We start from the raw sequence: 144,179 nt of genomic DNA, 5'->3' as shown, positions 1-144,179 counted from the left end.
CTGTCGGACAGGTATTTTGGGGGGGGGGGGTTCTTTATTATAGAGATAATTCTTCTGTCATCAGCTATGGAGGTCTTCCTTGGCCTGCCTGTCCCTTTGCGATTAGTAAGCTCACCAGTGCTCTCTTTCTTCTTAATGATGTTCCAAACAGTTGATTTTGGTCCTCATGTTGATAAATAGCAATAAAAGTTTCCAAAGGTGATGGAAAGACTGGAGGAAAGACTGGGTGCTGAGAGTTCTCTTATACCTGCATTAAGGCAATTAAACACAACTGAGCAATTACATACGCCTGTGAAGCCATGTGTCCCAAACATTATGCTGCCCTGAAATGGGGGGATTATGTATAAACACAGCTGTAATTTCTACATGGTGGAACCAAAATATATAAAAATACCCTTTAACCACATGTGATTTTTTTCTATTACAAATCTCAAATTGTGGAGTACAGAGGCAAATAAATAAATGATGGGTCTTTGTCCCAAACATTATGGAGGGCACTGTATATGCACTTATATATATACACGCACGCACCCACACACACCAGACTGAGTGGTGTGTGCACCTTTTTGGCTATAGACTTAACATTAATGCTACTGAGGCTATAACGTACTGATTCATCCACGCTCTTGTCAGCCACTTCCCTTTTCCAGACATCAATTTTCCGGCACGGTGGCGCAGCGGGTAGTGCTGTTGCCTCACAGCGCCGGAGACCGGGGATCGATCCTGACCTCACGTACTGTCTGTGCGGAGTTTGCACGTTCTCCCTGTGACTGCATGGGTTTCCTCTGAGTGCTCCCGTTTCAATAGACAATAGACAATAGGTGCAGGAGTAGGCCATTCGGCCCTTCGAGCCAGCAACGCCATTCAATGTGATCATGGCTGATCATCCCCAATCAGTACCCCGCTCCTGCCTTCTCCCCATATCCCCTGACTCCGCTGTTTTTAAGAGGCCTATCTAGCTCTCTCTTGAAAGCATCCAGAGAACCTGCCTCCACCGCCCTCTGAGGCAGAGAATTCCACAGACATTTCCATTCCTTGAAGTCCTGAATGAATAGATCAATAGCAAAAACACTTTGAAATTCAGTTCAGATGGTTTTCACGGCATCTGCAATAGTTTGCTTTTCAATTAATACAAGAAGTACTTTGCGCAGTTTTGTTCACGAAAACTAAATTGACTGCTTCTTCTTCATGCTTTGTGTACCAGATGAAATCAATCCTCTGGAAAAACATGCATACTGTTTAGTCTCATTAATTAGTCTTTAGGTATCCTAACATTATATGTACCGCATGTCCTTAGAAAGTGAAAGCTTTTGTCTAAAGTGTTTACAAAATACTACCCTAAATCAGTCCAGTTCCTGCTGATTTCCTGGCTCCGGACCTTTGACCAGGCCAAGCGTAGAGTGTATTCTTCCTGTTTATACTGAACTCAGTGGTGATGAAGGCATTTCCTTTCCCTTCCACCTGAGCTTATTTGTGTTCTTAAATATTTATTCTCCCTGGACTTGCATCAATGATTTCGGAGACACATAATTGGATTTTCTGAGGATATAAGCTCCCTCCAGTAAATAGCTCCTGAATAAATCACAATTTTCTTCTACATATAGACCAGGCTTGTGGTTTAGTTTTTCAGTGCGGGTGAGTGGGCTGTGGGCTCGCCTCTTGCACCCTAGGGGGATCTGAGGTCGACTATAGGTACTGCTCTGGTGCATGGAGGTGGAGTGGTGTCTGGTGGAGGCGCGTCATCGAGTTAGTGTGCCCGCGTAGTGGGCCGCTAGAGGCCCTGCGGCAGCCAGGGATTTGCATGGATCAGGCACCGTGGGAATCCCCACAGAGCTCAGACGAGCCTGCAGCAGTACCGACACACCAAGCCAACATCTTTCCTATAACATGGTGCCCAGAATTAAACATTATATTCTAAATGCGGCCTCGCCAACATCTTATATAGCTGCAACTTGACCTCTCAACTTCTATACTCTGTACGCTAACTGGTGAAGACCAATGAGCCAAAAGCCCCTTTGACCACCCCATCTACCTGTGACGCCACCTTCAAGGAACCATGTACTCACAGCTCTATTCCCTCTGCTCTACACTACTCCCCGGAGCCCTAGCACTCTAATGGTAGAGGTCATCGACAGCATGACCTGGCCAGGCCAACCCCTGCATCACCGGCCCAGTGGTGTTGCCAGGACAACGGGCCTTTAAGGCCACGATAAGGCTCTACATTTTTAAGAACTTTGAAGCTTAAATGATATAAGTTGGCGCCAGGAACGTGGCAACACTTGCCTTTGTACTGCCTTTGTGTGTTCTATAATTCTTGTGACTGACGAAGAATCTCACCCAGAAACGTCACCCATTCCTTCTCTCCAGAGATGCTGCCTGCCCCGCTGAGTAACTCCAGCATTTTGTGTCTACCTTCTACACGATCTATTCCTCTCATGATTTTATACATCTCTATAAGATCATCCCTCATTCTCCTATGCTCCAAGGAATAGAGTCCCAGCCTACTCAACCTCTCCCTATAGCTCAGGCCCTCTAATCCTGCAAACATATTTGTAAATCTTCTCTATACCCTTTCCAGCTTAACACCATCTTTCCTATAACATGGTGCCCAGAACTGAACACAATACTCTAAATCCGGCCTCACTAATGTCTTATACAACTGCAACATGACCACCCAACTTATACCCTCAATACCATGACCGATGAAGGCCTGCATTCCTAGATCCCTTGGTCTCCAACCCTCCCCAGAGGCCGACCATTCATTGTGTAGGCCCTGCCAATGTTAGACTCCCAAAATGCAACACCTCACATTATTAGATTTTATATTAAATTCCATCAACCTGGCCAATCAATCAAGATCCTGCTGCAATCTTTCACAACCCTCTTCACTATCCGCCACACTACTCAGCTGCAATCATCTGCAAACTTGCTAATCTGGCCATGTAAGTCTTCATCTAAATCATTGATACAGATGGCAAATGGTAATGGGCCCAGCACCGAACCCTGAGGCACACCACTAGTTACAGGCCTCCAGTCCAAGAAGCCACCTTCCACCTTCACCCTCTGCTTCCTTCCATGAAGCCAATGTTTTTATCTATTCAGCTATCTCTTCCTGGATCCATCTTCCAGAACAGCCTACCGTGTGGAACCTTGGTGAATGCTTTGCTGAATTCCACGTACACAACATCTACAGCTCTGTCCTCATCAACCTTTTTGGTTACATCTTAAAAAACTCAATCAGACCTGTGAGTCACAACCTCCCATGTACAAAACCATGCTGACTCTACCTAATTAGCCCATGTCCATCTAAATGCACATAGATCCTATCCCTCAGAACACTCTCTAGTAACTTTCCAACCACAGATGTTAAGCTCACTGGCCTATAGTAGACAGCCTGTTTCTAGCAGCCCTTCTTGAATAGAGGCACAACAGAATAGAGTATAGAAGTTGGGATGTAATGTTAAAATTGTACAAGGCATTGGTGAAACCAATTCTGGAGTATGGTGTACAATTTTGGTCGCCCAATTATAGGAAGGATGTCAACAAAATAGAGAGAGTACAGAGGAGATTTACTAGAATGTTGCCTGGGTTTCAGCAACTAAGTTACAGAAAAAGGTTGAACAAGTTAGGTCTTTATTCTTTGGAGCGCAGAAGATTAAGGGGGGACTTGATAGAGGTCTTTATAATGATGAGAGGGATAGACAGAGTTGATGTGGATAAGCTTTTCCCAATGAGAGTAATGAAGATTCAAACAAGAGGACATGACTTCAAAATTAAGGGACAGAAGTTTAGGGGTAACATGAGGGGGAACTTCTTTACTCAGAGAGTGGTGGCTGTGTGGAATGAGCTTCCAGTGGAGGTGGTGGAGGCAGGTTCGATTTTATCATTTAAAAATAAATTGGATAGGTATATGGATGGGAAGGGAATGGAGGGTTATGGTCTGAGTGCAGGTAGATGGGACTAGGGGAGAATAAGTGTTCGGCACGGACCTGTAGGGCCGAGATGGCCTAATTCTGTGTTGTAATTGTTATATGGTTATATTTGCCACCCTCCTGTCTTCCGGCACCTCTCTTGTATTTTAAAGACAACTCATATATTTCAACCAGAGCACCCACAATTTCCTCTCTAGTTTACCACAGTGCCCTTGAATATATCCTATCCAGCCCGGGAGATTTGTCTGTCTTCATACAAGTCATGACCTTCAGCACCTCTCCGGCCGTAAAACTTCCTCTGTCCTCCTGTCTTCCTCCTCGGTAAGAACAGAGGAGAAATACTCATTGAGGACCTTGCCCATCTCATGTGGTTCCACACTGAGTTGAGCACTGTGATTCATGAGGGGTCCTATTCTCTCTCTAGTAATCTATGTTCCCTTTATGTACTTATAAAATCTCTTGGGATTATCCTTAATATTCTGCCAGAGCTATCTCCTGTCTACTTTTGGCCCTTCTGATTTCCTATTTTAGCTTGCCCCTTAGTTCCTGAAACACATCCAGGGGTACACTTGATCCCAGCTGCCTATACCTGACCCATGCCAATTTCTTACTCTTAACAAAAGCCTCCATTTCCCATTCATTTTCTGTTCAGTCCCGCACCTCCTCTGTCATTCAATGAGATCAAGGCTGATATTTTGGCTCAGAGCCAAATTACTGCTCCATTTCAAAAGATCATATCCTACGTGGTAGTAGTAGATGTAGGCCATTCGGCCCATCAAGTCTACGCTGCCATTCAATCATGGCTGATCTAGCTCTCCCTCCAAACCCCATTCTCCTGCTAATCCCCATAACCTCTGACACCCGCACTAATCTAGAATCTATCTCTCTCTGCCTTCAATATAAGCACTTACTTTGCCTCCACAGCCTTCTGTGACAAAGAATTCCACAGATTCACCACCCTCTTGTTTCCCAAACCCTTGCTTTCCCCCAATATGCCCAATCTTGACCATACTTTGTGACTAAATCTCACAACCTTCTTGGGTAGAGGATTCCGAAGGCTCCAAGCACAAACATATTTTGTACAATCCCCATTCTCTTCTGAAGGACCAATATATATCAAATTGTACCAGCATTGCACAAGCCATCTAATCAACAGGATAGGGTGATAAGTGGCTAGGATGATGATTGTGAACGCTGATCTGCAGAGGCAAATTCATTATCACCAAATGAACATAGCAACATCACTTAAACATGAAATGTTAGGAGGATTATCAGAATATTGGATCACTGCTCAGAATGTTAATTTGTTATTCATACAAGACCATTGTGCAATCCATTGGAAAGATGCAAGTTACCATTCTGTTAATAACCGTCTAGCAAATGAGGTGCAGTTCCTGTCTTTCCACTCAGTGAATGAATTGTCCTGAAGGAACGCTTCTTCGAAATGTTGCTCATGTCCTGAATAACAGGGTTGACTCACACATTACTCATAGATTTAGCAATCCTTTCTTTGCTTCCAGAAGCATTGAAAACCCTTAACAAATAGCACACTATTTATAGCGTATAAGGGCCGCTGCAGCTTTGTGTTTTTATATTTATTTAACTGGAGACCAATAAAATAAAATGAAAATTAAATTAAAAATCCTTGACATTGTACTTCAGGGCAGGGAGCACCTAGAAGATAGACACATGGATTCACACAGTACGGAAACAGGCCCTTTGGCCTAACTACATTGTGTCAATCTGTACTAATTCCAATTTTTGGTATCTGTTCCCTGTTTGAGTGTCCTTCCAAACCATGCTGTAAGCTGTTTTTACCTTTCACATAGGATACGATACGAGACGATGACACTTTATCGTCAGACCGAGGTCTGAATTTGTTTTTGCATATAGCCTTACAATAAAATAAAGAAACACAACACACAATAGAGTCCAACATAAAACACCCCCACACAGCAGAATCAAAAAGTTTCCCACCGTGAGGGATGGACTCAAAGACCGAAGAAGGGTCTCGACCTGAAACGTCACCTATCCCTTCTCTCCAGAGATGCTGCCTGTCCACTCCAGCGTTTTGTGTCTACCTTCGATTTAAACCAGCACCTACAGCTCCTTCCCACACATTTCGTCTTTACCTTTCACATATTGGTGTAATTCCAACATTTTCTGTTTTCCTCCCCACCTATCAATTATTTGAATGTAATTAGGAAAGAAATGCATTTTAAAAGTAGCAACAAGAAGGAAAAATAACGGTGATTTTTGAGAAGAAATTTAAATGGGGAGTTTAATCCGAGGAAAATGAAAGTATGTTGGGGAGCCTGGTTCCAATCCAGTGCCTTCAAAATGCCCAGGAATCAATGTGGCATTTTCCAGGCATCAGTGAGACTGGAGGCACTGATTTCAGTCAAAAAAGTCATGTGTTTTATTGTCATATGTCCCAAAACAGAACAATGAGATTCTAACTTACAGCAGCATAATAAATATGTAAAGTTTGTTCTTTGTAAACACCATGATAAACAATAAAAAAGAAATTCAACCAATACTCGTGCAAAGACAAAAGCAATGGCAACAAGTGCATATAGTTCACTATTCCTCTGATAGGAATCCCTCTCCCTTCTCCCATCACACCAAGACCAGTGATCAGATAGATCTCTTGGTCCTTTTGGTCCTGAGCATTCCCATCAACTGGCAGCCAAGCAGATCGACCAGTCCAGGATATGAAAAAGTCAGAGCCTTTTAGTCTCAGCTCTGGAGCTAAATATCCACCACATGTGGGAAAACCCAGATCCATGTGTCCAGTTTCCAACATGTCTCCAACATGTCTTTACACCATTGAGATGCCAATTAAATAGCGAAGGATTCCAGCAACACTTGATATTTGGGCTGTTGGCTGGAATTTACATTTGGCTTTGACCATTGCTCAGAAAATGTCAATTTCCAGCTATTTTTTCGTAACTGTAACAGCGCTTCCATGAATTTACAGACTATGATTGGAAAAATTTGCAGAAAGGTTGTCCCCATTAATACTCTTACCTGAAGATAGATGGTTTAAACACTCTGGCTCAGACTAAAATGAGGAAAGGATCTTGCAGACGCAATGGACTGCGGATACAAGTTTACAAAGAAAGATACAAAGTGTTTGAGCACCTCAACGGGTCAGGCAGTATCTCTGGAGAACATGGATAGGTGATTTTTCAGATCGGGACCTTTCTACAGACTAATTGTGACATAGGAGTGGGAAAAAGCTGGATGTGAAGTGGGGCAACACAAAGACTGGCAAGTGATAGGATAATGCAGATATAGGGGGAGGGGGTTATTTTGGCTGCATTAATGGGGATCTTCCCTATGCTCCACCTACATTCCCACCCATTTTGTCCCCCCCCCCCCCCCCCCCCCCCCGCCCCATCCCCTTACATCTATATTCCTTCCTCTGGCTTAACAATTCCTATCCTTTTCTCACACTCTTTGTATTTTCACCTCTATCCTTTATCCAACCATCTACCAAATTAAAAAATAAACCTTGCTTGTATCCACCTTTCACTTGCCAAGCTTTGACCTGCCCACTTCTCTTTCCAGCTTTAGAGTTGCTGCCTTACAATGCTGGAGACCCAGATTTGATCCCAACTACGGGTGCTGTCTGTACAGTGTTTGTACGTTCTCCCCGTGACCGCGTGGGTTTTGTCCGAGATTTTCGGTTTCCTCCCACACTCCAAAGATGTACAGGTTTGTAAGCTAATTAGCTTGTTATAAATGTAAATTGTCCCTAGTGTGTGTCGGACAGTGTTAATATGCGGGGATCGCTGCTCAGTGGGCCGAAGGGCTTCTTTCCGCACTGTATCTCTAAACTAAACCAAACTAAAGAGGGATCCCAATATGAAACGTCACCTGTTCATGTTCTCCAGAGATGCTGCCTGATCTGCTGAGTTACTCCAGCACTTTTTAAGGAGAGGACATTCTTTGCCTTCTGGTTGCAGGTGAAATCATTTTGGAGCCTCTCTGCCGAATTCATAGTTGACACGAGTTCATATTAGAAAACTGTCAGTAATTTTGCATCAATTCATACTCTCAATCAAGGTAGCGTGAAAAATATTCCGTATTCTTTGATGATACTATGTTGCACCGAGCATCAAAGAATACAGAATATTTTTGAAAAATAATTGCTGAGTCACTTTGCAAGGACAGGAGGGAAAGAATTTATGGGGTGGGAGATTGCAACCTACACGTGGTCCGCCCTGTTTCGACGAATGCAATCAACCTGGCATTTAGAATCTAAATAAGTTAAAATGGATCATTTCAGCGTTTATCAAGGAAAACCTTTGCCAAGCAATGAGCTGAATAATTGCATTGACTCTCTCTTCATGGCAGAAGCATTCAAGACTACAGCGCAGGGGTTTAAGGTGAGGAGTAGGAGGTTTAAGGAGGATCCATGGAAGATTTTTCCTCAGAAGATAGAGACAAATTGATGGAGTAACTCAGCGGGACAGGCCGCATATCTGGAGAGAAGGAATGGGTGACGTTTCGGGTCGAGACCTGGCAGAGGGTGATTGCAATCTGGAACACACTGCCTGAGAAGATGCTCTTTCACAACATGTAAGAAATATCTGGAGGAGCTCTTAAATCGCCTGAGTGAGGGTATAAGTGTGGGCAAATGTAATTCCAAACTGTTCTCTGGAAGGGAATCCTGCCATTAGCTGGGAAGAATAATACCTGCATGATGATCAGCATGGACAAGGTGGGCTGAAGGGCCTGTTTCCGTGCTCTGTGGCTCAATGACTCTATATTTATAAACAGGTTCTTTGCGAAATGAACCAGAAGCAATGGTCTGTTCATTACTTTATTTACTGCATTTAGATCACAGTTGGGTGCCTAATTTCAGCAGAACTCCACATGGCTTTGTACATGATAATGCATGCATCAAATGTCCTCACGTTATGAAAGATAGCAACAATTTTGTAACTAGTACATGGATTTCCGTTAATTTCACTGCTTTACCATCCAATTAACAAATAGCCACGCTGTTCCAGGGATTATTCCTGCAAGCCGATACCTATGATAGTTAACTCTCAACTTCCTAACCAGTAGTTGGTAGATGTCGTTTTGAACTGTAGATATAAAAAATAATTTTAGCACGACAAATTGGACATTTGAGGAATTCATTCTCTTTATAGATGGGAGAGGCCGTTAGAAAGATTGCAAGAATTGGAATCAAGTCAAATCTAGACCAGTCTCAAGAGTGTTTGTTAGTCGAATGCACTGGAGCAATAACATTCTTATATGCTGCAGCTTTGTGGGCACTTTAGATGCAACAACACTAATAAATATGCAATGAATGTTCAGTTATTCTATGTAAACTAGACCATGATAATGCAAAAGCCATAGTATGTTGAACAACTATAGTAGTGCAAGTATAGTGGAGAAACTATAGCCGTCAGGGGCAGCACGGTGGCACAGGGGGAGCACAGTTGCATAGCAGTAGAGTTGCTGCTTTACAGCTCCAGAGACCCGGCTTCGATCCTGATAACGGGTGCTCTCTGTACGGAGTTTGTACGTTCTCGCCGTGACCTGAATGTAGGAATCTGGTTCCCTCCCACACTCCAATGACGTACAGATTTGTAGGTTAATTGGCTTTGGTAAAATAGTAAATTGTCCCTAGTGTGTAGGATAGTGCTAGTATATGGGGTGATGGCTGGTTGGCACAGACTCAGTGGGCCGATGGGCCTATTTCCACGCTGTATCTCTTGAGCCTGAAGTCCAAAGTCATAGTCTGTTGTGGTTTGGTAGTGTTGATGTAGGGCAGTGGTTCAGGTTGTGCCGGGTGCTTCAAGGACTTGATGGTTAAGGGGAAGAAGATGTTCTTGAATCTGGTGGCTCTTGTACCTTATCTCCAAGGATAGCAGTGAGAAGAGAGAGTGTCCAGGATGGTGTGGGTCTTTGATGGTGTTAACTTCCTTCTTGAGGCAGTGCTTCCTGTACATCCCTTCGATGGTGGGGTGGTCAGTACCGTTATGGAATGAACAATGTCCACCACTTCCTGCATGATCCTCTGTTCTTGAACATTTGACTCAGAACCAGCCATGATGCAACCATTAAGTGTCTCTCCATCATAAACTTGTAGAAGTTCGATAAAGTATTATTTCTTGCAACTAGTTGGATACCCGCAAAGAGGAGGAAAGTACAACTGAAATGTAGATAATTGTGTTCTATTTATGTCACTTATAAGAGAAGCCATGTATTGACTCTACAGCTGAGCTTTTGTAACCAGATTTCACTTTAAAAAATCAATTGGACTTTATTATTATTTAATGCTGGAAGTCTGAGAATCTCAGACATGACCTCAGATAATTTCGTCTAGTTTAGGAAAGAACTGCAGATGCTGGTTTGAATCGAAGGTGGACACAAAGCGCTGGAGTAATTCAGCGGGTCAGGCAGCATCACTGGAGAGAAGGAATGGATGACGTTTCGGGTCGAGACCCTTCATTAGACCCTTCGTCAGGGGAGGGGGTGGGACAAAGATAGAATGTGGTCGGAGACTGTAAGACTGGTGGGAGAACTGGGAAGGTGGAGGGAAAGGAGAGAGAGAGTAAGGGCTACCTGAAGTTAGAGAAGTCAATAGACAATAGACAATAGACAATAGGTGCAGGAGTAGGCCATTCAGCCCTTCGAGCCAGCACCGCCATTCAACGTGATCATGGCTGATCATCCCCAATCAGTAACCCGTTCCTGCCATCTCCCCTGACTCCGCTATTTCTAAGAGCCCTATCTAGTTCTCTCTTGAAAGCATCCAGAGAACCTGCCTCCAACTCCCTCTGAGGTAGTGAATTCCACAGACTCACCACTCTCTGTGAGAAAAAGTGTTTCCTCATCTCCATTCTAAATGGCTTACTCCTTATTCTTAAACTGTGGCTCCTGGTTCTGGACTCCCCCAACATCGGGAACATGTTTCCTGCCTCTAGCGTGCCCAAACTCTTAATAATCTTATATGTTTCAATGAAATCCCCTCTCATCTTTCTAAACTCCAGAGTGTACAAGCTCAGCTGCTCCATTCTCTCAGCATATGACAGTCCCGCCATCCCGAGAATTAACCTTGTAAACCTATGCTGCACTCCCTCAAAAGCAAGAATGTCGTTCCTCAAATTAGGGGGTCAAAACTGCACACAATAGTCCAGGTGTGATCTCACTAGGGCTCTGTACCACTGCAGAAGGACCTCTTTGCTCCTATATTCAATTCCTCTTGTTATAAAGACCAACATTCCATTCGCTTTCTTCACTGCCTGCTGTACCTGCATGCTTACTTTTATAGACTGATGTACAAGGACCCCCAGATCCCGTTGTACTTTCCCTTTTCTCAACTTGACGCCATTTAGATAGTAATCTGCCTTCCTGTTTTTGCTACCAAAGTGGATTCCCACAAACTAGCACATTAGCACTATCCACGTTTTACAGTAGACCACAGGGCAAATGCCTTGTAGAATGCTGGAGAAATATTGGGGGAGATAAGGGGTGAGTTGCTTACCACAGAATATCCAGCCTCTTACCTTTGCAGTATTTATGTGATCAGTCAATAGGCATCACCCTTGTTGAACGGTCTCGACCTGAAACGTCACTCCATCCTTCTCTCCAGAGATGCTGCCTGTCCCGCTGAGTTACTCCAGCATTTTGTCTCTATCTTCGGTGTAAACCGGCACCTGCAGTTCCTTCCTAACCTTGTTGGATATGGTCGTCATTTAATATCTGTTACTTGCCGCATGTCAGTCTAAGCTTGAATGTGCCCAGGTCTCGCAGGATGTGGACATGGACTCCTTCACTGTGTCAGGAGATGCAAATAAAATGAAACTATGCAGTCCTCTGCCTGGTCTAGTTACTGTGACTTTAAAGCTGCAAGATCTCCTTTACTCTTACATTTCAAAATAACCAGCTACTAAATATAAAATGAAATTACAAAACACCCTCAAATGATTTTCATCAACTTTTAAAAGAATACTAGATAGACACAAAATGCTGGAGTAAACCAGCAGGACAGGTAGCATCTTTGGATAAACGGAATGGGTGATATTTTGGGTCGAGACCGTTCTTCAGACTCTGAACAGAACAAACGGGTGATGTTTCGGGTCGAGACCTTCAGTCTCTCAATAGAAGGAATGGGTGATGTTTCGGGTCGAGACCCTTCTTCAGACTGTCTGGTTGAACTCATCGTGACAAACAGTTGACATTTCCATGAATGTTCATCTCTCGTTCTTGTCCTGCCTTAACCAGGAAACTATCAGGTTAGTTAAAGACCTTCCTCCCATCACAAATTATCTAGTCAATTGCATGCAAGTTTGTCTGCCCTGTAATTTGCAGTTGAGTCACATCCTGAATGTCTTCGATCACAGTGAAGTTTTCTATGTGCCCCAGTTACAAGATTAACTGCAGGATATAGTTCTCAGTATTGCACTCAGGATAGACAACAGTATCTTCCCAGTTGCTCTACCTATTGTAATTCAGCTTGGCTTGATTGAATTTATGTATAGAAATATCTAATCAGATTGGATAGCATGCAAAAAAACTCCTCCACTTGAAACCAAAGGTGAAGGACAAAAGATTTGAGGCGATGGGCAAAAGGATTAACAGGAACCTGAGGGGCAAATGTTTTACACAAAGGGTGGTGGGTGTATGGAACGAGCTGCCGGAGGAGGTAGTTAGGGCAGGTACTATGACAACCTTCAAGAAACATTGAGACAGGTTCATGGATAGGCGAGGTTTAGAGGGATATGGGCCAAATGTAGGCAGGTGGGACCAGTGTAGATGGGGCATGTTGGTAGGCGTGGGAAAGTTGGGTTGAAGTGTCTGTTTCCACACTGTATGACTTTATGACTATGACTCTTCACTGTACATCAGTACAGGTTACAATAATGAACATAAGCCTACCAACCATTCCCACAGTCATCGTTAAAACCATCAACCATACACACATGCATAAAACACGGCCATATTACATGTCCTGCACCATTCGATGTCCCCAGTGTTAGTAACATCCCACTGTTCATCTTAAAACAGTTGAACGGCTGAAGGATCGTCGTGGTATTGGGCTTGTTATGGAAACCATCACCTAGACTAGCTTTGCCCTGCCAAGTAGGAAGGAACAGCAGGTGCTGGTTGAAACCGGCAAAAAGCTGGAGTAACTCAGCGGGACAGGCAGCATCTCCGGAGAAAAGGAATGGGTGACATTTTGGGCCGATTCCCTTCTTCACGCTGCAGGCAGGCATGGAGCAGCCTGGTGTCGGAGCCAGATATCTGGTACAAACGACACATCCCTTGTGCTACTTTAACAACCAACACCTCTGTCGGCCCAGAACCCTGATAGTTGCAAGGAAGGAATCAGAACCAGCCCTGAGATCATCTGCTTGCATTAAACCACCGCTGCCGCTTTGCAATGAGGTGCTTCAGAATTCCCATGCTCCCACGAGCTTTAGACTTTCCCAGGGAGATAAGCAGGATTTGCTAATTCATCGCAGCTTGCAAGAAGCGGAAATCCACATTAATGTTTTAACAGTCATTAGCAAATGCAGAAATTAAGTCTAGACAGCTTTGTGGCATTATTTCTAATGAAAGGTCTCAAAGGCTTTGTAGCTGGAGATTTAGTAGCTCACTAATAGCATGAAATACCTTCCCCAGGTCACGGCATTCATTGCCTTATTCCTTTCTCACACTTCTTTGTATCCAGAATCCAAGGAGAGATCTACATTGTACTATTTCCTTGATCGCATCCCCAGCATCTACTCCACCACCTACCAAGGCCCCTCCTTTCAACATCTCCACTGACCTCCTTACCCCTCCTCCACACTGCTTCCTCTCTCAGTTTGACCTGGTCACCCCTACTGAAATCTCCAAACTCATCAGCTCTTCCAAACCCACTACCTGCTCCCTCGACCCTCTCCGCACTCCCCTGTTGAAGTCCTGCCTCCCCGTTCTCTGCCCCTACCTCACTAATCTTCAACTCCTCATTGTCCAAAGGAATTGTCCCCTCCGCTTTCAAAACTGCTGCTGTTACACCAATCTTAAAGAAACCTGGTCTTGATCCCTCCTCTCTCATTAACTACCGCCCAATCTCAAACCTCCCCTTTCTTTCAAAAACCCTGGAGCGTATCGTTGCGTCACAACTTCATTCCCACCTCCTTGCGTATAACCTACTTGAACCCCTCCAATCTAGCTTTCACCCCCTCCATAGCACAGAAACTGCTCTCCTCAAAGTCCTCAATGACCTCCTCACCTCTGCTGACACTGGTTCCCTCAACATCCTCATCCTCCTCGACCTGAGCGCAGCCTTTGATACAGTGAACCATAACATCCTGCTCACCAGACTCAAAGACCTCGGCATTGAAGGTTCTGCACTCAGCTGGCTCCGTTCCTACCTTTCCAACAGATCCCACTTCATCTCTCTCCATAACCACACCTCTGCTACAGCCGCAGTCACTCAAGGCGTTCCCCAAGGCTCTGTACTCGGCCCCCTCCTCTTCATCATCTACATCCTCCCCCTTGGTCAGATACTCCGCCACTTCAACCTGGACTTCCACTGTTACGCCGATGACACCCAGATCTACCTCGGCACCAAATCCCCCCATAACCCCCCCTCTCCCCTATCAACTCCTGTTTGTCAGCTATAAAAACCTGGATGCAACATAACTTCCTCAAACTCAACAGCGATAAAACAGAATTCCTCCTCATAGGCTCCAAATCCACACTCAGCAAAATCAATAACCCCACTCTCACCATCGACGGCACCACTGTCTCCCCATCTCCCCAGGCCCGCAACCTTGGTGTGATCTTTGATTCCACCCTCTCCCTTGAGCCTCACATCCGCCATGTCATTAAAACCTCCTTCTTTCACCTCCGCAACATCGCCAAACTCAGACCCTCTCTCACACCTCCCGCTGCTGAAAGACTCATCCATGCCTTCATCTCCTCCCGACTGGACTGCTGCAACTCACTTCTCCTTGGCATCAGCTCCACCTACATCAACCGACTCCAACTGGTCTAGAACGCAGCCGCCCGACTCATCACCCACACCAAATCCTGGCATCACATCACTCCAGTCCTCAAACAACTTCACTGGCTTCCCATCTCCCACCGGATCACCTACAAAATCCTGGTCCTCACCTACAAAGCCCTCCACCATCTGCCCCCCCCCCCCCCCCATATCTCACTGACCTCCTCTCCCCCTACCAACCCTCACGATCCCTCAGATCTACATCAGCCGGTCTCCTCTCCATCCACAAGTCCAACCTCCGCAGTTTTGGGGACAGAGCCTTCTCCAGGGCAGCTCCCAGGCTCTGGAACTCCCTCCCCCAACTGATCCGCAATTCCGTGTCCCTCACCATCTTCCAGTCCCGCCTCAAGACCCATCTCTTCACCTCTGCCTATCCTTAGCCCCACGTCCCCGTCCCTTTTCATCTGCTTGAATTGCCTCATATTGTGTTTTGAATTGAATTCTGTCTTTACTTTGTGTACTAGTCATGTCTCTACTATTTATTTCATTCCCCTTACATGTTTTTCCTCTACTTGCTAAATTTTTGTAAGGTGTCCTTGAGACTCTTGAAAGGCGCTCATAAATAAAATTTATTATTATTATTATTATTTGATGTCTCGTTTTCACACCTCACCCTCCCATTTCTCGTCTCCCTCTCCCCTGACTCTCAGTCTGAAGAAGTGGCTCAACCCGAGACGTCATCCATTTCTTCCCTTCAGAGATGCTGCCTGCACCGCTGAGTTACTCCAGCATTTTGTATCTATCCCAAGAGAGACTAGACGGCCTTGTTTTAACCTTAATGACAGACGCAATTCTGTACCTGAAAAACGTCTCCTTTATTCAATTGGCGATTCTGGGTCAATTACATAGATGCGCACGAGTTTCCTTATGAATTTCACATTCCTTTTACTGTGTAACATACAGTATTAATTGGCCTTTGGCTGCCCTGGATAATATAAATAGTGAATTCTGCACTAAAAACTCGGTAGTGAAGATCTGTCCACAAATAGTACAGATGAGTTAGTGTTGTGGAGGCGGATACGTCATCTCAACCTTCATCCATCACTTGCTATATCAGACGTTACTGAATAAAATAGGAATGAAACCTACTTTAGTCATTCATTAAACTTTAACCTGAGCTAATGCAGTGATATCACTGACTCCGGCTATCGTCAGTCTGCCGCTTCTATCTACGGCAGGTCTCTGCAATCACTATTTTGGCACTATTGGATGTTAATGTGGTTAAAAAGTCCTGGCCTCAGCTGATTACTGATGCTGATCAAACATGGCACCTTCTCAGTGTGAAGCCCTCTGATAAGCTAAAGACCATGCAGGCAATGTATGCAGGAATGTGGCCCATGAAACCGAAATAGTTTTTGCAACTCTTTGCAACCACAGGTTGAATCTGGGAGATACCTGATTTCCCTTCATCCATATGACAATTATGTGTAGTTTAATTTAGAGATACAGCACGGAGACAGGCTCTTCGGTCCACCGAGTCCACACTGACCATTCATCAGCCGTTCACATGAGCTCTATGTTGTTCCATTCCCGACAATCTAGGGGGCAATTTACAGAGGCCGATTAATCTACAAACCCACACGTCTTTTGGATGTGGGAGGAAACCGGACAACTTGGAAGAAACCCATGTAGTCACACAGGAAGAACATGCAAACTCCACACAGACAGCAGTCAAGGTCAGGAGTGAATCCAGGTCCCTGGCAGTGTGAGGCAGTTGCTTCACCTGATGTACGACTGTGCCTCCCATTATAACTTAATTACTCTTCCATTGTCATCTTCCCAAGAACAACTAGGAATGATCAATAAATGCTGGCAGTACCAGTAGTACCCATATCCCAAGAGGGAAATATTATCCTGCAGTTAATTCCAATGAATTGTATTCACTAGGTAATAATTTGTACAAGAGCATGGTGTACAATATTGGTTCAGCAATTTACAGTCTAGTTCAGTTTAGTTTAGAGATACAGCACGGAAACAGACCCTTCGGCCCACCGAGTCCGCACCGACCAGCAATCCCCGCACATTGCCACTATCCTACACACACTGGGGACAATTTACATTTATACCAAGCTAATTAACCTACAAACCTGTACGTCTTTGGGGTGTGTGAGGAAACCGAAGATCTCGGAGAAAACCCACGCGGTTAAGGGGGAAAACGTACAAACTCCGTACCGATGGCACCGGTAGTCAGGATCGAACCCGGGTCTCTGGCAATGCAAGCGCTGTAAGGCAGCAACTCTACCACTGCACCAACATGGCCGCCCACAGTCAGAGTTACACAGCATGGAAACAGTCCATGTCTAACCAGTAAGTACACATCTATACTAATCCAATGGACCAACACTTAGTCGGTTCCATTCCAAGCCATGGTGATTCCAGTGCTTGTCTATTTTGATGGGTTGAAAGATACAGCATGGAAACGGGCCTTTCAGCCCATCAAGTCTACGCAAGCCATGGACCACCCATTCACACTAGTTCTATGTTCTTATGCCCCAGCTAATAAAGACAAGCATCCTATGTGTTTCTTCTTCACCTTGCTTTATCTTTCAGACATATTGACTTTTGTTCCTCAATACTACCAAGAGCCCAACCATTCATGATGTATTTCTGACCTTTATTAGAACTCCCAAAATACATTCCTTTGCATTTGTCGGGATCAATTTACATCAAGCATTTCTCCTCCAATTTGCCAGCTGATTAGTATCTGTTTAGGTTTATTATTATCGCTCGTACTGAGGTACAGCGAATAGCTTTGCTTTGAACGCTATCATTTCTATGGCCTGAAGCTTCCACCTGTATTAACAGAAACACCATCAATTTTAATGCCATCTGCACCCTCACCAATCATGTCTTCTATGCCCAATGTTAGTATCGCAACGATTAAGGAACATTGGGACAGGTACATGGGTAGGACAGGTTTAGAGGGATATGGGCCAAACGCAGGCTGGTGGTACTAGTGTAGATGGGACATGTTGGCCGTTGTGGGCGAGTTGGGCCGAAGACCCTGTTTCCACATGGTATCACTCTGTGACTCGAAGTCCAAGTTCATTAAGCATGTAAGAAACAATATGGATGCCAGCACCAATCCTGTTGGTACACGACCGTTGAGGAGTAGCTTGAACGTGGTTTCTTAACCTACCAAAATTAATATATTTTGTTGAATGTTAAAATAAAATGAGAAATACATCTCCAATTTGAACCACAAATAAACACTACAAACCCTTAATTCCTTTGATGGATTTTTTTCCTGAAAATCTTGACTACTGAGAAATCAGTTCCTAATCTAAGGTACATTCAAAAGAACAAAAAGGGATTGAAACTAGGCGAATCACCATGCCAACCCAGTTACTGGGCACTAAACAGTGTGTTACCACCCTAGCCGTGGTGCCATCTTTAGTTTTAGAGATACAGCATGGGAACAGGCCCTTCAGCCCAGCGAGTCCACTCTGACCAGTGATCACACATACGCTAGTTCTATCCGTCACACTAGGGACAATTTACAGAAGCCAATTAACCTACAAACCTGCAGGTTTTTGGAATGTAGTAGGAAACCTGAGTACCCGGAGAAAACCCACGCAGTCACAGGGAGAACGCACAAACTCCGTACAGACAGTCCCCGTAGTGAAGATTGAACCTGGGCCTCTGGCACTGTAAGGCAGCAACTCTACCGCTGTGCCACCGTGCCGCCCAGCTGACCGCCTATTTGTACACTCTTATTGCTCTCACAAAGAATTCACCTGTATTATTTGCTACTGGTACGAAAATCAAAATGCCATCAATTTGTAATAATTTCTCCACTTTTTCCATTGATGAACTTAAATGAAAGACAGGTGGGAGAGCTGCTGCCTCATTGTGCTGGAGACCCAGGTTCAATCCTGACCTCAGGTAGAATAGAATAGAATAGAAATAATTTTATTGCCACTCAACCAAGGTCGGTGGTATTTGGGTTGCCAGCAGCGGTACAATAATAAAGAACATTGTGTTTTTGATTTTTTGTTTTTTGGACTGAATTCTGTTTTTAGTTTGTGTCTCTGTGATGTCTTTATTATTTATTTTACTCTGATTATGTTTATATTCCTGTTAATCTATGTAAGGTGTCCTTGAGATGTCTGAAAGGCGCCCAACAAATAAAATTAATTATTATTATTATTATATATATCAATGTTTCAAGATCAAATATGGTCTTCCGTGAGCTTTCAAGATGATCATAATCATAATCATACTGTATTAGACAAGTATGTTTTGCAACATACGAGGAATTTGATTTGCCATACAGCCATACCAATAAAAAGCAACAGAACACTAAAAATACATTACAGGTGCTGTCTGTGTGGAGTTTGCACATCTCCCCGTAGGTTTCTTCTGGGTGTTCCAGTTTCTAACTATCAGGTGGCCATCTTTGACTAGACATTAGAGACTTACCACGTGAACTAGCAGAGAACTGTGAGGTATGTGCTCTATCGGATCTATTCTCTTTCGTGCTTTGTTCTCTGGTCTCTGAATGATTTCACTCTCCTTCCATCAGGGGAATACTTCTCACATAAAGGATGGTGGGTGTATGGAACGAGCTGCCAGAGGAGGTAGTTGAGGCTGGGATTATCCCAACGTTTAAGAAACAGTTAAGACAGGTACACGGATAGGACAAGTTTGGAGGGATATGGACCAGGCAGGTGGGACTATTGTAGTTGGGTCATGTTGGCCAGTGTGGGCAAGTTGGGCCGAAGGGCCTGTGTCCTCACTGTATCACTCGATGAGCCTATGACTATGATCTATTCACTCTGACATTTTAGCCATTTTAGCCAGAATTGTGAGGAGGTGGAAGGTGTGTGGGAAAGTGGGAAAATTGGATCAGCCCAAAACCTTGAGGTGTTTTACGTGGTGAAAGGTGAGAAAAAAAGAACCAGTACTCCCCTCACTGTACGAAGATCATTGGAGATCTGAAACAATAGGAATGGTGGTGTTTGTTATTACTGGGCAGATATTAAACAGTTGGACAACAGAAGCCACAGTGACAATGTATATCCAACTCCCTGAACACCAGCCAGGAATCAGTGAGCTGCTGTTCTTCATGACTTGGATCAGTTTGCAGTTTACGGAGCTTGCAGTCTCGGGTAGAGACCGATGTCGGGAGCTCCAAACGATGCAGATGGGGCTGACCTGGGGTCAGATTTCCCGGCACGGGGGAGCTGAGATTCACCCATAATGCAGGAGCTTGATCGCCCCGACATGAGGGCCCAAACGCCGTCGGCTACTGGAGCCAAGATTGGCAGCCTCGCCAAAACTGTCTGTTTTTTCGTCTTTTTAAAAAAATATTTGTGTGTTTTAAAAGTAGGTGTTAATGTTCTGTGGTTTGTTTTATGTGGAGGAGTGGGAGGGAGTCAGGGGAAACTTTTTTTTCAATCTCTTACCCTGCCGGAGATGCGATTGTTTTCCGGATCGTATCTCCGGTCGCTCTGCGACCTAACATCATGGATCTGGAGGCCTCGCTCATGACTGACATTCAGCCCCACCGCGGGACGTGGACTTACCATTGGAGTCGATCCCTTGCCCCAACCATGGCCTGCGGATTTATCATCGAGAGCTCGCAGTCTCGGGTAGAGACCGTAGATGTCGGGAGCTCCAACGATGCAGAAGGTTCGACCAGCTCCGACCCGGGGTCCGATCGCTCGGGAGCTGAGATTCCCCCCGATGCAGGAGCTTAATCGCCCCGACACGGAGGGCCCAATCACCAGCTACGAAGTAAGATCATCCCGTCAACAGAAGACTCGAGGCCCCCGACCATGGGAGAACAAAGAAGGGAAGAGATTAAACTTTTTTTCGCCTTCCATCACATTGAGGAATGTGGAGGAGTCACTGTGGTGGATGTTTATGTTAAAATGTATTTTTTGTGTTCTGTTGCTTTTTATTGGTATGACTGTATGGCAAATCAAATTCCTCGTATGTTGCAAAACATACTTGGCTAATACAGTATGATCATGATTATGATAATCTTGAAAGCTCACGGAAGACCATATTTGATCTTGAAACGCTGATATATATAATAATATTAATAATAATAAATTTTATTTGTTGGGCGCCTTTCAGACATCTCAAGGACACCTTACATAGATTAACAGGAATATAAACATAATCAGAGTAAAATAAATAATAAAGACATCACAGAGACACAAACTAAAAACAGAATTCAGTCCAAAAAACAAAAAATCAAAAACACAATGTGAAGAGAGAGCAGCGGCAGCTAAAGCGCGCCAGCGTCCACTCTCCCTTCACGGCAGCCATCTTGGACAAAGACTAACAGGATTACGTAGAGACAGAAAATCATCCCCCCACAATGGTTACCACTGTGGGGGAAGGCACAATGACCAGTCCCCAACCCGAAGTTCACCCAAAGTCAGGCCTGCCACCGCAGTTGCCTCTACGGAGGCCCGATGTTCCTGGCCGTTCTCACCGGGTGGTGTTGCCCCGGCGTCGGGAGAGTCCTCTCAGCGGCTGGGCCACCTGGAACGGCTGCTTCCAAGCTGTAGACCGCGGCTACCGAAGCCGACAAGGCCGCGCCGGTTTGGAGCTCCCAGGCTCCCGATGTTGAAATCGGCGCTGCCCGCTCCGCTCCGCAGACCCACAGCCCGGAGGTGTTGCTCTCGGCGGTCCAGCTCATCGGAGCTCCAGCGCGTCGCTCCAGCGCGGCGACCCAGGCAAGGCATCGCCCGCTCCGCTCCACGATAGCGCTCCAGCGCTGTGCCGCCACCGAGGCCGAGGTGCTGGGCGGTCCCCGTCAGGAAACGGCGCTCCAAGCACGCTGGTAGGCCACGAGGATGGGTCGACGGGCAGCCCGGAGCAAAAGCTGCCTCACCGACCAGGTAGGGTCCTAGAAATAAAATTGCCCCCTACCTCCCACATTAAAAAGTCAATTTCTCCAAACGGACGAGACAGGACTAACTAAAAAACTTTTTTAAAAGGGAGTTTAACGGACGGCTGCTGGTTAGCAGCCGTTCCTCCAAGATGGAATGCCAGGGAAGATTTTCAAGACCATGTACAATTTGGGAATTAGTAAGGACTGTTGATAGATGTGGCAAAGATTGGTGAAATAAAATACAGTCTGGTTGTGTGGTAATTACTGATCGGTGTCGCAAGTTCAGCAAATATCCAGGATTTGCAAATATCCTATCGTGTTGATCCTGCTACCAGAAACAGCCCGTAGATCTTAACTGCAGAAGGGAATTTGAACTGGACACTTCTGTACACTTGCAAGGAAAAAAAAATCTCATTTAGTTATCCAGAATATATAAGAATAATCAAAACATTTTCAAAGAAGAAAGGGATGTTTTAATGGCTAGCAGCTTACAAATGTTCTAGTGATTTAACAAAATGTATTTTAAGCTTCCAAATCTGAGAGCAGCATCTGGCAAACTATCTCACACTTTGAAGAGTTTAATTTAGCACATGAACTAGATTCACGCAATTCAAATAATGTATTTTTATTCTCATTTTAAAATCAATCATGATAATAACAAACTAATGTTTACTTTAGTTTAGTTTGGTTTAGAGATACAGCATGGATGCAGGCCCTTCAGCCCACCGAGTCCACACGGACCAGCAATCCCCGCACATTAACACTACCCTACACATACTAGGGACAATTTCCATTTATACCAAGCCAATTAACTTGCAAAGTTGTACGTCTTTGGAGTGTGAGAGGGAACTGAAGATCTCAGAGAAAACCCACGCAGAAGAACGTACAAACTCGGTAGAGACAGCACCTGTAGTCAGGATGGAACCCAGGTCTCCGGCGTTGTAAGGGTGCTACTCTTCTGTTGCACCATTGTGTTGCCCATTGTCAGTCTCTTAGAGTCACAGAGTTATGCAGCATGGACACAGACTCTTGGGCCAAATTGTCCATGCCAACCTAACTGAGTTAGTCCCACCTGCTTGCTTCTGGACCCAAATTCTTCCAAACCATTCCTACCTACATACTCGTCCAAGTGCCTTTTAAATGTTGTAATTGTACCCTCCTCTAGAACTTTCTCCATCAGCTCGCTGCTCGAGCTGAAGCAATGGAGATCAAGGCCATAGCAAGAGAAGTAGCCATAGTGGAAGAGGGGACAGACATGAGAAGCAAACAATTGTTTGAGCCGATCAGCGATTGAGGAAATGTTGTGGTGAATGGTGGAGCAAAGAATAAAGAACTAATTTTAAGGTGGGGGGATATAAGTGAAATTGGGAACATTCTTTTTAGTTTAGTTTAGTTTAGTTTAGTTTAGTTTAGTTTAGTTTAGTTTAGTTTAGTTTAGTTTAGTTTAGTTTAGTTTAGTTTAGTTTAGTTTAGTTTAGTTATCTGATCACGGAGTGGACAGATGATGAGACGACACATCTGGAGTTGCTGCTTAAAAGACTTCAAGTAACCCCTGCAATCCCTCTCTCTCCACCCCTCTCCCACCCAAGTCGTTCCAGCTTCAAAGTTGTCTTGTGGAGTCTCATTGTCTGTACTCATTCTCACCTAGCGAACAACTAGGCACAATGGCCTGCTTCCTTTATCTTCGTTACTTTATGGCATATATTTTATTAATTTGTTCTATATCTCACTTCATCATCGTCTCTGTCTCGTTTCCCTTTCCCATAACTCTCAGTCTGAAGAAGGGTCTCGACCCAAAATGTCTCCTATTCCTTTTCTCAAGAGATGCTGTCTGAACCGCTGAGTTACTCCAGCTTTTTGTGTCTATCTTCGGTTTAGACCAAGAGTCAAGAAGGTTTAATTGTCATATTTCCCAGATAGGACAATTAAATTCTTACTTGCTGCAGCACAACAGAATATGTAAACATAGTACATAACGGGAGAAGAAAAATAGTTCAGTGTGTGTATATACACAGGCACATACTCAATCTCAATAAATAACAAAATATAGTCCAATAATAATAATAGTCTGTTGTAGTTCAGAGTTTATTTGTTGTCGTGTTTAATAGACTAACCTGGACGTTACAGTTTTCAGGCTCCTGTACCTTCTTCCCGATGGCAATGGTGAAATGAGTGTGTGGCCAGGATGGTGTGGGTCTTTGATGATGGCTGCCTTTTTGAGGCAGCGACTTCGATAGATCCCTTCGATGGTGGGGAGGTCAAAGCCGGTGATGGGGTGGGCAGTTCCTCCTGACACAGGAGCATTAAGTGCCTTGACAGGCCTTTCAGATGACGTGGACATGCTTAAGGGGACAAACCTAGGATGATAGCAGGAGAGACCAAGAGGTTAGGAGAGCTGAAGGGATTTCAAAGGAGAGATTAGCAAATAGGGGAAAGTTGAGAGGCACCATGAAGTCAGGAGAAACAGGGGAGAGGAAATGAGAAATAAGAAATTGTTAGAAATAGTAGCAATAGTCTCAGATCCAGAGACTATTTCCGCTCACATTACCCAGTGCCAATGATACTGAATTCACATAATCATGTGGCCTTCTCAAAAATGAACTATGCAAATCTTTATCACAGTTTTCTCATTATGCTTCAGCTTTCTCTCAAATGAATAACTATTATGAGAAATCATCCATCATCAATTAATTTTCTACTGACCTATTCAATAGGTATATTTAGGGTTTGAATCTTAATTTAGGTTGTGTCATTGTTACCGAGGGTGTGAAGTTAAAAATCTGTTTTTACTGCCTACCAGCAATCTCTAGTGAAGAAAGGCAACATTTGTGTGTGTCATCGAGCTATTAATGGAAAATGCATCAGTTTGTTTACAGAACACTATTCACTTTTACAAGCAGGATTCCTAGTGTATTTGACAGGATGTATAAGAGGCAACAAAAAGTGTAGGATTCGGCTTGTATCTACAGCTGTGTGTGTATGCTTGTGGGAGGGGAGGAAGGATGACAGTATTGTTAGTCAAAATCTTTTTTAGCTTACATTCAATGACTATGTTGAACATCTCTCTGAATCACTTGACAGGTCTGGTAGCAACTTTAAGTTCCTCAAAGTTATCTCAATACAGCAGCATCAGTACCGGTTTGAAAACTTTCTCTGAAACAAAGCTCTGGGCAGCACAGTGGCACAGCAATAGAGCTGCTGCCTTACAGCACTTGCAGCACCGGAGACTCGGGTCCAATCCCTGACTGCGGGCGCTGTCTGTACGGAGTTTGCACGTTCTCCCCGTGACCTGCATGGGTTTTCTCCGAGATCTTCGGTTTCCTTCCACACTCCCCAGAAGTACAGGTATTTAATGTAGGTAAATTGGTTTGGTAAATGTAAAAATTGTCCCTAGTGTGCGTAGGATAGTGTTAATGTGCGGGATCTCTGGTTGGCTCGGATTCGGTGGGTCGAAGGGCCTGTTGCCACACTGTATCACTAAAACTAAAACTAAAACAAATCTTCCATGATGTGCTTCTTAAATGTTGGACGAGGGGATATGTTTTATATCAACTTTGTCTGGGCAATGTCATCACCAACTGGGATGTGTTCTCAGGAAAAGGTGTTGGCCATTCTTCAATGTGAAGATCTCTTTATATAAAACATGTACATTTTTGAAATGTTCTACTCTGCAACTTATTGAATACATTCAAAGTCAACGTAAAATCAATATAACCATATAACCATATAACAATTACAGCACGGAAACAGGCCATCTCGGCCCTTCTAGTCCGTGCCGAACACGTATTCTCCCCTAGTCCCATCTACCTGCACTCAGACCATAACCCTCCATTCCTTTCCCATCCATATAACTATCCAATTTATTTTTAAATGATAAAATCGAACCTGCCTCCACCACTTCCACTGGAAGCTCATTCCACACCGCTACCACTCTCTGAGTAAAGAAGTTCCCCCTCATGTTACCCCTAAACTTCTGTCCCTTAATTCTCAAATCGTATTCTCAAATCTCAAATATATTATTGGAGACTAGGAAAGGGGATGAGGGACAAGATTGGCCATACATGGCAGAGCAGGCTTGAGGGGTTGGGGCTTATCCTGTTTCTTTTTTCTATCTTCCAATGACCTCAATATCATCAGCCCAAAGTCTCCTCCAACTCACACACAATCTTGATTGAAACACATAACATTATTTATTCATTGTTAATATGTGAACATCGTGGCATTTCCTATAAAACTCCATTAGGCCAGCATCATTTCCCCTTCTTAACACCACAAGAGAAAACATAACCAAACTAAATCACCTACAACTTGAAAATTCAAAAACAATGTGTTTAAGATTCAGTAACATCATTGTGTGTACATGATAAAACTTGCAGTGTAAAATATAGAAACATAGAAAATAGGTGCAGGAGGAGGCCATTCGGCCCTTCGAGCCAGCACCGCCATTCATTGTGATCATAGCTGATCGTCCCCTACCAATAACCCGTGCCTGCCTTCTCCCCATATCCCTTAACTCCACTAGCCCCTGGAGCTCTGTCTAACTCTCTCTTAAATCCATCCAGTGACTTGGCCTCCACTGCCCTCTGTGGCAGGGAATTCCATAAATTCACAACTCTCTGCGTGAAAAAAATTTTTCTCACCTCAGTCTTAAATGACCTCCCCTTTATTCTAAGACTGTGGCCCCTGGTTCTGGACTCGCCCAACATTGGGAACATTTTTCCTGCATCTAGCTTGTCCAGTCCTTTTATAATTGTATATGTCTCTATAACATCCCCTCTCATCCTTCTAAACTCCAGTGAATACAAGACTAGTCTTTTCAATCTTTCCCCATGTGACAGTCCCGCCATCCCAGGGATCAATCTAGTGAGCCTGCGCTGCACTGCCTCAATCACAAGGATGTCCTTCCTCAAATTAGGAGACAAAAACTGTACACAATACTCTAGTTGTGGTCACACCAGAGTCCTATACAACTGCAGAATAAAATTCTCAGCAGCTTCCAGTCCTCAGTCCACATGTATTTTCTTGTGTTTCCGTCGAGCATAGAATGAGGCAGTCAGCCCCTCAAGCGTAACATTAAGGTGAGTGAGGCAACGTTTAAAGGAGATGTGCAGGGCACCTTTTCACGCAGAGGGGAAGGGGAGTTGAGTTGGGGGGAGTACTTGGAATACACTGCCAGGATTGATGGTTGAGGCAGATACGATAGTGACATTTGAGAGCTTTTTGGATAGGCATGTGGGCATGCAAGGAATGGAGGCATATGGATCATGTGCAGGTAGATAAGAGAGGGTCAAGGCATATTCAGCACAGACGTTGTAGGCCAAAGAGCCTGTTCTTGTGTTGTACTGTTTTATGTTCTATGTTCTACGGACCCGGGTCCGATCCCGACTACGGGGACTGTCTGTATGGAGTTTGTACGCTCTCCCCGTGACCGACTGGGTTTTCCCCGAGATCTTCGGTTTCGTCCCACACTCCAAAGACGTACAGGTTTGTAGGTTAGTTGGCTTAGTATAAATGCAAATTGTCCCTAGTGCGAGTAGGATCGTGTTCATGTGCGGGGATCGCTGGTCGGTGCGGACTCGGTGGGCCGAGGGGCCTGTTTCTGTGCTGTATCTCTAAACTAAACTAAACTAAATCTGAATCTATATCTAAATCTAATCTAAACTAACTCCATACCAGCTTGAGGAGCAATCCCGTTTCCCATTCACCGTTTCCCATTCTCTCTCCCATTGAACATCCTTTCTGGAGGCACATTATAACAGGAAGGCAGCACTTGAGAGATACAGGTGACCCTGATCAAGTCAACCTTTATTACCTATCCCTAATGTCCTTGAACTCAATAACAAGAGGCCATTTCAGAGGAACAGTGTCCAGTACATTGCTGTGGTCTGGGTGAATGACTGAATGGCTGAATTTTCATCTCACTATAACTGGTGACCAGAGGAATCTCTTTGCAGAAAGTATTTTTCTTCTCTCTTTCACTTTTTTCATCAAGGCCTTCAAAATTCTTTAATCAAACCAGGGTGCCTAGTCTTACCATGCGGCAAGCTGCCAAGACCTTTGGATCAACTTGCACCACTGTAAGCTGCTATAATATACCTTCCTTTCGAGAGCTACAGGTATGGCTTTAATGTGGGATAGCTAACATGAGCTAGTAAAAGCCACTATAAACATTGTGCCAATGTGCCCCAGTATTATGTTGTGAGGCACAGAAGAGTGTTTGGCACTGGCTGACTGTGTGCATGTGTGCGCGCGTGTGTGTGTGTGTGCCTGTGTGTGTGCATGCACGTGTGTGTGTGGGTGTATGTGTGTGTGTGAGTGTGTGTATGTGCATGCGTGTATGTGTGTGCGTGCGGGCGTACATGTGTGCGTGCCTGTGTGTGTGCATGCACGTGTGTATGTGTGCATGCGTGTGTGTGTGTGTGTGCATGCATGTGTGTGTGTGTGTGTGTGTGTGTATGTGTGTGCATGTGTGTGTGCGCGCGTGTTTGCCTGTGTGTGTGCATGCACGTGTGTGTGTATGTGTGTGCATGTGTGTGTGTATGTGTGTGCATGCGCGTGTGTGTGTGTGTATGTGTGTGCGTGCGTGTATATGTGTGCGTGCGGGCGTACGTGTGTGCATCAGAGACTACGTGAATATTGTCTCAACTAAGCAGGGGGTTTAGTCCGCATCAGTGCCCTTGTTTTGCCTTGCAGCCATCTACTGACATGCATGGATGAAGGGATGCAGCGGATTGAAGCATGGATGGGAGGTGTGTACTGGTGTAGGATGAATGCATTGTAGTGACAGCCAGCAATACAGTGGGAGCCTCACCTCTCCTGAATCCTAGTGTAAAGGTGCCTTCATATTTTACATGCGTTCAGTCAATGGCAAACTGCCTACAATATAATAAAGCTTACCGCCTGATGCTACTGTCCATCGGTATCCATGCACTGTCGTTGTGACTTCTGGCATTAAGTGGCAAGAGTGATCTGCTTTCTGCAAGCATGCACAGGTGACATCCACTGACGTATGATGCAAGCTGGATGGAGTTCAACGCAAAATCAAATTGCGATTCAAATACCTTGGTTGGCCCAGTTAATGCAGATCAACTGGGAGAGTGGTTCTGTATTGGTGAAATAGATTGCACAGACTGGAAGCATCTTGTCCAACGAAGGGGGAAGTACAGATTCACTCTGCACTGCCCCCCTAACCAGTGATAGTAAAACACACCGAAGGATGGCTGAAGGCTCAATGAGTTCCAGATCCCTCCCATTTTCAGGGTGAAACACAAATCATCCATCATCCATCTATCAATTAACTTAAATTTATGTTTACTAGATTGAAACCTCATTGAAACGTACCGAATAGTGAAAGGCTTGGGTAGAGTGGATGTGGAGAGGATGTTTCCACTAGTGGAAGAGTCTAGGACTAGAAGTCACAGCCTCAGAATAAAAGGACATTCCATTCGGAAGGAGATGAGGAGGAATTTATTTAGTCAGAGGGTGGTGAATCTGTGGAATTATTTGTCACAGAAGGCTGTGGAGGCCTAGTCAATGGATGTTTTTAAGGCAGAAATAGATAGTTTATGGGTGTCAGGGGTTATGGGGAGAAGGCAGAAGAATGAAGTTAAGAGGGAAGAGATAGATCAGCCATGATTGAATGGCGGAGTAGACATGATGGGCTGAATGACCTAAATCTGCTCCAATCTCTTATGACCTTATGAATTTATGATATTCACCTTTGTCAGGGGAAATAAGACCGCCCTGTTCATCCTGTCTACGCCTCTCATAATATTATTCACCTCAGTTCACTATCTCCATTTTTGCAATGAAATTAACCTCAGCCTGGACAACCTTTCCTAACAGTCCCTAACTATTGTTTGAAATCTTCTTGTTTCCTCTCTCATGGTATCATATCCTTCCCGTGGTGCAGTGACTAGAATTATGTCTCCCAGCTTTTTACTATTGTTTTATGTCCCTGTTATTCTATGTGAGGGGAAGCAGCCCTTCTATCCACGTTATCCACCTCTCCTCCGAGATTCCCCCGTACCTTTACACTTCCCGGGTATCCTATAACCTTATTATCATCTCCCCTCCTCAAGACGACGACCTCACACATTTCGGAACAGTAATCCCATTTGTCACATTATTGATATCTTCCTGCAGCCTGCAACTATTTTCTAGTGCTGTTTACCCCATCATATAAGATCAGTTTGCATATCAGAATCAGAATCAGAATCAGATTTTATTCGCCAAGTATGTTTTGCAACACACGAGGAAATTCACTGGCCAGGTCAGTCATACAATTAAAAAGCAACAGACTCAAAAACACATTTTAACATGAACATCCACCACAGTGACTCCTACACATTCCTCACTGTGATGGAAGGCGAAATAAAGTTCAAGGCCTTCCTTGTGTTCTTCCTCGGTCGTGGGCCTCGAGCCCTCCGTTGACGGGATGATCTTGACTCAATAGCCGTTGGCGTTCGGGCCCTCCGCGTCGAGGCGATCAGATCCCGCATCGGGGGGTTGCCAGCTCCCCCACCCCGGGCGATCAAACCTCGCGTTGGGGCTGGACGTACCTTCTGCGGCGTTGGAGCTCCCGACTAACCTCTCCCGAGACTGCGAGCCCTTGATGGTAAGTCCCCCCCCCCCCCCACATAAAACAAAGTGAAGTACATTAAATCAAACTTTTAACAAACACTAAAATAACAAAAAGATGAAAAAACGAACAGACTGCCAGCTGGGCTGGCCATCGCCCCGGCGCCCCTGGTGGTCGTATATAGAATTGAATCTCCCACCATGGTTGTCCAAACGCAAAATAACAATGAGTTCTGACAGGAAACTGGGCAGCACGGTGACACAGTGGTAGAGCTGCTGCCTCACAGCGCCAGGGACCCTTGTTCAATGTTCAATGGTATTTTACTGTCACATGTACCGAGGTACAGTGAACTTCATTTTTACATACAGTTCAGTATAGATATAACTATACATAAGCACACCTTAGATACAATACAAATGTATAGAATTAGTACACTGAGGCAGTATGCAAGAGTCGCCAGATTTGGCGCCGATACCAACATCGGGTGCTGCCTGTGTGGAGTTTGCACGTTCTCCCTGTGACTGCGTGGGTTTCCTTCTGGTTTGTCAAATGGCCATTGTAAATTGCCTCTAAAGGGTAATGAATGGAATAATATAGAACTATTGTGCATGGGCGATTGATGGTCAACATGAACTCAGTGGGCCAAAGGGCCTGTATCTATGCTGCATCTTTCAAACAATCAAAAACTGGGTGAGCAAATCCAGTATTCCAAACATAGAAGCTAGACACAAAGTACCTGAATAACTTAGTGGGTCAGGCAGCATCTCTGGAGAAAAAGGGTGGTCGACGTTTCTGGATGGTCTGAAGAAGGGTCCAGTCTGGACAATAGACAATAGGTGCAGGAGTAGGCCATTCGGCCCTTCGAGCCAGCACCGCCACTCAATGTGATCATGGCTGATCATCCCCAATCAGTACCCCATTCCTGCCTTCTCCCCATATCCCCTGACTCCGCTCTCTCTTGAAAGTACCCAGAGAACTGGCCTCCACCGCCCTCTGAGGCAGAGAATTCCATAGACTCACAACTCTCTGTGAGAAAAAGTGTTTCCTCGTCTCCGTTCTAAATGGCTTACCCCTTATTCTTAAACGTCATCTATTCCTTTTCTCCAGAGATGCTGTCTGAACCGCTGAGTTACTCCAGCACTTTGTGTCTATCTGCAGTTCCTTTCTACACACTCCAACTATAGAGGTTGCTATCACTCTTTTCCCTCCATAAACTAAAGCAAGTCCTTTTAGATGCTCGTAGAGTTTGAATCAATGCTGACTCGACATGTCTCAGCGTTTAACTGGCTGTAGCAAACCTCGTTGTTACCTCAGTTTGTGATGCTCTCTGATCCATTTGCAGCAACGCATGGCCCAGCTGTGGGAAGTAGCTGGAGGATGTGAATAATTATACAACTGACTGAGGACCTTGTTTCTTCCTCAAAAAAAAAATCAATCTCTTTCATAATTCTATTTGTATTCATTTTGGAGCAAAACGATTCAAATTAGTTTCATTGATGCTCCTTTATTGAAATAAATGTCTTTAGTTGGTGATAAATTGACAATAGAACATGAATCTAAGATACTTTATGCATAGATATCCAAGTATAAGTTTAAGACAAAACGGTATGGGACACTCATACAGGATCTTTTTTTCCCCTGTCATGGCCAAGAAGGAAAATAACCTTCATAATGAATAAGTTTAAGAAGGAACTGCAGATGCTGGAAAATCGAAGGTAGACAAAAATGCTGGAGAAACTCAGCGGGTGAGGCAACATCTATGGAGCGAAGGAAATAGGCGACGTTTCGGGTCGAGGCCCTACTTCAGACTGATGCGAGGGTGGGGGGGGGGGGGGGGAAGAAGAAAGCAAGAAGCGGAAACAGTGGGTTGAGGGAGAGCTGGGATGGGAAGGAGAAAGCAGGGACTACCTGAAATTGGAGAAGTCAATGTTCATACTGGGGTGTAAACTGCCCAAGTGAAATATGAGGTGCTGCTCCTCCAATTTACGGTGGGCCTCACTCTGGCCATGGAGGAGGCCCAGGACAGAAAGGTCGGATTCGGAATGCTATAATTACTAATGCTATAATTACAGTCACAGTTGACACCAGTGCAGATTATGTGAGTGCAATCTGGCCTCGCTTTGCAAGTGTAAATACATTTTAGGAATCACTTTTTTTAAATTGTAATACGGATAATTTAAATACATCTTTTCAGTCAGTCAACATTGTGGAAGTCACCTCAGGTATTGGTCTCAGTTGAAGAGGGGGAGTTGAAGTGCTGAGCCACCGGGAGATCAGGTTGGTTATTGCAAACCGAGCGGAGGTGTTGGGCGAGCCTACGCTTGGTCTCACCCATGTAGAGCAGCTGATACCTAGAGCAGTGGATGCAACAGATGAGGTTGGAGGAGGTGCAGGTGAACCTCTGCCGCACCTGGAAAGACTGCTTGGGTCCTTGAATGCAGTCAAGGGGGGAGGTAAAGCGACAAGTGTAGCATTTCCTGTGGTTTGCAAGGGAAAGTGCCCGGGGAGGGAGTGGTTTGGGTGGGAAGGGTCGAATTGACCAGGGAGTTACGGAGGGAGCGGTCTCTGCGGAAAGCAGACAGGGGAGGAGATGGGAAGATGTGGCCAGTGGTGGGATCCCGTTAGATCGCGTTGGATGCTGCCACACCCGCTGAGTTTCTCCAGCTTTTTTGTCTACCTTCAAAATGAATAATGTTCCTTTCTTTTTTAGACATAGCAGATGAATTTAATTTTGACAGGCATCCCCTGGTAACAAATAACTCTAGCCATAATCTGTCCTTACTTTCTCTGCCATTCTCACAAACCTTACCATTGCTTACTTATCGTGTACCAAATCTGGGGTTAAATCTCATTTTTCAATTTCTGCAAAGTGACCATTATGGATAGAAATGTCCATTTCAACTTTTAGCTTGCTATTTTTAAAAGTACATTCAAAGCCACAGTAACAGCTGACAGCAAGCTGGAATATTACAATCAGACTAAAATTTAATTTTGTTTAGTTTAGTTTAGAGATAACTAAACGTGCAGAACCAGGCCCTTCGGCCCACCAAATCTGCACTAGGGACAATACACACTTATACCAACTATACAAACCCAAGCTAATTAACCTACAAACCTGTACGTCTTTGGAGTGTGGGAGAAAACCGATCTCGGAGAAAACCCACGTGGTCACGGGGCGAAAGTACAAACTGCGTACAGTCAACACCCATAGTCGGGATCGAACCCTCGTCTCTGGCGCTGCAAGCGCTGTAAGGCAGCAACTCTACTGCGCCACCGTGCCACCCACAATGCAAAATGTGATAGTGTGCAGTGGGAACTGAATGAGACCAATACCTGAGGTGACTTCCGCAATATTGACTGACTGAAAAGATGTCTTTAAATTATCCGACTTACAATAAAAAAGTGATTCCTAAAATGTATTTACACTTGCAAAGCGAGGCCAGATTGCACTCACATAATTTGCACTGATGTCAACTCTGGCTCTAATTATAGCATTAATAATACAGATATTTTCAGAAGCACGATACGTAATTTCTTCAATTTACACCCATTTTCAGCGTGTTGATATACATAGCCAACTTGTTCAGTGTGAATCATTGGGACAAACATCTTATCAGAGTGCTGAGAACCCTCCCTGAGCTCTCATTATTTGAACTCAATTTTGATCCATCAAGTGCTGACATCCCATCACAGTCTTTTTGGTTGGATCTTGTTCCACCTTGAGATTTGGCAACATAACCCTGGATGCAATCAGGGCTAACAGTTCAATGGCGTGCTACAAATTTGTAAATAACAACTAAGTCTCCAAAGAACTAGACCAAAGGATAAAGCTTACTCAGATCATTTTGAGTCTTAAATCTTGCCATGATCCATGAATTTGTTTTCATTGGTGAGATGGTAGTAGAGAGATTCAACAGCTGCAAGTACAGGAAGGAACTGCAGATGCTGGTTTATACCGGAGATAGACACAAAATGCTGGAGTAACTCAGTGGGTCAGGCAGCATCTCTGGAGAAAAGGAATGTGTGTTTTAGGTTGAGTCTGAAGATAATTTCATTTGTCCAGAGATGCTGCCTGAGTTACTCCAGCATTTTGTGTCCATCTTCAGCTACAAATACACATCTCTGATGATCTGCCCTGCACCCAGTACATTGATACAACCGCAAAGAAAGTTTGTCAATGCCGCTACTTCCCCAGAGATTTGAGGAGCTTCACCAAATACTCTTTCAAACTTCGACAGGCGTTCGGTGGAGAGCCTACTGATTGATTGCATCACGGCCTGGTTTGGCAACTCGAACACACAAGAACGAAGGAGGCTGCAGAAATGGGTGGGCAATGCCCAGTCCATCATCAGTATTGGTCAAAGGGATCTAAAGAAATCACTGCCTCGAGAAGGCACCGAATAGCATCAAAGACCCACACCACCCACTCTCTCATCTTGCTGCTACCAGCGAATGGCACAGTGGCACAACTGGTAGAGCTACTGTCTCACAGCATCAGAGACTCGGGTTCGATTCTGACCTCGAATGCTGTCTTTGTGGAGTTTGCACATTCTCCCTGTGTTTCCGCCTTCCTCATGGGATTCCTCCGTGTAATCCGGTTTCCACTCATGCCCCAAAGACTTGCGAGTTTGTAGATAAATTGGCCTCTGTCAATTGCCCATAGTGTGTAGGGAGTGAATGGGGAAGTGGGATAACGTAGAATTAGTGTGAATGCGTGATCGATGGTCAGCGTGGACTTGTTGAGCCAAGAGCCTGTTTCTAAACTGCATTTCTAAATCAATTCAATTCAATTCAATACAAAACTACCATCCAGAAGAATGTGCAGGAGCCTGCGTACCATTACCTCAAAGTTCAGGAATAGCTACTTCCCAACTACCATCAGACTCTTCAACCACCCTGCACACCCTGCACCCTGCACTCAATACTTTGGCTTGCATTATTATTGTCTAGGTACACAGTGAAATTGATCATTTATTGTGCTATTGTTTATTGTATTCTTATTTTTTTGATGATGTGCCAATTATTTCCCATCCCAACAATTAAACAAATCTTGACATTTGACTAACATTCATACATAATTGTGAACCATTACTTGAGGAGTAAATCTAATCATTGCTCTTTCATCTGTGATTTTGTATGAAAATTCATTGACATGGCACAAGATCACCAGGACAAAGTAATACCCTTAGATACTGAAGCACGTAACTGAACCAAGATAAAACTGCAAGCGTTAGAAATCTGAGATAACAAGCAAGGCATCGCAGAACTACAAAGCTAAAATTACATGGTACATAATTGTTAAGATGTTAACTTTTGAGCCTCGTTTGTGTAAACGGTGGAAAAACATTACTCAATGCTTGCTCAGCTTGTATAATTGCTCCCAACAATCCATTGCCATGCTATAATTGTGCATTTATTTGCTTCCTGCTGGAATGTTGTATGCATGCATTCAACAACCTCAATCTCTGCTTGTTAGGACCTGACTGGAATAATGTGCTGAGTTCTGCCTTTCCACCATTTTCCTGCAACACAGATGCTAGAGTGTGGAACTCACCACTGAGCTACAGGGAGAGGTTGAGTAGCCTGGGACTCCATTCCCTGGAGTGTAGGATGATGGGGGTGGGGCGGGGTGGTCTTATAGAGGTGTACAGATTGGGTAGATGCACAGGGTCCCTTGCCTCTGTGAAGGTGAATCCGGAACCAGACGACATAGGTTTATCGTTTAAGGGGGAAAGATTTAATTGGATTCTGAGGGGTAGCTTTTTCACACAAAAGGGTGGCGGGAGTATGGAACGCACTGCCAGAGGAGGTGGTTGAGGCAGGGACTATTGCAATGTTTAAGAAACAATTAGACAGGTACATGGATTGGACAGGTTTAGAGGAATATGGGTCAAACGCAGGTAAGTGGAACTTGTGTAGATGGGACATATTGGTCGGTGTGGGCAAGTAGATCCGAAGGGCCTGTTTCCATGCTGTATGACATTATGGACTCTGACTTCATCCCTGCTGTCTGGAATAAGTGCTGCTAAGCATAGGCTATAGGGTTCAGCAGTTTCATCTTAGTATTTGCCAAGTCCATAATGATGGACCTTATGCTTGGAATAAATCTTAAATCATAATATTAATGTTTGACAAACAACACCATCCAATCCTTCTTCAGAAAGTCAACTGAATTTCTACTGATTCATTTTATTTATTATTTTTTATGGATCATAAGTACATCATTTACTGCCCTTGAAGAAGATTGTAAGCTATTTTTATAAACTGCTGGGTCCTTTACAAAGCATGGCGGTAGGTCCCATGGAGATGTTTCCATGTACCTATAGCTGCCATCAGGCTTGGTGGTGGAGGCTCCAGCCTTGGAAGACACACTGAATGTGGTTTAGCAAATAATTGCAGTGCATTGCAGTCTGTGGAATTCTCTGCCTCAGAGGGCGGTGGAGGCAGGTTCTCTGGATGCTTTCAACAGAGAGCTAGATAGGGCTCTTGAAGATAGCAGAGTCGGGAGATATGGAGAGAAGGCAGGAACGGGGTACTGATTGGGGATGATCAGCAATGATCACATTGAATGGCAGTGCTGGCTCGAAGGGCCAAATGGCCTACTCCTGCACCTATTGTCTATTGTCTATTATCTATTGTCATTCTGTAGTCAGTGCAGACTGCAGCCACACTGCAACTGTGGTGGTGGGAATGAATGTTTAGGGTGTTGTATGGTATTGAGTGTTGCTGAAATTATAAACATTCGGGAAAGCAGAGAGTATTTTTGACCTCTGCTTCGACAAGGTAGAAAGGCTTTGGTGTGTCAGATGTGCCAGGACCCAAGTTACCAGCTTCAGACCAAATGATAAACCATGGTATTTACATGGTTGGTCCAGTTGAGTTTCTGACCAATGGTGGTCTCCAGGAGGTTGACAATGAGGGCTAAGCAATGGTAATGGAGGTAAATCTCTCGAGATAATTATGCCTAGTAATTGTGGCATCCATGTTGACCATCAAATCACCTTCAATTTTCTGGGGGCACACACTGATCTCCCTGAAGAAGGGTCTTGATCCGAAGTCTGATGAAGTCTGAAGAAGGGTTTCGACCCGTAACATCACCCATTCCTTCTCTCCAGAGATGCTGCCTATCCCGCTGAGTTACTCCAACATTTTGTGTCTATCTTCGGTGTAAACCAGCATCTGCAGTTCCTCCCTACACACTGGTCTCCCTTAAGCCTACCAGAAAGTTGAGATATCTTGATGCATCAGCTATTCTGGGCTACTGACCTACTGTTCAAGTCTGAAAAAACAAGGAACTGCAGATGCTGGCTTACAACAAAAAATAGGCACAAAGCGCTGAAGTAACTCAGTAGGTCAGGCAGCATGGAGAACATGAATCCTTCTTCAGATTGATCGTGGAGGATGGGGGGGAGGGGGGAGGGGGGAGGGGGGGGGGGAGGGGGAGATGGGAGAGAAGAGGGGCAGGACAAAGCCTGGTGGGTGATAGGTAGATACTGGTGAGGGGGAGGATGGCAAGACAAAGTCCAAAGACCACCCTACAGCGTGGAAACAGGCCCTTCAGCCCATCTTGCCCACAACGGCCAACGTCCCATCTGTACTGTTCCCACCTGCCTGCGTTCGGCCTACATCTCTCTAAACGTGTCTTATCCACGAACCTGTCTAAATGTTGCGATAGTCCCATCTTCAACAACCCCATCTGGCAGCAGGTTCAATATACCAACTACCCTTCACGTGAAAAAAAGATGCTGCCTGACATAGTGAGTTCCTCCAGCGCTTTGTTTTTCTGCGTATGGTTCCTGCATCTCTTGTGCCTCCATCAGCTTGGATCTTGTTTTGTTTCCCAACATTACAAATGGCTACTGCCTTTCCTTGTTTATGTCAAGCACCTCCCAACGTCTATCCCAGCCATCCTCACCTCTGGCCGGGGCTTTCTTTCTTTCTTTCTTTCTTGCCAAGGGTCTCAAGGGCTGTAAATAGGCCGGGTCGGTTTCTGAAGACCACCAGCTGCCAGTGAATGTGTTTGCTGATCTTCAAGGTCAAACAAAGCAGGAGGAAGTGCCTGGCTTTGTCTTCCTGTGTTGATGCAGTTACACAAATATCGCTTTGCATTCGCTATGTGTCATCCATAAGTGTGGCGCCTAAAGAGCAACAAACGTGAAACTTTTCTGCAGAGATAACACATGGAGCCGGCTAGGAAACCACAACATGCGGAGTTTGGGTGACTATGGTGTTAGTTGATCAGGCCACTACATTTGCTTACACTGTTCAAGCATTAAACATGCGTCAACAGGATGTTTGCGAGGAGACTGAGGGGATGTGGGACAGGATGTTGAACAAAACAGATTTTTACAGCTATTGAATAGTTTCGTACGGAAGGATTGTTCACGAAACCAGTTAAAATAACTCAGTAAGATCGGCTTGTGTCCGCACAATCGAATACTTGCTCTACTGATCATTCAGTAAGTGTCCAAGTCAGGGAAATCGAATGGTGCCTAAAAAACAAACCAAGAAATGCATAATGTTAACAGGATCTCCAAAATTCCTCCTCCAACTTCATCTACTGTATCCACTGTTCCAGGTGTGGACTCCTATACATCGGCGAGACCAAGTGCAGGCTCGGTGATCATTTTGCTGAACACCTTTGCTCTGTCCGCCGAGGCCTACTTGATCACCTGGTTGCTAAACATTTTAACTCCCCCTCCCATAATTCCCCCTCCCATTCCCCCACTAACCTTCCTGTCCTGGGCCTCCTCCACTCTCAATGTCAAGTAACCCTTGATTTCCTTCTCTCTCCATCCCTCTCCCACCCTAGTTCTTCGACTAGTTTCACTGTTTTTTAATTTTGCCCTGTTGTCACAGCTAACAATTAATCATTCATAATACATTTTCCTTGATCATTATCCCTTTGAGTTGTGTTTTCACACCTTAAAGCCCTGTCCCACGGTACGAGTTCATTCCAAGAGCTCTCCCGAGTTTAAAAAAAAATCAAACTCGTGGTAAGCATGGAGAATGAACGTAGCGGGTACGTCGGAGCTCGGGGACGTCTCTTAGCGGCTCGTAACGCTAACGGCAGGTATTCGGGAAGACTCGCTAATGGCAGGTAAGCACGGGAAGACTCGTGAAGATTTTTCAACATGTTGAAAAATGTCCACGAGAGCCCCGAGTACCGACGAGTGGCCATTACCGTAAATCTCAGAGTTCGAATCAGGGCAAACTCGGGAGAGCTCTTGGAATTAACTCATACCGTGGGACAGGGCTTTTACCCTTCCACATGTCTATGCCTCCCTCTCCCTGACTCTCAGTCTGAAGAAAGGTCTAGACCTGAAACGTTTCCCATTCCTTCTCTCCAGAGATGCTGCCTTTTCTCCAGCATTTTGTGTCTACCTTTTTTGGATAACCAGATCGCACATGTAAAATGTAAAAGTTACTTGTAGTTGGTAAATATGAGGCAGGTATGTCTTGATTAGTTTAGTTTCAAGAACGTTTCAGGCCAACACCCTTCTTCAGACTGAGAGTCAGGGGAGAGCTAGACACAGAGATAAGGAAGTGTAAGGTGTGAGAACGAAACATCAAAGGGGATGAGGTCCATGGAAAATGTAAAATAGATCATTGTTAACTGGGAGAAGGTGACAACGAAGCATACAGAAATAAAATTACTACCTGTTACTACCAGGCTTGGGCAACCAGGCTTTATAGGCAAGGCAAGGTGGACACAGTCTATGGCACGCAGCACCCTAGCAAATCCATGGGGAAGTGCTCATGGGCTATGCTTCCCACTGTCCATGGGGGAAGAGATGCTGCTCTTTCTCTTGAATCAGATCGGTGAGCTCCCTGATACCGGAACGGGGGTACTGATTGTGGATGATCAGCCATGAGCACATTGAATGGCAGTGCTGGCTTGAAGGGACGAATGGCCTACTCCAGCACCTATTGTCCATTGTCTATTGATGCAATAAAATGGCACAGTCACCTGATGCAACATTGATGAGTCCACTACATTCACATTACAGATCACAGTAATCTTAACAACCAGAGAGAATGCTCAGCTTGGCTGCAGCATGTGGAGGGGCACTATGACAATGTCCTTGGTAAAGTGTGACTTGTCAAAACTTCTTTGTGAAGCTGAGCTGTGAGAGGTTCTTCCTGTGATTCCATTCCAGGTGTGACTTCCTGCGTAATGCCTATTTCCCTGGCTCCAGCTTCTCATGTTCTCACCAGCCTTTTTCTCCGATCCTTACTGTCCCAGCAAGTACATCTATCCCATTAGACTCATAGCATGGAAACAGTCCCTTCAGCCCAACTTGTTCAAGCTGACCATCGAAGCTAGTCCCATTTGCCCATATCCCTCTAAACATTTCCTATCCATGTAACTGTCCAAATGTCTTTTAAATGTTGTTACTGTACCTGCCTTTGTCTGCTCATTCCATATGCCCACCACCATCTGTGTGAAAAATGTGCCCCTTGGGTTTCTATTAAATCTTTCCCCTTCTTCTCTCAACCTTGTGCCCTCTGGTTCTTGACTCGTCCATCCTAGGGAATGAACTCTCTGTGATGTGTAGGAAAGAACTGCAGATGCTGGTTTAAATCGAAGATAGACACAAAATGTTGGAGTAACTCAGCGGGTGAGGCAGCATCTCTGGAGGGAAGGAATGGGTGACGTTTTGGGTCAAGACCCTTCTTCAGACTGATGTCAGGGGAGTGGGCGGGACAGAGATAGAATGTAGTCGGAGACAGTAAGACTATTGGGAGAACTGGGAAGGGGAAGGGGATGGAGAGAGAGGGAAAGCAAGGGCTATTTGAAGTTAGATGTCAATGTTCGTACCGCTGGGGTGGAAGCTACCCAAGCGAAATATGAGGTGCTGTTCCTCCAATCTGCAAACTGTGTTAATTCGCTAACTGTGATGCTAGTCAAAGACTGACTAACATCATAGCGGATGTTCTATTACCTCTGAGTTTAGATGTAAAATGCAATAAATAGGATAAAGAATACTCTGAAGAGATAAAGCAATAGTCAACAGGCAGGTGGCCCCTTTATTAGTGTCAGTGTATGTTGTTACAATGATTTACTGGACAGCTTTACTGTGTGAACAGTTAGAGTGTGGAGCAAACCAATTTCACAAAAGTGCCCCATAAAAATCAGAAGGCCCTCTGGTACACTTTGAACAGGAAGCAAATGGCCCTCCCCAATCTGGCAGGCAATCTACTTCTGAAATTAGTTTCCCATTTCATGTCTGTTAAAATAAGTGCCATGTGATCTAGTTTCTAGGTCAATGTTTTTCTCAGAGGAGATCAATAGACCACTGCTGGCAAGAGAATGAATGAATGAATGAATGAATGAATGAATGAATGAATGAATGAATGAATGAATGAAAACTTTATTGTCATTCAGATATACACCTAGACACAGTGCACCTTGAACGAAATTTCGTTGCATTTGACTCTCCAATCAGGTAAATAGTAAAAGTAAAAGTGCTAGGTGCGTCCATAAAAATGCCTCATGTGCATGGTTCTGTAAAATAAATATATATAAAAAGTTTTTTAAAAGTGTCGATATTTAAAAAGTTCTAGCCTCGGTTTTGTTGATTGTTCAGTAATCTTATGGCCTGGGGGATGAAGCTGTTGCAGAACCTGGTTGTCCTGCTCTTCATGCTGCGGTACCTCCTCCCAGAGTTAAGCAGTATAAACAGTCCGAATTGTGGGTGTGTGGGGGCTCTGGTAATGCCCTTAGCTCTAATCAGATTCTACATGAAATGCAAGAATGTGTAAGAACATAGGAAGAAATAAAGGCTCTTAGTTCATCGTCAATGTAACGTTGAATGGAATTGCGCTGCGACTGTGAGGTTTATATGTAGCGTTGTGCCAGCATATCATTGAAGAAAATGGCGCATGGAATGGAGATATCTAGAAAAAAAGACAAAAATTGCATGCACTGAACACTTAGACCACCCCTATAATAGACAAATCGGGAAGGATCAGGAAGCTGATGGTTTTTCAATCTATCTAACGCCCAACACCTAATTCTGATGAAAGTTGGACCATGATGGGAAATCTGAGCCACGTTCTGGAAGCAGTTAAGACATGGTCTGCACCTGAGAGCTGCTGTGAAAGCAGTTAATGTCGAGTAACAAAGAGCATTGTACATCACCAAAGAGCTGGGCTCACTGGAATGGGAAACATGCATTACAGAAAAAAAGCTTGTCAAATTTCATTTGAAGCATATGGATTATTTTCCGTTCATTTTCCCCTCTCTAAAGCCCAAAAATTCCAGTCGTTTCGTGAAACAAAAAAACCCCCTCCAAATGGGTAAATATTTAGTAACCAATGAATCTACATCAGTAGTACAGAAGGAAAACAGATTTCAGCATTTTCTAATTCACACACTTAATCTTTTAAGCATGCTTCTTCAAAAGAAAGGATGGATGTCTTTCTGCTGACTGGTTAGCACGCAGCAAAAAGTACCTCGGAACGCATGACTACATTAAACAGAACTGAAACCAATTTGTGTAGAATGTAAGAGGTTATCAGGCATCAACATAAAATGATACTAGAATACAATACATAAAAATGCTGGATGGATAATTAAATTGATGTCAACATCTGACCTATATTGGCTCAATTAAAATGATTCATTCCAATGTTGTTAGTCCCCAAGATATCAAGAAGAGAGTAAAGGGATTCAGCAGCAATTATGTCGGTTCTGAGTAGAAAATAAGATGATTGCTAACTTAATCACCACAATCAGATCAACTTTTCTGAGGAGTGATTTTACAATAACATTAATAGTGTTCATGCTTGCATTTCCCAATTCAGAATTACAACATCGAGGCTTTGGTTACATATAACACAATGTTAACAGTGCATAGCTTTCAGGCTGCAGTGTGTTCATGGGAAAGTAAACAATCATCACCGTTTACAAGGAAGTGTCTAGTTACAATCAACCTCTTCCTTTATTAGTCCTGAACAATATTAACTTGTTGACCTGGCAGCAGTTTCATCGTTGCATGTAAAAAGAGCCTTTGTCTTTCTCAACGATATGTTGGCTTCACCCTCTGTGGCACACCTTAATTAAGGTATCTAGAATCTCTTTCCTTCCTCATTCATCTTCTACAGCCAGCTAACATCTTGCTTCACTTATCCTGTTGCATTATAGCTCCACAGATTGCAGTGACCGCAGAATACTATTATGTGAAGTACAAACCTCTTCAGCACTCAAGAGCTGGGGTCTGTAAATGTAAGATAAACACTAATATGTCCAGTGTAATGAGTTCTTTGATTCTGTGCCATACACTACATATCACTATATTATTCCTTTGTATGTCTGAGACAACTTTCTAACTTCCACTTTAAATTTCAACTTGCAAATGTAACCCTTAAAAATTACACACAATGTCCCCTTTTCAGCTGAGCAAGGTAAAACAAAATCTTTAGAACATCAAGCGAATTCAAGCAGCATTCAAGAACCATCATTATTTGGCAATACTTGAATAAGGGAATGAAACCTCAGCAATGAGACTCGGTGCTGGGATAAGCAGAACCATAGTAATGAGATGAAGTGATGAGGTTTTTGCATGGGGTTTTCAGAGGCACAGCAGGGCCAAATAGGGATGGATCACATAGACTTTTAGAGTCATGGTGTCATACAGCACAGAAGTAGGCCCTTTGGGTCAACAAATCCATGCTGACCAAGATGTCTATCTAAGCTAGTTTCATTTGATAGCATTTGGCCCATATCCTTTCTCATCCATGTACCTGTCCAAATATCAATTGAGGAAATTCAGAGTGTCTCCGAGGATCCTCCAGTGCTTCTACGCAGCGGCTGTGGAAAGCATCTTGTCCGGAAACATTACCATCTGGTTTGGGAATTGCTCTGCCCAGGACAAGAAGGCTCTGCAGAGAGTAGTGCGTTTGGCCGAACGCACTATGGGAACTTCACTCACCCCCCTGCAGGAACTATACATCAGGAGGTGCAACTCCAGAGACAATAAAATCATGGGAGACCCTTTCCACCCCTGCAACGGACTGTTCCAGCTGCTACGGTCAGGCAAACGCCTCCGTTGCCATGCTGTGAGAACGGAGAGGTTGAGAAGGAGTTTCTTCCCAGAGGCCATTCGGACTGTAAACTCCTATCTCACCAGGGACTAACTTTACTGAACGTTTTTCCTTCCAATTTTTAATATGTAAAAGAATATGTGTGTGTTTATGATTGTGTTTATAGTTTGTTTGGTTGTTTGTTTGTTTGTCTTTTTGCACAAAGTCCGCGAGCATTGCCACTTTCATTTCACTGCACATCTCGTATGTGTATGTGACGAATAAACTTGACTTGACTTGACTTGAAATGCCTTTTGCTGGCGTGTTGATCGCTGTATATCATGGGGGTTGCAGAGGAAGAACATACTCATTGCCCTGGTGGGAAGCAATGGGTGGCGATCCGGGTCGAGACTCTTCTTCAGACCTGAAACATCACCCATTCCTTCTCTCCACAGATGCTGCCTGTCCCGCTGAGTTACTCCAGCATTTAGTTTTTTGGTGTAAACCAGCATCTGCAGTTCCTTCCTACACACTGACCCCCTGGTTGGAGTTGGACTCCCTCCCACTTGGTGAATTCCTCACTGTGATAGCCTGGGACCCAAAACGTCGTCACCGAGTCCTTTTCTCCGCAGATGCTGCCTGTCCCGCTGAGTTACTCCAGCTTTTTGTGTCAATCTTCGGTTTAAACCAGCATCTGCAGTTCCTTCCTACGCATTATGATGCCCAGTGGATCGAGTCATGTGGCCAACTCCCACTCACAAAGGGCAATGATGCCGGTGATAAAAACTCTCCCTCTTCATTTTTAATCGATGCATAATCACAAGGTGCGTTCTGTTTGTATTCGTTGCTCAAAGACTGAATGCTGTATTTTTTTTATGACTTACTTATCATTTTTGGACTTGAACATCCTCAAACCCCGATGTTGAATATTGCCTGTGTTTTATAAAACAAATCCCAATTGTAACTTGAGGAAGCAGCAGGGAAATGACAATGACACGGAAAACGAAGACAAAGGGATCTTTGTAAAGAATATAAGTGCTTAGTTTAGAGATACAGCACAGAAACAGAGCTTTCAGTCCACCGAGTCCACACTGACCAACGATCACCGCCCTCTATCTAACACTATCCTATGCACACTAGGGACAGTTTTACATTTACACCAAGAAAATGAACCTACAAAATGGCGGAGTAACTCAGCGGGACGGGCACGTAGCATCTCGAGATAGAAGGAATGGGTGCCGTTTCGGATCGAGACCCTTCTTCAGACCGAGAGTGAGGGTAGAGGGAGACACACAGATAAGACAATGGATAATAGACAATAGACAATAGGTGCAGGAGTAGGCCATTTGTCCCTTTGAGTCTGCACCGCCATTCAATGTGATCATGGCTGATCATCCCAATCAGTATCCCGTCTAGCGTGTCCAAGCCCTTAACAATCTTATATGTTTCAATGAGATATCCTCTCATCCTTCTAAACTCCAGAGTGTACAAGCCCAGCTGCTCCATTCTCTCAGCATATGACAGTCTCGCCATCCCGGGAATTAACCTTGTAAGGATGGGTAAAGTGTGTGAAAATGAGATATCAAAAGACAGGAAAGATCAAGGAAAATGTAGATCAATGTCAGCTGGGAGAAGGTGACAACAAAGCAAACAGAGATAAAATGTAATCAGGGACAGTCCGACTGGTCAGAGAACTAGGAAGGGGGAGGGATGGAGAAAGAGGGAAAACAAGGGTTACTTGAAGTTAGAGCAGTCAATGTTCATACCGCTGGGGTGTGAGTAGGGTTGCCAACTTTCTCACTCGCAAATAAGGGATAAAGGCTAAAAATAAGGGACAAATTCCCGACGGCAATTCGTTGACCGACTAGGCTTGGCAGGGTGAAAAATGAGTCGGCTCGGGTGCTGTACTGCACACAAAGCCCAGCCAGCGGGCCAGCTGAGGAGATTTGCCCCGGGCGCCAGACTTTGCGCGCGCCGTCACCTGCAAAGTCCGGCGCCCCATCCAACTCATGAACCGATAATCGGCCATGAGAAGGAGGGGTGGTGGTGTCGGCGGTAAGCGAAGGTCCGAAGGTCGGACAGCAGGCTGGGCTGCCGACCGACGGGGCCACGGGCGAGGCGCTGCTGCTGCTGCTGCTGCTGCTGCACTCCATGGGCTGCACTACGTCGGGCCAGGTGAGGCGGGGCCGGATGTGGCGCTCCGACCCAACAGTCCCCTCGTCCCGAGTAGTAGCAGTCAAATACGGGACAAGGGCGATCCCATATGGGACAAACCAATTTAGCCCAATATACAGGATGTCCCGGCTAATATGGGACAGTTGGCAACCTTAGGTGTGAGATGCCCAACAAAATATGAGGTGGTGTTCCTTCAATTTGCATTGGGCCTCACTCTGACAATGGAGGACAATGAGAAGATGGAGAGACCATACCAACTCCATACAGACAAGCACCCATAGTCAGGATCGAACCTGGGTCCGGAGACCCAGTAACTCTACCACTATCCCACCATGCTACCTGAGTGTTGTTGAATATCTCCAAGAACCTCTTATATTATTTGGCTCAATGTCACAATAAAACTAACTTTCCTAATCATTTCATGAATACAAGCCATGTTTGAGCAGCAGTGGTCAGTAGTTGACTGGAGCTAACCCAGTGGGTAGCTTCACATTGTCCTGCATGGTATTATTTTTTCTCACACTCACATTAATTGCTAAATTTGCATCGTGAGACCTGCCATCATCACTTGTAGACACAAAATGCTGTAGTAACTCAGCGGGTCAGACAGCATCTCTAAGAAACAGTAATAGGTGACGTTTCAGGTCGAGACCCTTCTTTAGACTGAGACTGGATAAAGAGAGATATAGACGGTGTGTGGAGAGATATAGAACAAATGAATGAAACATATGCAGAAAAGTATGGATGGAAAGGGAAACGTGTCGTTGTTAGCTGTGTGCTAGTGAAAACGAATATAATCAATGAGACTCAACAAGTCGACTTTGAAGCTGGTGCGACTTGGGTGGGGAAGGGATGGCGAGAAAGGGGATGTCAGGAAGTTAGAGAAATCAATATTCATACAATACAATAATACTTTGTTTTGCAACATACGAGGAATTTCATTTGCCAAGTCAGTCATACAAATAAAAGGCAACAAAACACACAAAATACATTTTAACATAAGCATCCACCACAGTGACTCCTCCACATTCCTCACTGTGATGGAAGGCGAAAAAAAGTTAAATCTCTTCCCTTCTTTGTTCTCCCGCAGTCGGAGGCCTCGAGCCTCCCGTTCACGGGACGATCTTGGCTCCCATAGCCAGCGGTCGGGCCCTCCACGTTGGGGCGATCAAGCTCTTGCATCGGGGGGAATCTTAGCTCTCCGCGCCGAGCGATCGGACCCCGGGTCGGGGCTGGTCAAACCTTCTGCGTCGTTGGAGCTCCCGACATCTACGGTCTCTACCCGAGACTGCGGGCTCTCGATGGTAAAGTCCACAGGCCGTGGTTGGAACATCGATCCCAGGCAAGGGATCACAGGCTCCGATGATAAGTCCACGGCCCCATGGTGGGGCTCAAAGTCAGGGCCTCCAGCTCCATAATGTTAGGCCGCAGAGCGACCGGAGATACGACCAGGAAAACAATCGCATCTCCGGCAAGGTAAGAGATTGAAAAAAAGTTTCCCCCGACCCCCACCCCCTCATAACACAAACCAGAGAACATTAACACATACTTTTAAAACACACTAAAAATAACAAAAAAAGACGAAAAAACAGAGACTGTTGGCGAGGCTGCCAATCGTGTTGTATGCACTTGATGTTGTGTAACAGATATGTATAGGAATAGATTAAGGGCATCAAACAAAGTTCAGGAATTATTGTCAGTCAATGGCCTTAGAGTAAGAAATAAACCTTTTTTGTTCAGGGTCGCAGGTAAGTGATCCCTGGGAATCAAACCATGTCCACATGGAAAAAGGAAAGTACCTCAACTTTGTTCATGTGTCCAAAACACAAAGTGCAAAAGCAATTCAACAGGTCAGGCAGCATCTGCTGACAAAATGCTGAGGTCTTGACCCAAAACATCACCTATTCTTTTTCTCCAGAGATGCTGCCTGACCCGCTGAGTTACTCCAGCATGTTTGTGTCTATCTTCGACAAAATGGATAGAAAGCGTATTGGGTTGAGATCCTTCAAGGCTCCAGCATCTGCAGTTTCCTGTGTCTTCATTTGTTAATATGTTGACCTTTATGGATCATACTGGATGTTGCTTCATGACTGGGCAAGTTGTTTTATGACAGACGTATTTTATCCAATTCTCTCTTTATTTTCATTCTTTTTGCTTCTCTCACACCACAGATTAATGTATTCCACAAACAACTGGGGTTGGCCAGAGTTCACTTTGAGCATTTAGAACATTTTACCAAGACGACCTTCAGGGGGTTACTTTGATTGTTTTACCATAGAACAGTACAGCACAGGAATGGGCCCTTCGGCCCATAATGTTTGTGCTGACCATGATGCTTCGCTGAGTTGTTCTCATTTGCCTGCACGTGACCCATATTCCTGCACTTCCATGTGGTTTCATCAGTTTCAACTCAAAAAATCAGTCCTAATTGCAATGAATGGAGTAATGATGCTTGATTTAACAGCACTTTCATGTTGATATTAAGAGGAGGTTATGAAACACTAATAGTAGAGAGATAAGAAGGAAAGATGCTTTAGACAATAGACAATAGACAATAGGTGCAGGAGCAGGCCATTTGGCCCTTCGAGCCAGCGCCGCCATTCAAAATGATCATGGCTGATCATCCCCAATCAGTACCACGTTCCTGCCTTCTCCCCATATCCCCTAACTCCGCTATTTTTAAGAGCCTTATCTAGCTCTCTCTTGAACCTGAGAACCTGCATCCAGAGAACCTGCCCTCTGAGGCAGAGAATTCCACAGACTCACCACTCTCTGTGAGAAAAAGTGTTTCCTTGTCTCCGTTCTAAATGGCTTACTCCTTATTCTTAAACTGTGACCTCTGGTTCTGGACTCCCCCAACATCTGGAACATGTATCCTGCCTCTAGCGTGTCCAAGCCCTTAATAATCTTATATGTTTCAAGGAATACATTTTGTGAGGAACATTTGCAGTGATGGACTACACTATAGTGCAATCAAATGGGGAAGGATAATGGCTGAGATACTGGATCCTAACACATATGTGTTTCTTTTTCAAAGCAACCAGATTCAGTATAGATCATTAAGTGGCAAAATGTCTGTGGATGTGCAGGAAGGAACTGCAGATGCCAGTTAACACTGAAGATAGACTGGAGTAACTGAACAGATCAGGCAGCATCTCTGGTGAAAGGGGATAGGTGACGCTTTGGGTCGAGACCCTTCTTCAGACTGAAATATTTAGTTTAGTTTAGTTTAGTTTAGGGAAGCAGCATGGAAACAGGCCCTTCAGCCCACTGGTTCCGCGCCGACAAGCGATCCCCGCACATTAACACTATCCTACACCCATTAGGGACATTTTTTACATTTACAAAGCCAATTAACCTACAAACGTCTTTGGAATGTGGGAGGAAACCGAAGATTTCGGAGAAAAGCCATGCAGGTCACAGGGAGAACGTGCAAACTGCATACAGACAGCGCCCGTCATCAGGATCGAGCCCGGGTCTCCAGCGCTGCATTCGCTGTAAGGCAGGAACTCTACCTCTGCGCCACCGTGACTGCCAATATCTGCTGGATATTGTTCTTGCTGTTCCATCAAGTTTAGAATTCAAACAGATAACATCTTAATGGTATTAAAATGGCAGTTTGAAGAAGCGTCTCAACCCACAACGGCACTTGCCATGTTCTCAGTTTAGTTCAGTTTAGCGATACGTCTTTGGAGTGTGGGAGTGTGGGAGTCCTCAGAGAAATCCTACGCATGCCATGGGGAGAACGTACAAACTCCATACAGACAATCACCCTTAGTCAGGATCGAAACCGGATCTCTGGCGCTGTGATGCAGTAGCCATTAATGCCAGCAAAAATCATATTTAAAGGACCACTCAAATTCTGCAAGCTGCTGGTCAAATCCAGACGGCATTTAATCACTGTTCAGTTTCCGCAAGACATCCCAGCAGTCGCACATGGATAGACACAAAATGCTGGAGTAACTCAGCGGGTCAGACAGCATCTCTGGAGAAAAGGAATAGGTGGCATTTCGGGTCAAGACCCTTCTTCATGCGATCTCGCTGGCTCTCCACTCCGCTCTGGACCATTTGGACAACAAAAATTCATATGTCGGGCTGTTATTCATTGATTACAGCTTGGCATTTAATACAATTATCCCCTCCAAGCCGGTTTCCAAGCTCACAGAACTGGGTCTCTGCGCATCCCTCTTCAATTGGATCCTCGACTTCCTCATTCACAGACCACAGTCTGTCCGTATTGGTGGAAATGTGTCAGCCTCAATAACAATCAACACGGGAGCACCTCAAGGCTGGGTGCTCAGCCCCCTGCTGTACTCACTCTATACTCATGACTGCGTAGCCGTTCATAGTGCGAACTCCATCATCAAGTTCGCTGACGACACCACTGTTGTGGGACGTATCACTGATGGGGATGAGTCAGAGTATAGAAGAGAGATCAAGCAACTGTCCATATGGTGCCAGCACAATAACCTGGCCCTCAACACCAGCAAAACCAAGGAACTGATTGTCGACTTTGGAAGGAGAAGGAGGGGGACCCACAGCCCCGTTTATATCAACGGGTCAATGGTTGAAAGGGTCAAGAGCTTCAAATTCCTGGGCGTGCACATCTCTGAAGATCTTTCCTGGTCCGAGAACACTAATGCAATTATTAAGAAAGCACATCAGCGTCTCTATTTCCTGAGAAGATTATGGAGAGTCAGCTTGTCAAGGAGGACTCTCTCTAACTTCTACAGGTGCACAGTAGAGAGCATGCTGACCAGTTGCATCGTGGCTTGGTTCGGCAACATGAGCGCCCTGGAGCGGAAAAGGCTACAGAAAGTAGTAAACACTGCCCAGCCCATCATCGACTCTGACCTCCCTTCCATCAAGGGGATCTATCGCAGTCGCTGCCTCAAAAAGGCTGGCAGTATCATCAAGGACTGGCCACACACTCATCTCCCCGCTACCTTCAGGTAGAAGGTACAGGTACAAGATTGCAACAACCAGGTTCAGGAATAGCTACTTCCCCACAGTCATCAGGCTATTAAACTTGGCTCGGACAAAACTCTGAACATTATTAGCCCACTATCTGTTTATTTGCACTTTATCAGTTTATTTATTCATGCGTGTATATATTTATATAATGGTATATGGACACACTGATCTGTTCTGTAGTCAATGCCTACTATGTTCTGCTGTGCTGAACCAAAGCAAGAATTTCATTGTCCTATCAGGGCCACATGACAATAAACTCACTTGAATCTTGAATCTTCAGTCACATGTGGATGTTTGGGTGATGCTGTCCTTGCACAGAATTGATTCCATTGTTCTACCAGGATTCTCACATTTCGCTCTAAGAACCTCTATGGTGTCAGATTCCACTCTGCAGCATTGCTAAGCACATATGACTTGCTGTTTTCTGCAACTTGTGATAAACTTGACGTGGTCCCTTTAAGAGCTCTAACCCATACGGTTCACCTCCTGGGCACCCAACATATTTGGTCGGTAGTACTGTTTCATAGAGCTGTTTGCCATGTAAAGCCAGTGGTTTCATTTCAAACACAACGGCAGCAATTCATTGTGTGCCTCGTTCTCACCTTCCCCTCAGCTCACTATGAACCATTCTACTTTTCCTTGACCATCGTCTGCTTTGATCTGTCGTTTTCACACCTTAACCTTCCATATCTCTTGTCTCCCTCTCCCCTGACTCTCACTCTGAAGAAGGGTCATGACCAAAACAATCACCCACTCCTTCTCTCCACAGATGATGCCTATCCCACTGAGTGACTCAAGCTTTTATGTCTACCAGCAAGTGAACATTGGAATGGTTACTGCACATCTTAAATAGGCTATGTTGTTTAAATGATAATTTTTCATCTGCATCCAAGAGTGGTGAGTCTGTGGAATTCTCTGCCTCAGAGGGCGTGGAGGCAGGTTCTCTGGATACTTTCAAGAGAGAGCTAGATAGGGCTCTTAAAAATAGCGGAGTCAGGGGATATGGAGAGAAGGCGGGAACGGGGTACTGATTGGGAATGATCAGCCATGATCACATTGAATGGCGGTGCTGGCTCGAAGGGAAGAATGGCCTACTCCTGCACCTATTGTCTATTGTCTATTGTCCAAGATCTAGGCCAATAATTGCAATTAGGTTTACTGACCTAGCACTGAACCCAGTCTGAGGAATTGGCATCTTAATAGTTGAAATAGCCAGTTCACAATATTTTTTACTGATAGCAATTATGGGCGGCACAGTGGCACAGCGGTATAGTTGCTGCTTTACAACGCTTGCAGCGCCGGAGACCTGGGTTCGATTCCGACTACGGGCGCTGTCTGTATGGAGTCCATACATTCTCCCCGTGGCCTGCGTGGGTTTTCTCCGAGATCTTCGGTTTCCTCCCACACTCCAAAGACGTGCAGGTTTGTCGGCTAATTGGCTTGGTATAAGTGTAAATTGTCGCTGGTGTTTGTGGGATAATGTTAGTGTGCCGGGATTGCTGGTCAGTGCGGACTTGTTGGGCCGAAGGGCCTGTTTCCCCGCTGTATCTCTAAAGTAAACTAAACTAAGCAATTGAACCACGAGCGAAACCTGACATCACCTGTGATCTAGAAATGGAGATAGGCTGATTGTGCAGCCATTGTAATGCTAACTCAGGCATGGTGATTCTCTGTTATGTTCACTCTTCACCGACAGTGTAGATTATAATCGCGCAGAAGCTTCCAACCTACTTCAGTCAGGTGGTGAACTCCACCCTTCCTAGAAAAATAAGCTCGCTTCAGCGTAGAGAGATCGCACAGACCGCAGAGGTGGCAAGAGAGATGAGCTCAACCCACTAATGGTGAAATAAACGTCCTAGATAGCAGGTGAAAGGAAAGACCTGTGTTCATTGTAAAAACCACAGCTGCAAACCACACAAGTTTTGTTTAAAAGCGGATATCCTTATTGTAAAGCTAACAGCAACAACTGGTATAATATCTGGGGTTCATTCGCAAACCATATTTGCCAACCAACAATTCACCAATACAAATCTTCGGATTCATTTTGCACGGATTAAAAGGAAATAACGATAATCCATCAACTTTATCTCCATTGTTTACAAAGCATTATTTTAAGGTTGTCGAACTTTGTGTCCAAGTTAAGTTTTTACTGAAATGTATCCATAATAGAAAGTGGCTTATGCAACACAAGAGCATTTTATCTTGCGCTTGAAAATAACAAAATTGTATTCATGTAACAAAGTGGAGATCGGTCAAGTGCAAACTTACAGTAGCCAAGTTATGGGGGTGACTATGTGTGAGAAGGAACCGCAGATGCTGGTCTAAACTGAAGATAGACACAAAAAGCTGGAGTAACTCAGCGGGTCAGACAGCAACTCTGGAGAGAAGGAATATGTTACGTTTTGGGTCGAGGTAACGTCTGGTGGTCTGCCTCCCTCGTGCCAAGGTCTCGGATGTGTCTCAACGCGTCCAACATATCCTGAAATCAGAGGGAGAGGAGCCTGAGGTCGTGGTACATATAGGTACCAATGACATAGGTAAAAAAAGGGAAGAGGTCCTGAAGGGAGGATTTAGGGAGTTGGGAGGAGAGTTAAGGAAAAGGACCAAAAAGGTAACAATCTCAGGATTACTACCTGTGCCACGCAACAGTGAGAGTAGGAATGGAGCGAGGTGGAGGATAAAGCGTGGCTGAAAGACTGGTGCAGAGGGCAGGGATTCAAGTTTCTGGATCATTGGGACTTCTTTTGGGGAAGGTGGGACCTGTACAGAAAGGATGGGTTGCACTTGAACCCGAGGGGGACCAATATCCTGGCGGGGAAATTTGCAAAGGCTACTGGGGAGACTTTAAACTAGAATGGTTGGGGCGAGGGACTCAAATAGAGAAAGCTAGTAGACAGAATGGGAGGCAGGAAGCAGAAAAGAGAAGCACTCGGACACAAGAGGAGAAAGAAGAAAAAGAGGATAAGAGGCGGGGGGTTTCTTAAATGTGTATATTTTAATGCTAGGAGACCCTTCTTCTTGACTCAAAACATCACCCATTCCTCTCCAGAGATGCTGCCTGACCCGCTGAGCTACTCCAGCATTTTGTGTCTTTCTTCAATGTAAACCAGCATCTGCAGTTCCTTCCTACACATTAATCAAAAGTCGCTTTTGCAATGTTGGAAAAGATACTGTCACGTTCTTTAGGGTTCATGACTAGGACTCTGACTTTTCTCAATATGTATTTAAGATTTACTATATAGGACATAATTTCCAAAATTGGATGTGTGGTGAGTAGCAAGGGAGACTTGAATGAAAATCCACAGTCAGCAAAAATAGGAAAGGGGATAAGTATTATCACAAAGTCAAAGCTTCAGGGAGGTCAATGAGTCTGAGAGCTGATAAATCCCAGGGTTGATGGTCTGCATTCTAGGCTTTTGAAAGCGGTGGCTATAAAGATTGTGAATGCTAAGATTATCATCTTACAAAATGCTTTCAATTCTTGAATATTCCTGTGGATTAGAGGTCGCAAATGTGACTTCACTATTTCATAAAAAGAGGGTCAGTAGAAAACTGGGACGCACCAATCTAATGGTCTAATGTCAATGGTAAGAAAGATGCTGGAATAGAGAATGGACGATGCATGAGCAGGACACCTTCAAAAGAAGAAAGAGAATAAGTAGATTTAGCAGGGATATATAAAAGGACAGGTGTCAGAGGTTATGGGGAGAAGGTAGGTGAATGGGCCTAGGAGCGAAGATAGATCAGCCATGATTGAATGGTGGAGCAGACTTGAAGGAGCGAATGCCCCCTCCCCTCCAATCTCCCCCTCCTGTCCCCACCCAAGTCGCACTAGTTTTCACCCTACAAACAGCTAACAATGGCCTGTTTCCTTAATCGTCGTTACTTTTCTGCCTGTCTTTTATATCTTTATCTCGCCACATCATTGTCTCTATCTCTAATTTCCCTTATCCCTAACTAATCTGAAGAAGGGTCTCGATCTGACACGTCACCCATTCCTTCTCTCCAGAGATGCTGCCTGTCCCGCTGAGTTACCCCACCATTCTGTGCCTATCTTCGACATTGATTGAAAATCAGTTATAAGATAGAAAAAAAACTGTGTGGTGATAAATGAATCCTTCTTGGGTTGAGTTTGGTGAACTATTTGTGATCTATATCAACAACTTTGTTGAGGGGACCAAATGTACTTTAAAGTAAGTAGCTAAGTAGGTGGGCTAGAACATGGCGGATAAAATATAATGTGCAAAAATATTATTCATTTAGATGAAGGATCCTGACCTGAAAGGTTGCCTATCCATGTTCTCCAGCGATGCTGCCTGACCCACTGAGTTCTGAGTTACTCCACACTTTATGTCTTTTCAAGGAAAAGATGAGTATTTTTTAAATGTCGAGAGATTGGTTAATGTTAGTAGTCAAAGGGATTTCAGTGTCCTTGTACACAAGTCAACAAAAGCCAACAGGCAGATGCAGCAAGGAACTAATGAGCCCAATAATATGTTGGCCTTTATTATGATTAGTGCAGATAAATAAAGATGTCTTATTGACATTTTATAGGGCGTTGGTAAGACTGTACCCAGAGTATTGTGTACAGTTTTCATTGCCTTACCCTAAGGAGACTACATTTGCTATGCAGGTCATGCAGAGACGGTTCACTAGACTAGCTCCAGAAATGGTGCGTTTGCCATGTAAGGAGTGATTAAGTAGGGTCCTTCCTGCATTCTGATGGATTTAGATGAATCTCACTGATTTATCGAAATGATCCCAGGGACTATAACTATATGGATAAACTTGAGAAGCTGGAGTTGTTTCCCCCTGAAGATTCAAGATTCAAGAGAGTTTATTGTCATGTGTCCCAGATAGGACAATGAAATTCTTGCTTTGTTTCAGCACAACAGAATATAGTAGGCATAAATGCAGATCAGTGTGTCCATATACCATTGAATAAATATATACACACATAAATAAATAAACAGATAAAGTGCAATGGGCTATTAATGTTCAGAGTTTTGTATGAGTTGAGTTTAGTAGCCTGATGGCTGTGGGGAAGAGGCTATTCATGAACCTGGATGTTGCAGATTTCAGGCTCCCGTACCTTCTACCTGAGGGCAGTGATGAAATGAGTGAGTGGCCAGGATGGTGTGGGTCCTTGCGGTTCCCGGAGGTTCCAGGTGGTTGCCGGAGGTTGCAGGTAGTGGAAGCAGGTAGGGAGACTGACAAAAACCTCCGGGAACCGCACAGAAACCTTGGGTGGGGCGCAAAGTCTCCAGAGGTTTACGTTCAGGTTTCCTAAGTGGGACAGGGGCTTAAGTATCTGGAAGAGGGTAAGGAATAAAGGACTGTGGAGAGAGAGTACGACAATGGAGAGAACTCTTACATATAAACGGTACATAAAGTCATAAATGATAGGAGTGATGGGAGCAGAATTAAGCCATTCTGCCCATCAAAACTACACCACCATTCAATCATGGCTGATCTATCTCTCCCTCCTAACCTAATTCTCCTGCCTTCTCCCCATAACCCATAAAAACCTTGACATACAAACCTGATGCATTAAATTGCTGTAACCACTCCATTATTCAGCAGTAATGATTATGAAAAGGTAAAAGTATTCGAATGGAGAAAGAGATAAAAGCGATTCCAAATCAGTCAGCATTGTCTTCCTAAATTAAGCAGCTCAGCATTTTTTCAGCTGAAATCCTGAACTTAATCAGTCTATCTTGAGTACTTAACAGATCCTACTTAACAACCACATTGGACAAAAGAACGTTTCAGAGACTTTAAACTTTGCTTAGTAAACAACTAAAACTTTCATTTCTACTATGACTTAATTGTGAAGAGTATCATGGATTTAGACAAGGGTTTTTGGGCAATGCTGCCGACTTAGGAAGAATCTGTAGCGACTTAGGAAGCCGACTTAGGAAGAATTCTGTACTAAAAGATAGACATAAAATGCTGGAGTAACTCAGCGGGACAGGCAGCATCTCTGAAGAGAAGGAATGGGTGATGTTTCAGGTCAAGACTCTTCTTCAGGCTTCTCCTGTCTGAAGAAGGGTCTTAACCCGAAACGTCACTCATTCCTTCTCTCCAGAGATCCTGCCTGTCCCGCTGAGTTACTCCAGCATTTTATGTCTATCTTTGGTGCAAACCAGCATCTGCAGTTCCTTCCTACAGCAATTCTGAACTATGTGACCTTGGCAAATACCCATCAATGTTAACCCCAACCTTCGACCTTTCAAAGTTTTGCACTTGTTCCTATCGAGAATATTGCCTAGCGGACATCACTTTGATTCGCATGACTGGTTTTGTCAGAATAAGGCATGTAGGAATGGTTACAGTATATCTTTGGTTGCTAGTAAGTTTGCATTGCATTTGCAAATATCTGGGCCAGTGAGTGTAAGAGTTCCGTGGTTATTCATTTAGAGAGAGAAAAAATTGTCGAGCTTCCTTCCTCCTCTTCCTCTCGCACGAGTGCTGAAACACCGCAGGTTAGAACCAGTTTGATCGAGTTCCTGCAAAGCCCATCTTATCTCTCGCAGAGCATACTTCCTCTGAACACCCAATGCCTGCCTCCTCAGTAACTCGACTGCTATAATGATGAAAGTGGGCTCTGGTCCAAGGCTGCCACAGCAGCTTGCTGCTGCCATCACGTGACTATGTCTAAACTGTTCATTCATACTAAAAGAATCAATGAGAAAGTGCATGCATGCTGTTTATGCTTCTCCCCAGCTGATCTCCCAACAATAAAAGCTTTGCCAAATAGCAATATCAAAGAGGCTTGCAGACCCAGTGTGCAATTAAGTCCAATCCAGAGTGGGGTTCAATTTTGCATAGTTCATATTATTGCTCAATAGAAGTTCAGCTTCCCCTCCTAAATTTCTGGAAAGATCTGTTTCTCACATATGTTCTCATTATTTTCCTTGCCACAGATTAAAAAGCAATTATGCCCTTGTGATATACACAAAAGAACATTCAGACCATTTAGTACCTCTGGGGACGGAAAGCATCCTGTTGTATAAGCCAAACGCATGACACTGAATGGATAGGTTGTGATTTTTCCTGGCACATTTAGTGTGTAACCTAAGCATTGAACTCTGCTTCTCAGAGTTGATTCCATTGATTTTCCTATGTAAGGACATCCCTTTAGGAAGGAGATGAGGAGGAATTTATTGAATCAAAGGGTGGCGAATTGTGGAATTCATTGCCACGGAAGGCTGTGTTGGTCAAGTCAATGTGTAATTTTATGTCAGAGGTAGATATACTCTTGATTAGGATGAGTGTCAGAGGTTATGGGATGAAGTCAGGAGAATGGGGGTTTGGAGGGAGAAATAGATCAGCCATGATCGAATGGTGGAGTAGATTTGATGGGCCGAATGGCCTAATACTGCTCCTATCACTTATGAAAATGCAATCTTGTTATTACTTTACATATTTATCCCTTATCACCGAGGACAAACTTTGATCTTATCTTATCTCCAATTTATCCTCTTGCTCATATTATAAGATACCCTGATCTTATTTCCAATTTAAACTACTGCTGCAATATTAATGCAGATAATTAAATAACAATTTATAAAACATGATTTAAAAATAACTTTTATTCACAAAATGTAGTCATAAACAAACGGATGACTAATTTATATGGTATATTATGTGCAAACTTTGCAATCACTGACGCTTCTAGCTACCCACTGATTTTTAACGCTCTTTGTATCGTGACAAATGGATATGTTGGACCCATTACAGCATGTTTACTGTGCCCCTTCAACCAATTAGACTGAACAATTCCTTACTTAGACATGCAGAATCAAACTCATTGAACACAGGTAAGGATATTTAATTTAATGAAAAACCTATACAGAATACACAGAATACAAATCGGGGGGGAGACAGAGAGACGGAGATAAAAGAACCATTAAAAAAATATTCATTTTCAGTAACTAATATTTTAAGGATCGAGCATCACTCTTGCAGGAGTAGATTTTCGCTGCTTCTGCAGGGTTCTTGACCTGACCATGATGGCCCATTGTCCTGGTGGTGTTGCAGAGTCGGCCGGGCCAAGCTTGACCGCTGGCGTCCCCCACCACTGCTCAACCACTGTAGACCTTGTCTGGTCCACATGATCCCTTCCACCATCTAGAAGGGAAAGATTCCGAGCACCTGAGATCCCAGTCTTCTACAAGTTCCCCTCTGAAATGTAGATCATCCTGACTTGGAAATATATCCCTATTCATTGATTATCATGGGGCTTAAGTCCTGGAATCCAAATGTAACAACACTACACCAGACAGAATAGAGTGGATTAAGACAGATGCTCTTTACTATCTCCTCATGGGAAATCTATGATGGGTCAGATCTATAAATGAGTTAAAAAAAAATCCTAATCAACATAAAGTCATGAGAAGAATAGATCGGGTAGAAGTCTTGCCCAGAGTAGGTGAATCAAGGACCAGAGGACATAGGTTTAAGGTGAAGGGGAAACAATTTAATAGGAATATGAGGGGTAACTTTTCACACAGAGGGTGGTGCGTGTATGGAACAAGCTGCCAGAGGAGGTAGTTGAGGCTGGGATTATCCCAACATTTAAGAAACAGTTAGCCAGGTACATGGATTGGACATGTTTGGAGGGATATGGACCAATCACGGGCAGGTGGGACTAGTGTAGGTAGGACATGTTTGCCGGCGTGGGCTAGTTGGGCTGAAGGGCCTGTTTCCATACAGTATCACTCTCTAACTATAACAAATAAAAATGTACCATCCATCATAGGTGACCAGCAGTGCACACTAATGTAGTGTGATTTTTAGATAAAGATAAGTTTCCGTATTGCATATCCTGCATTCTCCAGGATTGTGAATCCGCACAATACTTTCAGGGTAGCCACTATGTGTTAAAGACACTGATTATCAAGACGAATTTGCTGTCCTGAAACTTTACATCCAAATATAGCCTACTCAGTGGATTAGGGGAGGATAGACAAATTGACAAGAGAATATTACCCCTTTGCAGCCTGAACATCAGCCTTTCTATTTTCATTAGGCACATACCCTAGACTAGTGACGCAGGAAGGATGCTGGTTTAAACCGAAGACAGACACAAAATGCTGGAGTATCTCAGCGGGACAGGCAGCATCTCTGGACAAAAGGAATGGGTGAATCGTCAGGTCGAGACACTTCTTCAGATTTCTCCTGTCTGAAAAAGGGTCTCGACCCCAAACGTCAACCATTCATTGTCTCCAGATATGCTGCCTGTCCCACTGAGTTGCTCCAGCATTTTGTGCCTACCCTAGACTAGTAATGTGTTTGTCAGGGGATTTAACCAATGGCTCTTTTCCTCCACCTTTCAGGAACTTTAGAAATTAAGAGCATAATGACGGCAATAATTAGCCTTCTCTTGCACCCTCCTCCCAACTTAATTGAAAAGGAAATGTAGCTCTACTGATCATCGGCAGTGTTGGTTTCTATAATGAAACAACAAGTTGAATTGTGATGGGCTATATTAAACCTGGTATAACCAAGAGAATGGAAAGAAGGTCGTGAGTCAACAGTTTTTGACGTGGCAGAACTGGTTATTGGGAGGGACGGCACTGAACACTATAATCTTGTAAACAGAAGGCAAGGTCTTCGAATGACTCATACTTCATTTACAGTTCAACCCATAGAGTGCAAAACCCACAGCTCCAGATTATCATCAGAAAAACAAGTGTTATTTAACAGAGTCGACTTGCGGTTCTCATCAATCTCACAAACAAGGCCGGGCGTCAGGTTGCACAGGTTTCTGCCCCTCGCGTAGATAGATGTAAGGGTGCGCTTGTGCTTTGCACCACTGGTCAGGCAAGGTTATTGGGGTTAAAACTTAGCTTCCAGATACCAAGATTGCAAACAGTTTTGGGTTCCAAAACAGACTTCCTCTGAGGAGTAAGGTTAACGCTATAGTTAAGAGCTTGATGACGTTAGTAATGATCAGTATGTATAATAAACAACTGTTTTGGAGATTTAATCCACAAATACTAGCTGAGGCAAGTTGTTGTGACTATCTGAAACTACAGATGAAAATATTTTTTGAGACAAATGACACCCCCGGTATTTCTCCATCTTTGCTGTGGGAAACTTTTAAAGCCAATGTCAGAGGCTGTATAACCGCATACCAAGCTTTTCAAAACAAGAAAAATAAGACTGAACAATTGGAATTAGAAAAACAGATAAAACAGTTAGACCTAGAAAACGCGGCTGACCCAACCATTGCAAAACATAATAAGATAGCTGCACTAAAATTTAAATTAAACCAGATTTTCTCAGCAAAACATATTAGGGTATTTCAATATATTAAACAAAAAAATGTTGAATTTGGTGATAAACCACACAAGCTACTAGCACGTCAACTCCGCAAATTAGAGAATGACCGTACAATACACAAAATTAGATCAGAAAAAGTAGATTTGCTTACATTGTCTAAAGATATCAATGAAAGTTTGTTACAATTCTACCAAACACTATACTCATCAACAACAACAGTCGATCCTGCAAAGATGAAAAGCTTTCTTGAGAATTGCAATCTACCATCTCTTAATGAGGGGGAACGGGATGAATTAGGCGCAGAGATAACAACAAAAGACATCGTGGAGACTAGTAAATCATTGAAAAGTGGAAAAGCTCCTGGCCCGGACGGGTTTAGTAACAAATTTTATTAAAACTGGAATGATTTAATTTCTCCACGCTTACAAGCCCTTTACATTCAAGCATTTAATGAACAGACTTTACCACAAACACTTGCTGAATCAACTATTACATTAATTCCAAAAAAAGATAAAAATCTTGAGGAGCCTGGATCCTACAGGGCAATAGCCCTTTTAAATACGGATCGGAAGATACTAGCTAAGACTTTGGCTCGTAGATTAACCTTGGTTATCGGTAAACTAATATATCCAGATCAAACTGGGTTTATACCTAAACGACACTTGTTTTATCATTTGAGACGTTTGTTCAACATAATATATTCGCAAAGAATGCCAAACCAAGATCTAACAATTATTTCTCTAAATGCAGAAAAAGCTTTCGACCTAGTGGAATGGTCTTATCTTTTCACAGTGTTGGAAAAATTCCAATTGGGAAAAAACTTTACTTTATGGGTGAAGCTTTTATACACTAACCCGACAGCTAGAATACTGACAAATCAAATGCTTTCACCTAAATTTTATTTATCTAGTGGTAACAGACAAGGATGTCACCTTTCTCCAATGTTATTCCAAGATATCTGAACTGATCCAATGTTATTTGCTTTCGCCATAGAACCTCTTGCCGAGAGTATCAGGTCCCATTCAGGCATTTACAGATATAATACCAAATATACCTTCAATAAAATGTTGTTATAGGCAGACGGTGTACTTTTATACATTACTAATCCCCAAGTTAGTATTCCAAATGTTTTAAGCATTATAGAACAATTTGGTTCTTTTTCTGGATGCAGAATAAATTGGAACAAAAGTGAAATCATGCCAATAAAAGAACAAGACCCTTCTCAACTCCAACAATTTCCTTTCAGAATCATTACTGAAAAGTTCAGATATCTTGGAATTTACGTGACTAGAAAGTATTCCTCTTTGTTTAAAATAAACTTCCCACCATTCATCACTAAATTGTATGCCTACATCCAATTTTGGAAAACACTTCCTATCTCCCTTATTGGTAGATTTTACTTCGGAGTCACATTAGTGACTACGTGAAGACCCTGCCAGCACGCGTGCGCGATTTAGCGTCTCACGCAGTGCAACAGCGACGGGCGGGGGTGGAGCGCTCCCGTGGGAAAAATTCAAACGGACCTACACAGGTAAGGAAAAATTGAAGTTGTATTCTTCCCCTTGCTGTGCTTTATGTTACAGCACGTTGGACAAGGGGAAGAAAAAACGGACCGCAGGCTGCCGTGGGGAACCAGGCAGTTCCCGGCAGCCGACAACTCTAGACGTCCAGCGGCACCAGGACCTCAGGCTGCGAGGAACCAGGTAGGTCCCGGCAGCCGACACCACGGACGCCCAGCGGTTCCAGGACCGCAGGCTGTGGGGAACCAGGAAGGTTCTGGCAGCCCACAGCCATGGGCAAACAGCGGTTCCAGGACCGCAGGCTATGAGGAACTAGGAAGGTTCCGGCAGCCCACAGCCGGGTACGACCGGCGCAGGCTGAGCCCAACACCGCGAGCTGTATACCTGGAAACAACACAGCGGGCTGCAGGCAGGCAGGAGTCGGTACGGACGATAGACTCGGGGAGTCCGGCCAGGAGGACGCCCTGCCCAAGGGCCGTGAAAGTGACCATTGGCGTGGTTACTAAGGTCCACTTACCAACTCCAAGCTGAATCCAGCACCATGAGTCGTACAACTCAAAGCAGCACAGCAGGCTGGAGGCAAAGCCCAGCAGGATTCAGCCCGGCCGATCAAACTCATCTGAGTCCAGCCGAAGAGGCGCGCTGCCCGAGTGCAGCAGACGTCCGCCTGTGACTTGCTCCAGGAGATGGAGCAAGCTCACTATGGGAGTCTTCGCACTCCCACAACAGCACCTTATCGAGGGCTGTAAAACAATGCATCTCCCTCGATAGAGGAATGCGTTGTGGACCAGGGCTGGGCTGGTCCGGAAGAAGGGGACGTGGCTGAAGAAAACGGCAGTGTGCATGGGGTGCAGAATCCTAAGGAGCTACTGGGAGTGATCACCAAAATTACAGATCAACAAAAAGTACCATTACAGACCAGGCTGGCGGCCAGCATCGACTACCTGTACTTCCATCTTCTGCAGGAACAGGCAACAAAATTACGCAGAAGTATAGGCCTCCTGTGAACTTTACTTCGTTTAAAAATGCCTGCAGCAAACAATGCGATCTGTGGGTACAGTGGGACTGGCACAAAAACCCAGGTGGTCAAACTACAGAAGTTTTCAAAACTTCTGACAGCGGGCATATCATTGGTTGTTCACCCAGACGATGGTACAGAGAAAAGCTCGAAGAAGAGATTAACGTCGTCGGGCTCATAACAGCGTCATCAGCAACGACAGCACCCCTATGCACCCACCAGCAGGTATCAACACCAGGGCGCTGGTGAAGGCATGAGGGCCGCGCAGCATCACGAAGGTCCCTTTACGCCAAGGCCCAGACAATCCTCATGGAAAACGTGCCAACCCCGCACTCCGGCGCCTCTTCCGCAGAAGAGGCAGAAATTGAAGAAAGGGACGTACCACCGGCAACCAGGTAAGTAGGTGGATCTGGTTCCTTCCAGAACACAAAGGTGTACGACCTGTACTAACAAGGGGAATATTACACTTGTTTTGGGAGACAAGGAGGGATCATTGTCGATACCTAAAATTTAACTGGATGGGGCAACTATGGCAGGGCATAGCGTTGCCTAATGTACTAACTTAAGCCCCAAGACTTTTCACCAAGATATTCAAACGGGCCTTGGCAATATTAGAAATGAAAACATATTGTCATGGCATATCTTGATGATATATCAATTGTGGGGAAAAAACCCTGGATCTAGCTAAATCCGCAGTTTTAGCTACCAAACATAGGGTGAAACTCTAGGGTCATCTCCATCCAGATAAATCTAAGTTCACGGCACCACAACTGGACTTTCTGGGATTTACAATTAACGTTATCCATATGTCTGTTACATTGCCAAAGAGTAAAGCAGACTTGGATAGACCTACAAAATAATTAATTACTAAAAACACTGGTGTTGGGTGCGTTTTATGGGCTAAAAGCCTACTGCTAACAATGCACCATCTGCATGTCCACCTACGAATTGATAATATCACAGTGGTGGCATATATTAATCATATGGGAGAAAAGATCGATACCATGTGTCAATCTGGCCAATATATTTGGCTATGGTGTGTTAACATACATATTTGGCTATCAGCAAACTTACCTATCAGGTAAGCTCAATACTGAGCCACACACCAGATCATGAAAATTCAATGACAGCATCGAATGGCTGTTGGACCACAAAAAAGTTGCTGATATTATCAAAAGAGGGACACCAGATATCGATCCATTTGCATCTAGACCCAATCACCAGTTACCAACATATGCCGCTTGTGAACCACACTTGGGGCAGCAGCAATGGACGTTACTCACTTAATGCGGAATAATTGTTTACAATGTTTTTCCCTCCTGCCTCATCAGTCGGATCCTAAGCAAAAACACATATGGACTCAACATCAAGTGTCTTGAAAGTACCTGATTGGCCTACCATGGATCCCTGTGGTCTCGGACATAGTCTCTGAACCATAGTCCACCATGCTAGATCCAGGCTGGCGGACAAGACCATGAGCATGATCACGGTGGCCTATCAAGAATCAACAAGGACTGGTGTAGCGTATAATACAGCTACAACCACCAACGTCCTGGGAATTCCTATCCAGCCTTCATGTAGATGAAGGACTGAGCTGCAGTACTATAATTATGCAGGAGTGCCCTGTCAGCTTGCTGGTGGCAGGCGCCACAACAACTCTCCATGGGATCTCACCCTCTAGTTATCAAACTTATGTGGATTATTTCAACACCAACCCTCCTAGAGGGAAGTACTCCCAGATCTGGGACGTCAGTGTTGTACTAACATTGCTAGGGGCACCAGCAATGTCCCTGTCCCTGGGGGGGCGGGGGGGGGGGGGAATTGACATTTAAAAACAGTATGCTGATAGTACTGGTCTCAGCTCTAGGGGTCCAGTTTCTACATAAACTGAGACTGGGATATATGATGGCATCTCCAGAAAAGATAACTTCGCTTATTAGAGCTTGTTAAACAAGATAGACCAGGAACATCAGGACAAAATTTGGAATTCCAGATATACCCAACTGACACCCAACTATGTGTAATGACACACCTTCTATTATAACTTAAAACTACTGAATCTTAAGAGGAAGTAAATTAGCACTATGGGCAGCCATAAACAGCCTAATGGCCGGGTATCAGCACTAACCATCGCTAGATGACTCAGACAGGCTTGGGAGCTGCTGGGGTGGATACTGACATCTTATGTTTCTATCCACAAGGGCAACAGCAACACCGGCAGCTAGAGACAAGGAAGTGCCTATGGACCATGTCCTGGCTACAGCAGGATGGTCAAGAGAAAGACCTTCCAATTCTTTATAATAAGCCAATAACCAAACCTGCGGTATTGCAGAATCAAGTTTGAATTCTGCAATATATTTAGCCCTAGGGAGGATTATTTTGTTAAAATATATTATTATTGCCTGAATTGGATGCATGTCTGAATACAATAACACACTTCCTCCCTTGACTGACTTCGGCAGTGAGTGAAGCATGGACTGTTCCACGGCTTTAAATCACAGAGCTTTAAAATCTTCACGTAGTCACTCACGTGACTCCGAAGTAAAATAGTAAGATTAAACGAGAACTTACCAGTTTGAAGTTTGATCTTTATTTTATGAGGAGTTACGATGAGGGATTACGTGCCCTCCGCTCCCATCCTCAATTATAAAGGTCAACTGGTATCTTAGTTCTCCTTATCTTTACTATGTTTATTTCAATTACTATTTCCGTGATTCCACACCGCTACTTTGAAGAATGTCGCGCACGTGTGCTGGCGGGGTCTTCACGTAATCCCTCATCGTAACTCCTCATAAAATAAAGATCAAACTTCAAACTGGTAAGTTCTCGTTTAATCTTACTATTAAATGCCATAAAGATGATCTTCCTTCCCCAACTTTTATACTTATTCCAATCAATACCGATATATCTCCCTAAAAGGTTTTTTTATTTTAATTGACTCTATTGTCACTAACTTTATGTGGGACTACAAAACCCACAGAATACCAAAAGACATTTGTGCAAATCCAAAGAAAATGGAGGATTAGCTTTACCTAATTTTCTTTTTTATTACTGGGCAACTAATATTAAAAATATAACTTTCTGTTTGGACGATACATGTCAACATGTAAATTGGTTAAACATTGTTTGCCTTTTAGTACAGGCTCGATCCTCCTATCTCCAATACATTTGAATACGTCAACGTATGAACAAAATCCGATAATACATAAAACAGCTGAAATTCAGTCTTAAATTGAGAAATATCTCTCCTTCTTCTTATTGCAAACGATCCCTCGTTTAAACCATCTACTTTAGATGTGGTGTTTGTTCAATGGAAGAATCTGGGAATCAATACTGTGGGAGACCTCTATAAGAAGGGGACTCTCTCTTCTTTTCAAGAACTACAGGAGAAATATGACTTGAATGCCAATAATATTTTTAGATACCTTCAAATCCGAGATTACGTGAAAACATATACACAAGACTGTCCTCTTATGGGTCCAGATATATTAGACGATTGTTTGAATAGACATGCCAATACAAGTAAGTTGATATCTTACATTTATAACACTCTTCTAAATATTGACACCCCACCCTCTGAGATTTATAGGCGAACATAGGAGGACGAGCTGGGTTCACCCATTTCGAAAGATATATGGGAGGAAAGCCTACTATACATCCACTACTGTTCTTTAAATGCCAGGCATTGCCTGATACAATTTAAAGTATTGCATAGGTTATACTACTCAAAGACCAAATTGACAAGATCTTCCCAACTGTCTCTCCTCTTTGTGATAAATGGCACTTTCAAGAAGCCACCCTAACTGATACTTTTGTATCCTGTATAAAAATACAAAACTTCTGGATGGAAATATTCAATATTATTTCTAAAACACTTAAAATTAAATTGGAGCCAGATTCAAAACTAATAATATTAGGAATGTCAGAGGGCTGCCCTAATCTAACGATATCTCAAAGACACTTCCTTGACTATGGCTTAATAACTGCGAAAAAAACTTATACTTAAATTCTGGAAAAAGATAACAGTCCCAACAGTGAAGATGTGGATCACAGAAATGACCGAGACACTACATGCAGAAAAAATAAGGCTTGTCTTGACTGACAAACCAGATCAATGTTCCAAAATATGGTCTTCTTTCATTTAATTTCTTCAACAACATAATGGTTGAACACAAACTCAAAACCGACGCTAGGGTCGGGCGAGCGGGCCTATGGAAGGGCAGTGGGATATATCTCCACTTCTTTCACATCTTCATTAGTTCTGGGGCTTTTCTTTTTTCTTTTTCGTGTCTTTCTCGAAATTCTTTCTTTTCTTTTTCTTTTCTTCTTTCTTTCCTTTTTTTACTTTTTCCTTTTTTCCGATTTAGTTATTAGTTCATAAAATGTTAAAATTGAAGCAGTACGAAAATTGTATAACTGTTATGTCGATTACTTTCCCTTTGTACAATTGCTTCTAAAAAAATAAATATTTAAAAAAAATGTAATGATCAGTACAGCAAATGGAATACGCAGAGATAGTCCACAATGGGGACAAGGATGAATTTACCACTTTTTTAAACACAGGTAAGGATGAAGCAGGTTAAAACGTTTTATTTTGTTATAAACTCATCCAAATAGGGCAGTATAACTGAATACTATCAATCTCCATGTTATGGGTGTTTGGGTAACAGAAGCTCACCCGTACTGAATTCACAAATCACTAGCCAAAGTTTTAGACATGGACTCAAATTCATTCTTACTGAACTATGTGAGAAAAGTAAATAAATAAGCACAAATTTATTATCTTTCAACTGGTATTTCTTGACATATTCACAGATGGAGTTACTTCATGTTAAGGAAAACCGCAATCCAGACAGTTTTTGAGAAATGCAAGCCCCACCCTCGTTAACATGGGGTCACCTATATAATTGATTTGGGTTTAATTCTCCATGCATTTGAAAAATATTCCTTGACGTAATTAGGAATGGTAACATTTTTTTAAACAAGAGGTCTGGGGTCCTGCACCAATAATATTCAGAATGATGTTATGTTGCAGAAATTCAAGATAGTCAGGGGCATAAGTGCGTTGAGTTGCTATTAGTGAGAAGATGGGAAGCTAAAAGATCTGAAGGTGGATGAGTTACCTGGACCACATGGACTACACCACAGGGTTCTGAAAGAGCTGGCTGTAGAGATTGTGGATGCATTAATAGTGATCGTTCAAGGATCACCAGAGTCAGGAGTGGTTCCAGAGGAGTGGAAAATCACAAATGTGGCTCCACTGTTTAAGAAGGGAGCAAGGAAAAAAGAACGGAGATTATAGGCCAGTTGGTCTGACCTCTGTGGTTGGTAAAATTTTACAGTCCATTATTAAGAATGAGGTTTTGGGGTAGTTAGAAGCACATGATAAAATAGGCCGAGGTCAACATGGTTTTGTTAAGCGGAGATCTTGTCTGGCAAATCTGTTGTGGTTTTTTTGAGGTTACAAGCAGGATGGACAATGGAGAGTCAACGGATGTTGTTTACTTGGATTTTCAGAAAGCCTTTGATAAGGTGCCACATGTGAGGCTGTGAAACAAGATAGAAGCCTTTGGTATTAGAGGCAAGTTACTAGCATGGATAGAAGATTGGCTGACTGGCAGATGGCAAAGGTGGGAATAAAGGGAGCATTTTCTGGTTGGGCGCTTGTTCCGCAAGGGTCGGTGTTGGATCCGCTACTACTCACAACATATGTTAATGATCTGGATGAGGGAATTAATGGCTTTGTGGTCAGGTTTGTGGACTACACTAAGCTAGGCAGAGAGGGGCAGGTAGTGTTGAGGAAGCGGGGAGTTTGCAGAAAGACTTGGACAGGTTGGGAGAGTTGGCAAAGAAGTGGCAGATACGATACGATAAACTTTATTCAACGCCGGAGGGAAATTGGTCTGCCGACAGTCACAACTAACAAGGTACACAAAAACATGCAATTAAAAGTGAAAACAAAAAGAAAAAGCACCTTTACCGGAATGAATGAACAAACAAGCAAACACAAACTTATCCCATGGGCAGAGAACTCTAAACAAGAGTTTGTGGAGATGCATCTGGAGATGCTGGTTTAAATCAAAGATAGACACAAAATGCTGGAGTAACTCAGTGGGTCAAGCAGCATTTCTGGAGAAAAGGAATAGGTGATGTTTCGGGTCGAGACCCTTCTTCAGACTGAGAGTCAGGGGAAAGGGAAACGAGAGATAACGGTGATTATAGAGAGATATAGACCAAATGAATGAAAGATATACAAAAAAAGTGATGATGATAAAGGAAACAGGCCATTATTAGCCGTGGGCTTGGTGAAAACGAGTTACAGACAATGAAACTAACCAGGACGACAGTAAAACTAGTAGAACGACCAGAGTGGGGGAGGGATGGAGAGGGAGGGGATATAAGGGTTACTTGAAGTTAGGGAAATCAATGTTCATATCACTGGGCTGTAAGCTGCCCAAGCGAAATATGAGGTGCTGTTCCTCCAATTTGCGTTTGGCCTCACTCTGACAGTGGAGTAGGCCCAGGACAGAAAGGTCAGTGTGGGAATGGGAAGGGAGTGTTTAATGCTGTCTGACCCACTGAGTTACTCCAGCTTTTTGTGTCTATAGCTGGAAAAGTAAATGTGAGTCCACTTGAAGGATAGAAAGAGGAATTAATACTTGGGCATGAAGCCAATGGATGAGATATTATACAAGTATTTTAAATCTCTCTTCACAACAGAAATATTAGACAAAAAAATCAGACAAAATATATTAGCTGAGTATTAGCTGGGAACCAAGATTTTAATGCAAGTAAGGAACTTAAACTATAATTATTGGTACCGAAAATATACAGAAAAGTTAGCTATCCTTGAAGCTGGCAACACAGGAAGAGAACATGCATCAGCAGGTATAATGGATGCTGGCCTTCATTAGTCAGGGCTTTGAATACCAGAGCAGGGAGGTATGCTCCAACTATCTAAAGCATTGGCCATACCCGTGCTGGAGTACTACACACAGTTCTTGTCCCTCCGTTATTGGAGATGTAATAATGCTGGAGATGGTGAAGAGGATATTCACTATGATATTGCCCGAGGTGGCATTTTTTAGCTTAGTTTAGTTTAATTTATAGATACAATGCAGAAACAGGCCCTTCGGCCCACCGAGTCCGTACCTACCAGTGATTCCCGCACACTAACACTCTCCTGCACACACAAGGGGCAATTTAATATTTCGTACCAAGGCAACATCTTATACCAATTTAATAATATTTGATACCAATCCAAAGACGTACAAATCTGTAGGAAACCGGATATCGGCGAAAACGCACGCAGGTCATGTGGGGAATGAACGAACCGCATACAGACAGCACCCGTAATCGGAATCGAACCTAAGTCTCTGGCGCTGCAAGCGCTGTAAAGGGACTGCCCCACTTTCACGACCTAATTCACGACCTTTTTTAGTCGTGGACATTTTTCATCAGGCTAGAAAAACGCGCCGTCCTACTTGATGCCACGAGTACCTGCGACTAGCATCACAACCTACCTACGACCTACCTACGACCTCCTACGACCTTGTGACAACCATGCTGCAAGTATGAGTCAAGGACAAACTCAGCAGAGGTCGTGAATTAGGTCGTGAAAGTGGGACAGGCCCTTATTGCAGCAAGTCTACCACTGCGCCACTGTGCCTCAGTTATGAGGAAAGACTGAAGACACTGATCTGATAGATCTGTTTATCCTAGAGTTGAGAAGGTTAAGAGAAGATAGGTTGAATAAAAGAACTGCAGAAGTTTACAAAAAAAGACACAAGGTTCTCTGACACAAACTCAACGGATCAGGCAGCATCTCTGGAGAACATGGATAGGCAACGTTTCAGATTAGGATCCTTCCAAAGTCAAGTCAAGTCAAGTCAAGTTTATTCATCACATACACATACGAGATGTGCAGTGAAATGAAAAGTGGCAATGCTCGCGGACTTTGTGCAGAAAGACAAACAAACAAACAACCAAACAAACTATAAACACAATCACATCTTCTTTTACATTTTAAATATTGTGGGCGGAAGGAAAAACGTTCAGTAAAGTTAGTTCCTGGTGAGATAGGAGTTTACAGTCCGAATGGCCTCTGGGAAGAAACTCCTTCTCAACCTCTCCGTTCTCACCGCATGGCAACGGAGGTGTTTGCCTGACCGTAGCAGCTGGAACAGTCCGTTGCAGGGGTGGAAGGGGTCTCCCATGATATTGTTGGCTCTGGAGTTGCACCTCCTGATGTATAGTTCCTGCAGGGGGGCGAGTGAAGTTCCCATAGTGCGTTCGGCTGAACGTACTACTCTCTTGGAGTGGCTGCGCTGCCTTGCAGCTGCGGCTCGCCTGCAGTCCGTTTGTCTTTTCTGTTTTTTGTTTTCTTTTGTCCTGTTTTTACAGTTTATTTCCTTTCCTGCCGTATCCCCGTCTCCGTGTCCGTCTGCACTGAGGCCTATCGCGGAGCTGGCGGCCTCCAACTGGGACCGACCTCGAGGCTGTTGAGGCTGTGGAGCAGAGCCAGGACTTACCAACGCGAGCCTGGCCGACTTCGGGGCTGTGGTTGCAGTGCGACACAACTTCCGACCCGACTTTGGAGCCTCGGAGGCTCGGCCGCGGGCCAGTGGGCCAGTGGACGACATCATCGGGAGCTCGAGTTCTGTTTTCCGGAGCTCCCGCAACTACAGCTGCGTCCGCTGGACTGGAGGGCGGCAGCTTCGACCGCCCCGGGCCGCGGAGTTTGAACCGGCCCGTTAGCGGAGCACGGATTCAGCCGCGGGACTTACCTACCATCACCCCGCGGGGTCACAACATCGGAGGCTTGGATTGCCTCAGCACAGAGGGAGAGCAAGGAGGGAAGAGACAATGACTTTGGGACTTTAAACTGTGTTGAGTGTTTGTTATTTATTCTATGTTATGACTGCAGGCTAAACCATATTGTTTGTTTTGTTTTGTTTTGTTTTGTTTTTACCTTGTTTGGGATGTGTTTACCTTGTGTGGGACTAAAGATGGAAATTAGCTACTGGCTACAACCTTGCATATTACATGCAAATGTTTATTAATATGCACTGTCCCTAATAAAATCAATTTCAATTTCAATTTCTGCAGAGCCTTCTTGCCCTGGGCAGAGCAATTCCCAAACCAGATGGTAATATTTCCGGACAAGATGCTTTCCACAGCCGCTGAGTAGAAGCACTGGAGGATCCTCGGAGACACTCTGAATTTCCTCAATTGCCTGAGGTGGTAAAGGCGCTGCCTTGCCTTACTCATGACTGCTGCGGCGTGTGATGTCCATGTCATATCCTCAGAGATGTGGACTCCCAGATATTTGAAACAGCTCACCCTATCCACAGTATCCCCATTTATCCTCAATGGTGTGTACGTCCTCGGATGATGTGCCCTCCTAAAGTCCATGATCAGCTCCTTAGTTTTTTTGATGTTCAATAGGAGGCTGTTGTCCTGGCACCAGAGTGCTAGATCAGCCACCTCCTCCCGGTAGGCCTTCTCGTCATTGTCTGAGATCAGGCCCACCACCAGAGTGTCATCAGCAAACTTAATTATTGAGTTGGAGCTGTCACAGTCATGTGTGTACAGGGAGTACAATAGGGGGCTGAGGACGCAACCCTGGGGCGATCCTGTGCTCAGGGTGAGGGACTTCGATGTATTCCCTCTCATCTTGACTACCTGGGGCTTGGCGGTGAGAAAGTCCAGGGCCCAGGCTCACAGGGGGGTGTTGAGCCCTAATTCCAGTAGCTTCTCGGCCAGTCTGGTGGGGACTATCGTGTTGAAGGCTGAACTGAAGTCTATGAACAGCATCCTCACGTAGCCCCCCTTCTGGCTGTCCAGATGGGAGAGAGCGGTGTGCAAGACCTGGGAGACCGCATCGTCCGTGGATCTGTTCGGACGGTATGCGAACTGCAACGGATCCATGTTGCGAGGGAGGAAGGCGCAGATGTGTTTCTTCACCAGCCTCTCAAAGCATTTCATGACTACCGAGGTAAGGGCCACCGGACGGTAGTCATTCAGACAGGCCGGGGAAGCATTTTTTGGTACCGGTACAATGATGGATTTTTTGAAGCAGGCAGGGACCACGAACTTGTCCAGGGAGAGGTTGAATAATGTAGTGAGCACTAGAGCTAGCTGCATAGCACAGGACTTGAGTACTCGCCCCGAGATGCCATCGGGGCCTGCAGCTTTCCTCGTGTTCACCCGTGTCAGAGCCCTCCTCACGTCATGCTCGGACAGCGAGAATGTGTGCACATTCCTCCCTTCAGCTTCATTAGCCAGCCCGCTGGCGGTATTGTTGATAGTCGGCAGACCTGGAGTGGTGTTGCCCATCTCGAAACGAGCGTAAAAAGAGTTCAGGTCATCAGCTAGGGAGGTGCCGGCACTTGCGGATGAGGGAGGGGTGCTCCGGTAGTTGGTTACAATCCGTAGCCCCTGCCACAGGCTTCTGGTGTCCTGCTGCTCCATCTGTAACTCCATCTTGTCTCTGTACCTCCTCTTTGCGTCCTTCACCGCCCTTCGCAGTCGGTAGGACTCTGCCTTGGAGACGTCCATGTTTCCTGATGCCAGGCCCGAGTTGTAGGCAGCGGTGCGAGCATTCAAGGCCACACAAACGGACCTGTCTACCCAGGGTTTTCAAAGGGTCCCAACCTGAGACATCGCCTATCCATGTTCTCCAGAGATGCTGCCTGACACGCTGAGTTACTCCAGGTCTTTGTGTCTTTTTAAGAGGGGACATGATTGAGAAATATATAATTGTAAGGGATAAGGTAGACAGCAGGAGACCATTCACTTTATCAGAGGTGAATGAAACCAGAGAACATAACGTCAGATTGAATCTGAGCGAGATCCTTTTAACCCAGAAAGTGTTGTGTATGTGGAATATATTGCCCAAGTAGTTGAAGTAGTTTGCAGGCATCGTTAAAGAATTGTATAGATGAGCATTCAAATCGCAGGGGCACTAGAGGCTATGGGCCAAGCGTGGTACATGGTATTAATAGTGATGGGGGCTCACTGTTTGGTGCAGACATGGTGGGACAAATGGCCCTTTCCATGCTGGATCCATCTCTCCAAGACCTACGGAGTACAATCTCTAATTCTGAAAGAGGTCACTGAAAAGACACCAGATGCATTAACGGTGAGCTTCAATAATGCTCTGTATTCAGAAGCAGTCACAGTGGATTGGTAGATAAAAATATATAGCACAGCTATCCAAGGAAGGGCGGAGAAAGAAAAGGGAGAACTCCAGTCCTGTTCACACGTCATCGACTATTGGGAAAATTCTGATATCTATAATCCATTATTAAGTAAATGGAATGGGACATTCAGAAAATCGAAACATGATTTAGCAAAGTCAATAGAAGTGCTGAATGGGAAATTATCCTATCGTTGTTTGAGGAGGTGAATAATAGGATTAATTGGGAGAAACTTATGGATGTTGAGTATCCGGATATGCAACAAGCATTCAATAAGTGTCATAAAGGAAAGTTTCTTCTGGTTGGGTAATAAGCATGGGAAGCAAACTGACAGAAGAAAGGGAAATAGAGATTGAAGCAGCAGAAAAAACAAAGATTGAAACATTTTCAGATTTGCAAGTTGTAAATTATGGGGCACAGAGATCAGTGCCTTGGCCTCCGCTGTTTACCAACTTTATCAATCACCTTGATGAAAGAACCAAGTGAGCAGGGTGCAACAGTGGCGCAGTGGTAGAGTCGCCGCACAACAGCGCTAGAGACCCGGGTTCAATCCTGACTACAAGCGCTTGTCTGTACGGAATTTGTACATTCTCCCCATGACCTACATGGGTTTTCTCCGTGGTGCTTCAGTTTCCTCCCACACTCCAAAAAACATACAGGTTTATGGGTTAATTGGCTTCGGTACAATTGTAAATTGCCCCTAGTGTGTGTAGGATAGTGGTCGTGTACGGGGTGATTTCTGGTTGCTGCAGACTCGGTGGGCGGAAGGGCCTGTTTCCACGCCGTATCTCGAAAGTCTAAAGTCTGAAGAAAAGCATGCACACACTAGATGAGAGACAGAGACCTTGAATAAGCAGAACAGGAGATATCCACAAAAGAGAGAGGGAAATGTGGAATCGCTCGTGTTGGCAGGTTATAGAATTTTTACATTTTTTTTAAACGGCAGAAAATTATTGAGTGTATTGTTTATTTTTATTTATCAATTTTGTATCTTCACTGCAATGCTTGGCTAGGGGCAGGGCTATTTATGAAGTGTAAACATTGCAATTAAAATGTTGTTAGGAATATAGATTTTGTTGCATTCAGTCTGTCAGCTGTTCCATAATATTATGTTCAGTGAAATAAATGAATTGAAAATTGGCTTTCTTGAGGGTAGCACGAGAAAATAAGAGCAGGAGTAGGCAATCCAGCACAACATTTAATATGACCATGGCTGATCTATACTGACCCAACCTCCTCTGTGTGGCTTTTCTCCGTAATTCTCCATTCCTTGAAATAAAGTCTACAATCAATTCCACTGTCTTTACAGCATTGAACTCCAGGTTGTTGCAATGGCACCAGGATGCCAGCTGTGTCACTTCCTGTCTGTAGGCAGATTCCTCCCCATCCTGGATCGGTCCAATCAGGGTTGTGTCGTCTGCAAATTTGAGAAGCTTGACGGAGGAGACAGTGGAGGTGCAGTCATTGGTGTAGAGAGAGTAGAGGAGAGGGGAGAGTACACAGGTCTGCGGGTCCGATATGCGTTTCTCAGCCTCACATGCTGCTTCCTGTCTGTCAGGAAGCTGGTGATCCACCGACTGAGGGGTTCAGGCACAGTCAACTTGGAAAGTTTGGTGTGTCGTAGCTCTGGCACAAGGGTGTCGAATGCAGAGCTAAAATCCACAAACAAAATCCTTGCATAGTTTCCCTGGAAGTCTAGGTGCTGGAGAATGAAGTGCAGGCCTAGGTTGACTGCATCATCCACAGATCTATTGACCCGATATGCAAACTTCAGAGGGTCCAGAGGACCCTTCAGAGGGTCCAGGGGGTTCGTGATATTTTTTTGCAGATTGCAAATCAAGAACTGATCCCTGCAGTACTTCCTTCCAGGCCGAAAAATAACATTTATTCCAACACTCTGTTTTCAATGAGACAGACAGTTTTCAATCCATTCTAACACACTACCTCCAAATACCATGGGCTTTTAATTTATACACCTGCCTCCTCTGTGGCACCTTGTCAAATGCTATTTGGCAGTTTAAATGCAACGTGGATTCTCAAAAGACCAAGGAAGCTCATCCACTCAGCAGTTGAGAGCTTTCTCTGATGGGCCTGTCCCACAGGCGACTTTTCAGGCGACTGCAAGAGACTATGCAGTCGCCACATGGTCGCCACATGTTCACGGGTGGTTGCCGGGGAGTCGCTTTCGTGGTCGCGAGGAGTTCCCGCAATCTGGGAACTAGTCGCGGCCGCATTATTGTTGCCACAAATTTTTCAACGTTTAAAAATTAGCGGCGACTAGAATGAAGCCGCCTTGGAGAGTAGCGAGAATTCTCGTGCCGTAGGTGGGTCGCCAGGAGGTCCGAATGGGTTGCCAGAAGGTCGGAGGTTCTCGTAGGTTGTAGCCGGTGCTGACCGGTGAATTTCATTGGCTCATTGGGAAAAAAAACGTTAGCAGTAGTTTTCAGAACCAAGGATAACCGACCGGTAATGTTAAATGTCCGCCGAGCTTCACAGCCGTGTATCTCTGGCTTATTAAAAGTTGGCTCCATTACTTCTTCCCCCCCCCCCACCCCCACCTTCTTCCCCTCTCTCCCCCCCTTTTAAAGGACTTACCGTACACTGCTTTAGCCGTCTTTTTACAGCGCCAACCTTCCTGTTCATCGCTGTGTGTGTCTGTTTCACCTTGGCTTTGCACCGTGTGAATTTTTTAGACAGTGCTCCCCCCGTTTGCCCTGTCCCCCACCTGCATAACAGGCTTGTGAAGGAAGCGATGTGTGTGTGTGTGTGTGCGTGTGTGTGCGCGTGTGTGTGTGTGTGTGTGTGTGTGTGTGTGTGTGTGTGTGTGTGTGTGTATATGTGTGTGCGCGCGTGTGTATATGTGTGTGCGTGTGTGTGTGTGTGTGTGTGTGTGTGTGTGTGTGTGTGTGTGTGTGTGTGTGTGTGCGTGCGTGTGTGCGTGTGTGTGCGTGTGTGCGTGTGTGTGTGTGTGTCTGAGTTCCACTAAAACAGTCGCCGTTCCATTTGCCGGTTTTTCAGGCGACTGCCAGCAACTTGACAGGCAGTCCTGCCTCCAGCCGGCAGTCCGCTGAAAAATCGCCTAAGTGGGACAGGCCCATTAGACTTTGTTCTGTCATCTTTGAGGAGGTTGATCTTGTTGAACCGTTATCCTCTCAGAAATTGTTTAATTGCTCACCGCCAATCACCACTGGATATAACAGAACTATGGAACTTTGGTCTAAACTATTGATTTTTTGGATCATTGGTTCTGTTTATAACGTACTTATTAATGGGCTGTTTAATGTGGAAACGTATATTTGAAGCTTAATATATTTTACTGTTTACGTTACGTTTAGGAAATAGGAATCTCACACTCAGGGTGTGATTCCACTCAGAAATAGGCTTTCAAGGCCCATTGTTTCCATGAGCACTGACTTACATTTGCACAAATATATAAATAGAAGAGGAAAAGTCCATTGGGCCAACTACATTTACTGATGGATCATTCCCAAAGCATGCAATCTCCCAGGGTATAAAATCCTTGAGGGGAAATAATCTTCCAGCCGGATCAGGAAATGCTCCTCAGGTCCCTGTTTACCAACCACCACCTCCTCTGGCCAGTTACAGGTGGGCATTAAATGTGGTCCTGTCCACATCAACCACATCCCAAGAACACATAACAAAGACCTCCATTAAGACTAGAGGGCACCACCAAATGCTGCAACTCCTCACTATCTCAGCCAAGCATCAAATTATTCTTCAGTGGAGGAAATGCCTCTTCCCTCAAGTTGTGGTTTATACTAAATCCAAAAAATACACGTAATCATAACCAACGATTCTATTTTTTTCCCAAGGTGTGTGGCCCCGACTCTTTTAGCCAATCTCAGTTACGGAGCCTTAAAACAAGGTGGCTATTCTCTGCTTCCTCTTGTTGCTTCTAGCATGGTGCTTCCAGATATAAAATCGAAAACCCAATTTTGTAAACCTAAAAAGTTCCATCACATAGGTCATTAATAAACACCTGACATCAGATTTAGAATCGCAGTGGTCTTAGACATATTTTAAACGTTATTAAAATGCCAGCTACTAACCTCGGCACTACATATACGAATTCTGAGCATTTTCTCACTGCCTCTTAACTTCCTTAACACTTCTGACATTAACAACTACCCCTCGAGGAGAGACACAAACAGCTGGAGTAACTCAGCGGGTCAGGCAGCATCTCTGGAGAAAAGGAATAGGTGACGTTTCGAGTCGAGACACTTCTTCAGACCGACCTGAAACGTCACCTGTTCCTTTTCTCCAGGAGTGCTGTCTGAAGTCGCTGAGTTACTCCAGCATTTTGGGTCTATCTTCAGTTTAAACCAGCACCTGCAGGTCCTTCCTGCACCCCTCTAGCCTCTGATGCCATGCATCCGTCGTCATTGAAGGCATTTACTGCACACGGCAGCAAACCACATCACACTGCAATTTATTGACACAGGTTCAATGTGAGTTTATGAATGACCCATTCAATGTTGCGATCCAGCTCATTCCTTTGGTACAGCAATGGTAACCAAGTCCAATCCTATCCGTGGCGATAATTTTTTAGCCTGATGCAGAAGTGGTTACAAGACTCTGCAATGACGCTTGTGTGAGAGAGGGAAAAGGTGGTGGGAAGTGGGTGCAGAATGGGGGAACTTAAATAAGGAATGAGAAAAGAAATTATCTTGACAATCTACAGACACCATGAAATCTTTAAAGCTAATGAATGTCGAATCGGTAGTAAGGAAGGCAAATGCAATGCTAGCATCTGACTAGAATACAAAAACAGGGATGTAATGTTGAGGCTCCATAAGGCGCAGGTCAGGCTGCATTTGGAGTATTATGAGCAATTGTGAGCCCTATATCTGAGGAAGGATGTGTTGGCTCTGGAGAGGGTCCAGAGGAGGTTTACAAGAATGATCCCAGGAATGAGTGGGTTAACATATGATGAGCATTTGACAGCACCGGGTCTGTACTCGCCGGAGTTTAGAAGGATGAAGGGAGACCTCATTTAAACTTACCGAATAGTGAAAGGCCTGGATAGGGAAGATGTGAAGAGGGTGTTTCCACTAGTGGGAGAATCTAGGACTTGAGGTCATAGCCTCAGAATTAAAGGACGTTCCTTTAGGAAGATGAGGAGGAATTTCTTTAGTCAGAGGGTGGTGAATCTGTGGAATTATTTGCCACAGAAGGTTGTGGAGGCCAAGGCAATGGATATTTTTAAGGCAGAGATAGATAGATTCTTGAATTGTATGGGTGTCAGGGGTTTGGGAGAAGGCAGGAGAATGGGGTTAGGAGGAAGAGATAGATCAGCCATGATTGAATGGCGAAGCAGACTTGATAGTCCGAATGGCCTAATTCTACCCCTATCAAATGGCCTTATGACCTTATGAACTCCATCCGAAGCACAGGAAAGGCAGCCTCCAGTTTCAACAGGTCATTTTGTCCTGGCCTTGGCCCACAATCTGCCTTTACTGCCTGCGCAGGTAAACCCTAAAAGACACAAAGACTAAGCTGGTCCTCCATTCCTGAGAGTTACTGCACAAGAATGACCCAAAGAGAAGGCAGAGCAGTGGTTTAAAAAATATTTCAAATGGGCTTAAATAATTAAAAAACATGATTAGAAGGACATTTAATCTTTAATGCCTTAGAAATTAATTAAAAATATTAAATGTAAGTGCAAAAATTTGCCCACAAAAAAAAAATCTTACTTAAGGTTGATAAATTCCTCGTCTCAGCATGCCTGACCTCTATGAGTTCACCAGGAGAGAGAATGATAATGTGCACTGGCACCTTCTCCATTGGTAAAGGAAAGTAACATCAGGATGAATAGGCGTTGTATATTTCATTTGCAGAATGCAGTCCAAATGCCAAAATGTTGTTGACAAAGAAAAGGTAGCAATATCATCGTGATTAATGTCATTGAGGACTGAATAGAGGTTTGTAAAAAATACTGTAGCTGATTTACTCAGGGAGGAACAAACCACTAAATAGCAATATACGCATGTAATCATGATAATGAAGACCAATAATTAATCTATACATACATGTTGACAGCTAGAAAAACAACTGCAAAATTGCTCTGAATTGTGAGTTGTTATTTTTACTTATACTCAAGATAAACTCTGGCATTTTACATGATTCATTCAAGCTCTTTGTTCCAGAGATGATATCTCTGTGGTCTCTTAATGCAATGTGGGCATTAGTACTGTGCAATGTTTATCTTGTTACTTGTGGCATGTTAGGTATTGGCTATGGCTCATTGACGGGACTATAGACAATAGACAATAGGTGCAGGAGTAGGCCATTCGGCCCTTCGAGCCAGCACCGCCATTCAATGTGCTCATGGCTGATCATCCCCAATCAGTACCCCGTTCCTGCCTTCTCCCCATATCCCCTGACTCCGCTATTTTTAAGAGCCCTATCTAGCTCTCTCTTGAAAGCATCCAGAGAACCTGCCTCCACCGCCCTCTGAGGCAGAGAATTCCACAGACACTACTGCCCCTAGGTCAGAATATAGAGTGTTCAAGCCCCACTCCAGAAAAGTGAGCATCTAATCTGAACTAGAATTTCAGTGAATTATTGAGGGAGGGAAGACTTTCGGAATTGCAGTTTATTAAATGCAACATTAAAGTGAATGACTACTCATGGATTTGTAAAGCTGTACATCACAGAAACAGGCATCAGCACAACATCCATTTGCCTACCGAGTCAGTCCTGCTTACCTGCAACTCAACTACATTGCTCCAAACCTATCTAATCTGCGTACCTGTTCAAATTTTTATAATTTAATAATTTTAAAGCAAATTTCTGGCTTTTAAATATCTTAATTGCACTCGCCTCCACCACTTCCTGTGATAGCTTGTTCCATGTGTACACCATCCTCTGTGCTCCTCAGTTTCCTTCTGACCTCTCCCCTCTCACCTTAAACCTATGCCCTCTGGTTTTGGACTTCCTTATCCCAGTGGAAAGATTGTGGCTCTTCACCTTGTGAATAGGCCCCTCGTGATTTGATTCCTCTCAGCCGTTCCATCTATATTCTGTATAACTCAAAAATGTCCCAGACTGGTAACATCCTCACAAATCTTTTTTGCACTCTTTCCAGTTTAATGGTATCCTTCCTATAGCAGGGGGAACAGAACTGTACAAATATGGTCTTATACAAATGTGACATGACGTTCAAACTCTTGTACTTAATACACTGACTGATGAAGGCTAGTGTGCCAAATGTCCTCTTTACTATTTCTACCTGAGTGGTAGCAACGATTTAGATGAAAGGATTCAAAGTAACATTAGCAAATTTGCAGATGGCACAAAGCTGGATGGCAGTGTGAACTGTGAGGAGGATGCTATGAGAATGCAGGGTGACTTGGACAGGTTGGATGAGTGGGCAGATGCATGACAGATGCAGTTTAATGTGGATAGATGTGAGGTTATCCATTTTGGTAGCAAAAACAATAAAGCAGATTATTATCTAAATGGTGTCAAGTTGGGAAAAGGGCAATACAACGGGATTTGGGGGTCCTTGTGCATCAGTCAATGAAAGTAAGCATGCAGTTACAGACAGTGAAGAAAGCGAATGGCATGTTGGCCTTCATAACAAGAGGAGTTGAGTATAGGAGTAAAGAGGTCCTTCTGCAGTTGATTAGGGCCCTAGTGAGACCACACCTGGCGTATTGTGTGCAGTTTTGGTCCCCTAATTTGAGGAAGGACATTCTTGCTATTGAGGGAGTGCAGCGTAGGTCTACAAGGTTAATTCCTGGGATGGCGGGACTGTTATATGCTTAGAGAATGGAGTGGCTGGGCTGGTACACTCTGGAGTTTAGAAGGGTGAGGGGGGATCTCATTGAAACATATAATGAGATTGTTAAGGGCTTGGACACACGCTAGAGGCAGGAAACATGTTCCCGATGTTGGGGGAGTCCAGAACCAGGGGCCACAGTTTAAGAATAAGGGGTAAGCCATTTAGAACGGAGATGAGGAAACACATTTTCACACAGAGAGTGGTGAGTCTGTGGAATTCTCTGCCTCAGAGGGCGGTGGAGGCCAGTTCTCTGGATACTTTCAAGAGAGAGCTAGATAGGCCTCTTAAAGATAGCGGAGTCAGGGGATATGGGGAGAAGGCAGGAACGGGGTACTGATTGGAGATGATCATCCATTATCACATTGAATGGCGGTGCTGGCTCGAAGGGCCAAATGGCCTACTCCTGCACCTATTGTCTATTGTCTTTGGAATGTAGGAGGAAACCGGAGCACCCGGAGAAAACCCACGTGGTCACAGGGAGTATGTACAAACTCCGTATAGCACCCGAAGTCAGGGTTGAACCCAGGTCTCTGGCGCTGTGAGGCAGCAACTCTACCACTATAGAGGGGATGATCAGCCATGATCACATTGAATGATGGTGCTGGCTCAAAGAGCCGAATGGCCTACTCCTGCACCTATTGTCTATTGTCTATTGTCTGTTGTCTATTGTCTATTGGAATGAAACACCTGCACCCCTTGGACTCTCTGATCAACAACACTCTCCTGGACCCTATCATTTACTATGTAAGTCCTGTTCTGGTTTGACTTACGAAATGCAACACCTCGCATTTATCTGAATTAAACTCCATCTCCCACTTCATTAGCCCAGTTGATCAAGATCCCGTTGTAATCTTAGATAATCTTCTTCACTCTCCACTATACCGCCAATTTTAGTATCACTCGCAAACGTACGAACTATGCCACCTACATTCACATAGCATTTATTAATATAAATAATGAACAACAGTGTACCTTGCACTGATCCCTGTGGCATACCACTCATTACAGGCCCCAGGTTGAAAAACAACCCTCTATCTCCTACCTTCAAGCCAATTTGGCTAGCTCACCCTGGATGACGTGTGAGTTAATCTTCGAGATCAGCCCAGCATGTGGCAAAGGCCTTGCTAAAGTGGCTGCAGACAATATCTACTGTACTCCTCTCTGCAGTGGAATGAGGCAAGAAAAGGCTAGCACAGACATGAAGGGCTGACAGGCTTAACAACTGATAAAGGCAAAAGGCCTGGAGGGGAATCTACAAATCGAGGTATGGAGGAGGGAGAAAGTTGAGACTATCATGAGAGGGGAGAGTCAAGGGGTGGCAAAGATCCTGGGCCCAGAGAAGGTGAATCGAGGACCAGAGGACATGGGTTTAAAGTGAAGGGGGAAAGATTTAATAGGAATCTGAGGGGTAACCTTTGCACTCAAAGGGTGGTGGGTGTATGGAAAGAGCTGCCAGAGGAGGTAAGGTTTAAGGAACAATTAGACAGGTACATGGATAGCACTGGTTTGGAGGGATATGGGCCAAACGCAGGCAGGTGGGACTCGTGTAGCCTGGTGGCCAGTGTGGGCAAGTTGGGTCGAAGGGCCTGTTTCCACACTGTATGACTGACTCCATGATGTCCATTTGTGGGATGACAGTTGAGATGTGTGTAGCAAGGAATAGGTAGAGGCAGTGGACAACAGAACCAAAGGCCAAAACCTTCCTGGAACTGCAACTTTATTCATTAAAAAAATACAGGAAATGCAATAAAGTCAGCATGTCTTTGTTTACACTCATTGTGCTGCTAAACCAATACATTCTATAATGCATCAATGTTACTCATCTTTAAACAACAATGCATGCAATGTTTGAGGGGCTGGGACACAGGGTCCAGCGTCTAGTGTCCAGTCTAGTGCGACAGGACATTACAATGTGATCCTTCCTCACAGAGCCTTTGTGGTACCTGCACCATGCTTCAGTCTGTGCCTCGGCATGAGCTCCCGCAGCCTGCAGGGATTCATATGTGCACCAGCACGCCACGATGCATGCACGCAATACTCACTCCCAAGAAAATGCTCGACCATGTGCAAAGCATATTGGAGAATTGCTGCTCTAAACCACCATTTTAATGGGGTGGCACGATGGTGCAGCGGTAGAGTTACTGCCTTACAGTGCCGGAGACCTGGGTTCAATCCCGGCTACGGGTGCTGTCTGTACGGAGTTTGTACGTTCTCCCCGTGACCATCGTGGGTTTTCCCCGAGATCTTCAGTTTCCCCCCACACTCCAAAGACGTACAGGTTTGTCGGTTAATTGGCTTGGTATAAACGTAAAAATTGTTTGTGCGGACTCGGTGCGGACTAGGTGCGGACTCGGTGGGGCGAAGGGCCTGTTTCCGCGCTGTATCTCTAAACTAAACCAAACTAATTTTTTCCATTTAACTGCAGACCAATACATTATGGTGATTCATTACTGCGATATGTCACTCTAGGTGTTGCACTCAGAATTGTAACTCGTGGGTTAAACGGGAGATTTAGAGCTGGTGTCGAGAGAGTGCGTGAGGGACTGATCGACAGAAGCTGTGCTGCTGTAAGTGGCTGCACGCTGCCAGCATAGAATAAAATTAAACTCAAAGTATTGGGCATTTGTTTGAAAGAACAGCTATAAATCGGCGGTTTAACGGAAGGCAGGAGAGCAGGAGCTACTATTTAAATGACGCGGATTCCTTCGAGCCATTAGGACCAGAATGGCAAGGCTGAACTTAAGGCAAAGCCCCATCTGGCAGGATCCAGTGTTCAGAATGCCAAACTAATTTAAATAGAAGAGCCCTCGTAACCACTAATGATATAATGGAAGATATCCCAGTCTTTAATCTGCAATAAAATACCTTCACTTCCTTGAGGTTGCCCTTCTTCCAATTACTTTAATGAAAGCTTTTCTAAAGCATACAACTAGATTGCCTGTGGCATATGAACTGAGTGGCCACTTAATGAGATGGAAGTCACTCATGACTCAGAGAATTTTAAGCTTCAAATTATCCCGGAGGTGAAATCTGGTGATTTTGATCCTTGTTGCGCTAAATAAACTGAACTTGTTCTTCATATGTTCAACAGATTTAAAAACTGTGGTGCGACTTTCACAGGATTTCCTGATTCAAGAAAACACAGGAAGGGCTTCCTGCTGTTGGTGCCTACCATTTCCAGACCGATGGGAAACAGACGTCTGTAGAGCCGAGTGCATCTCTTGTTTTGTTTTTCTCTCTAGCATTAACGCTCAGTGTGGGATTAGTAACGATAGCACACTATCAGGCACTCTCTTAGATGAACTGAGGCCTAGGCCAATTTCAATTTTAGAGACCCCCAAACCAAGATCAAGCAGAGGACCCTCAATTTTAGACGCCCCCAAATCAAGATCCATTTGAAGCAGACGGGCATAAGGCCCATGCACTCATTGCCCCCCCCCCCCCCGCATACCATTCAACAGCAGCCCCTACACACAGCCAACCTTCTGCCTCCGGAGTGCATTTCAATAAATGCACCCTGACTATTGTTTATCACATTAATGACAAATAACAACAAAAAAACACAACACCAACAGGTGGTGCAGCGGTAGAGTTGCTGCCCTAAAGCGCCAGAGACCTGGGTTCGATCCTGATGATGGGCGCTGTCTGCACAGGGTTAGTACGTTCTCCCGGGGACCGCGTGGGTTTTCTCCAGGTGCTCCAGTTACCTCCCACACTCCAAAGGCATACAGGTTTGTAGGTTAACTGGCTTCGGTAAAAATTGAAAATTGTCCCTCGTGTGTAGGGTAGTGCTAGTGTATGGGGATCGCTGGTCGGCATGGACTCGGTGGGCCAAAGGTCCTATCTCTGTGCTGTATCTATAAACTAAACTAAACTAAACTAAACTAAACTAAACTTAACTAAAAACATTGTCAAGAGCCAGGGAAAGTTTGGCAGTGTCTGTCCTGTTGCCTGCATTACTCAAATCTACCTTATGCGATTATGATTTCAAACTAATTCCATCTTCAAAGGCATCAGCTTTCACAGTGACTCTGCTTTTCCTTTGGCCATTTGATCTTATATAGAACAATGAAACTGGAACAATTCAATCTTTATTCTGTCAGTGCATCCCTTTAGGAAAAAACGTGGAACTATAACAGGGACAATCGCGGCTTCTGATGAGGAAATACACCCTGAAGGTGAATCAATCATCAAGGTTTCATTTGGTGTAATAATATCACTCAGTCCACCGGCGTTACAAAGGAGAGCAGATGTACTCTCTGCCGTCAGGCATCCAGGATCAGTGCTCCATTATCCACACCTCAGCGCTTACCAACCCTCCCACTCCAACTGAGTTAACATATGATGAGCGGTTGTCGGCATTGGGACTGTACTCACTGGAGTTTAGAAGGATGAGGGGCACCCTCATTGAAGCTTGCCGAATAGTGAAAAGCCTGGATAGAGTGGGTGTGGAGAGGATGTTTCCACCAGTGGGAGAATCTCGGACTAGAGGTCATAGCCTCAGAATTAAAGGATGTTCCTTTCGGAAGGAGATGAAGAATTTCTTTAGTCAGAGGATGGTGAATCTGTGGAATTCGTTGCCACAGAAGGCTGTGGAGGCCAAGTCAGTGGATGTTTTTAAGGCAGAGACAGATCGATTCTTGATAAGTACGGGTGTCAATGGGTTATGGGGAGAAGGCAGGAGAATAGGGTTAGGAGGGAGAGATAGATCAGCCATGATTGAATGGTGGAGTAGACTTGAAGGGCCAAATGGCCCAATTCTGCTCCTATCACTTATGACCTTATGACTTGCACAGAACAGACTTTGCTATTTTAGTTCAAGCTATAAAGTGACTGGATCAAGGAAACATCCACTCAAAGAGCGGGGAAACTAAGTGGATAATTTCCGGGCAGAGTACAGGTGAAACTGAGTTAGATGGATAATAGCATCCAATACTGTTCGATACGGAATGTCATAGGTTTAAGGTGAAGGGGGAAAGTCAACTTGCCACAACAGCTGCTCGTGTCCTTCTACAGTTGCTCCATAGAGAGTGTCCTGGCACATGGCATCCTGGTATGGTACGGCAACAGTACTATGGCTGACAAGAAGGCTCTGCAGAGAGTCATCTACGCAGCCTAGAAGATCACCAACACACACCTGCCTGCCCTGGAAGACATCTATAGCTCTCGATGCCTGCGGAAGGCATCACGCATCCGAAAGGACTCATCTCATCCCACACACCACTGTTTGCCCTTCTGCCCTCAGGAAAGCGTTACAGGTCCATCAAATCACACACCACAAGATTAACAAACAGTTTCTACCCCAAGGCCATCGCCACTCTGAACTCTGCACTGAACACACACCCCCATAGCCAATATTTTGTACCACCACAACACTATACTGTGAAATATTGCACATTATGACGACGTTTTTCTTGCCGTTTTTGTTATTCGTTATTATTTATCTGATATGTTGGAGCTCTGCTCGGGCAGTGCGCCTGAAATGTTGTTGTATGTATTTGCAATGACAATAAAGTGTATTATTTTTAGTAGCCATATTCGTGATCGAACCCGGGTCTCTGATTCAATCATTCAATGATACTTTATTGTCCCACGTACCATGATGTATAGAAAATCTTTGTTTTTGCACAATGCACATACAGTGCACAAAGTACGTAAAGAGTCGCCACGTACCTAGTGCCGACCAAGTTACAAAGTACTCATCCTGCCGGTTATTTCGTTGTTCTTTCCCTCAGTCCCTCCTTGCTCACCCAGCTCTGGAGCTGTAAGGCAGCAAGTCTACCCCACTGCCCCTCCATCATCTGTCCTGCCACCAGCACCAGCCTAACTGGGTCCCCTGCTAAGTGCGAGGAATTTACCACATTTTTCACCAGCAAGGTAAAAAACATAAGAACAAATATTTCCCCTCCCACCCGTGACCTGGCTGTCTCATTGGTCTGCTCTTCAAAATTAGACAGTTTCCAACTCGTTACTCTATCCTCCCTTGTAAAACTGATCACAGCCATGAAACCTACTACCTGCCCCCTCGACACTGTCCCCTCTGCCCTCCTAAAGGATGTCATTACAACAGCTGGTCCCAGCATCCTCGCCATCTTCAACAGCTCTCTGGCCACTGGCACTGTACCTACCTGCTTCAAGCATGCGGTGGTCCAACCACTCCTGAAAAAACCTAACCTCGACCCCACCTTGCCAAGCAACTACAGACCCATTTCTAAACTGCCTTTCCTCTCAAAAGCCCTTGAAAAGGTAAATTTAAGTCAACTTATACCTTACCTTCACCAAAACCCTATCTTGGAAACTTTCCAATCAGGTTTCAGGGCCCACCACAGCACAGAGTCTGCCTTGTTGAAGGTACATAATGACCTACTGCTCACCGCTGACTCCGGCGACTGTGCAATCCTGCTCCTTCTTGACCTCAGCGCAGCATTTGACACTGTCGACCACACCATCCTAATTGACCATCTCCGGTATGGGGTTGGTATTGATGGCACTGCCCTGAGCTGGTTCATCTCCTACCTCAAAGGTAGGAGTTTCTCGACTAACATAGGCAACTCATTCTCCTCCCCAGCTAATCTCTGCTGTGGGGTTCCACAAGGTTCCATCCTTGGCCCCATTCTCTTCTCCCTGTATATGCTCCCCTTAGGCCAAGTCATTGAAAGGCACGGCATTTCCTTCCATTGCTATGCAGACGATACCCAACTCTATCTCCCCCTGAAGCCCAAAAACCAATCAAATCTGCTTAACCTTACCCACTGCCTCGAGGATATGAAGTGTTGGATGGCCCAGAACTTCCGCCAACTAAACGAGAGTAAGTCTGAGGTCATCCTTCTTGGCCCCTCTGACTCAATCAAAATGATAGCAGGCAGCCTTGGAAGCCTTACCCCACTACTCAAACCTCACGTCAAAAACCTTGGCGTGATATTTGACTCAGCACTGAAATTTGACAAACAAATCAATGCCGTGGTAAAAGCTAGCTTCTTTCAGCTTCGGATGATAGCTAAAATAAAGCAATTCCTCCAGTTTGATGACCTGGAAAAGATCATCCACACATTCATCTCCTCCCGCCTAGATTACTGCAACTCCCTCTACACTGGCATCAGCCAATCTTCCCTGTCCCGCCTGCAACTGGTCCAAAACGCCGCAGCGAGACTCCTGACGGGCACCCGAAAAAGGGACCACATTATTGTCATTGTAACATGAACCATGTACAACAAAATTTAAAAATGTCAGCCAGTCAGTGCACCATTCAAACATTTCTAAAAGCTAACGATACATACAAGGTAAAATATTAGAAAAAAAGATAAACAACTAAAATAAATATCATGAAAATAGTACGCATAAACACCCAACCCTACATCCTTCTGTTGATTTCACAGTGTACCACAGTCCCTTAGTATGTATCGCCCCTGCGTTCCTTGGCGGCTACATTTAGTGCCTTTATAGCAGTGGGGTAAAAACTGTTTTTGAGTCTGTTTGTCCTTGGCCTTGTAGATCTGTACCGTCTGCCTGACGGCAACAGTTCAAACAGGGAGTGTCCGGGGTGGGAAATGTCCTTTATAATGCTCTGGGATTTTTTGATGCAGCGGGAACTGTGTAGGTCCTCCAAGGTAAGGAGAGGGCAGCCGGCAATCCTCTGGGCGTTGTCAATAGCCCTCTGGAGCGCTTTCCTCTGAGCCGCTGTGCAGCTGGTGTACCACACGCATACACAGTATGTTAGGATGCTCTCAATGGAGCACCGATAAAAGGACAGCAGCAGTCTCTGGGTGATGTTGTTCTTCCTGAGCACCCTCAGGAAGTACAGTCTCTGCTGGACCTTTTTCAGCAGCGCAGAGGTGTTCATGCTCCACGTCAGGTCCTCCTCAATATGGATTCCCAGGAAGCGGAAATCCGCCACCCTCTCCACACAGTCCCCTCTGATGATTAATGGTACCATGTCCGTTTTATTCTTCCTGAAATCTATTATTATCTCCTTGGTTTTTAAGGTGTTGAGGAGCAGGTTATTTTCTCCACACCACACTGTCAGCTGTTCCACCTCATCCCTGTAGGCGTACTCATCCCCCCCGGAGATGAGTCCCACCACCGTAGTGTCATCCGCAAATTTGACAATGGTGTTGCTGTGGTGGGCGGGGGTGCAGTCATACGTGTAGATGGTGTAGAGCAGGGGGCTCAGCACGCAGCCCTGTGGAGAGCCGGTACTGAGGCTGAGGGCCGTGGATGTGTGATGGCCCACTCTGACTCTCTGGCTGCGACCCGACAGGAAGCTATTTATCCACATGCAGGTGGAGTGTGGAATTCCCAGGTCCCCCAGTTTGTGGGGAAGGATGGTGTTAAAAGCAGAGCTGTAGTCCACAAAGAGCATCCGCACATAGCTCCCCCGCTGCTCCAGGTGGGACAGTGCAGCATGGAGGGCTGTGGCTACAGCGTCCTCTGTGGATCTATTCGCTCTATACGCAAACTGGTGGGGGTCAAAGCTTCGGGGCAGGAGTGATGTGATGTGACCCCGGACCAGTTTTTCAAAACACTTCATCACCGCTGGTGTGAGTGCGACTGGCCGGTAGTCGTTGAGGCTGGAGATGTGGGGTTTTTTGGGCAAGGGGACTATGGTGGAGGACTTCAGACAGGGTGGAACAGTGGACTGGGCCAGAGACTGGTTGAAAATCCTCGTACAGACTCCAGCCAGCTGGTCTGCGCAGTCCTTCAGCACGCATCCAGAGACGCCGTCGGGTCCAGTAGCCTTCCTTGGATTGATGGCCCGCAGCGTGCGCCTCACCTCATGCTCCTCTATCTTGAGGGTTAGGCTGCTGTGGACCATATGATGTGATGTGGCTGTCTCGGGTGGCTCCACTTCAAAGTGAGCAAAGCTCAGGGGCGACCGCGCCTTTGCGGTTGCAGCTCCTAGACTGTGGAACAGCATCCCCCTTCCCATCAGAACTGCCCCCTCCATCGACTCCTTTAAGTCAAGACTAAAGACTTATCTATACCCCCAAGCCTTTCCTGACGTACTCTGAGTGAGGGCTACATGTATATATGTATGTAGTCTGTTTTGTTGTGCTATTCTTATAACAAATGTAAAGCACTTTGGCCAACAAGAGTTGCTTTTTAAATGTGCTATATAAATAAATGTGACTTGACTTGACTTGACTTGACAATGTTTTTAGCTCACCTTCCCCACCAAGATCAGCCGAAATAGCTCCGTTGGGAGAGCGTTACACTGAAGATCTAAAGGGTCTGTGGTTCAATCCCAGGTTTCGGCAATACTGGCGTTAATTTCGGGGAGAAGGCAAGAGAATGGAGTTAGGAGGGAGAGATAGATCAGCCATGATTAAATGTCAGAGTAGACTTGAGGGACCGAATGGCCTCATTCTGCTCCTGTCACTAAGAGTTACATAGAGCTCTAGGGGCTAGCGCAATCAAGGGATATGGGGAGAAGGCAGGCCCGGGTTACTGATTGTGGATGATCAGCCATGATCACAATGAATTGCGGTGCAGGCTCAAAGGGCCGAATGGTCTCCTCCTGCGCCTATTTTCTATGTTTCTATGTTTCGAAGACAGACACATCCAGACCCCTGCTACCCCTCACCATCTGATCACCTGCTGACGTCCTCAGATAATGGCCCAGTCAACTGCCCTTAGTTCCTCCAACGTTATCCAGCAACTTCTGAAAGCAAAGTTTGAGGGTGCCATCATGATGAAAAAAATGGACCAATTTTCCTGTGACTTTACCTCCCCGTTGGTTTGCAACCTTGTCGTGGTCGGGGAGCTTGCGTGTCTCGGTGACCCCTATGCCAGCGGGAGATTCGTCTCCTGTTAGGGTCTTCCATGCTGGACAGGTGGAAGGGTAGAGACGAGATGAGGAGCGATCCACTGGTCCTCCAGGTTGGAGATTGAGCGCAGGGCTAACAAACCCTGTCTCGTAAAACAAATATGTTACGGAAACAGCAACTGAAGGAATCAACACTACTGGGTGTGATGGACTTCCAGGGCTATCGACAGGTGCTAGGATGAGTGTCAATGGTGAAAAGAACCAGGCAGCATCCCAAGAATGGCCCTGCACTGGACCATTCCGAAGGGAAAAGGAAAAGAGGGAGACCCAAAACTACCTGGCGTCGAATTGTAAAGGAGGACATGAAAACACTGACCTGACCTGGGGTAGTGTCCAGAAGCTAGCCCAGAACACACAGGAGTGGAAAACCTTCCTTGCTGCCCTACATGCCAGGAGGCTGAATAGGCAGAAAGTAAGTTAGTACATGATCCATTTTATAGGAGATGAACAAGATGGCATTTGGCATGTGTACATGTGTACAGTAGCTTCACCTGGGTTATTTGGCTGTGGATTTAACCACATGTGGCTTACTTTTAAACCCTTGTTCATTGAAAACCCGCTTCTTAGTCTCTAGTTCCAAGGAATTTTGTAATTATTAGTGGAGTCGCAACGATCATAAACTGTGAAACGCAGTGCCTTGCGGATATTTTAAAAGCAATCTGTTACAATGGGGAGGAGGTTACAACTTTATTATTTCCTAAATTCAGTTTGCAGCTCTGACAGAGCACAATATTTAGGCAGAATGTTCCCTTATCGAAGTGGAAGTAGAAGTGAAAGTGGGGCTCCAAAGAGGGGTGGCTAAGAGAGCCACAGCCTCACAGTGCTAGAGATCTGGGTTCGATCCTGACCTCGGATGCCGTCCCTTTCACCCTCGGTCGTGGGAGTTTCCTCTCGGCATTCCAGTTTCCTCTCACAACTGAAAACCACGTGCATGGAGGTCAAATTGGCCACCGTAAAATGCCCTGGTGTGTGTAGGTGTATGGTGGGATCTGGGGGGAGTGGGGAGGATACACATAAGGGATTATTCTTTAAGTTTACAGTCAGTGGGAGGTTGATAGTCATTACAGACTCGGGGTGGGCCTGATTCCATGTGGTATCGATCCTCGACTCCCCCTGGCCATTGTTCTCCACACTCCAGCAGCATGTACACCCACTTCCTCTGTTGGCTCATATAGGAAGGGACTGCAGATGCTGATTTACACCGAGGATAGACACAAAATGCTGGAGTAACTCAGCGGGACAGGCAGCATCTGAGATGCTGCCTGTCCCGCTGAGTTACTCCAGCATTTTGTGTCTATCCTCTGTTGACATGCACGCCAGCATTCACAGGTAGAAATATCCAGTAACAATGGCACTGGGCCTGTATTCGCTGGTGTTTAGAAGGATGAGGGGAGACCTCGTTGAAATTTACCGAATAGTGAAAGGCCTGGATAGAGTGGATGTGGAGAAGATGTTTCCACTAGAAACATAGAATCATAGAAAATAGGTGCAGGAGGAGGCCATTCGGCCCTTCGAGCCAGCACCGCCATTCATTGCGATCATGGCTGATCGTCCCCAATCAATAACCCGTGCCTGCCTTCTCCCCTTGACTCCACTAGCCCCTAGAGCTCTATCTAACTCTCTCTTAAATCCATCCAGTGACTTGGCCTCCACTGCCCTCTGTGGCAGGGAATTCCACAAATTCACAACTCTCTGGGTGAAAAAGTTATTTCTCACCTCAGTCTTAAATGGCCTCCCCTTTATTCTAAGACTGTGACCCCTGGTTCTGGACTCGCCCAACGTTGGGAACATTTTTCCTGCATCTAGCTTGTCCAGTCCTTTTATAATTTTATATGTTTCTATAAGATCCCCCTCATCCTTCTAAACTCCAGTGAATACAAGCCTAGTCTTTTCAATCTTTCCTCATATGACATTCCCGCCATCCCAGGGATCAATCTAGTGAACCTACGCTGCACTGCCTCAATCACAAGGATGTCCTTCCTCAAATTAGGAGACCAAAACTGTAAGCGATACTCCAGATGTGGTCTTACCAGAGCCCTATACAACTGCAGAAGAGCCTCTCTGCTCCTATACTGAAATCCTCTTTTTATGGGGAGAAGGCAGGAGAATGGGGTTAGGAGGGAGAGATAAAGCAGCCATGATTGAATGGTGGAGTAGGCTTGATGGGCCGAATGGCCTAATTCTGCTCTATCAGTTATGAACTTATGAATAAGGTTATGCCCATAAACCTTTATATAATAGTGGATTTGGACTTTACTAAAAGATACTACAGTCTGTATGTATAGAAGTGACACAAACCATCATAAGTTACACTAAGATCAAAATGGCCTTTTACACAGCATAATTTAGTGCTAAACCTTGTTCAGCTGGATTCATTCCATGCTGGCAAAGGCTGCATGGTTGCTATGGGTACCAGTGGATGATAATGGGAGTAGGAAGTGTGGGGGGTTGGGAGGGAAATGAGAGGAAATCGATCATCGTGTCTTGAAGCAAAGTGCAGTCTCAGTATGACAGGATTTTCTTTTTCTCAGCAAACAGGCTCCAGCCCACAATTAGGCGAGCTTGGGTGACTCACTTCCCTCTCACAGAGTGAATGCCATCAAAGTCCTTGCAGAGTGAACATCTGATGCACAGTGACAGCTGGCCCAATGCCAGTTCAATATTACTTCATACACTGGGCGTTGCTCATGAACCTGGCCTAAAAATGGAAGGCAATTCTTCCACATCACAGCAACATTCTTCCAGTTGTCACCATTGCCACTCGGTTATTTGGTGAGTTGAGTGAAGCATCCAAATTGTCACAAGCAGTAAACGACACACGTTAATCGTGCGTGACTGCAAGTTGACAGTCCAGATCATTGCCGTTACAATGGATATTGCTGGTGGCTATGTAAATTAATACAATGCTTCCTGTAGGGTTGAATCATTTCTATATCCACTGAAGAAGATGATTAAAGTTGGAATGACAGTGCAGTAATACAACATTTCTGAGCAAGAACTAGTTCCACGCTGAACTCGTATTCTTTAGTTCAGTTTAGAGATACAGAGTGGAAATAGGCCCTTCGGACCACCGAGTCCTCACCACCCCGCGATCCCCGTACATTAACACTCTCTACACACACGAGGGACATTTTTTAATACCAAGCCAATAAACATAACCTGTTTAAGAAGGAACTGCAGATGCTGGAAAATCGAAGGTAGACAAAAATGCTGGAGAAACTCAGCGGGTGAGGCAGCATCTATGGAGCAAAGGAAATAGGCAACGTTTCGGGCCAAAACCCTTCTTCAGACTGATGTGAGGGGGGGGGAGGGGGAAGAAGAAAGGAAGAGGTGGAGACAGAGGGCTGAGGGAGAGCTGAGAAGAGGAGGAGAATGTAAGGACTACCTGAAATTAGAGGTCAATGTTCATACCGCTGGGGTGCAAACTGCCCAAGCGGAATATGAGGTGCTGTACCTCCATGGGCCTCACTCTGGTCATGGAGGAGGCCAAGGACAGAAAGGTCGGATTGGGAATGGGAGGGGGAGTTGAAGTGCTGAGCCACCGGGAGATCAGGTTTGTTATTGTGAACCGAGCGGAGGTGTTGGGTGAAGCGATCGCCAAGCCTGCGCTTGGTCTCACCGATGTAGAGCAGCTGACATCTAGAGCAACGGATTCAATAGATGAGTACGTCTTTGGAGTGTGGGAGGAAACTGAAGATCTCGGAGAAAACCCACACTGGTCACGGGGAGAACGTACAAACTCTGTACAGACTGCACCCATAGTCAGGTTCTAATGCAGCAACTCTACCGCTGCGCTCATCGTGCCGCCCCATATGAAGTTAGGTCTCCAGCATCAGTTATGATACAAAGGGCTTCACACCTCACCAACACTGCAGAGCCCAGGTTACTTTAATTCTGCATTCCATTCACACTCACACTCAGAATAACCTATGGCCTCATCCACTGGTCTAACAAGGTCCAACCAGTTTGAACAACAGCACCTCATCTTTCATCTGGGCATGTTGCACCCTCTGGATTCAAAATCAAATTCAACAATTTCAGGTAAACGTGGAACTGAAACCTACTTTCTGATTCGATCTTACAGCTTTTTAAATCAGTATCATTAAGTCTTTTTTATCTCTCTCTCCACAGGTGTTGTCTGATGTTGTCCGCATGTCTTTGGAGGAAACCGGAGCACCCGGAGAAAACCCACGTGTTCACAGGGAGTATGTACAAACTCCGTACAGCACCCGAGGTCAGGGTTGAATCCAGTTCTCTGGCGCTGTGAGGCAGCAACTCTGCCACTGTGCAACCTTAAGTTGTGTTCTCTGTAAGTTCAGGGTGGTCAAGAGCAGAGCAGTTGTCACAGCAGGGTGAGGTGCACCTCGTCCGAATACCTTGTGTCGCATCTGTAGGGGTTTGAGGAAATCCTCACAGACGTGCTGAATCTTCTCAGAAGCCTAAGAAAGTAAACACACTGCTGTGATTTCTGATCATCACATCCGTGTGAAGGGACCAGGTTAGAGAGCTGGTGATGTGGATTCTTCAGCCCATCTCTACAGCAGTTCTATGATGAGGTCAGGATTGTGATCAACTCCTCACATGTCAACAACCAACTCTTTCATGTTGCTGATGTTAAGGACTAGGTTCTTGCCCTGACGCCATGACTCGACACACTCAATCTCTTCCCTATACTTAAGGGCCTGTCCCACTTGGGTGTCATTTGCGCGTGGTTTACGCAACATCATTTACGCATCACAATGCACATGCACCCCAGGATTTTGGGATGTACAAAATCTTTGAGCACCATCTGCGTGACGCGCAAATTACGCCCCAAGTGGGACAGGCCCTTTACTCCCATTACTTTCCTAACTTACCGAATAGTGAAAGGCCTGGATAGAGTGGATGTGGAGAGGATGATTCCACTAGTGTGAGAGACTAGGCCCAGAGGTCAGAGCCTCAGAATTCAAATATGATACTTTAGGAAGGAGATAAAGAAGAATTTCTTCAGTCAGGGATATGTGAATCTGTGGAATTTATTGCCACAGAAGGCAGTGGAGGTTTTTAAGGGAGAGATAGATTCATGATTAGTATGAGTGTCACGGGTTATGGGGAGAAGGCAGGAGAATGAGGTTAGGAGGGAGAGATAGATCAGCCACGATTGAATGGTGGAATAGACTTGATGGGCCGAATGGCTTAATCCTGCTCCTATCACTTATAACCTTATGAACAATACATCATCTCATCGTGGTTGAAGGTGCAGCAAATAACAATGGTATCATCAGCGGGCCTCAAGATTGAGTTGGAGCTGTACTTGGCCACACAGTCATGGGTGTACAGGGAGTAGGAGAATGAGGTTCACCAGTGTTGGCGATCAGTGTGGAGGAAACACTATCAGCAATTTCAACCAACTGAGGTCTGCTGGACGAGTGGTCCAGAAAGTCATTTGCAGATAGAGATCCCAAGGCCAACACCGGAAGCTTCAAAGACAGACACAAAAAAACTGGAGTAACTCAGCGGGTCAGGCACAGTCTCTGGATAAAGGGAATAGGTGATGTTTTGTGTCAGGACCCTTCTTCAGACCGTGAGTCATGGGAGAGGGCAACTGGAGATATGAAAAGGTACAAAGGACAAATGAATGAAAGGACAAATCAAAGCCCACAACAATGATTAAGGGAAGGTGGAGCCCACAATGCTCCATTGTTGGCTGTGGAGAAGGTGATAACGGGTATATATACTACGGTTGGGAAGTCAATGTGATCCTAATTTGGAAAATAAATTGTGACTGATAGAATTGTATTTTTAAAGGACAAATTGGATGTACGTGTGAAGTAATTGGAAAGGTTTATGGTGATAGTATTAGGTAGTGTACAGAGTTTACATTACTCCCTCACAATTTCTATCATGTTGTAAACTTTCACGGCACAAGGTAGGGGTAAATTCTATTGGCCCTTTCACCTCATTGGAGTAAGCTCTCTGTTACAGCTTCAGAATGTATAGGCCTCTCCCATCAGGCAAAAGGTACAGAAGTGTGAAAACGCGCACCTCCAGATTCAGGGACAGTTTCTTCCCAGCTGTTATCAGGCAACTGAACCATCCCACCACAACTAGGGAGCAGTGCTGAACTACTATCTACCTCATTGGGGACCCTTGGACTATCTTTGATTGGACTTTACTGGCTTTATCTTGCACTAAACGTTATTCATGTCATTCCCTTGATCATGTACACTGTGAATGGCTCGATTGTAATCATGTCTAGTCTTTCCGCTGACTGGTTTACACACAACAAAAGCTTTTCACTGTACCACGGTACCCGTGACAATAAACAAAACTCAACTCAATAAACTAAACTCAATTGTATGTAATGATAATGAAGATTTATATTTGGGTTTGACCCGGGAGGCACAAAGAAAAACCCTTTGTTTAAGAAGGAACTGCAGATGCTGGAAAATCGAAGGTAGACAAAAAATCTGGAGAAACTCAGTGGGTGGGGCAGAATCTATGGAGCGAAGGAAATAGGCAACGTTTCAGGCCTGTCTGAATAGGGAACCCTGTCTGAAGAAGGGTTTCAGCCCGAAACGTTGCCTATTTCCTTCGCTCCATAGATGCTGCCTCACCCGTTGAGTTTCTCCAGCATTTTTGTCTACCTCCAAAGAAATTCCTGATTTGACAGAGATAAATTTCATAGCTAGCATGCATGATCCCATATTGATATTCGAGCTATTTAGTCAATGACTGAAATAGTATACGTTTCCTTTTGCTGTGGATGTGATTCCATTATGGTGATTCATAGTTTGTTTACTTGTAAAGAGCTTCAGTAGGCATGTGAGAGGATGTATGAAGTAACAATGGTATGATATTGCTGTGGGCTCCGCAAAACATGTCTGGAGTTGCCAAGTCGACACACCCTGTCTCACGTGTTTCATTATCACTCTGCAGTTAGAACAAAAAGTAAACACCATGTATTTTTAAGTTTCCTTTTCCTTCTGGGGTGTGGTCAAATATTGTGCAACGCAGGCGTGGGACTGATTTAATTGGCCTCTCCTTTTAATGACAGGCTCTCTAGATTTCATTAATTAAAATCTGTTAATAAACGCCATCGTGATAGCTGCCTTTAAGGAGTGCTCAGTTAAATCAGTCCCCGTGCAAGTGCTAATTAATACCTCAAGAGCACGCAGAAGTCGGAAAAACTGCTAATGATGTTTACAACCAGTATCTTAAAGACTTCTGTTTAACAACATAAAGACCCAGTGCCGAGTATTCGGGGAAGTTTTAATGGATTAACAAAGCCTTGAGTTCTCCAGCTTCTATGGAGAAATTAATTTAATAAGACTAGTTTCACATCAGTACATTTTGCATCTTTGATTCTTTCAAGTGTGAAGTCTCATGCAGGGTGAAGATGTGCAGAGGTGAACTATTTTAAATATTTCAGCTGCATGTTATCTTATTAACCCATGCTGGGCCCCAAGTACGTCAGGGTGAATCTTTGGGACGGTTTGACACGGGACACGCGCTGAGGGCTGATCATCCTGCAGCGGCCCTTGTGGAGGGTGTATAGTGTTAAAAGGCCGAAACACCCAGTGATGCAAGGGTACACTACTGATGATGTGTCCTGTGTCCAACTGTCCTGAAGGTTACCCAGGCCAAGATATACGTATCCCCCCCCCCCCCGCTCCCCACCGATGTTGAGCGTCAACCACTCTCAACAATCAACGAATGTCGTGAAATGCTCCCCACCTATTGGCACAAGGGACTTCTTAACATCTTGTCAAATGATTCTCAAATAAAAAGCATAGCTTGCGCAGTAGTGACAGCACAGGCAGCCAATATCAGGATGACTGCAAAAACAGCAATAACATTCTTGGATCAACTCCTAACTGTTGGAAATGGAGGCTGTGCCAACAGCATTATACTTCAATTTATCTCATGGAGGCTTCCTTTAACTGACGAGTTTCCGAACATGTTTGCTGTACCTCAGTTCAGAGAGGTTTTACTTTATTTCCGACACTCACTTCCTCTAACTCCAACCATTTCTCCGCTGTAATTACAAACACTGAACATAACCCAATGGCTTTTATAATAGCACACAGCCAGTTTGAAAACTTAGAGTTTAATGGAACCTGCCAGGTAGGAACCTAGTATGTGTGAATGAGTTGCCTGATTTGCAATGAAAAATGAAATCAGGTATAACAGGAAGCCATCCAAAGCCTGTCACAATAACACAGGCAAATTAACTCAAAATTACGCCTCAAGGCTTAGGTGAGTGCAGTGTAACACAAGGGAGAACCATGTACCAGATTCAGAGTTCTTCAGCGATATTAAATAGAAGCCGTGTCTATAAACTATTTGCCACCATTTTAAAAAGACGCCTGAAAGATGGATTTGAAACTTGAAGGCAAAACCTTTGTACAGAATGAGAACCAGATTTCATCCCGGTGATGGGAATGGCAGTGAGGGTACAAGGAAGTTGCAATGATTGCTAAGGATACTGTTGGAAAGCAATCAGAGTGTTTTCACAACATTTTGTCCTCACCCAGCACTGCCAAAATACATTTAGCAGCCTGCCCTCTGCAAAACCCAGATATACACAAAATGGCTGCCTGTTTGGGCTCTCTGGAAATTACACATCAAACTAATTCCTTGTGAGTTAAGCAGTTTGGAATGTGCTAAGAAAAGTGATAATATGTGATATAAATCCAAGTTCTTTTTACACCTTTTAAAATTAGACCAGAGGTTCTAATAAGCATAGAAGAAACCAGCAATGGATATTAATATCAAACTGAGCTCATTTCGAGTGGATGTGACGTCTTGCTACACCCTGTCTCTGTGTCATTTTAGAATGATGACATCTGTAAACATTTCAACTTAATCTGGCTGAATATAACAAGTAACACGACTTAAGTAACAAAACAAACAAGTCGCCTCAGTTTCAGCTTTTTTTTTCTTTTTTTAAAAAATATTTTTATTAGAAGCAAACATATTATAAAGTAGTTACATATTATAGTAAAAAAAACTTTTCATATACATCAATCATACATTATTTAAATTTTCAATTGTCGATTAATTCTGCTTCTAGTGGGTTTTTTTATATAGATAGAAAGAGAGAGAAAGAGAGAAAAAAGAATTACAAATATCAAAAAAGAGAAAAGGGGGAATGAATTACTTATAATACGTCATTGGAGATAGGTTCATAGATTATAAAGTATAACTTTTCATCTAATCCTGAGTTCAAGCTTCAGTTGGGTTTTCGTGCTGTGCCAATCTATCCCTTCAAATAGTTAACGAATGGAGCCCATATTTTAACAAAAAGTTCTTGTTTGTCCATTAAGACATGTCTAAGTTTCAGCTTTTTATTTATTTATTATTCTCTGTGCTTTCAACCATATCTGCATTGTTTCACTGAGGAACTCACCTTAAACCTTGGTGGCTTTTAGACCATGTGCTACATAATATTTGTGTTATAACCAATAAATGAACGTAAACAAATCTATGAAACACACACAATGTCATATTTGTGCTCAAGTGCGGAAAATGTAAGGTAATATCTATAGAGATGACACTGAGGAATGGTAAACAATTCTGTCCAATGCAAGATACAAATACATCTAGAGTAATTAATAAGGCTGATTTCCTTGGTATAGTTCAGTGTGAATTGCTGTTGTAGATATAATGGAAGACATCCATTGTAACTTATAGCCCTGTCCCACTGTACGAGTTAATTCAAAGAGTTTGCCCTGATTCGAACTCAGAGATTTACGGTAATGGCCGCTCATCGGTACTCGAGGCTCTCGTGGACATTTATCAACACGTTGAAAAATCTTCACGAGTCTTCCCGAGCTTACCGCATTTCCCGAGTACCTGCCGTTAGCGTTACGAGCCACTAAGAGACATCTCCGAGCTCCGACGTACCCGCTATGTTCATTTTACGTGCTTACCACGAGTTTGATTTATTTTTAATCTCGGGAGAGCACTTGAATGAACTCGTACAGTGGGACAGGGCTTTTAGCTATTTCAAACCAGGAGATGTTTTTGTTGTCAATAAGGTATAAATGTTTGCCTTAGCAGTAACAATGATCTGCTAATACCACTGAAGAACAAAATCTCCAAAAGTGTTCAGTTCATCACACAAACAAAATGTAAAGCTAGAAAGAAATAACTATATAACCATATAACCATATAACAATTACAGCACGGAAACAGGCCATCTCGGCCCTTCAAGTCCATGCCGAACATCTATTCTCCCCTAGTCCCATCTACCTGCACTCAGACCATAACCCTCCATTCCTTTCCCATCCATATAACTATCCAATTTATTTTTAATTTAAAATAGGACGTGCATGGTAAATGGTAGGGAATTGAGGAATGCAGTTGAACAGAGGGATCTAGGCATAACTGTGCTACCACTCTCTGAGTAAAGAAGTTCCCCCTCATGTTACCCCTAAACTTCTGTCCCTTAATTCTCAAGTCATGTCCTCTTGTTTGAATCTTCCCTACTCTCAGTGGGAAAAGCTTATCCACGTCAACTCTGTCTATCCCTCTCATCATTTTAAAGACCTCTATCAAGTCCCCCCTTAACCTTCTGCGCTCCAAAGAATAAAGACCTAACTTGTTCAACCTTTCTCTGTAACTTAGTTGCTGAAACCCAGGCAACATTCTAGTAAATCTCCTCTGTACTCTCTCTATTTTGTTGACATCCTTCCTATAATTAGGCGACCAAAATTGTACACCATACTCCAGAATTGGCCTCACCAATGCCTTGTACAATTTTAACATTACATCCCAACTTCTATACTCAATGCTCTGATTTATAAAGGCCAGCACACCAAAAGCTTTCTTTACCACCCTATCTACATGAGATTCCACCTTCAGGGAACTGTGCACAGTTATGCCTAGATCCCTCTGTTCAACTGCATTCCTCAATTCCCTACCATTTACCATGCACGTCCTATTTTGATTTGTCCTGCCAAGATGTAGCACCTCAGACTTATCAGCATTAAACTCCATCTGCCATCTTTCAGCCCACTCTTCCAACTGGCATAAATCTCTCTGTAGACTTTGAAAATCAACTTCATTATCCATAACACCACCTATCTTAGTATCATCTGCATACTTACTAATCCAATTTTACTTCGGAGTCACGTGAGTGACTACGTGAAGAACCCCGCCAGGACGCATGCGTGTCATATCGCTTTCACGCTTGCGAAACGACAGGCGGGGTGGAGCGTTCCCCCGCAGCGGTAAGTTTGAAACCGCAACCTGCAGGTAAGTGATTTACTCTGCGGTAGTTTTTGTCCCCGCGCTGTTTTTACACAGGGGGGGGACGCTGGACAAAATAGTGTCCACAAGTGCTGCGAGTAAAGCTGGCTGGGGAGCACCGCGAAGTTGCGGGAGCCAGCAGCAGCTGAAGGCACAAGCCCTGTAAGTGGGATCTGCTGTGCCGACTTTTGGTCCCGTGCCGGCCAGAACACCACGGCCGGGCGGGAGACTATTCAGAATGGGGCCGTCGACTTTGACAAGTCGAAAACGGCAGGAGGCGGGGTGGAACGACGTTCCCCCGTAGCGACAATTTAAACCAGGACCTGCAGGTAAGAGTACTCTGCGGTCTTTTTGTGTTTTCCCATGCTGATTACAGGTAGGGAGCATGGAAAAGTCGAAGAAACCAACGAGGGCTGCGACAAAGCTGGTGGGCCAGCAGCGGCCAGCGGCACTTGAATCACCTATAATGGGATCAGCTGTGCCCGATGTCGCCTCCGCACCGGCCGGGCGGTAAGGCAAAACAAAAAACCATCAAAGTCGTGGACTCAGATGAGTCCGACTTTGAGCAGCCGCGGGCGGCCAGCGACCGTGAGCGCTGGAGCCGGATGGAGCGGTGTGTGGAGCATTTGCTCCAACGTGACAGGCTCCGGGAGATGGAGTCGAGTCACTGTGGGCTCTATGTAAAACCCACAGCAGCACCTCTTGTAGGGCTGCACAGTGCTTCTCCCTCGTCAGAGGGGAGCACTGGGGGTCAGTTCTGGGCTGATCCTGAAGAGGGGTTTGCAGAACAGAAATCAAGTGTGCAGGGGGTGCAGGAATGTGAAAATCTACTGGACATGGTGTCCAACTTCATACAGCCAGACCAGACTGGCCAAAACCTGGAGGACACCTGACACCGGGTAACTGTATATCCCTGAATGTTCCTGTAATAAATAATTGTGTATGGAAACTCCTAAACTGCGGGGATAACAGCTTTCACCCGCACAGTGGATGAGAAGGACATGTCGCAGGACCAACAGGATGCACTGGCACTGCTTTGCAACACACGGCCATAGACAGCACCCTTACACACCCACCAGTAGAACAAGACCGACTGGTGAAAGCTCGAAGGTCCGGTACACCAAACATGAGTCTTTCTTAGGCCATGGCCCAGACCGGCCTTCTTGGAAGATACGCAAACCTCCAACATCAACCAAACCACAAACCCAGACACCGACCCTCAACATCAACGAAGGATTTACAAAAAGAAGTAAACCTGCCACTGGTAACTATGGAGGTAGGTGGGTCTGGTTCCCTACAAATTGCAGGGACCATGGAGGTTGGGGGGAGATTACTCTCCTTTCTGGATGCATGGAGTATGTTAACTACCGATACTTATATTTTAAGCAGTATCCAGGGATATACAATAGAATTATACACAAGTACAGCCCTCCAGTTCAACATATACCAAACCGAATGTTCGTACTTTCCGGTAAAGAAAAATCAGAAGCGCATGCTGAACTGGAGCGGCCTTACGCAAAAGGGGTAATTGAAAAATCCCAACACGAACCGCTAGAATTCGTGTCCAATATCTTTACCAAAAACAAAAAGGATGGTGGTTGTCGCATCATCATAGATCTGACCAAATTGAATACATTTGTACAATATATTCATTTTAAAATGGAAACCTTTGTTACTGCTAAACAATTGATTTCCAAAGGTTACTTCATGGCTAGCATCGATTACAAAATGCTTACTATTCAGTGCCTATACGAGGTGACCACTGATGTTACTTAAAATTCAATTGGATGGGACAGCATTGGCAGTATAGAGCGCTGCCAAATGGGTTAACATCAGCCCCTAGGCTGTTCACTAAAATTTTGAAACCAGCCCTAGCGTTTCTACGGAAACGAAAACACATGGTCATGGCATATCTAAATGACATACTTATTGTGGGCAAAACTTTGGAATTGGCCAAACAAACTGTAACAGCCACAAAACAGTTATTTGAAAAACTGGGGTTTATTATCCATCCAGTTAAATCTAAATTAACGCCTTCCACTACTATGGACTATTTGGGGTTCACCATTGACTCTGTTCACATGTCGGTGACTTTGCCAAAGGGAAAGGCTATAGACATAATAGAGGCTTGCAATAACCTCATTGACATCAGTAACCGTCCATCAGATTGGTAGCAAAAGTAATTGTCAAAATGGTGGCTGCTTTTCCAGCCACACAATTTGGACCTTTACATTACCAAAATTTACAGTGAGCAAAAATACAAGCACTCAAAATCAATGCTGGTCATTTTGACAGACCAATGAAGCTACAAATCAAAGCTATAATGGAACTAAAATGGTGGATAGATAACATTTGGCTTTGTTTCAATCCAATCATTATCAGTAACCCTTCTATGGTGCTACAAACTGATGCCAGTGCACTTGGTTGGGGTGCCACCAATTCCATCTCCAGCTGTGGAGGTAGATGGACTGCTCAGGAGGCATCATTATTACTAACACTGGGCATAAACTACCTGGAAATGTTGGGTGCATTCTATGGCCTAAAGTCATATTGTACTGGGTCATATCACGAGCATGTTAGACTACAGATTGACAATACCACCGTGGTAGCATATATCAACCACATGGGTGGAAACAAATCGACATCATGTGACAATCTGGCTAATACAATTTGGCAGTGGTGTATCCAGAGAGATATTTGGATATCAGCTACTTACCTACCAGGTAAACTAAATTTAGTGGCAGACACCAGGTCACGCAAAATTAATGAAAACACCGAATGGATGTTGAAGAAAAAGTATTTGCTGATATTACAGACCCTGGGGCAGCGGCGACAGATGCATTTTCGCTGCATTGGGGGGGGGGGGGGGGGGGGGAATTGTTTATTTATGCATTCCCTCCTTTCTGCCTCATCAGTCGGGTATTAAGGAAAATACAGCAAGACTCTGCGTCTGGTATTTTTGGTAGTACCCGATTGGCCTACTCAACCATGGTTCCCAGTGATACTGAACATGGTATTAGAGCCATGTATCACCATCCCGAATAGACCAGACTTATTGGTTTATCCCGTAACAAGGGATAGCCACCCATGCCATAACTATTTTTGACGGACGGACCGAACAGTGAACATGATTTGGCGGGCCACAGACAGTCCACCAAAAAACAGTATCTGGTCTATATCAGGAAGTGGGAGATGTATTGTCACAAAAACAGCATCACCTACAGAGATATGAACATCCCGTCTGTTCTGGAATACCTGGCAGGCCTCCATTATGATGAGGGGCTCAGTTATAGTGCCATCAACTGCGCCAGAAGTGCCCTATCAACTTATCTATGGCAAGGAACAGAGCGTCACTCTGCTGGGACTCACCCACTGGTAACAAAACTCATGAGGGGAATTTTTAATACCAATCCCCCAAGAACCAGGTACTCCCAAATATGGGATGTGAGTATTGTCCTGAAGATGCTCAGGAATTGGTCTCCAGCAACAGCTCTGTCCCTACATAGACTGACATTAAAAACAGTCATGCTAATGGAATTGGTCACGGCACAAAGGGTATAATCATTACATAAATTAAGACTGGACACATGACTTCTTCATCTGAAAATATTACGTTTCATATTTATGAATTAGTAAAGCAGAACAGACAGGGATCAGCAGGCCTCAATATAGAATTTAGGTCTTACCCAACAGATGATCGTCTCTGTATAGTAAGACATTTGTCGTTATACATGGAGAACACGAAAATCAACGGAGGCAATGAGAAGGCACTTTTAGTCAGCCACAAGCAACCACACAAAAGAGTGACGGTCCAGACCATCTCAAGATGGCTGAAACAGGTTCTAATACAGGCTGGGATGGATACTAATATTTTTAAATCTCATTCCACCAGGGCTGCAGCTACATCGGCAGCTATGCAGTTGGATGTACCAATGGACCAAATCCTCAAGGCAGCAGGATGGTCAGGGGAAAAACATTCCAACTATTTTATCATAAACCAGTCATTAAACCTGGACCATTTGCAGAAACAATTTAAGTTCTGTAATTTAATTACCCCATAAATAGGGGCTATAATTTGTATTAATCAATTCATGGATTTCAATGTCGGATTCATGTCTAAAATATGTTGACACAATTCCTCCTACAGTCATTAAGGCAGATGTGATGCATGGATTCGTTTCCACGGCATGAAATCACAGAGCTTTGAAATCTTCACGTAGACACTCACGAGACTCCGAAGTAAAATAGTAAGATTAAACGAGAACTTACCAGTTCGAAGTTTGATTGTTATTTTATGAGGAGTACATTGAGGGAATACGTGCCCTCCGCTCCCACCCATGATCATATACTCAACTGGTAATACATCTCTAATCTTACTATCTTTAAGTCATTACAGTTATCTGTGATTTCACACCGCTGCTTTGAAGAATGACACGCATGCGTCCTGGCGGGGTTCTTCACGTATACCCTCAACGTACTCCTCATAAAATAACGATCAAACTTCGAACTGGTAAGTTCTCGTTTAATCTTACTATTTACCACACCATCATCCAGATCATTGATGTACATGACAAACAACAGTGGACCCAACACAGATCCCTGTGGCACCCCACTAGTCACTGGCCTCCAACCTGACAAACAGCCATCCACCATTACTCTCTGGCATCTCCCATTCAGCCACTGTTGAATCCATCTTGCTACTCCACCATTAATACCCAACTATTGAACCTTCTTAACCAACCTTCCATGAGGAACCTTGTCAAAGGCCTTACTGAAGTCCATATATACAACATCCACTGCTTTACCCTCATCAATTTCCCGAGTAACCTCTTCAAAAAAGATTAGTCAAACATGACCTTCCAGGCACAAATCCATGTTGACTGTTCCTAATCAGACCCTGTTTATCCAGATGCTTATATATATTATCTCTAAGTATCCTTTCCATTAATTTGTCCACCACTGACGTCAAACTAACAGGTCTATAATTGCTAGGTTTACTCTTTGAACCCTTTTTAAACAATGGAACAACATGCGCTGTACACCAATCCTCCGGATCTCCGGTCTGAAGAAGGGTTTCGGCCCGAAACGTCGCCTATTTCCTTCGCTCCATAGATGCTGCTGCACCCGCTGAGTTTCTCCAGCAATTTTGTGTACCTCCGGAACCATTCCCGTTTCTAATGACATTTGAAATATTTCTGTCATAGCCCCTGCTATTTCTACACTAACTTCCCTCAATGTCCTAGGGAATATCCTGTCCGGACCTGGAGACTTATCCACTTTTATATTTTTTTAAAGTGTCAGTACTTCCTCTTCTTTGAATCTCATAGTTTCCATAGCTACTCTACTTGTTTCCCTTACCTCACATAATTCAATATCCTTCTCCTTGGTGAATACCGAAGAAAATAAATTGTTCAATATCTCCCCCATCTCTTTTGGCTCTGCAGATAGCTGTCCACTCTGACTCTCTAATGGACCAATTTTATCTATTAATATAGCTGTAGAAACCCTTTGGATTTACTTTCACCTTACTTGCCAAAGCAACCTCATATCTTCTTTTAGCTTTTCTAATTTCTTTCTTAAGATTCTTTTTACATTCTTTATACTCCTCAAGCACCTCATTTACTCCATGCCCACCTATAATTATTGTAGATCTCTCTCTTTTTCCGAATCGTGTCCAATTTCCCTTGAAAACCATGGCTCTTTCCAATTTTTACTATTTCCTTTCAACCGAAAAGGGACATAAAGATTCTGTACTCTTAAAATTTCACCTTTAAATGTCCTCCATTTCTCTTCCACATCTTTCCCATAAAACAAAATGTCCCAATTCACTCCTTTTAAATCCTTTCGCATCTCCTCAAAGTTAGCCTTTGTCCAATCAAAAATCTCAACCCTAGGTCCAGTTCTGACCCTCTCCATAATTATATTGAAACTAATGGTATTGTGATCACTGGTCCCGAACTGTTCCCCAACGCATACCTCTGCCACCTGACCCGTCTCATTTCCTAACAGGAGGTCCAGCACCGCTCCTTCTGTAGTAGGTACTTCTATGTATTGCTGCAAAAAACTATCCTGCACACATTTTACAAACTCCAACCCATCCAGCCCATTTACAGAATGTGTTTCCCAGTCTATGTGTGGAAAATTGAAATCTCCCACAATCACTACCTTGTGCTTACTACTAATATCTGCAATCTCCTTACATATTTGCTCTTCCAATTCTCGCTCCCCATTTGGCGGTCTATAATACACCCCTATAAGTGTTGCTACCCCTTTCCCATTTCTCAGCCTCCCTAGACGAGCCCTCTAGTCTATCCTGCCAAAGCACTGCTGTAATATCTTCCCTGACAAGCAATGCAACACCTCCACCTCTTGCCCCTCCAATTCTATCACACCTGAAGCAACGAATTTCTGGAATATTTAGTTTCCAATCACAGCCCTCCTGCAACCATGTTTCACTGATCGCCACAACATCATACTTCCAGGTGTCTATCCAGACTCTAAGTTCATCCACCTTTCTTACAATGCTCCTAGCATTAAAATATACACATTTAAGAAACCCACCACCTTTTATTCTCTGTTTATTGTCTTTTTCTTCTTTCTCCCCTACATTTTGGGTCAGAGTGCTACCCTTCTCTGCCTCCTGCCTCACACACTGACTGCTAGCTTTCCCTATTTGAGTCCCTCCCCCCAACCGTTCTAGTTTAAAGTCTCCCCAGTAGCCTTTGCAGGCGTTATCGAATGAAATAGTTTATCTTGAGGTACTGGGAGAAACTAATAGATTCCAAGCAAAGAAAAGCAATTGCGAAGGCAAAAGAACCCAAGAGCATGCAGAACAGGTCATTCATTGGTAGACACAAAATGCTGGAGTAACTCAGCGGGTGAGGCAGCATCTCTCGAGAGAAGGAATGGGCAACGTTTCGGGTCAAGACCCCTCTTCAGGTCTTCATTGGCATGGCGCAGTACTACACTGTATCATCATCATCATCATCGGCGGTCACTGGAAACAAATATGACTGTCCTCTCCTCTCCATAGGGTCGTCTACTTGTGGGTCTGCAGATGTCTGTAGAGGCCGATCCGCGATCCACACACCTTGGTGCAACGTGGGCAGTGGAGACTGGCGGTGGTTGGTAGTCGTCGAGCCCCCTTCTCTCTCTCTCCTTACGGTGCTGTTGCTTTGTCTCTGCGACACGGCGTAGTTCCATTCCGTGATGTGCAGCTCCTTCCTGCATGGATTTCCTCCAGCAGCGCCTGTCCAGTGCAATGTGCTCCCAGTTGCTCGATGTGATGTGGAATTTCTTCAGACTTTTCTTGATGTTGTCCTTGAAGTGATTCTTTGGCCTGCCGGGGGCTCGCTGACCTTCCTTCATTTAAGAGTACAGGATCTGTTTAGGGAGACGCGTGTTGGACATGCGGATGACATGACCAGTCCATCGCAGTTGGTGCTGCATTATTGTGGTGGTGATGCTGGTCATGTTGGCTTCCTCCAAAATGCTGATATTAGAAACATAGAAACATAGAAAACAGGTGCAGGAGGAGGCCCTTCGAGCCAGCACCGCCATTCATTGCGATCATGGCTGATCGTCCCCAATCAATAACCCGTGCCTGCCCTCTCCCCATATCCCTTGACTCCACTAGCCCCTAGAGCTCTATCTAACTCTCTCTTAAATCCATCCAGTGACTTGGCCTCCACTGCCCTCTGAGGCAGGGAATTCCACAAATTCACAACTCTCTGGGTGAAAAAGTTTTTTCTCACCTCAGTCTTAAATGACCTCCCATTTATTCTAAGACTGTGGCCCCTGGTTCTGAACTCGCCCAACATTGGGAACATTTTTCCTGCATCTAGCTTGTCCAGTCCTTTTATAATTTTATATGTTTCTATAAGATCCCCCTCATCCTTCTAAACTCTAGTGAATACATGATTAGTCTTTTCAATCTTTCCTCATATGACAGTCCCGCCATCCCAGGGATCAATCTTGTGAACCTACGCTGCACTGCCTCAATCACAAGGATGTCCTTCCTCAAATTAGGAGACCAAAACTGTTCGCAATACTCCAGATGTGGTCTCACCAGAGCCCTATACAACTGCAGAAGAACCTCTTTACTCCTATACTGAAATCCTCTTGTTATGAAGGCCAACATTCCATTAGCTTTCTTCACTGCCTGCTGTAGCTGCACGCCAACTTTCAGTGACCGGTGTACAAGGACACCCAGGTCTCGCTGCACCTCCCCCTTACCTAACCTAACCCCATTGAGATAATAATCTGCCCCCTTGTATTTGCTCACATTTATCTATAATTATACTGCATCTGCCACGCATCTGCCCATTCACTCAACCTGTCCAGGTCACCTTGCAACCCCCTAACATCCTCTTCACAGTTCACACTGCCACCCAGCATTGTGTCATCCACAAACTTGCTAGTGTTGCTCCTAATTCCCTCTTCCAAATCATTAAAATATATGGTAAACAGTTGTGGCCCCAACACCGAGCCTTGCGGCACTCCACTCGCCACTGCCTGCCATTCTGAAAAGGGCCCGTTCACTCCTACTCTTTGCTTCCTGTCTGCCAACCAATTTTCTATCCACGTCAACACCCTACCCCCAATACCATGTGCTCTAATTTTAGTCAACAGTCAACCATGTGGGACATTATCAAAGGCTTTCTGAAAGTCTAGATACACTACATCCACTGGCTCCCCTTTATCCATTTTACTTGTCACATCCTCAAAAAATTCCAGAAGATTAGTCAAGCATGATTTCCCTTTCATAAATCCATGTTGTTTTGTATTGTATTGTATTCAATTTATTGTCATTATCTCATATTAGAGACAACAAAATGAATTGACGGACTAATCCTTTTACTGCTATCCAAATGCCCCATTATTACCTCTTTAATAATTGACTCCAGCATCTTTCCCACCACCGAAGTCAGGCTAACTGGTCTGTAATTCCCCGCTTTCTCTATCGCTCCTTTCTTGAAAAGTGGGATAACATTAGCTATCCTCCAATCCACAGGAACTGATCCTGAATCTATTGAACATTGGAAAATGATCACCAATGCGTCCACTATTTCTAGAGCTACCTCCCTGAGGACCCTGGGATGCGGACCATCAGGCCCCGGGGATTTATCATCCTTCAGTCCCATTAGCCTACCCAATACGATCTCTCGCCCAATGAAAATTTCTTTCAGTTATTTCACTTGTTGTGTTTGTCCTCCCAGCTGATCCTCAGAATCCTTCATAAGGATCTTTGATGGTATTGTTCCAGGGCTCTCAGGTGCCTGCTGTAGGTGGCCTATGACTCAACTCCATACAACAGGGTGGAGTGGACAACGACTCTGTAGACCAGCAGTTTTGTTTGAGCCTTTAGGTCTCGGTCTTCAAAGACTCTTTTCCTGGCGTAGGCTGCGCTGGCACAACTCAAGCGATGGTTGACCTCAGAGTCAATGTCAGCTTTTAAGGAAAGAATGCTGCCAAGGTAGGGGAAGTGGTCAACGTTTTCAAGAGTGGTGTCGTCCACTTTTATAGTGGGCTGGATAGACGGCTGGTTGGGTGGAGGTTGATGTAGGACCTGGGTCTTCTTGATATTTAAGGCTAGGCCCATGGCTCTGTACGTCGTGGTAAAGGCATTCAGGATGCCCTGGAGGTCTTCTGCAGAGTGTGGTGTAATGGCACAGTCGTCCGCATACTGAAGCTCCATGATGGCGGAGTTACTGACTTTGCTCTTGGCCCTCAACCTATTAAGGTTGAAGAGCCCACCGTCAGTTCTGTAGAGGATTGGGATCCCCCTGTGGCAGCTCTTCACCAATGAGGTGAAGTATGGCAGCAATGAAGACGACAAACAGGGTGGGTGCGCTGATGCATCCCTGTTTGACCCCCGCTTCCACCGTGAAGGGCTCGGACTCAGAGCCGCAGTTGCTGAGCACTGTGACCGACATGCTATCATGTAGAAGCCTCAATATTCTGATGTACTTGTCGTGACAACCGTACCTTGATAGTACGCTCCAAAGAGCCTGGCGGGCAACCAGGAAAAGCCTTTGTCAGGTTTATGAAGGCCGTGTACAAAGGCTGCCTTTGTTCACAGCATTTTTCCTGGAGTTGGCGTGCTGTGAATATCATGTCTCCTGTAGCTCTGGATGGGCAGAAGCCACACTGTGATACTGGGAGTACCTCCTCAGACAGTGATAGAAGTCGGTTTGTGAGGACACGAGCAAGGACTGTGCCTGTTGTTGACAGGAGCGAGATGCCCCTGTAGTTTTAACAAACACTATATATTTGCCTGATCTTGCAACTACACTGTTTAGTTTAGAGATACAGTGCGTAAACAGGCCCTTCGGCCCACCGAGTCTGCACCGACCAGCGATCCCTGCACATTAACATTATCCTACACACACTAGGAACAATTTACACGTACACCAAGCCAATTAGCCTACAAACCTGTACGTCTGGAGTGTGGGAGGAAACCGAAGATCTTGGAGAAAACCTACGCGGGTCATAGGGAGAACGTACGAACTCTGTACAGACATCACCCGTAGTCGGGATGGAACCTGGGTCTTTGGCGCTGCAACTGCACTGCTGCGCCACTGTGCCACTCCTGTTACTATACAACTACACTGTTGCAATACTTCAACCAGTGACATATAACTCTGACACAGCACATTTGTTGAAACTTGTGTATGATATTTGAAATTATAGAGTAGGAGCCAAAATCAGCTACATAATGAACAATGGTTACAAAAAAAGGCCATTTCATCTGTCCCATGAACACTGTTAAGAAATTATGCTTGAACTGAGACAGTGAGCTCTCAATGATGTGAAAGCTTTAATGATTTTTAGTGGGCAGATGATTTATTTTGGTTGTAAACCATATGCCTATGTTAACGAACCTTGGTCCAAAGTCAACTAACAATGGTTGTTGTTGGAATGCAATGGGTGGCCAATCCCTGCTCTCAAAGTGTTCAAATATAATAGTCAAATATAAACATTAAAATCAAAGCAATTGGCACGGTTGCTGTACGAGAATTCAGGTGAAGGAAGTGGACAGGTACATGGATAGGAAAGGTTTAGAAGGATATGTACCAAACAAAGGCAAGTGGGGCTAGTGTAGATGGGGCATCGTGGTCAACATGGACAAGTTGGGTTGGAGGAACTGCATCAAGCAGTATGACTATGATTAAGTGAATGTTTGGAAATAGTAGATGATAATTGTCTCGTTACATCAATGAAGATAGCTGAGTGAACACAGAAAGATATTGTTGTATGAATAAAAAAAGGATTGACTTAACCAGGCAAATGTCGAAATGAATTAGCTATACTACTGCGGAAGGCAGGAGCTTCTGGAATAACCAATTTGTGTTCAGTGAATTACACGGGGATTGCTGGTCGGTGTGGGTACGGTGGGCCGAAGGGCCTGTTCTCACGCTGTATCTCTAAACTAAACTCAATGCAGTTGGTTAGAGAGTTAAATAATGCAGGTGATCATGTTCCAGCAGCCCACTGTGTTACTTCATGTTACACATTGTTGCCTGATTTACCCTTGGTGTGTGTAGTCACATACATCACAACCTTACCTGATGAATTTAGGAGGATATGGTCACTAACTCCTCATGTTACAGTGGAGTAATGCAACGAGACCTTTGCAATGGCAGGTGTTTTACCTGCGGCATTTGCTCCACGATCATCCTTAATATATTCACTCAATGAAAATGCCAGGGGGAAGAGAACGTCAGCTAAATGGTGAGATTTTAATCCCCAGAAATGGAGTTCCTGGTTGCGTCACCATGTTCAGGGCTTGTGCCTCTTGGGCGACCTAATCCGCGAGTTCTGGCGAGTTTGCCCTCGACTCATACTCGCAGCATGGTCGACACGAGGTCATAGGAGGTCTTCGTAACTCTCCTTCATGCTTGCGAGTCGTCTCCGCGTACTCGAGGCCTCAGCTAGGTCGCGGCATATTTTTCAATATGTTAAAAAATGCCCGCGAGTAAAAAATGCCCATGGAGAAAAACTAAACTTATTTTAGTCGTAGATTTAGTCGTAGTAGGTCATAGTAGGTCGGCATGTTAGTCGTAGGTAATCGAGGGTAGTCACAGGTAGTCGTAGATAGTCTTCATCATAGTCGAAGGGAGGTCGTAGGGAGGTCGAAGGAAGTCGAAGGAAGTCGTCTTCACTCTCCACTATTCGGTGTCCAATTTTCCCGAAGTTAGTTGTAGCTAGTCGAAGCTGGTTGAAGCTAGTCTTCCACATAGTCGAAGGAGGTCTTCAACATGACATTTTTTCAAATTCTTCTAAACTCGCCAATTAGGTTGCCCAAGTGGAACAGCCCCTTAACATAGTCTTTCAATGTGAATTTGAGAACTGGGTAACAAGGAACCAGATGCTAGGGTAGCACTATACACAGAGACAGAGAAAACAGAAGTTTTTTGTTTTTTTTTTTGTTTTTTTTTAATTTATTTATTAGAAGTAGACATATTATAAAATGTAGTTACATATTATAGTAAAAAAACTTTTCATATACATCAGTCATACATTATTAAAATTTTCCATTATCAATTACTTCTGCTTCTAGTGTTTTTATTTTTTATAGAAAGAGGGAAAAAGAGAGGGTAGAAAGTTACAAATAAAAAAGAAAGCAAAAAAAAACACAACAGAAAAACAAGGGAGGTGGATTGGGTTACCTGTAATACATCAATGGAGATAGGTTCGTAGGTTATAAAGTATAGCTTTTCATCTATTCCTGAGTTCAAGTTTCAGCTGGGTCCTCGTGCTGTGCCAATCTATCCCTTCAGATAGTTAATGAATGGAGCCCAAATTTTATGGAAAAGATCTTGTTTGTCCATTAAGACAAGTCTAATTCTTTCTAAGTATAGGGTCTCCGACATTTCCGTAATCCACATTTTAATTGTGGGGGTTGTAGGGCCTTTCCAAAATTTTAATATTAATTTTTTTCCGGTTATTATACTGTAGTTGAGGAAATTTCTTTGGTTTGTTGTGAGTGTTAAACTTTGTTCTGATATTCCAAGTATTATTAATTTTGTGTCTGGGTCCAGTTTTGTATTAATAACTTCTGAAGTTATTTAAAAAATATCAGTCCAGAAATGTTTAAGTTTTATACAGTTTGCAAACGTATGTGTTAAATTAGCCTCTAAATGTAGACATTTATCACAAATAGGAGAGATTTGTGGGAAGATTCTATTTAGTTTTATTTTAGAGAAGTGTAGTCTATGTAAGACCTTGAATTGTATTAAAGTATGTCTGGCATTTAGTGAACATTGATGTATTTGTTGTAAACTTTCGTCCCACATATCTTTCGTGATAGGATGACCTATTTCATTTTCCCATTTGTATCTGTATGGTTCGTTCGGTGGTACCTCGTTATTTAGTAGGGTGTTATAAATATAAGCTATTAGTTTTTCAGTATTAGGATGCTTGTTCAGACATTCATCAAGAATTTCTGATTCCCTATTCCTGTAGACTTGTGTATTAGATTTAACATAATCTCTAATTTGTAGATATCTGAAGAAATTATTTGAGTGCAGTCCATAATTCTGTTGTAACTCTTGAAATGAAAGAAAAGTACCTTTCCCATAAAGATGTCCTATATTTTTGATTCCATAATTTTTCCATTGTGTGAAACCTTTGTCCATAAAGGATGATTTGAATAAAGGATTATTTACAATGGGAAGGCAGAAGTTTTATTTTAATGAAGAGTGATATTCACCCACAGGGTACAGTTCACCCACTGGATCAGACGACCAGCAGTCCCAAAGTGAATTAATATTTCTTCACTCTGTTGCTAAATTCCAGGCGTGCAATGCAGTTTCACAACAGAAATGTCCGTGAAGTTTGCACAATGTTTGGAAAGTGTTCAGCAATTAGCCAATATTTTTTACCACATTACACATGGCATAATATTCGGACAAATGAAATGTTATCAAAGATAGACGCCAAAAACTGGAGTAACTCAGCGGGTCAGACAGCATCTCTGGAAAAAAGGGATAGGTGACGTTTTGGGTCGAGACCCTTCTTCATACAAATATTATCAAGCTATATTTCAACACAACAATAACAATAACAGCGACTTGCATTTTTATAACATTGCCCAAGATATCAGCCATGATCACATTGAATGACGTTGCTGGCTCGAAGGGCCAAATGACCTACTCCTGCACTTATTGTCTATTGTCTATTGTCCACCCACGCCAGGCCCCTTGTTCCTTCCGTGTAGCTGAGGTAGGTACTTTCACAATATTTAAGAAACATTTGGACTGGTACATAGATAAGAAAAGTTTGGAGGGTCAAACACAGGCAGGTGGGGTCAGTGTAATTGCAAATTGGTTGGCATGGGCAAGTTGGGCCGAAGGGCCTTTTTCCCCGCTGTATGACTCTATGACTGCATCTTTCTCGCACTCTTTTCAGTTTAATGCCATCCTTCCTAATGTTTAGATGCTCAGCTCCAGAATCGATGGGATATTCAGGGGATCCCGTGAGCCGACTTCAGTGGAGGCTGCATCAGCACGAGACATCGCCTGGAATATTTATTATAGGGTCCTATTAATGAAATATGGTTTGATGAATTATCCGGCTGATATTTTAATGGCTTCCTAGCACACTGAAAATGTCCTAATGAATCGGCCAAGTAGGTCAAGAGCATGAATTCAGAAGACGTCGACCATGCGGAATTTGTTGAATGACTTGCGCAGAATGCAAGTTACATAAGGTATCTTTATCTTGTGTGATCATGAGCACATTTATCCAGTTCCAATGCTTGCAGCCTCTTCCGCTGCATATCCTTTTATTGCCGACTGGCTGCTCACAAAATGTCAAACTACGACTTGCTACGCTGACTTTCGAAAGATTCAGCATGAAAGGTGGATGAGTGATGCTTCAAAGCAGAAAGTAAACATTGTCATTTATTCTCATGCATTATCTTTGAGTTGCTAATGACTGTTGATATTTGTTTCCGCACCTTTGTATTCAAACTATGCCTTTAGCAGACACCTGCAGCTGTTTCAATAGGAGGAAACCACAGAGCTTGGGAAAAAAAACCCCTCTCAATATTGGAAGGAGAGTATAAAGCAGTGACATTATCATTGGCATTAAGATGGACCTAAAATGCTGGAGTAACTCAGCGGGACAGGCAGCATCACTGCATAGAAGGAATAGGTGATGTTTCAGGTCGAGACCCTACTTGAGACCCGAAACGTCACCCATTCCTTCTCTTCAGAGATGCTGCCTGTCCCGCTGAGTTACTCCAGCATCTTGCGTTTATCTTCAGCTTAAACCAGCATCTGCAGTTCCTTCCCACACACATCATGGGATTTCATCCTGATTTCATTTTACCTTGTGATTTGTCGCCTGATTTACATACATAATACTTTTGTGGCTTTGTCATATAACCATATAACCATATAACAATTACAGCACGGAAACAGGCCATCTCGGCCCTACAAGTCCGCGCCGAACAATTTTTTTTCCCTTAGTCCCACCTGCCTGCACTCATACCATAACCCTCCATTCCCTTCTCATCCATATGCCTATCCAATTTATTCTTAAATGATACCAACGAACCTGCCGCCACCACTTCCACTGGAAGCTCATTCCACACCGCTACCACTCTCTGAGTAAAGAAGTTCCCCTTCATGTTACCCCTAAACTTCTGTCCCTTAATTCTGAAGTCATGTCCTCTTGTTTGAATCTTCCCTATTCTCAAAGGGAAAAGCTTGATCACATCAACTCTGTCTATCCCTCTCATCATTTTAAAGACCTCTATCAAGTCCCCCCTTAACCTTCTGCGCTCCAGAGAATAAAGACCCAACTTATTCAACCTATCTCTGTAACTTAGTTGTTGAAACCCAGGCAACATTCTAGTAAATCTCCTCTGTACTCTCTCTATTTTGTTGACATCCTTCCTATAATTGGGCGACCAAAATTGTACACCATACTCCAGATTTGGTCTCACCAATGCCTTGTACAATTTTAACATTACATCCCAGCTTCTATACTCAATGCTCTGATTTATAAAGGCTAGCATACCAAAAGCTTTCTTTACCACCCTATCTATATGAGATTCCATCTTCAAGGAACTATGCACGGTTATTCCCAGATCCCTCTGTTCAACTGTATTCTTCAATTCCCTACCATTTATCATGTACGTCCTATTTTGATTTGTCCTGCCAAGGTGTAACACCTCACATTTATCAGCATTAAACTCCATCTGCCATCTTTCAGCCCATTTTTCCAAATGGCCTAAATCACTCTGTAGACTTTGGAAATCCTCTTCATTATCCACAACACCCCCTATCTTGGTATCATCTGCATACTTACTAATCCAATGTACCACCCCTTCATCCAGATCATTGATGTACATGACAAACAACAAAGGACCCAACACAGATCCCTGAGGCACCCCACTAGTCACCTGCCTCCAACCCGACAAACAGCCATCCACCATTACCCTCTGGCTTCTCCCATTCAGCCACTGCTGAATCCATCTTGCTATTCCTGCATTTATACCCAACAGTTTAACCTTCTTAACCAACCTTCCATGAGGAACCTTGTCAAAGGCCTTACTAAAGTCCATATAGACAACATCCACTGCTTTACCCTCGTCAATTTCCCTAGTAACCTCTTCAAAAAATTCAAGAAGATTAGTCAAACATGACCTTCCAGGCACAAATCCATGTTGACTGTTCCTAATCAGACCCTGTTTATCCAGATGCTTATATATATTATCTTTAAGTATCTTTTCCATTAATTTGCCCACCACTGAAGTCAAACTAACAGGTCTATAATTGCTAGGTTTACTCTTAGAACCCTTTTTAAACAATGGAACAACATGCGCAGTACGCCAATCCTCGGGGACTATTCCCGTTTCTAATGACATTTGACAATGGCATTTTCATTTGTGCAATGAACATATTATACAGACTTCCACAGTCCTTTATGTGCACTTTGGATTAAAGGTTTATCAGCTGCCTCAAAATTTGGCCAAGAATCAGAACCAAACTGCAAATCAGCTGTAGAGTGTGTTGCTCTCGAGTCTGCTATTATTTCCATTCAATGCCTTCATGGATCAGTTCCTGCACTTTTCGGGTCAAGTGTCTTCTTCAGACTGATTCAATCTTTCCCATTCCTTCTCTCCAGAGATGCTGTCTGTCCCGCTGAGTTACTCCAGCATTTTGTGCCTATTTTCGATTTAAACCAGCATCTGCAGTTGCTTCCTACACAGCAATATGGTAAATACTGGACTGGCTGTTTTAATGACTGGAACATTTAGTGGTTAGGACTCTGGCAACAACTCGTGGCTGGCACAGTGGCAACAAATTGTGGGCAGCACAGTGGCACGGTGGCAGAGTTGCTGCCTTAAGGGCTTGTCCCACTTAGGAGACCTCCACCGCGACCTCTGGCGACCTTAAGCGACTTCAAAACAAAATCAAGGTCGCGGTGACCTACGACCTCCTACGACCATTCACGACTATATGTACAACCTCCTACGACTATGTTAAAGACCTCCCTCGACTCTGAAGAAGACCTCCTTCGATCTCCTTCGACTATGTTGAAGACTGGCTTCGACCATGTACGTTTTACTCGAGGATGGTCTCTGGCAAATTGGTCCGTGAATGAGCACGACCCCCTTCCACCTCCAGAGGACCCACACACCAAAAACCAACAACGACCAGTGACGAGTGTCTGCAGCTCAAATGATCACCTGATAAAATGTAATGTCGGCATTTTTTCTCACTAAAAAATACCTCACAGTTTTTTTTTTAAATCATTCTGAACCATGCAAGCAAGGAAGGGTGTTAGTAAAAGTACAACTACTGCTGTTTGCAGTAGCCCTTTTGCTTCAGCAGCCTTTTAAGAAAGGCAGAAGGGGAAGAGCAAGGGTGAAGGGGAAGCACAAGAAGAGGTCTCAATGGGTGAATGGAGATGATGTGATGGACTGTTCCAGTACACCAGATGACTGGAAGAGATGGACCTTTAAGCACACATGTGGGGCAGTGGATGGCAAGCATGACATTCTTGTCCCTGTCCCTGTTCCCGTTATTTTCCTTTTCGTACAGGATGGCATTTTGCTGGAACCATTCCTCAAGGTCCCCCTCCTGCTGCCTGGTGAAGGTGTAGGGCATAACCTTCCTCACCACCAATGGGGCTTCTGCCTCTGATGCTGTGTCAGGCACAGGAGAAAGGGCTGCTTTGCTGCCTTCAAATGAGACAATGAAGGATGGGGTGGTAGGGTAGGGACATGTACTACCACCCTGGTCTCCTCCTCCAGGGGTCTCTCATGCAGGGCTACCTCCTCCTGCACTATCACCTCCTGTGGCATCACCTCCTGCCACTCCTCCTCCTGGGTGGGCAACACCTGCATGGCAGGTTTTTTTTAGGGATGTGCCCTCCCCCTGTGCTGCTGCCTTTTTGGTGCCATCTCTAAAACACAAGCCTCCTCTCCAGAAAACTCTCCAGCTACGAATGAACCTGCCTTGGAGTGACAGAGGTGACGTTCTGCTGTTTAAATTACCTTTTTTTTCTACTGGCCTTTCTTCACCCCAGAGCTATTACCTTCGACTACCTACGACTAGCATCACGACCTACTACGACCGGCTTCGACTAGACCTACGACTAAAAATATTATCAACTTTTCCCACTGCGACCTATTTTTAGTGGCGGTCAATTTTGAACATTTCGAAAAATACGCCGCGATCTAGCTGAAGCCTCGACTAGGCGAAGCCCCGCTCTTCACCATGAAGGAGAGTGACGAAGACCTCCCGCGACCTCGTGGCGACCTTGCCGCGACTATGGGTCGCGGGCAAACTCGCCAGAGGTCGCGGTGGAGGTCGCCCAAGTGGGACAGGGGCTTTACACCCCCAGAGACCCGGTTCGATCCTGACGACGGGAGCAGTTGGTACAGTTAGTCTGTTTACCCCATGAGTTTTCTCCGGGTGCTCTGGTTTCCTCCCACATTCCAAAGACGAGCAGGTTTGTAAATTAATATGTGTAGGAAGGAACTGCAGATGCTGGTTTACCCTGAAGAAAGACACAAAATGCTGGAGTAACTCGGCGGGACAGGCAGCATCTCTGGAGAGAAGGAATGGGTGACGTTTCTTGTCGACCATTCCTTCTCTCCAGAGATGCTGCTGCCTGTCCCGCTGAGTTACTCCAGCAATTTGTGTCTACCTTCAGGTTTGTAAGTTAATTGGTTTCTGTAAATAGTCCTTAGTGTGTCGGATGGAAGTAGTGTACAGGAGGATCGCTGGTCGGCATGGACTCAGTGGGCCGAAGGGCCTGTTTCCATGCTGTATCTCTCAACTAAACTGCACTAGACTCCCTGCTCTCCTACAGAACAGCGTCAGGGGATCAGATCAATCCATGCGCAAGGATAGACCGGCTCTTAGTTTAAAACCTCAACTCAAACCATAAACTCAGCAGTACTTCGAACAGTGCAGTGGCCCCCACTCCAGTTCTGCTGGAGTGCCAGGTTGGTATTTTTAATCCCATTTGTCATCAGTGTGGGACTGGAACCCACGAATGTCTCGTTGTGAAACAGGAATGTTCCTAGCTGAGTCACACTGCTCCATTCACTCGACAAACAATAAAGAAGCTTGGAACTGCGGAATAGAATCGCCTCTGTACCTTGAATCATGTTACACCGATTTTTATTTGAAAAAATATAATTGGTGACCAGACGATGACTTTAAATTATCGTGAAGTTGGCTGGCGGCAAAATAGCTGAAGGACACCTGTGCACAGTTAATATGCTGCAAGGGAGGTACATCAAAGAGTCCACATGTGAACAGTTGCCAGGGTAAAATACTGCACTACATCCGTTAGACCCAATAAAATCTTAATGGGGAAAGGTCACCCGGGCTATTTAGATCTGTTTTTAATACAAGGGAAAGCTATTTTGCAATGTGTTTGTCACATGCATGGGCACTAAGTGATTGCAGAGAGAGAGAGAGAGAGAGAGAGAGAAGGAGAGAGAGAGAGAGAGAGAGAGAGAGAGAGAGAGAGAGAGAGAAGGAGAAAGAGAGAGAAAGAGAGAGAGTGTGTTAAGTGAAAAAAAACTTTACTGTGAAGAAACGTTTCTCATTTATGATTTTAGCAGTCAATCGTGTGAGGTTTAGCACAGGATTCTGCTCCACATTATTTAATAGCTCGTTGGTTTACCAAGGAAGCATGTACGACAAACGCCTCATTCACGACTCATTAGCTCCCGGGGCAGAGATTTCCGTCGCCACTCTGCCAACCGGCAGCCGATCCTTGGACCAAAGACGGCCGGAGGATTTTCTGCCTCCTGCACGATCACCGAATTTTCCCAACCGAGGGTTTCAGCAGAGGAGATCAGAAGAGCACCTTCACCCCCTGCCCACCCTCAACCCCCTCCCTGAATGAAATGCAGGCCTTTTAAAATTCTCCACAGCATCCACGTTGAGCCGGCCTTTGTTGTCACTAATTCGCACCATGAGGAGACCCCTGCCTCAGCTGGGAGTAGGGGACGCACCATCTTTCATGGCTACAAACACTGCTGTGGCTCCCGTGGCCTGCGCTAGTTAACTTGTGTTCTCCAGGATGAGTTATTCCCTCAAGGTGCACCCATCTAGTTAACAGAAACCCTGTTTTTCTTTTATGGAATCAATTACCCAAAACAGATGTCAAGCAAGTATCCAGATTCCTTCTGTTCTTTTTTTGGGGGGGGGGGGGGAATGAATGTAATTATTTTTTTGCTTGAAGTGAACTGCAGGATTAACAAAGTTAGCAGCGGGTGCCTTCTTCAATTTTACTTCCCTTAATTGGTTCCTTCTTTATTGTGTTAGAAAATCTTTCAATGGGAGCTGTAGTCTTCTTCTCCTTCAGTTGAGCCACCAATATTCATCCGTTGGTCTACACAGTGACATGGTGGTCTTGTATAGTGTTGAGCTTGGCCATCACACTCAAGCCCGATCTCATCCGATCAAGGTCCACATTTAACCCAATGAAACCCTGCCCAGATTGGGTACAGCACTGAATTCAAGATGATCAAAATCAAGCTGCAACAAACATGTCTGGCATAACCTGTAATTCCACCGGATATGAAATGTTTTGGAGAGACCTCCTACATGTATGTAGGAAAGAACTGCAGATGCTGGGTAAATTGAAGAGAGATACAAAATGCTGGACTAACTCAGGCAACATCTCTGGAGAGAAGGAATGGCTGACTGATCAGACTGATGTCAGAGGAGTGGGCGGTACACAGATAAAATGTAGTCAGAGACAGTATGACTGGGCGGAGAACTGGGAAGGGGGAGGGGATGGAGAAAGAGGGAAAGCAAGGGTTACTTGAAGTTAGAGAAGTCAATGTTCATACTGCTAGGGTGTAAGCTGCCCAAGCAAAATATGAGGTGCTGTTCCTCCAATTTGTGCTGGGCCTCACTCTGGCAATGGAGGAGGCCCAGGACAGAAAGGTCAGATTGGGAATGGGAGGGGGAGTTAAAGTGCTGAGCCACCGGGAGGTCAGGCAGGTTAATGCGGACTGAGGGGAGGTGTTCAGCGAAACGATCGCCGAGCCTACGCTTGGTCTCGCCGACATACAGGAATTGACACCTGGAACAGCGGATACAGTAGATGAGGTTGGAGGAGGTGCAAGTGAACCTCTGCCTCACCTGGAAAGACTGTTTGGGCCCTTGGATGGTCGAGGAGGGAGTTAAAGGGGCAGGTGTTGCATCTCTTGTGGTTGCAGGGGAAAGTACCTGGAGAGGGGGGGTTTCCTAATAATGTTTGTCTTTCTGGGTGTTTGCCGAGCCATCCTCGCTTGACATGACACAACAAACATAGATGAACTGCTCATTCCATTTCCTGTCACAGGAAGGTGGACACTAAAAGCTGGAGTTTCTCAGCAGGTCAGGCAGCATCTCTGGAGAAAAGATGGTCGAGGCCCTTCTTCAGACTGAGAGTCAGAGGAGAGGGAAATGAGAGATATAGACGGTGATATAGAGAGATCTAGTGTCAGTGGAATCTTGCTTTGTGTAATGTGGCAGAGACATTTAGCTCCGCACACATAACTACTCAAACATAATTTATTGGCTATGACGTGCTCTGGGGATAAGGGGATATATAATGAGAGTTATTCCACAGGATTAAAATGTGCCATTTGTGACAATGTTCAAAGTTCAGATTCTCTAAATATGGTCAGGTATTTAGAATAGTCTAATGCATGCTGCTCAGAGTATCTACACTTGTGTTTCCTGGTATGGGCTAGAAATTATGAAAAATCACTATCTGGACACATCATTAAATCACTACAGATGATTTCCTCCGTTCTGTGAATTGAGACCTAAACTATTTTCTGCAGAACATGTTGGTGATTCATTTTATGTGGAATATGTGGAAAAAAAAGTGTTCCTGTCACCCTGGAGTTCTATATCCCACTGACAGTTCAAGATGTAAAATTATGTTAGTATTGAACCAAGATAGACACAAAAAGCTGGAGTAACTCAGCGGGACAGGCAGCATCTCTGGAGAGAAGGAATGGGTGACGTTTTGGGTGGAGACCCTACTTCAGTCCCGCTGAGTTATTCCAGCTTTTTGTGGGTAGACAAAAGTGCTGGAGAAACTCAGCGGGCGCAGCAGCATCTATGGAGCAAAGGAAATAGGCAACGTTTTGGGCCGAAACCCTTCTTCAGACTGATCACGTTTCAGGCCGAAACCCTTCTTCCGACTGAGTGTCTATTTTCTGTTTAAACCAGCAACTGCAGTTCTTTCCTACATACTTAGTATTGAACCATAGCTTTTTGTGTCTATCTTCGGTTTAAACCAGCATCTGCAGTTCCTTCCTACATACTTAGTATTGAACCATATCTCCTCTACAATGTGTGAGCTTCCAAGAACAGATGGATGGTTGCCTTGAAAGAACTCCATGACATCAGGACTGGCTCGCCCACTGCTTCCACATGAGTTAACAGCACAACTGTTAAAGAGGCAGTTCTATCATTGAAGTGCGGAATTTCCCAAATTCCTCTGACGTTGTACATTGTGCAATAGGAAGCTAGATTGTAACCACTCGTATAAAATAGGCTGGTGCAGACCAACAGCTATTCTTGAGGTTAAGTCCTAGTGGAAGTAGTACGCCACAGCTCAGTCAATGGATTTGGGAAGTCAAGGAGGAAACCAGTTAGATGCTACCTGAGCGTACCAGCAGCCTGAACCTTGTTACAGGAACAAACCAGACACAACAAGGGGGGGATCAGCACCAGCAAAGATTATGTCCATGAAGAGAGGGAAGTGGATAAACCTTCTGCATCAAAGGGAAAAGGGAGTTGTAAATGAGATTGAAAATAGGCTGGAAAAAGATAACGCCAATGGGTTTACCAGTGCTCTTGGAATAATACATAAAGTCTAAAAAATGGAATTAATGAACGGACAGCACTGAGAGACATTTTCATGATATCGTAGCCATCAGGGAAACTTGGCTTAAAGAGAGAATGGGAGAACAATATCCTTGATCACAGGGTTTTCACATGACAAGTAAAGGGAAATTGGGAATAATGATATTAGTTAAAGTAATTACATCTGTAGAAAATCAAATGATACATGGAATGTGGTTGAAGTGGTGAACACAGGAAGGGCAGTCACATGACCAGGAGTATACCAGAGCCCACCAAACACAGAAGGAGAACGAACAATGTTCCTGATGTTGGGGGAGTTCAGAAATGTTCCGCATGTTGGGGGAGTCCAGAAACAGGGGTCACAGTTTAAGAAGAAGGGGTAGGCCATTTAAGACTGAGATGAGGAAAAACGTTTTCACCCAGAGAGTTGTGGATCTGTGGAATTCTCTGCCACAGAGGGCAGAGGAGGCCAATTCACTGGATGTACAGTATTCAAAAGAGAGTTAAATATAGCCCTTCGGAATCAAGGGATATGGGGAGAAAGCAGGAACACGGTACTGATTCGGGATGATCAGCCATGATCATATTGAATGGCGGTGCTGGCTCGAAGGGCCGAATGGCCTACTCTTCCACCTATTTTCTATGTTTCTATAAGAGAAAATATATAGGTAAACTTTGCGGTACATTTAAGAGACTTTTAGATAGTCACATGTAAGTGCAGGGAATAGAAGGTTTGGATCATGTACAGGCAGATGAGATCAGTTTAACTTGACATCATGTTCGGCACAAACATTGCCCGTTCCTGCACTGTACTATTCTATGTTCTATGTGCTGAAAATTTTCACAGTAGTTATAGAATATTTCAAATGCCCTACTGTTAGCACATACAGAAAAAGTGTAAAATGTGGAGAGAGTGCAGAACATATTATGCATTGAAGTAAACATTTTAAAATCAGGATTCAAGAATGAACTGATGAAGCAGCTCCAGTTACAGAGAATGAAGCTGGGCTAGTGGAAGGAGATAGGATCAGGAGCATTTTGATAATAGTCATCATAAATCAGTTAGCTTAAGGGCCTGTCCCACTTAGGCGATTTGTTAGGCGACTGCCGGCGATTAGGCTGTCACCACATGGTTGCCGCTGTGTCACCTGTATGGTCGTGAGTAGTCTCCTCATTCGCCCAAAGAGTCGTTGCGTTTTTCTGGTCGCCGCTGGATTTTGAAATGTTCAAAACTTTTCGGCGACAGTCGGCGACCGCGGGCTTGTCGTAGCTTGTCTTCTCCTGACGTAGGTTGTCGTAGGTTGTCGCCAGGTGACGTAGGTTGTCGCCGGTGCTGACTTCGGTGAATTCCATTGTCGTAGTCGCCGGCAGTCGCCTAAGTGGGACAGTCGCATTAGTCCAGTCGCCGGTTTTTTGGCGACCTGCTATGACTATGATAGTTGCTGGCAATTGCCTAAAAATTTGCCCAGTGGGACAGGCCCTTTAATAATAGTAAAGGACATAACTAAGCCATGTGTATAATTTCTCATTTGCGATAGAGGCAATTTTACAAAGCTGTGTTGGAATTCAGCAAAATAAAATGTCAAATAAGAAACAGCAAAGACTAGAGAGCATGGCTTTAATATAAGAGGGGCAACGTTTAAAAAGGGATGTGTAGGGCACATACACAGAGAAGATGGAGGCTGCCTGGAACACTCTGCCACGGGTTGTGGTGGAGGCAGATATGATAGTGTTCCATAAGAGGCATTTAGATAGATTGGGAATAGAAGTATACAGATATAAGCAATACGTCCAAGCAAATTAAATAGCTTATCACAGACATTGTAGGTCGAATAACTTGTTCCTATACCGTGTCGGAAAGAACTGCAGATGCTGGTTTAAATCGAAGATAGACACAAAATGCTAGAGTAACTTAGGGGCACAGGAGAGAAGGAATGGGTGACGATTCGGGTCGAGAAGTCTGAAGTGGGGTCTCGACCATTCCTTCTCTCCAGAGATGCAGCCTGTCCCGCTACAACCAGAACTGCCAGGTTGATGCTCAGGCCTTCAGTCGGTGTTCAAGGAAGAGATGTAAGGGTTCAAAGAAAATGTGGTCTCCCAAATGTGGACATCTAATTATTGTGGAGCATACGGAGCTCAGTGATACATTTAGAAAGGAACGATTACAACGTATTACTACAACACATTCCTACAGCTACCGAGAGCAACGATGCTGCAGATCGCCAAGTCTACAAAGTGCAAGGCTGAAGCTCAATGGGAAATTAGGACGTTAAATGGAGCACATCAAATGAAAGAAAAGCCCCAAAATCTTGAATAAATACCTCGAGGGCAAGGATATAAGGAAAGAAAAAGTAATGTCTGAAGGTAGACATTGGCAAAGTCAGAGTTGGTGAAGATTATGTGGTTGAGGGAGGAGAGTGGGAACTATACGACTTGTAAAACATGGAGAGAGAGAAAACACTGGTACATTTAATAGTAGACACGTCACCAGCTCTGGATAAATGGTTTTCCAAACTGTGACAAGGCACATGGGTAGAACTAGCAGAGACATCGACCATTATTTTCCAGTCAGCTCCACCTACTGCAGTGGAAGGCATTGGATGTGTTCTTCTCTTGCTTGAAGGGGGAGAGGCTAAACAATTCTAGACCACGCAGCCGAACTGGCAAATTGCAAGGAAAAAAAGGCTGACTAATAATGCAAATTATTATGTAGATAGGCAGAGGTTAATGGGAAACAGGCAGCAAGGATTTGTCAAGGAAGACTGTGTTGAGCGAACATGATTGAATTTCTTTTTCGAGGAGGTACCGAGAGAATTGACGAGCGCCTCGCATTCAGTGATGTCAACATGGATTTCAGCGACACGTCTGACAAGTCCCCATGCACCAGACTGATCAATGAAGTAAAAGGCCACGGGAGCCATGGACTGGTGGTGATTGGATTGGCGATCGCTCCAGTGGCTCGAAGCAAAAGGTAAAGGCTCATGTGCAGGAAGAACTGCAGATGCTGGTTCAAACTGAAGTTAGACAGAAAAAGCTGGAGTAGCTCAGCGGGACAGGCAGCACCTCGAGAGAAAAGGAATAGGTGACGTTTTGGGTTACATAGAAACATCGAAAACAGGTGCCCTTCGAGCCAGCACCGCCATTCATGGCTGATCATCCAAAATCAGTACCCCATTCCTGCTTTCTCCCCAAATTCCTTGATTCCGTTAGCCCTAAGAGCTTTTATTAATTCTCTCTTGAATCCCGAAACGTCACCATTTCCTTTTCTCTGTCTGACCCGCTGAGTTACTCCAGATTTTAGTGTCTATCTAATGGATCATGTGACCAGAAGGCTACCTGCGGTGGGGATAGCCAGAGACCTGTGCTTGGTCTCGTCTTCTGCATGGTGCACATCAATAAGTTGGACATGCCTGCAGAGGCAATGATTAAGAAGTCCAATGAAGATACCATCATTGGCATGCAGTCTCTTGTGTCTCCCCGAGATCATGTAGGATCAGAATACAAGAGCCAAAATAGTGCAGGTTGAAGTTTGAAAGTATAGGAACGTCAAACAACTGCCAGAATGTATAAGAGCGGTAAGTGGAATGTAATGGAGAGGATGGCCACTGCAAACAAAGCAAAGAAACACAACATAAGTAGAAGGAAACAGGGAACTGGAGAAGTGGGGAACCACGATGGAGTGAATCCCCGCATGTCCTCGGACTGCTAGGCAAGGTGGTTGGGAACTGCATGCAATGTTTCCTATATTGTTTGAGGCTGAAGCGATTCATATCACCAGTTCGACCACAGCTTGGGATACAGTTCTGAACAATACATCACAGACATGGTGTAATTAGGCAGGAGAAGGGTGTAGAGATGTACGAGGAGCTCATCGGTTATGCTGTTCACAGGCTGCTTTCATAAGTTTGTATGTTCTAGGAGCAGAGTTAGGCCATTCGGCCCATCAAATCACCACCATTCAATCATGGCTGAGCCACCTCTCCCTCTCAACCCCATTTTTCTGCCTTCTCCCCATAACCCACTGACACCCGTACTAATCACCCTCAGTTTACCTTGAAACAGTGAATGAGGAGGAGAAGTTGAGTAGAAGTGTAAGATGACATGCAGGCCAGATCACATCAATAGGAATGGCCTGTTCCCCTTAGCAGAAAGAGGAAGACCCAGGGGCATATGCCTGAGGTCATTGGTAGTTGAGCTTCCAGAGGAAGTGGTGGAGGCAGGTTCGTTTTTATCATTTAAAAATAAATTGGATAGGTATATGGACGGGAAAAGAATGGAGGGTTATGGTCTGAGTGCAGGTAGATGGGACTAGGTGAGAGTAAGTGTTCGGCATGGACGAGAAGGGCCGAGATGGCCTGTTTCCGTGCTGTAATTGTTATATGGATGAACTACAAAGGAGAAATTCAGGAACCAAATTAGCTGACGTTTCCATCCCGGATTGACGAGCAACTTAATTTGCAGTAAGTTTTGAAAATTCAATGATTCAGCCAAACTAAAACAACATTTTTAATTTCCAGGCACGTTTTGTGGGCAATCTGCAGCGGTCCCAGCAAGGAATGTTAATGAAAGACTTGCACTTCCCAAAGTACAAACGGGCAGATCACACAGTGCTCAGACTTCACCGAAACCAAAGATAGACACAAAATGCTGGAGTAACTCAGCGGGACAGCCAGCATCCCTGGATAGAAGGAATGGGCGACGTTTTGGGTTGAGACTGACGTCTGGGGGGGTGGGGGGATGATATATAGGTAAGGAAGTGTAAGGTGTGAAAACAGGGCAAAGGGAATGGAGATCAAGGAACATGTAGAATAGATCATTGTTGGCTGGGAGAAGGTAACAACAAAGCAAACAGAGAGACTGGTGGGAGAACTCGGTAGAGCAGGGATGGAGAGAGAGGGTTACTTGAAGTTAGAGAAGTCAATGTTCATACCGCTGGGGTGTAAGCTGCACAAGCAAAATATGAGGTGCTGTTCCTCCAAATTGCGCTGGGCCTCACTCTGACAATGGAGGAGGCCCAGGACAGAAAGGTCAGTGTGGGAATGGGAGGGGGGAGTTAAGGTATTTAGCAAGCGGTTCTCCTTCACCGAAGCCGACCTCCACACTGCTGTTCATGCATCAAAGAGCTCTGCTGCACACAGGACAGACAAACCTCTGCCCCAAGAGATGGCAACATAAACGAGCAACATCATCTTTCACTTTCTGCCTGCAATCTAGGTTTATTTGTTCATTTACTGCATGGAGCGGCCAAGCAGAATAGCCCGAGGAAGTCGGCAGTGAGCAGCATCCCAGAGCCACTCTAGTCCTAGTTCAGCAAAGTTTTTACGGATTTATACCAGGCAGAGTGGTCAAAAATCATCTCCAGTTAATCAAACTGCCTCAATGAAATTCAGTATAAATGTGCCCCTTTATTATATAATTGTTTTTAGTGTAGTTTAGAGATACAACATGGATACAGGCTCTTCAGCCCACCGAGTCGGCAACGACCAGCGATCACCACACACTAGTTCTAACTACACAATTTACAGAAGCCAAGTTTTAACCTACAAACATGTACATTTTTGGAATGTGGGAGGAAACCGGAGCACCCGGAGAATGCCCACACGTCAGGTAACACATCAACAGCTGCTGGCAGCAGTTCTATTTTGGCTCGGATAATTTCTAGAATTCCGGTCCTAAATGATCCCAGTGGACTCAAGAGACTGCAGATGCATGAATCTTCAGCTGGGAACAGCTTGCTGGAGGCATTCAGCAGGTCAGGTGGCACCCATGGAGGGAATTGGACAGTCACCGTTTTGGGTCGGAGGTCCTTGGGCTGGAAGCCACTGCCCCATTTTTACCATGAACGTCCAATAATTTTTACGCCTCCATTCTTCTTTTCTCCCTCGAATCGAGACAGAGCCATTTCCCCTCCAGTAGCACTCTCCCCCCAACTCAAGGAACTTGACCTCACCCTCGACAACTTTTCTTTCGATTCCTCTGAACTTTCTTCAACTCAAAACTGTAGCCATGCAGGAAACAGAGATTACTTTAAATAAACCATCATCATTATGCACCTTCATAATCGGAACATTTAAGATTGTAATATTTATTTTAAATCAGCATATTTCCCAAGGTTGCAACATTAAAGACAAACAGGTTTAATGAACAAAAGAAACACTCGTAGAAAATGTATTTTCCAATTATCCTAAAAACAACGTACGAGGTGAGGATTAAATTTCAGTCATGCTATAATATTTGTGGAACACACACAGGAATATCCAATCGCTATACTCTTTGAGAAGAAGCGTCTGAAGAAGGGTCTCGACCCGAAACATCACCCATTCCTTCTCTCCAGAGATGATGCCTGTCCCGCTGAGTTACTCCAGCATTTTGTGTCTATCTTCGGTTGAAACCAGCAACTGCAGTTCCTTCTCACACTATACTCTTGGTTATGTGCAAGCTGGAGAGGGGCACCGTGGAGGGAAACTACTGGATCTCAAAGTACCACATGTTACTAAAGACAAATTACAGACGTACACTTGTGGTATACTGAGCTATGTTGGTGAACGATGGAGATACAGAGGGAAGTAATCTAAAGGGCCTGTCCCACTGTTCGAGGTAATTCTCCCGAGTTCTCCCCTGATTCGAGCTCGTGTAATGTACGTAGGAGCTCGTGTATGTCACATAGCGGCTCGTACGAGTAACGGTAGGTACTCGAGAAATCCGGTAAACTCGTGACATTTTTTCAACACTGCAAAAAATGTCCACTGGTAAAAAAATACTTGTGATGAAAAAATTGTTACTTTTTCTCGTACGAGCCGCTACGTACCCGCTATGTACATTACACGAGTTCGAATCAGGGGAGAACTCGGGAGAACTCTTGAATCACCTCGTACAGTGGGACAGGCCCTTAAGGCTAAGAAAATAGATTTGTGATAATGCACAGAAGAGTTAGATTCAAGTTGACGATTTTAAATAATTATAGCGAATTATCGAAGATTCAAACATTAGTTCAGTTTATTGTCACTGGTACCGAGGTACAGTGACAAGTTTTTGTTGTATGCTAGCCAGTCAGCAGAAAGACAATCCATAATTACAAAAGATCCATTTACAGTGTGTAGATACACGATACATGATTACATTCTTTGAGTACAGCAGACTCTCCAGAAATGGATTCAATGGGATTTCAACTTTTCTATATTGAATTGTTCATTGTTCAAACAACAAAATATTAACAATGTCAATATAATATTTTTGTAAGTATTTGATATCATTTACATTTCTTAAACACTATTACAAAATAGAACATTCAGTAAGATTCACTGAGGCATCAATACATTTCTATATAAAATGTGAAAGAGGCTGAGGTGAAGAAGGGTCTTGACCCAAAACGTCACCTATTCCTTCACTCCATAGATGCTGCCTCACCCGCTGAGTTTCTCCAGCTCTTTTATCTACCTTCTGAGCTAAACCTTGAAGTGTGTGTGTGTGAGTGTGTGTGTGAGTGTGTGTGTGTGTGTGTGTGTGTGTGTGTGTGTGTGTGTGTGTGTGTGTGTGTGTGTGTGTGTGTGTGTGTGTGTGTGAGTGTGTGAGTGTGTGAGTGTGTGTGTGTGTGTGTGTGTGTGTGTGTGTGTGTGTGTGTGTGAGTGTGTGAGTGTGTGTGTGTGTGTGTGTGTGTGTGTGTGTGTGTGTGTGTGTGTGTGTGTGTGTGTGTGTGTGTGTGTGTGTAACATAGAAACATAGAAAATAGGTGCAGGAGTAGGCCATTCGGCCCTTCGAGCCTGCACCGCCATTCAATATGATCATGGCTGAGTGTAAGTGTAAGTGTAATGCCCCTGTCCCACTTAGGAAACCTGAACGGAAACCTCTGGAGACTTTGCGCACCACCCAAGGTTTCCATGCTGTTCCAGGATGTTCCCGGAGGTTTTTGTCAGTCTCCCTACCTGCTTCCACTACCTGCAACCTCCGGCAACCACCTGCAACCTCCGGGAACCGCACGGAAACCTTGGGTGGGGCGTAAAGTCTCCAGAGGTTTCTGTTCAGGTTTCCTAAGTGGGACAGGGGCATAAGTATGTGTGTGTGTGTGTGAGAGAGAGAGATTGTTCTTTTTAAAGTCGTTTTCAAAATCCAAAGAGAAGGCAACTCCAGCTTCTGACGAGGAATCACCATTTTAAGGTAATGAATTGTGTATGAGCGCCCTCTAATGGCCACTGTAGCCATCACATATTTTTAACAAGGCAACCAATAAAAATGTGTAAAACATGAGAAGGTGCATCAGACTTCTGATTAAATTTTGCACTTATTGGCCTGGTACTTGCTGGTAAGTGCCAGCAATTCTGCAATGAATGGAATTTAGTCACACTAATGCCAGGAAGTCCTGAACCTTGGTGCATGGGTATCCAAATAGGAAGTCCCAGGCCTGCCAAAACATTCCTGCCAATGGATCCATGCCAGAATCCATGAGCCCGTTTACTGTAATGAAGAAAGGTGAAGAAAGACAAATTATACATGTTTTAATAATTTGCTTTCAGTAATGTTTTTATACGATCTAAAATGTTACAAAACTTACCTTTAGCGACGCTGCAGTTCTGCCACTGCCCGTGTGTGCAACTTTGGCGCCTTTGAGAGGGGGCGGGTTTAAAACGCGATTTTCTCTAGGGTATTGAAATCGATGTTGATCAGCCTGCCTAGTTGCTGATGAAAAATCGCTGCGAGGTTCGTTCACTGCAGCTATTTTTAAACTAAATCAGGTTATTTAATTGTTATAGTAGTTTAAAAATGACCCTCTAGAGCCGCGAATCCCGACAACGGGACGGATCTCATGTAGGGGGCAAGGCAAGGTAGGTTGTTTATTTTTACATTAAAACGGGCTTCTTAAGATACCTTTATACAAAATTTTATGTTGCGAGTAGCTGACTTGGGGGCCCATTGAAACCCGCAGTATCTTTCATGCCATATGGGCTTCAAATCCACGGTAATGGCAACGTTCCAAACCAGCGCGTTCCACAGAATCCCACTCACAAGCTGATTTAAATGGCCATTAATTTACAGCAATTGAACACTAAATCCCTTCCATTTGGCCTATAAATTAATGTCAATGAGATTTTAAAATCATGTTTTATTGTGAATTCTTGTGTGAATGTTCTTTGGACACTTAGGCTATTTAAAAATGTTAATCTTTCCTTAAGAAATGGATAGATGTTTAGATCTAGTAATTGAATTTTGGAATTAGCTACAATTGGGTAACTAACTAATTATAACCATATAACAATTACAGCATGGAAACAGGCCATCTCGGCCCTACAAGTCCGTGACGAACAACATTTTTCCCTTAGTCCCACCTGCCTGCACTCATACCATAACCCTCCATTCCCTTCTGGACAATTCTGGGTTATGCATTGTTGATATTTGTGATTGAGCCATCACAAGTATCAACAATCCCTAACCCAGAATTGTCCAGAGCAGGGGGAATGAGCAAGGACACCATTTGAGGTGCTTGAGACAATGCAAATCTTAAAGTGCAAGCTACGGCTTTTGACTACTTGAGTTAAAGCAGATATATACACATGTAACTGAGACAGTTTTCACCAAGTCAGGATATGAATCTACCACATTTCCCTTCTGCTTCAATGCCAACATTACCTGCAGGAATGCAGTTTCACTGTCAAAACATTGCACCAGTAAAATAGAGATAAGAGCTACCTGCAAACAAAGGATGCAGACTCAATCTGCTATCTTTACACAAAGCTCTGCTCAGCTCAGCTCTCCTCCTCAGCAAAATAGCAAATGACAGATGATTATTTTTCTAAATTAAATTGTTATCAAAATATGAGGTTTTCATTTCTTCCCTCAGAGTGAAGATTATCTTTAGATAATCTGACGCATCATAACCTTTGCAAAAGAAACATGATATTTTTTTGTCATTCTCGAGATTCGAAATTGTTTTCCTCTTTGATGTTCTTAACATCATATCGTACTTGCCCGAACGTGAACTTTAGAGTATTTTCTAATAAAACTGCACTTCAGAAACGTCACACTTCAAGCAGAGATAATACACTCAGTCCGCCTTAGCCTCAGCGATCTCCTGGTTGCTAAACACTCTAATGCCCCCTCTCATTCGCACACTGGCCTTTCTGTCCTGAGCTTCCTCCATTGTCAGTGAGGCCCAGAGCAAATTGGAGAAACAACACCTCATATTTCGCTTGGGCAACTTACACACACAGCGGTATGAATATTAATTTCTTAAACTTCATGTAACCCTTGCTTTCCCTCTCTCTCCAATTCTCCCCTACAATAGTCATCATACTAGTTTCACTGTCGTCCTATAACCATATAACAAAACCATATAACAATTACAGCACGGAAACAGGCCATCTTGGCCCTACAAGTCCGTGCCGAACAACGTTTTTCCCTTAGTCCCACCTGCCTGCACTCATACCATAACCCTCCATTCCCTTCTCATCCATATGCCTATCCAATTTATTTTTAAATGATACCAACGAACCTGCCTCCACCACTTCCACTGGAAGCTCATTCCACACCGCTACCACTCTCTGAGTAAAGAAGTTCCCCCTCATGTTACCCCTAAACTTCTGTCCCTTAATTCTGAAGTCATGTCCTCTTGTTTGAATCTTCCCTTTTCTCAAAGGGAAAAGCTGATCCACATCAACTCTGTCTATCCCTCTCATCATTTTAAAGACCTCTATCATGTCCCCCCTTAACCTTCTGCGCTCCAGAGAATAAAGACCGAACTTATTCAACCTTTCTCTGTAACTTAGTTGTTGAAACCCAGGCAACATTCTAGTAAATCTCCTCTGTACTCTCTCTATTTTGTTGACATCCTTCCTATAATTGGGCGACCAAAATTGTACACCATACTCCAGATTTGGTCTCACCAATGCCTTGTACAATTTTAACATTACATCCCAGCTTCTATACTCAATGCTCTGATTTATAAAGGCTAGCATACCAAAAGCTTTCTTTACCACCCTATCTATATGAGATTCCACCTTCAAGGAACTATGCACGGTTATTCCCAGATCCCTCTGTTCAACTGTATTCTTCAATTCCCTACCATTTACCATGTACGTCCTATTTTGATTTGTCCTGCCAAGGTGTAGCACCTCACATTTATCAGCATTAAATTCCATCTGCCATCTTTCAGCCCATTCTTCCAAATGGCCTAAATCACTCTGTAGACTTTGGAAATCCTCTTCATTATCCACAACACCCCCTATCTTGGTATCATCTGCATACTTACTAATCCAATTTACCACACCTTCATCCAGATTATTGATGTACATGACAAACAACAAAGGACCCAACACCGATCCCTGAGGCACCCCACTAGTCACCTGCCTCCAACCCGACAAACAACCATCCACCATTACCCTCTGGCTTCTCCCATTCAGCCACTGTTGAATCCATCTTGCTACTCCTGCATTTATACCCAACAGTTGAACCTTCTTAACCAACCAATGAAATTATATGCTTTAATTTCAGGTCATCCAAGTAAGATTGTTTATTATTTGTTTCAGAATGCTTCTATCTATAATAACTGAAAATGTCTTTCAGTTCTCTTAATTGTTACTAAAGTTACGGGCTTTTGACTGTCCTCGATCGCAGCTTTTGAGTTAAGTCGATGGAAAATCAACAAGATGCTAATTCCCAGTGTATGAAAATGGCCATAACTTTTTTAATACTGAAGATATGAAAGTGAATTAGGTGTCAAATTAAACTTCTCTTTATGCTTTATCTGATGGGATTGCAGACTTGATTTTTAAAATCTCAAAATTTTGTAACATTGCTACTAAAAGTGATTCCAAGTTTTTGGGAGATTTGACCATTTATGCTTAATTGGAAATGTTTATTTCATTTGCAATGATTTTCAAGTGTTTGTGCATGGCAAGGACATTTTGAAGCATTATCAAATTTACTTCTCCCCTCCCCCTCCTCTTCCACCGACATTCCTTCCTCTAACTTCACAATTCGTAACTCTTCAATCCTTTTTTCTCACACCTAGTCCCAACCTAAAACATCACCTGTCGACCATCTCCAAAGATTTTGCCTGAGCAGCAAAGTTACTCCAGTACTTTTAACAAACTCAACACCTTTTGAGAGCTGGAGGCAAAGTATTGGGGAAGAGGAGAGGGTGATATCCATCCACTAAAGATGTTCCCAGCTGTCTCATGGGCAGGCTTTGTTCTAACCTTGCTCCACTTTACCTCTTGATGTTGCAGAGGGCAACAGCTACAGTATATACCTACACACATTTTAGAGGCTTTGAAAAATATTGATGCATAATGAGTAAAAGGTTATTTATATATATATATATATATATATATACTAGACTAAGTGGGACCCGCTGGATCCCATGTTCACACGGGAGGGCTGGTCCCCCAACGCAATATTCCACCTCTCCACCAATTCCAATATTGGTGGCCGGTGGGGGGGGGCGGGGGCTTTCTGGAGTGCTAGTATGGGTGTTGTGGGCTGAAGGGACTGGTTTCCAGAGGGTAAGTATGGACATTGTCGGCCGAATGGATTCTTGGGCTGGCAGCTCAGTCACTCAGGTCTGGTGGGCTGGCAGCTCAGTCACTCAGGCCTGGTGGGCTGGCAGCTCAGTCACTCAGGTCTGGTGGGCTGGCAGCTCAGTCACTCAGGTCTGGTGGGCTGGCAGCTCAGTCACTCAGGTCTGGTGGGCTGGCAGCTCAGTTACTCAGGCCTGGTGGGCTGGCAGCTCAGACTCTGTGAGACAGAAGGGGGAGAGGGTGGAAAATCAATTTTAGACATTTGGCATCTTTTTCTGCAGATCACAGCAATGAAGGAGGAAAATCTATTCTGGCCTGTATCTCACAAGGAGCCAATGAAGGGAGGGAGAAAAATACTGGGGTGAGGATTAATAATTGCGGGGGGAATACTTTTTTTTCTTTTTAATAAATTTTTATTAGAGGCATTTGCATATCATAATCCAAACCGGTACAGACTTTGTTTAGCGGTTACATATCAAGTATCCAGGTTTCCAGGGACCCAGTTACCAAAGTAGCTGGGATCCTCCTTTATCGGTTATCTATAAACATTGCCTCTAATTATTTATTTATATTTATAGATAGAAAAAAAGAAAGAAAAAAAGAAATTAGAAAAATATAATAAACTATCAATAATACAACTTGGGAGATCGGTCCGTAAGTCAGAGAACAAAACTATTCTTCTAGTCCTGGGTTCAGGCTTCAGTCCAGCCTCTGTGCCGGACCGATCTACCCCTTCAAGTAATCTATAAATGGAGACCATATTCTAATGAATAATTCTGGTTTGTCAATTAAGACATATCTATTTTTTTCCAAATGTAAGGTCTCCGACATCTCCATAATCCACATCTTCATTGTGGGGGTTGTTGGCCCTTTCCAAAATTTTAATATCAATTTTTTCCCAATTAATATACTGTAATCAAGGAAATTTCTTTGGTTTACTGTGAGTTTTAGGCAATATTCTGATATGCCCAATATTAATAATTTGGGGTCGGGATCCATTTGGATTGTAACGACTACAGAGATTATTTTAAAAATATTCATCCAGTAATTTTTAATTTTAATACAATTTACAAAAATATGGGTTAAGTTAGCCGTTTGGCATTGACATTTATCACAGATAGGAGAGATATTAGGAAAAATTCTATTTAATTTTGTTTTAGAATAATGCAGTCTATATAGTACTTTAAATTGTATTAAAGAGTTAAATTGTATTTAACGAACATTGGTGTATATGTTGTAGACTTTCGTCCCAAATATCTTTCGTTATAGGTTGAGCTCATTCCTTTTCCCATGCTTGTCTGTATAATTCCGTCGACGGGTTCTCACTGTCTAATCAATATTACTAAATCTCTGATCTTGACCGCTTTTGGCCGACTGTGCTGCGATTTCCGAGAGAACGCCGCCACCTACGGCCGTCATTTTTGGCCACCTCGCTAAGAGCCCCCCTCAGCCATATGAGTGCGGAGGATTTTTTCCGTCGATGAAAAATGAGAGAGATATTAATGTTTTTACAAAATTCCCCATTCTCTCTGCTGGAAGTGTCGTGCCTCAGTCTCTGCCAGAACCAGGAAGCGAGAGGCTCACGGCTCTCTGAGCTGCGAATAACACTGAAGGCACGTCTACTACACGATGAATCCCCTCTGTAAAGTGGCTGCAGCCCTTTTTAAGAAGTTTGTGTTCACAAAGTGAATTTTGGTTGTCGGGTGTCTGCAGCCCAATTGTTTGCCTTGGCTTGGCTTTTAAAATCGTTGCAACAGTTGGATGCCTGCCCAAGCATCCATACGGCCCACAATGTCTATACTAGCCCTCTGGAAACCAGTACCTTCGGCCCGCAACACCCATACTAGCGCAACAGACAGCCCCGCCCCCCACTGGCGAGCAGTATTGGAATTGGTGGAGAGGTGGAATATTGCGTTGGTGACCAGCCCTCCCGTGTGATGCTGGGACCCAACGGGTCCCACTTAGTCTAGTAATCTATATTACTAAAAGCCTGATCTTGACCGCTTTTGGCCCACTGTGCTGCGATTTCCGAGAGAACGCCGCAACCTACGGCCGTCATTTTTTACTACCTCGCTCAGAGCCCACGTCTGCCTTCCTGGACCAGAGGATTTTTCCCATCGATGAAAAATCAGAGACATATTAATGTTTTTTTTTTAAATCACCATTCTCTCTGCTGCCCCTGCTGGAGGGAGTGTGTGGGACTATAAAACCAGGAAGTGGTGTACCTCAAAGGTACACAAAATTGCTGGGGGAACTCAGCGGGTGCAGCAGCATCTATGGAGCGAAGGAAATAGGCGACGTTTCGGGCCGAAACCCTTCTTCAGACCTCGCTCAGTCTCTCCAAGATGGAGGTCATGTCTCTTTGAATAACACTGAACACATGTCTACTCAACTGTGAGTGCCCTTAATGTGGTTTGAAAATGAAAATATGGTTGGTTTGAAGTAAAAAGGCACTGCCTGCAAATGGTTGTTTGGGGGGTTTGGGTTGAAGTAAAAAGGCACTCTCTCTCTCTCTCTCCCCTCCTCTCTCTCCCCACCTCTTCCCCCCCCCCTCTCTCTCCCCCCCTCTCTCTCCCTCCCCCCTCCCCCCCTCTCTCCCCCTCCTCTCTCTCTCCCCTCTTTTTCTCCCCCTCCTCCCCTCCATCCCCTCCCCACCCTCCCTCCCCTAAACCCCCCTCCCCTCCACACCCTCCTACCCCCTTCCCTCCACCCCCCTGCTCCCCACCTCTCCCCCTCCCCTCACCCCCTTCTCAGCACCCCCTCCCCCCCTCCCCCCCTCCTCTCACTCTCTCTCCCCTCTTTCTCTCCCCTCCTCCCCTCCATCCCCTCCCCCACCCTCCCTCCCCTAAACCCCCCTCCCCTCCACACCCCCTACCCTACTCCCTCCGCCCTCCCCCCTCCCTCCCTGCTCCCCACCTCCCCTCACCCCCTCTCAGTACCCCCTCTCAGTACCCCCTCTCTCTCCCTCTCACTCTCACCCCCTCTCTCCTCCCCTCCCCTCTCTCCTCCCCTCCCTCTCTCCCCTCCTCCCCCACCTTTTCCCCTTCACCCACCCTCCCTCTTCTCCTCCCCTCCACCCCCCCTCTCCCTCTTGCCCCTCTCTCTCTGTCTCTGCCTCTCTCCCTCTCTGTCTCTGCCCCTTCTCTCTCTGCCCTCACTCTCTACCCCCGCCCCCCCCCCCCTCTAGATGTGACTGCAAGTTGGGGTCTATGCATCAGTAGATAGGTTGGTTATGGGGTAAAATGAGCAAATTAATAATATTAATATAATATCAAGGGGGGTAATTAGCGTGTGTGCGGGGGGGGGGGATAGTTAGTGTGTGTGACGCTGCATGCCGCCTCCCCCCCCCCCCACAACCGCCCGTTGGGGGGACAGACCCAACGGGTCTGCACTTGTTCTAGTATATTATAAATATGAGATACTAATTTGACTGTGTTAGGGTGTTTATTCAAACATTCATCTAGAATATCTGGTTCTCTAGTTCTGTATTCTCGTATATGTGTTTTAACATAATCATTAAATTGTAAATATCTAAAAAAGTTAATTGAATGTAATCCGTAATTCTGTTGTAACTCCTGAAACGAGAGCAAAATACCATTTCTATAAAGATTTCCTCTATTTTTAATTCCATGATTTTTCCATTGTGCAAACCCTTTATCCAACTGACGGTTTAAATGAGGGATTATTTGCAAATGGGAAGAGAAAGTGATAAATTATCCAATTTTAAAGTATTTTTTGCGGGGGGAATACTTACTGATGGGCCGAAGGGACTCCTCCTGGGCTAGTACAACCCTGATGGGCTGAAGGGGGCTCTTTAAAAAAAAATCTGTGAAATCTCAGTGAGGGGCACTTCTTCTGG

General features: G+C 44.4%; 1 long non-coding RNA gene across 1 annotated transcript; it reads right to left on the bottom strand.

Annotated features, from left to right (window-relative positions):
* Nucleotides 1–59,140: 59,140 nt before the first annotated feature.
* Nucleotides 59,141–124,045, bottom strand: LOC116983470. Its single transcript, XR_004414699.1, has 3 exons — nt 123,883–124,045; nt 79,937–79,942; nt 59,141–59,696 (listed from the first exon to the last, which is right to left on the bottom strand). It is a non-coding gene; the product is annotated as an uncharacterized LOC116983470 (long non-coding RNA).
* Nucleotides 124,046–144,179: the final 20,134 nt, after the last annotated feature.

Source organism: Amblyraja radiata, chromosome 18 (assembly GCF_010909765.2).
Source record: "Amblyraja radiata isolate CabotCenter1 chromosome 18, sAmbRad1.1.pri, whole genome shotgun sequence".
NCBI classification, from domain to species: Eukaryota; Metazoa; Chordata; class Chondrichthyes; order Rajiformes; family Rajidae; genus Amblyraja; species Amblyraja radiata.
This window is presented reverse-complemented; position numbering and strand designations above follow the sequence as displayed.